Source organism: Daucus carota, chromosome 8 (assembly GCF_001625215.2).
Source record: "Daucus carota subsp. sativus chromosome 8, DH1 v3.0, whole genome shotgun sequence".
NCBI classification, from domain to species: Eukaryota; Viridiplantae; Streptophyta; class Magnoliopsida; order Apiales; family Apiaceae; genus Daucus; species Daucus carota.
Window position 1 is genome coordinate 439686 of NC_030388.2, and position 143428 is coordinate 583113.

Sequence of the window (143428 nt, forward strand, 5' to 3'; positions counted from 1 at the left end):
AGGTTTTCGGATCACCTTCTTCGAGCAAATAGGTCATGAAGTCTGACCCAAAAGATTTCTCCGTTCGTTGTCTTTTGCTCCTCCTCACAACCCCCACATTTTCATCATCACTTTCATCATTCTCATTTTCATCATCTACAGATTCATGAGTTCGTTTAGATGTCGTAGGGTGCTCGTTTCTTGGATTACAAGGAAACGTAGTCTCAAAGAATGAGGCATTTCTTGATTCCATGATCGTATTCTTTTGAATCTCAGGAATCTTAGAATCATACACAAGAAACCGATATGCTGTACTACGCGTAGGATATCCGATGAAGATACAATCCACGGTTTTCGGACCAATCTTCACCTTCTTAGGTGTAGGGATCAGTACCTTAGCAAGGCACCCCCACACTTTCAGGTGTTTGTAGCTCGGTTTCTTTTTCTCCCACATTTCATAAGGACTCACATCCTTATTCTTGCGCATCGTAATATTTAAAATATTATTTGCGCTTAAGATGGCTTCCCCCCACATCGATTGCGGAAGTCCAGAGCTTAGCAACATCGCATTCATCATCTCTTTGAGAGTGCGATTCTTCCTCTCAGCCACTCCATTTGACTGAGGGGAGTATGGTGCAGTGACCTCATGGATTATACCATGTTGTGAACAGAATTCCCCAAACGGTTCAACATATTCACCTCCACGATCGCTACGAATCCTTTTGATTTTCTCAGTTTGTTGTCTCTCGACTTCTTCCTTATAGATTTTAAATTTATCTATAGCTTCATCTTTGCTTTTCAGCAAATATACATAGCAGTATTTTGTACAATCATCTATGAATGTAATAAAATACTTATTTCCTCCTCTTGTTGGAGCGAATTTTAAATCACATATATCGCTATGTATTAGGTCCAGCACCTTGGTGTTTCTTTCCACACGTTTAAAAGATGATCTCGTTAATTTTGCCTCAACACAAGTTTCACACTTATGTTTTGAATCGATAGTTAATTTTGGTATGTATTCTTTTGCACTTAATCTTCGTAAAGTGTCATAATTCACATGTCCTAATCTAGCATGCCATAAATTAGGAGACTCAAGCAAGTAAGCAGAAGAATTCTTCATTTCATTATTTTCCTTAACGGACATTACATTGAGCTTAAACAGCCCATCACTAGCATAGCCCTTGCCTACATACATACCCTTCTTAGACAAAACAACTTTATCTGACTCTATTACAATGCGAAAGCCATGTTTACTCAACAAAGAACCGGACACAAGGTTCTTGCGAATATCAGGCACATAAAGTACATTCTTCAAAGTCAGATTCTTCCCAGAGGTCATCTTCAGAATCACCGTGCCTTCCCCTTCAATGGTAGAAGTCGCAGAGTTTCCCATGTAGAGCTTCTCACCAGCATCAGAAGCTACAAGGCTAGAGAAAGTCACCTTGTCGGAGCAAATATGCCTAGATGCTCCTGTATCAATCCACCATTCTCGCGGATTAGATCCAACCAGGTTCACCTCAAAGACCGTAGCACAGAGGTCTATATCACCTATCTCCTTGGAGATATCATCAACCATGTTTGCTTCTTTCTTCTTGGTCTTCTTAGGCTTCCTACAGTCAGCAGACCTATGACCAACTTTGTCACAGTTGAAGCACTTTCCTTGGAACTTCGAAGGCTTCGAAACTCCTCCTTTGGGTGCCAGTTTAGCCCCTTTCCTGGAACTGGTCTTCTTGGACTTGGAGCTTTGAGCATGCTCCACCATATTTGCCTTTTCACCGGCAATATGCTTCTTTCCAGATCCCCTGTTATTTTCTTCAATGCGAAGTCTAACAATCAGATCCTCCATAGTCATCTCCTTTCGCTTATGCTTAAGGTAGTTCTGGAAATCTTTCCATCCAGGAGGCAGCTTTTCTATTACAGCAGCAACTTGGAAAGATTCTGTGAGACCCATCCGCTCGGCATGCATCTCATGAATAATCAGCTGCAACTCTTGCACCTGACTGTCAACAGTCTTGGAATCCACCATCTTGTAGTCAAGAAAGCGTCCAACAATCCACTTCTTGGCACCGGCATCTTCGGTTTTATACTTACGGTCAAGTGATTCCCATAAGTCCTTAGATGTTATCTTCGAACTGTACACATCATACAGCGGGCCAGTCAAACCATTAAGCACATAGTTCCGACAAATATAGTCGGAGTGCTTCCATGCATCAACGGCAAACACCGCCTGCGTATCGCTCTCAGCAGTGAGCATAGGTGTCTCTTCTCTCAGATAGCGAGACAAATTCAGTGTGGTCAGGTAGAACAACATCTTCTGCTTCCACTGTTTGAAGTTCGTTCCGTTGAACTTTTCTGGCCTTTCAGCGTGAGAAGTAGGCACATGAGGCACAGCTGGCGCAAAGGGCGCAACAGGCGCAACAGGCACAGCAGTCCTATTCGGCTGAGGAACATGTCCTGCCAGACAGTGTGTAAGTGGAACACTGAACTGACCAAAGGTCATCTGTCCCGCAGGACCATAGCCCGGAGGCGTAGTCCCAGAACCGTAGCCCGGAGGCGTAGTCCCAGAACCGTAGCCCGGAGGCGTAGTCCCGAAGCCGAAGCCCGCAGGTGTAGGTCCAGAACCAGAGCCCGCAGGCGTAGGTCCAGAACCAGATGGCACACCCCCATCTGGATTAACCAGTGCGTTGGGGTTAGCCTGCGACTGCTGCGTCTGACCCCCATCTGGATTAACCAGTGCGTTGGGATCAACAGCCGTACCGCTCGTGGGGATAGCATTGTTAACATTCTCCATTATACTGTGAATCAACACGCAAACAAACCAAATCAGATCAACCACAGATGTAAAACAGAATAAAAATACGCTTTAAGATTGTTATACAATCTGTGCAAAAAACCAACAAAACAGTACGTGCGTTTGTGTGTGTGTGACAAAACAGTAGGTGTAAGGAGACAAAACAGAACGAAGGATATATGAACGGAAATTCGAGTCCAGTGCGTAACTGTCTCCTTAAAGCGTATTTCGCCCTCACCGTGTGTGATGAACGATCGCCTCCCAGGATAAAACGGATTGAACGATGCAACAAGCACCTTCGACGAACAAGAACAAGACTGAGAACTATCACCGACGCGGCTAGGGTTTTGGGATGCGAGAGGCTGTGTTTTCGTATATCTAAAACCCTAAGCTATAATGAATATATATAGGCGATGCAAGGCTTGTGCGCTACGCTTCTCAATTAATTAAAACGCGTTTAATTAATTTACGCGGTTATAAATTAAATCCGAAATCAAATCGAATTAATTTCAAACAATTAATCCGAAATCAAATCGGAATTAATTTCTGTCAATTTAATTGAGCCCAAGCCCAGTGGAAAATTAAATTCAGCAAAACTAGTCCGTAATTCTTCGGGCCCAGATTTTGCTGCATTCGTGTCCGCAGGTCGCACACGCGGAAAAGCCCGAGGCTTGCGAAGCCACGAAACTCCCCTCGAAATCCCACAATTTGCACCCCCCCTGCGCGCACGTAGGTGGTGGAGCATAACATACTAACACAAGTTAAACACTACAAGAGTGTTCTACTATATAAACCCATTAAAGGCCCATATTCTTCTCTATGTGGGATACTTGCTCTCTTTTCTAATTTTCCACTACCAAGGAAGCAACTTTGGATCATCACAACTCATCCATTCCTTAGTCGTTTTGAGTGAATAAACATGCATTGAAAAGCTCTCTCGGAGGAGAACATAATCCAAGCATAACCCGCCACGAGCACGTAGCCGGGCCTCACTCAAATTGGTGCTCAAAATGACAAACTTCCAACAGAAATTTCAAATTTTTAATTATGTTATTATATTTTATTTTAATTTATAATAAGGTGGCTAAATGGCACAAAAAGTACTAGTTGTTTTCTTAAAAAATGGCCCCTCAGTCATTTCTATGAAACATAAAAATAATGTTTATCCACCTTTTATAAATTCAAAATTCTGGTCATTAAGATACAAAAACGAATAAAATTCGGACATCCTTCTCAATATTACTCGCAATATAAATAGAATCAATCCTCATTTTCATGAGACTCTAATCAAATTTAATTTTTGTTAATGAGGCTCTATAATACATATGCTCACATAATTAATGATTTATATAACCTTATTACTGGCTTATAATCAAGATTATCTCTGAAAGAATTAGAAATCTGGACGTGAATTTGAAGTCAACCAAACGGGCTCTGGTTGGCTTCATGCACCCAAATTAGATTGAGTTAGACGACCAGGAGAAGAGATGGACTAGCAGATGCAGCAGCCGAAATGAGGCCTACCAATGCCCCTTGGTACATAATACAAACAGAAGTTGATTTATAGGACTGTTGGGTCAAATGAGAATCAGGCCTTTAAGCTGCTTATTGGGCTTCAAACCTAGGCCCATAAGGTCGACCAGATCTGGGGTGCTAATAATAAATATCAAGTTTAAAATAATAAATATCCAGTTGCTAATACTCCTAGAAATTGTGTTACTACTTCGTTAAAGCTCATAACAAAGGAAAAATAATAACTAAAAATCCCTCCTATTGATTTCCCGCGCAGAAGATAATAATTATCGGTAGCTCTTGTTTGGTTGAAGTGATGGTAAAAAAAAATTTAAATACTTATTGCTAATGAGGTAGTCGTCACTCGTAAAAAAGATATATAATAATCAGAGCATATCGAAATTCTTTCTTGGACGTATAAGAGTTGTTGGGTCATAAATGGGTTGCTTCTACTTCTCCTGCCGTTTATGTTGAAAAGTAAGCCTACAACGGGGTCTTCTTCTCGTGTAAGGGTCAGATTTGGCAAATTCACAAATTCTGCTTCACAAGAAAAACAAACTCGACTCAAAATAAGAGAATAGGTGATCAACTTTATTATTTTCAAATTTGTATCATGAAAAAGAGTTATTACCCTCATCAACACATGAGAATGTCTGTTGTTTACGTTTTTATATTGCGAGAATGCAAGTTGACGCAAACATAAGAAGCTAATTTGTGCAAATCTGTTTCCTCGAAATATAATTTATAAGATATTTTAGTGTTCTAATAAATTTGTATTCATTGTCGCCTGGCTAGCCATCGCATGGACTGCCGCCTGTATCATTTTTAGAACACTTGTCTGAGTACCTACCTTATAATTCGGCTTATAAGTGTAAGCAACGTACTTAACATATACGAGTGTACAAATTTTAGCCTGAATTTGATATTGTATCTAGACACTTGACGTCCCTGTCAACAAATCTTTAACCAAAATATACTACGATTCTTTTATGGCCGACTTAATCTTGTACGTACGTATTTAAGTATTCATTATTAAATTAACAATAGTATAATAATGTATAAAAATAAAGGTCAAATAAAAACAAAAACGTGATAAACACCGGTTCAACCATCGTAGCTGATATTTAATAATGCTAAAATTTCATGTATAATTGTATAGAGCTCCAGCTCTTCATATGGCGCAATGAACATTCGAGCATCAGCCCTCCGCCGCATTCAAATTATATTATCCGATCAATCGCAAATATCATGCTATAAGTAGGTTAAACTCAAGGCTCGCCAAGTATTATGCTGCTATAATAATTCATGTATAAAAACATGTAAAAGAACCTTACTTCACGTAGCAAGTAATCCGTCAAAAAAAAAAAAAAAAACGTAGCAAGTAGCCCAGTAGTGGATAAGGCCAATCATGAAGTGCACTCATTGCTCACATTTGGTGTTGTACAAAACACATATAAGAGGAGCACAAATTAGGATCTGATGTGATGCCCTCAGATGTCTGATAAGGTGGGTGTCCGTCTTTTAAATTGACACTCTTTTAGCTACCTTTTACATATATACTTGGAACATACTTATTTAACAAACAAACCATAAACCATTACATATTCATGTATACTACTCTATATCTTAAACTAAATTACAAGGACCCAGCTTAATTCTCATTAACATTTTGATGCTTCAAACGATAAATTTACAAATAATAATCATATATTGGTTTCTTTTTTTTTTTTCTAAAAGCGGAAGGGTCTAATGGCTCTTACCAATTTTTCGAAATTCTAAAGTCTGATGATCAAAATATAAATAAATAGAATAACAGATTCAATCACCAATTTACACGATCATAATTATCCGTTTGATCAAAGATGATTAGACGTGTAAATAGTACTATAAAGTGGAAGTAATTTATGTGGCAGACAATTGAGTGAAAAAAATGATTGAGGCACTGCGAGTTGATAATCGATCAACAAGCGCGAGGTTCCATCATTGTCCTTGACGAATTATATTGGGATTGATGGAATTAAATATGTGGACACCGATCCACGAGTAGTAGTAGAGGTACACCCAGCTGAAAGCGTCACATGCAAATGCGGGACAGCTTCGTACACATGACATGACACATCCACTTGCTTTCTAAACTTTTTGTTGTATTAGCGATGTTTCGCCACCGTCGTCTATTACAATTTACACTTGAGACTCAGTTAAGAGAGTATTTTTCGTCGTACGGCGATGCTGCAAACACTTTTCTAGAACCTTTATTTATTCTGCAAACATTTTTTTTTTCCTTTCTAAGGTTTCGAGGGAAGGATTATCGCTGCATTCGTTTAACTTTACTAAAAAATCTTATATTTTATATATTTTAGTTTGCAACGACAGTTTAATAAAAAGGAAAAAAGTCATATTCCTCCAATACTTTTATAAAAAATTTAATTTCATTTTCGATATTATTCTTCTCTATTTGCATTTAATATAAAAACCTTTTAATGTTTTCTAATGTTAGCTCAGTTTTCTTTGAACTTTTCATGTTATTCGTGATATTCTAAATTTTAGAATATATAAACTTATTCAAGTGGAGTCGAGTTAGACGAGTTCAGCTTGAACTCAAATGAATCTTCAAGTAAACGAGCTCGTATTGGCGAAAAACTTGGTTCAGATTCGTCTAGTTAGTAAACGAATTTTATTTGAGATCAGATATTTTTGGTAAACGAACAGAATTCGCTCAAACGATGCGAGTTCGAGTTTTGTTCATTTACAGCTCAATACCATGCTCAAAATTGAACCGATATATTTTGTTTTAATTTGATGTTAAATTTTAATACTGAAAGTGAGTTTTGGTATAGTTTTAAGTTTTATTTTAAATTTAGCTAATATTTAAATAATCCATACTTTTAAATTATCTTCAATTTTTTTTTTAAAATTTATAAGAAGGCCTTAATAGTATTTTCATCTATATTTTGCTCTATGTATTATTGTATTAATTTAATATCATATATGTTATCTTTGCTATTATAAGCTTTTGTACTGAGAAGGGATTCAAACTTTAGATTAAGCTCATACAATTTGATTATATACTCCTGTATAAACACACACATAACTGTGTATGTTTTGTATAAATATAACATGAGTCGTGTTTACTCGAGTCAGAGATTAAAAATGAGAGCCAAAGAACAAAATAAAATCTTAAAACAATGCAAATAATCATTGGTTGACAGAAAAGTTTAAGGGTCACTATTTCGAGGGTATATATGTTATAGAACCTAGAAATGTTAACAAAGTACTTAGTATCACTTAATTAGAACTCAGAAGAACAAGCTAAAGGATAGTTGGTAGATATATGTAATAAAACGGATACATTGTCACTTGTCACAAACAGACCATGCATATTGCATGGTACGTAGATATATATTACTACTCTTTATATAGAATCTGGACACAGGCAGGAAAGTTCGCATATAAGACAGACGAAGCACTGCCATCTCGGAATCCAAACAGAGAAATCGATGACACCAGCAGACATACAATAGGTGCCAATGTGAAAGAACATTAAAAATGGTGGACTACCAATAATTATATCGTTTATACACAATTTAAAAGTATGTATTATGATTCTATGATAGCCATCCTACGTGACCACAACTCACAGTACTATAATGAATCAAAAATCATCCAAACAACGCAATAGTTGTAGTGACATTTCATCTCATATTATTCAAACGCAATGATGATCCATAATAATTTATTGATTTTTTTTTTTGAGGTGTAAATACATGTATAAAAATATATTTTATAAATTGTCCAGAGTAAACAGTTACTATCTGCTTATTAAGAAAAATCTTCTAGGCCCAAGTATCTAACACCACCAAAACTGATTTTTTGAGAAATAAGACAGAAAAATAGACTCATCAACGCGAGTTGTACGTGTGAGGAAGCAACAGCCATTGAATGTGCATGGCCAGAAAATAAGAAAACGGCAAATATAGATAAACTTGAGCGTGATTGCAACTGCATTGGTGACTGTGATGGCACTGTTCAACAAATTGATTAAATGCGAATATTGAATTATTGATGAAATATTAATAGGATCCTGAATAATATCCTATCGAATAATTGATGAACACCATGCAGCTCATGGCTCATGGTCTCGTTGACTCCAGGCTAATCAACGATGACAAACACGGGAAGAAGCTACAACTACTATGACACACCTAAATTTTCTCCGTGCGTTAAATATTGTAACCGCGGCATTTGAACTAACTAGGTTTGACTGAAAAAAAAAAGAAAAAAAAAGTACTCGTCTTTTTTGATTTTTGACCAATCGAATTGATTATATTTTGATTATAATTTATGTGTATCAAGTAATTAAGAAAAAAAAGAAAAATTACATCATTAGAAAGTATATTTGGTCTATTTTAAAATGCAACTTTCAGATTTTAAATCAAAAATCGGTTAATTTGACTTCTCGAAAAGCAAAATGGACATATAAAAGAGGATGAAGGGAGTAGTAACCAGGTTTGACAATCTCAAATGCATCCACCTAACATCAGGACTAATTAATATAATCGGATTTTACACACGCATCGTTTTGTTGTAACTTTTTGTACCGCATTAAAGAGTTCCGGCCGTGTTCAAAATACGCACAGTAGGACTCGTAATACTTAATTAAGCTAAAGCAAACGTGTTCAAACACTAATCGTATCAATTAAACTACCCCAGATTATTTGTTACACTTTAAAATTGTGAAAGAACTGATCATGACCTGCTTGGGTATTGGAGATTGAACGTGGATGGATCTCAAGTTGGAAGCTATGAAGAGCATTCTAACACTCCTTATATTTTATGGAAAATGATAATTACTTTCAAAAATATTCTCAAATTTTATTTTACAATATTTGATTAATTTCATACACGTTAATAATTATATATAATAATAATATATTAAATTATCTAATTAGAATCTGTTATTTTATTCACCACATTATTAAAAATGCTAGACTCACAAACTGTGATCCGTATAGTTATACTCTGCACATAATAAGGACAAAGAATTCTTCGCCACAGGTAATTTCCTCTCATTGCAATTATTGAAAAGCATATTCTTTCCTATATATTCACACAGTGCTCAATTATACGCACTTACATTTTTATTTTATTTTATTTTAATTCCAGACATTTACATATGCAACATCATTCATTTCGGAGCACAGACAGGTATTGTGCATTATCTGGAATGGAGTGTTGAAACAATATGGACTACAGATTTAGAATAATAATTATTTATTAATCATCCAAATTTAAATTAATGGGTCTCAAATGAATAATATATTAATATTTATTAAGAATAAAACATGGATTAATCTTTCCATCCGTCTATATATAAGCACGGAGTGTTCAGCTAAACTTAAATATATAATTACGGAGTTTATTTTCATAAATGGAAATAAGTAGAAATTGGAACACAGAAATCAGTGTTAATGAAGGGAATTATTGTTTAGCTGATAATGAGTGCATATATGCACTAATACAACTGCAATACGTAAACTGCATCTAAAGAAAGATGGCATGACACTGGAAACCGCTGCTCATATATTTTTTGGAAGATTTGATGATAAGATTGATAACTTATTTCTTCCCTCTTGAAAACACCAATTACCATAAGAGCAGCCACCTATTGTATGCATGTGCATTCTCTCGAAATTTCGTGTGATTTTAACATTCCTGTGTCGTGGTCCTCGTAAGATTTTCATATGCAGTGGCAACTTGCAAGTGCAAGATCGGATTCCATTTTTTACATATGCTACATGATATCTTGTGGCCGACATCATACAGTAAAATGTTCTACATGCTCGTGTAATATGTAGCAGGTCAGGTTGTAATTGACGATTCAGATATTCATCCGGACTAGATTTAATATTTTAATGAATTTTCACATCTCGTCAAAAAGAATAGGAGGATCGAATGTGAGATTGTTTAGCTGACCGTTTTAATATTCGATTTTGCATAAAAGCGATACATTGGCGATCAGGATGATAAATAACAGGTCAGTCCAAAAGATTTCTAATAGCATCTCCGATCATAGAAAATCATTAGTGAGTTGACATGTCAAAAGTAAAAAAATATAATCAACCTCTTCAAAAAATCACACTCAAACCATACTCATCCCTCGTTTATAATTTTAGCCGACCTTTTATGAATAACTATATTTGTCGATACTCAATAAGCGGCAAGAGATCTGTAGGAAGATTATACATCATTTATTATCATGTTGAAGTGATATATTTTATTTTAACAATCTTAAATATTAATAACATGCTATTTTTAAATTATAGTCCACCAATGTAGTCAATGCCATTGAAGGACAATGTTTTACGGATTCAGCAAATTTTACATAATGTTTTACAAGTCCAATTAAACGAACAATTACAGCCAACTCCATTGAAGATGCTCTAACAGGGGCACTTGGATACTGGTCAGCACTACTTCAAAATAAATACCTATATCTTATAAATGAGAAGTTGATTATAAGCGAGAAATAAATTTATATTCTATATTTAGAATTTTTTTGATTGTACAATTTACTGAGGATAAAATTATTGATATAGTATAAATTATCTTTTATAAAATCAAATAAAAAAAGTAAGTTATGATAAAAATCTAGAATTTCAACTTTTCATATTCTAACTTAAAAATATAAAATGATTTATAAATTAGTTATATAAATGTTAGAAATAAGCAGCACGACCAAACGAAAACAAACAAGAAAATAAAATCTAGGGGTCTTCAAATGAGATTTTAATGAATTATTTTTAATTTATGAATTTTAATGCATTTTATGTGATTTTGAATCTATGTGGATTCTTGATAAAATATCAAAGGTATGATATCAGTGGCAGAATCGGAACTAACATTTAGGGGCTCAAATTTGGAAAAAAGTGAGATTGTAAAGGACTGATTGAAATTTGAATGTAGAGAGGGAGAGTCAGAGAGAGCATGTTGCAAGTCTATGTGCAGTGGGCATTGGGAGCCGGCCGCTGGAAGGGAGAACGCAGCTGAGCATGTTGTCGCGGGTTCACGGCTGACTGAATTCATCGCAGTGAGAAGATGAGTTTGGATAGTGTCAAGTGTGTGCATATGACTTACGAGTGTATCTGTTGAATGCATTTCTTAATCAAACTGTCTTTAGACTAAGAGGAGGTCCAAAGTAGAGAGAGAAAAAAAGTAAGTATAAGAATAAGACTCGAAGAGGTTGTCTTAGTGATGATATAAGGCAATCACTACGATATTGTTGGATCAAAATTTTTCATCAAATACCCTAAATTGTGACTTAGGACATGTTATAAGGCATATCTCTTCCTTTTTTTTTTCCTTTTGTTAAATTGCGTAAGTTTTAATTTAATTTTATAATATTCGTTTTTATTTGTAAAATAATTACCTTTTATTTTATTTTCGTTAACTATTATTTTTTATATATATGTTTTAATATATTTTTCTTGCAAAATAAGTCCCTCTCCATTACTTTTATGATTCAACGAGGGCTAACAAAAATTATATTGACATCAATAATTCAAGGGGGTTGAAAAACATATACACTGTTTTTTTCGAGGTTATGGGGGCTGGTTCCACCACTGGTTGATATATATTTTTTAGGATTTAAGCACAATACTTCAAAATCTCATGCGATTAGATTTTAAAAATCTTAAAATATATTAACTAATCCACAAAATTCAATGGTTTATGAAGTCCAAATAAATCCCATCAACATTTGAATACCATCAAATTTTAATTAATTTTAAACATTCACAATTGAATGTCATCGAATTTTTAAGCATGGTTTAAAATTTTGAGTAAATACCACAAGATTTTATAGCATAATTTTTTTGAAACAAAGGTGTTAATCTAATATAAAAAAGTCATACGACATCTACAGCAATGATCGAGTCGAACAAACAATAAACTACAATCGCCTGTTCCCATGAAAAGACAGTTAAATGATATTTTGAAGATAATGTATATATCAATACAAGTACCCGCTTCATCCATTCTCGTTTAATTATTGGTACCCTCTTCATCATATCATATCATGATACATCATATCATATCATGATAGAGATATCGACCAGAACTGCGATCCCATACAAAAAAGACCTCCGCTTGCAATTAAGAAGCGAAAACGAAACTCTCACTAAGGAGAGAAGACAACCTGAAAATACAAGTCGAGATTCGAAGTAAAAGTAAACCGAAAACAAATCAAAATAAAAAGGCTTAGATCTAATATCGAAGCCAAAAGATAATAGATTAACTCTTCAATCCGACAAGCTCCGCTTAAATGGAATAAAAAAGTTAATCCAAAATTCTGATTATATAAACTAAATCTAATCAAAAGGATAGAAATCCTTCCTTAAATAGGAAGATTATTGAAACAAACTAGAAACTTGTTGCTGATTAATTAGAAGATTAATTGGTAGAAATTTGTTGCTGATTATTGTACCTGAATTTCATAATTCATGGGAGCCATTTATGATGGCTTTATTGTGCCTTAATAAAGTAATATTGCGCCATTAATGGTTGAATGTTTAATTGGTGTATACCACATTTATAGTGTTGATAATGGTAATTAGCTAAAATCAGGATACATTTGTTTGCCAAAATTTTGTCTTATATTCAAATAGATATGGTTAGATATATTTTCAGTTTTCAATTATACTTTCATATTAAAATTTTAATATTTTTTGATTTTATCTGTTGAGATTTAAATTCTATTATGTATTATTTTATTAGGTATCTAACCAAAGAGATCTCACTATCTCTTTGGTGTAGATTTTTAAAGACTTATTTTAAATTAGTTTTATTTTACTTTTCTTATTCTTTAATATTTATATTATATTTTAATTATGAGTTTGTTGACTCGTTTTCTCTTTTGCTTTAGATAGTTTTATTTTCTGTATGAACTTATTATTTTCTTTTTTTGTATTGTATTTTTTCAGGGTACGCGAGTGGAAAAATATTGATAGCGGGACTTCCTATGGGTGTTTTATTAAAGAAGACATCTATTTTTAGTCTGTTTTATAATCGATGTAATTTTTGTATGGCACTCTTTTTTTCCCCTTGAGTTTTTTCCCACAGAGTTTTACTCTTGGCCTTTTTTTGTGGGTTTCTCTTCTAACTTGAAAGACTATGTTATCTAACGTCCGGAGTATTTACATACTTTCAGTTAGATGATATACCTTCTTGAACGAAGGAAACTCTGTCCATCCGGATTTGTAACTTTCGACTTGGTTTAATACAACCGTTTTTATGACAAAAAAAAAACTAGAAACAAATAAAAGAGTGTGGGGCTTTCTATCGCTGAAAGCCGATGAAAGCCCCTCAGATAATGGAAACCGCTTATTCAAGCTTAGAGAGACTTCTACGTTTGGCAAGAGAGAGACCTAATTTTATTGGGAAATTTTTTATAGTACAATTTAAAATCAAATTGAATATCTCAAAATTTTTAGATGTTTTTTAAAATCCAAGTTAAATATTCTCGAATTTCATAAAGATAAAAAAAATCTTTTAAATCCCAATTGAATACAAACCCTTGATTCGCACTTCAGGAAGAAAGATAACATCTATTTTATCGTAAATATTAAATTTAAATTTAACATAGGCTTTTTCTCTTTGTTTAAACAGTTTTAGTTATATAATACTTTAAATTGAAAATATGAAATATATAGAAATTATTATAAATGAAAAATATAGAAGTTACGTATGTGTCTCAATTTTAATGAAATTAATCATGACTAAAAGTTTATTCTCGATAGTAATTATATATATTTGTCAAGCTTACAATGCAGTAAATTACGCATCATCTATTATTATATTAAAAAAAAAATCACCTACAACAAATGACCTTTTTTTCAAAACATTAATATTTATAATCATAAGATAATTATAATATATTATACTAAAAATGTAATTCATCCGTCCCAACAGGTTGTTTACGTTCACTATTTGCACGCATTCTAAAATTTTATAAAATATAATTTCATAACATTTTTAATTGTTTTTTTAAATAAAAGTTTGAACGTCAAACTTTTATTAAGATATAAAAATTTTAAAATATTTTATGAAACTACATTTTATAGGGCGTAATTATTCCTCTCTCCGTCCCTTTTTACATGTTCATTTTCAAAATAAATTTTATCCCTATTTATATGTCTATTCACACTTTCAAACAAATTTAATGATAGTTTTTCAAATCTCTCTTCATAATTTTTATTTCCAAATCTTGACTATTTAAAATTTAGTTGAATTCACCTTTTCAAGACATTAATTAAGGGCATTTTATCATTTTCAAGACATTAGTTAGAGATATTCAGCAAAAAAAAAAATACTCATACAATCAATTATTCTTAATTATTCTTTGATACTACATTTTTCCTTTCAAAATGAACATTTAAAAGAGTAGCGATGGAGTATAACCGATCTCATTGAACATTAATATTATAAAAATTCCATAATTATTATTACTACTCTATAATTTCTTTTCCGTATTCTTACTAGAATCCGGTCTAGATACATTTTTTATGAAATAAAGTGAAGATACATTGAATATTAAATAACATATAAAAGTATCTATATGCGAACTTCTACAACAATTATTCAAGATTTCATATTGATTTTGTTAATATATACGTGAGAACAAAATCGAAAAACGAAATTATGATAATCTCTATGATATATAGATTGGCATTTAAGTGACTGAGTTAAAATAAAAGATGTTTTTGATATAACTTAGTATGAAAAATTAAGTTTTAGGACGAAAAGATACCAACTATCAAATTAAACCAACTTTCAGATACATACGATCTTGGTACTAAAATAGTACCATATATTCTTTGATATGAACAATAATCCACCATGTTTGATTTTGAATACCGTATAAATTATAATCGACACCTTTTTATAAAAAAGCAAGTAGGGTCCGCAGTAACATGCGTAAGCATAAGGCAAAGGCCCACAGTTGATAAGGCGACATATACACGATACCCAATCAAACCAATGCGTTGTCTCTTGGAGCTTCCACAACACTGCGGACGCGTGGAATTTCCGTCGTTGTCTTCTCCTTTGTTTTCTTACAACACAGTAATACTTACAATTTTCGTATCTATATATACACCAACCCGTGACGAAGCCCTCTTTTATTAGCACCTTGACTGTACATTCAATTGAAGCCACTCAAATCCCTAATTCTCTCTTTCTTCCTATAATCTCTGTCCTCTCTGTTTCTTCATTTCCAGATAGTTTCTATCTCATCAAATCCTTGATCATTCTCTAATTTCTGTACCGGAACTACATGTCATGTCTGATGTTATAGAAGAAATTCAGTCTCTTGAGGCTGAAGCTCCTGGTCATCTCTTCGGCAAATATGAGCTCGGTAAACTCCTCGGCTGCGGCGCGTTTGCGAAAGTGTATCACGCCAGGAACATACGCACCGGCCACAGCGTGGCGATTAAAGCCGTGAGCAAACAGAAGGTTTTGAAAGGCAATCTCACGGCGCACATTAAGAGAGAGATTTCTATCATGAGCCGCCTGAATCATCCTCATATCGTGCGCCTCCACGAGGTGATGGCGACCAAAACGAAAATCTATTTCGTCCTCGAATTCGCGAAAGGCGGCGAGCTCTTCACCAAGGTTGCGAAAGGGAGGTTCAGCGAGGATCTCAGCCGTCGATACTTCCAGCAATTGATCTCCGCCATCGGTTACTGCCACTCCCGCGGCGTGTTCCACCGCGATTTGAAGCCGGAAAATCTGTTACTCGACGAGAATTGGAACCTTAAAGTCACCGATTTCGGACTCAGCGCCGTGACGGAGCAGATACGACCCGACGGCCTTCTCCACACTCTCTGCGGCACTCCTGCCTACGTGGCTCCCGAGATTCTCGCGAAGAAAGGCTATCAAGGCGATAAAGTCGATATGTGGTCATGCGGCATCGTTTTGTTCGTGTTGAACGCAGGCTATTTGCCTTTCAATGATCCAAATCTAATGGTGATGTATCGAAAGATATATAAAGGCGAGTTCCGGTGCCCTAAATGGACCTCGCCTGATTTAAAACGATTGCTGTGTCGACTTCTCGACACCAATCCCGAGACAAGGATCAGCGTCGACGAGATCGTCAGTGATCCTTGGTTCCGAAAAGGATACAAAGAGATTAAATTTCACGAGGAGCATTTGGAGCTCAAAGATCATCACGGAGATGAAAATTCAGCTGATAAATATCTAAATGCATTTGATATCATATCGTATTCCTCCGGGGCGAATTTATCCGGTATGTTTAAAAAACCGGATAATTCGGTGAAAGGAGAGCGGTTCATATCGGCCGAGGCACCGGAGACGATACTGGCGAAAGTCGAGGAGGTCGGGAAGACGGAGAACGTGGCGGTGGTGAAGAAGCAAGGATGGAGCGTGAAGATGGAGGGGCAAAACGGTAAATTCCAAATGACGGTGAGTGTTCAGCGGTTAACGGAGAAGCTGGTGGTGGTTGAAATAAAGAGGAGTACAGTTGGCGTGGAACAAATGTGGAAGGATAAATTGAGGCCCCAGCTTAATAGTTTGATTTATCAACCGCCTAGTACAAGTTGAGCTTTATTAAGCACTTTAATTCATAATTAGTGCCATCTAAGAAAAGGGGAAAAAAGACAGTGACTTGTGATTATTTTTGGTGACGCCGAAAAAGCGGTGAGTGTGAATTCTAATAATTACCGACAACGGCGACGGCAAAGATTAAGAAGTTACGGCGAGGGGTTGAGAATGATTAAGAAATAAAAAATGGCTAATCTGATTGTAAATTACTACAGCTGCTAATCTGTTACTGATGCATCATATATGTAATGATTATGTATGAGTTGTGTAATTAGTCCGATCGGTGGATGTAAAGTGGTCCACATTAAGTACTTTAAGTGGAGTGTTGAGACGTATAAGCAACCATTTTTGAGATTGGTTGCGGTTGCAGTTGCAGGACAGAAAATGAAACGAAAGGGATGATTAAGTTGCCCCATCAATTATTTGGTTAGTTTAATCATTTTATTACTTGTACGTTTTTTCTTATACTGCGTCTGTGTTCACTGAAAAAAATTAGAGAGTCGTCAGCTTAAAAAGTAAGGAAACATGGACGGTTGCATCTAGATTAGAAATATACGCTGATTACGAACGATACTTAGTTTTAAAATGTTTGCTGGACAAAGAGGTGGTCAGTGGTCGGCAATGCACCAATTTCGAGCATGATCCAGTAATATAAATAATCCTCCCGTCTCAAAATACATGTTTTTGATAAAACCATTTGTCCGAAAATACTTGTTCCCTTCTAAAATTATTGTTTAAATTGAAATTCATTTCCGCCTAATATATATATAAACAACATAACTTAATTTAGTGTATTTATCAAAGATAAACAAAAAAGCTAAATGTTCAACTAACATTTTTTAAGATGCGTGAATTTTTTAAGATGTGTAAAATTGATTTTGATTTACTATGAGATACTGCTACATGCTTCATCTGTAGCTTTCATTTATGTCCCACCTTGAGCAATGAGATCATATTATACACTACTCTGTTTAACATATGATTCTTGTATAATATAGTGCAGAATGAGACATAAAATAATATTGCATTATTTTCCAAAAGTCCCAGCTCACACCAAATAATTTTATTAGCAGAATAGGAGCGAAAGAGATCTTAGTGAAGTTAGGTATTTTCTGTTTTACCAGCATGGGCCTAGGCAGAAAATTAGCATCAAGTCAGGGTCCATGTTTTAAGGAATTCAGGAACATAGAACTTGGGAATGGATTAGTTCAAGTAATGCATTGCTTGTCTTGTCTCAATACTTTTTGGTTACAATTTGTTAACAGAAAAACAAGTCCATAACATATCCAGAACTGCTTTTGTTAATACAAAGTGATTGTTCAAATATTGGCAACCAGGATTTAAACAATAACAATCAATGAGTTACTTGTAAATGAAATTTACAGACAACCATGGATGGCCAGAACTAAACGGGGTAATCCAAGAAAACAATCACTGCCTAATATCAAAGAATAAATCACTGACTAAAAAATCAAGAAATCAATCAAATAGTTAAGCAAGTCTAAAGAATAACAAGTTAATTACTAATTTATCTCAACTGATCTGCACAATGTGACCCTTGAGCTTGAGGATGAGGTTTGTCTCTTCTTGCTTTGCTTTGCCACAAGCTGTGAGATCCGAGGAAATCCAAACTTCTTCCTCTTTGCAGGTAACAACAGCTTGTCATCACTTCTGGTCTTACTCTTGGGAGCAAGGGCGTGCACACTATCACAGCTTGTTTTGCCAAGCATTTGACCCAAGGAAAGCGTTCTTTTCTCTAGACTATGGTCTGCTCGCGTACCATTGTCATAATCTTCAGCCAAAAGCAGTTTCCTGCTCAGGATTTGGCCTATTGATAGCGTGGGTCTTAATATTGGCTTGGAGTCATTATTCATGATATTTGGGCCATTCATGCCAACCGCATGTGAAGCTTTTTGCTGGTGAGAGTTCTTGAATTTGGTTGTAGATTTGTGTACAGACCGTCTTTTTTTACCATGCTTAGATCGCCACTTCCTCAGAGCCTCTTCAACAGCCAACTTCCCTTTATTTGCAGCCTCAACTCGGTTCAGAGCTTCTTCCAGGACGTCTTTGCTGATTTTAACTTCTTTTGTAACTTCCTCCACCCTCTTTAGGATCTCTGTTTGTGATACATTAGCTTCATCGACTATAAGCATGGCATCCATTTCTTTACTCTTGCATAGTTCCTCAGCTCTCAGAGCTCTGGAGGTTAGAAAATAGTACTCGTCCAATGATAAAGTTATTCTTGCAGTATTGTCCTGGCAAACTTTAGAAGGTATTTGATGGTTTGATAGAGCCTTTATTTCAGCAAGAGCAAAAGCTTCAGTAGCCTTAGCAGCTTCCTTCATTGTTTTTGCTGCAATCAACCTGATTTCAGCAGTCTTTATCGCACTGTTAGTCTGTTCAATCTCACATGTTGCTCTTGAAATTTCTGATTTTGCTGCTTCACTAATCTTCTTAAACTGTTCGGTCTCTGAATTCAAGCGGTGGAGCTCCCTTGCAATGTTCATAGTATGATCGGAACTGCCTTTAGCTTTAGCATCTCTGACAAGCTGCAGTTCCTCATTTGTCTGGTTGATCTTTTCGCCAAGAGAGGAAAGATTTGAAGTGCTCAAGGATAACCTTTGACGAGTCTTCTCTAGCAAGTTTCTTTCTTTCTCTATCATCGTGTTATAAGCCTCAACAGTAGCTCGAATATCAGCAAGATCATGTGTTGTCCTGGTTAGGTTTACCTTGGCCTGCTTTAGTTCCACTAAAATAGAATCAGGGGTCGACGACGGACAAGCATCCAATTGCCAAACTGGCTTCTGACAGCTAACTGCAAGGTTTTCTTTGTTATCTAAGTTCACATCATTGTCCTGTAAGTTAGGAAGGAGGGCTGCATTGACTTCAGATGCTTCATTTTGTATCTTCACTTTGAGAGTTTCCACTACCGTCTTAGCGTTTTCCAGGTCTTTCAAGAGATGAAATGTTTCACTTTCTTTTAGAATCAGATCCTTCTCCAGCTGCACAGCCTGTGCCTCCAATTTTGTAATATCCATGGTATCAAGGTCATGCTGTTACATTCAATTAAAACTATTAAAATGGTGAATCCGAAGATAAAATGCACACATTTGAAGAGGTACTATGGTAATGATGCTTTAATTCTTAGCACAAGTAGAAGTATACTAGAGCTCTGGAAATACAAGAATCAACATCTACATAATTAAGTAAATGATACAACTTCATTAACAGAAAGGATTACATATGGCAAATACAAGCACATTCTGATCCACCTTGTAGTAGTAGTTAAACTTTATTCGTATGTCATAAGGCAAAGCACAATGTACATACCGCAAGTAGTAGTTGAACTTTATTCGTATATCATAAGGCAAATCACAATGTACATATAATCCGCAAAGATGCAGAGGAAAATAGAACTAAAGCTCAGCCTTCTAAATAAAGAAGGGTAACAACATAACAGACTAGCACTGTTTCAATCACTAGGAGGAAATGCAGAAACGAAGTTCATTCCTAATAAAAGATCCAGTACAGTAGAACAATGTGAAGATCAAGAACATAAAAATACTAAAATATTGAAATTACGCAATCAATCAGAAACAAATTGCTTGCTTAAATAAGCAATTGCACACTAACTTTCATTACATTTGTTACAAAAAGAAGTAAAATAAAGTAAATCATAACAGCATTGGACTAATAATATGAACTAAAATTTTTGAGAGAGAGGGAGGGGGGGAGAGAGAGAGAGAGAGAGAGAGAACCTCAGAAATTGGAGGAGGCTTCCAGTAGCCAAGTCCACCGAATCGAGTGACAGCTTCCTTAACCGAATCAAACGGAGCTGAAGTATCAATTTCTGCATTTACCATCTTCATCACCACCTTGTTTGAATCATCATTAAATGATGCACTTGTCTTTGCTGTTTCTCCCGGATCATCCAAATGTGGGTCGGGCCCCATCATTTCCATCCGGATCTTAGATTCAGAAATGATACTTTGTGCAGCAGCCATTGTTGTTTGGTTATGAGTTGGAGTAGTTGTTTAGTGAAGTGAAAGTGTGTAAGAGGGAGTAGAAGTTATAAAACAATGAAAAGGTAAAAAACAGAAGAGAATACTAACGTTAACTTAATGGAGTCATCAAGTGTTGAGACAAAAGTAGTAACGGTTGGATTTCCCACAAAACTAGGAAGCTTGGTCAGCTCGCCTTTCCAACGGGCCTTATCATATTTTCCATGCATAAAGTATGCATGGAGCCCAAACTATTTCCCCTTTCACCTTCTGCATCAAAAACTTGTTCCCATCTACTTATACATCTAGTAGCCCAACAGGTTCGTGTCAAGCCTCCCTCCTGAGCAAATAAATTACCTTGCTCCGAACCTGAGCCTAACTCCGAACCTAACATCTTCTCATATATATATAAAAAAGATGTTATTCATGAGGCTTGAACTCGGGACCTCTCCAATACAAATACATCACTCAAACCACTTGAGCTACACAAACAATTAGTTTATTATTCAAAAGCATTAATCACATACTTTAAAACTTTTGTATTTATATTCGTCTCAATATCTTATTTATTTGAGATGAGTTATTATTTCAGTTAAGTCTCATATATTGTTTACATGATAGATTAATATCTATAAATTAATTATTTACATAAATAAATTTAAAATTAAAAATAATATGAATAATCGGGTTCGTGCCATGATTCAGATTTCAAAAAATAGATATAATTCGTATTCGAATTCAAATCTAACTTAATAGTTTAAACGAGCACCGATACAATATTATAGAAATTTTAAGTCATGAATGTGAGAAATAAGCACAAAAACTGAGGTTTAAGCGAGCATCTTTGAAAGGAAAAATTGATGGGCTTTCAACATGGGCTATGTCATATTAATTTCTTTTATTATAAAAGGCAATTTATAAAGAGATTACAATATTTTGGAGAACACGAAATAAGGTGACTGAAAGAATATTCCTATGTAGAATAGTTTTTTATTTTAAACTTATGAATTCAAAATTTGATGTGTAACCAAATCTTTTTTTAAAAAAATTATAGATATAAGGATAGTGACAATACATCAAATTTGGTGTCGGAAAATATATCTAAATGATATAATTTTGATGATATATGTATTTGAAATACTATAACTTGTGATATGAAGGTGAATTTAAGGAAATTTTATATTGTTAATCAAAAGTCAACCACATAATAATAAAACGCGTTTTCATCCAATATATAACATACCAGTTAAATAAAATGATTCAAACTACAGTTAAATTAATCATTTACAAATTAAACTAATAAAATATAATTAATTCTGAACCGGATAATCTGACGCGATACGGTGAAACTAATATCTGATTAAACGGGACTAGAACAAGAATAGTTTTTTCATGATTCAAAATATCGAATATATAACTTGATCTTTAACAATTGAACATGATATGCCACATTGATCACTCCTAATAAATACGAGTATCAAAATATTAAAAATGTGAGTTTGCACAAAGCTAAAAAAGTAACTACATGACTAATTGAACTAAATATTTTATGGTCTTATGAACTTCATGATGCCTAACTCATATCTACTCTTTTTTTTGCTATTTGAAATTCCATAAAATCATTTGTTTGAGATCTGTTTTATAACGATTACATGACAAATCATTAAAAGTCTTAATAGACAAGCTCAAAAAACTAATTATAGAAAATTAAAATTTTATAACGAGATAATGTTATAACATACTGTATCAAAGTAATATTCATCTAATATTTTTAAATTAACAATAAAAATATAATACATTGAAGTACTATATAATTGATATGAAAAATAAAAGGATAAGACACATCAAAGGTGCCAGAATTTTTTGGGGTGCAATTATACGGTTAGTAGTTCAATTGATGCTTTTATAATAAAATAAGGTACGTGTCTTTTTACGTACAACATATGTTTCAATTTTTATTTATACAAAATGTGTGCAACATATGCTAAAAAGAATGTGTTGATGATCTGCTCCATCATGTATCACTTTAACAATTATGCAAACGTACGCTCAAAAAAGAAGAAATAAATGTAGGGCAACGCGGACCACACATCTTCATTTAATCATGATTTAGGATATTGTAATTCATATACCAAAAACAGGTTTTCATCAAAATCATGGTATATTAGTTGAAATAATTTAATAATTTCAACAATAAATTACAGATACTTTTAATGAGGTATAATATATTTAAAATTTAAAATTTCAGTATTAATTTCGAATATAATTTTGAACATAGATAATATGATAATGGTCTCTATATCCTAACGAATTTGAATATAGAAATATCAGTTCAAATGTAGTTTTTGATCTATAATTTTTTTAAAAAATATACTCCCTTCATCCTAATTTAAGTGACCTTATTTGACTTTCACGGAGATTAAGAAAAAAGTAGTAAAAAAGAGTAAATTTAGTTGGAAAGTGGGTAAAGTGGTGGAATATATCAAAATTTAATAATAGATTTGAGATAGTGGTGGTAAGTAGTGAGTGTAATAGTGTTTATTTAATATAAAAGAGTATAAAATAGAGATGTAGTTAGGGCTGTAAAATGATCCGGGTGATCCCGGGTACCCCTCTGCTCAAGTACCGGATCATATTATTTTTAGCTTGTCCAGATTTGGGTCCGGGATCGTTTTATTCGGATATAATCCGATCCCGGGTATTTGAGATTCGGATCTGAACCGGATATGATCCAGTATCGTATTTTCTATTTTTTAACCGGGTAGTTTATGATCCATCGAATATGAGCCGGATATGATCCACTAACACTAAATATCATTATTATTTCAATTGTTCAAATAATTATCATTTAGTCTAAGTAAACATAATATTATAAAGAATAATAATTTTAAATTAAAACTTATAGTTATATGTTGGTATATATCATTTATTAAATATATATGAAGATAATAAGCATGATCACATTAAATAAATCATATTTTATGAAGGTATAAACTTAAATAAGATATTAAAATTCTATAAAATGATGACTATTTACTTGCAAATATGATGGTGTTAAAATATAATATATATATATATATGAGTTTGAATCGAATATGAACCGTGGATCATATTTGGTTATTCGGGTAGGATCATATTATGAAAAATTATATGAGACCGAATCTGAGCGGGTATAGGTGTGCTCGTATCCGGGATCATATATTATACGGGCTTAATTTTTCCGTCAGGTTTGGATCGTTTTCAAAACGGATATGAGACATGTATCATATTTTCGAGCCGGATTTGAGCCGAGACACCGGATAGTCCGTATCAATTTACAGCCCTAGATGTAGTGTGTGTAATAGTGATAAGTAGTGTTTAAAAAGTTCATTATTTTAGAGATGTCTCAAAGAATAAGGGTCATATAAAATGGAATGAAGGGAATAGTACTTATTATTACTATTAATGCTATTAGGTTGCATATATTACATTTTTCATGTTTACATATTTTGTCAAAAAGTAAAACGTAATAGTTACGCTCGAAACAATATGATGACACACGGATATTATTTAAAACATAATACAAACTCAAGGTCCGTACAAGAACAATATAATGATATATGAGTATTATTTAAAATACAGCAAAAACTAGAGCCCCGTGTCTCGCATGGGCTTTTATGCTAGTTTCTTTTTTATCCATAACATAACGGATCATATTCTAAGAAGGCCATAAATAAAATTATTATGTACTACTGTAGTATAATGGCCCATACGTTTTGTCTGAGCGATGGACCTAGTACGCATGCGCCCTAATTATTTTCATTTGTGGCCCGAATCATTTCATCAATTATAACGGGGTAGGTTGAAATACTGAATTTGATTAAATAATATGTTTGGATTTTAGTTTTGTTTGAAAATCAGAATATTCAAATAGCAGTGTGAAGTTGAGAATTTGAAACGACACATCAAATCATGTCATTTGAAAATCAAAATTTGAAATGGAATAAATATTTCGAAACATAATTTAATTTCTTTTCCAAAAACCGCTATGAGTAGAGTAGAATATAACGATCTTACTATAAAAGTCTTTTTTAATCTCTTGAAATCTAGGATGACGAGTCACTTGAAATTGAGTTTGATTGACTCGAGTTTGACTTCTCGTTATCTCCGATATTTTCATAATATATCATAAACATGATGTTAGAAAATGAAAAGTTTTTTTTGCATATTATTAATACACTTTTAATGTAATTTTCGGAAACTTTCATGATTGGATATACTCCCTCTGTTTTGAAATATAAGTCTTTTGACTTTTTTGCACGCATTTTTAAATCCTTTGACCACATGCTAAAATTCATTATTTTCGAAATTTTCTTTTTTGAATAAAAATATATGATTGATATTATTATTCAGAAAAAGAAAATTTACAAAATAATAATTTTAAACATGCAGTCAAAAGACTTAAAAATACGTGCAAAAAAGTCAAACGACCTCTATTTCAAAACAGAGGGAGTAAGACATTTTCTTAGTGTAATCTATAAATAAATGGAGTTGAAAAAACTAGCTTGAATTAGTGGGTCTTGTGATTGCTTGAATTCCACATAGATTTGATGATAGGTGGTGGGTGTCTTTATTCCACATAAATTTGATGATAGATTGATAGGTAGTTGGTGTCTTTATATTACTCCCTATGTTTTGTTTTATCAGTCGTTTAAGGTTTTCCAACACAGATTAAGAAAGTTCATTGTTACATCAAAAATGTATTATTAGCCCTTTCTTTTTCATCTTTGTCCTCATTTAATGTTTATTCTCCTTCTTTCTTCTCTTGACTCATGGTATTCCCTCTGTTTCAAATTAAATGTCCACTTTAAAAAAAACACACAGTTTAAGAAAAGTGGTTGTTCACAAATTGATTCCATTAAATGATCAAAATATGTGGAGTGAGATTGATCTAGGAAATATAAATAAGAGATATGTGGAGTAAAATTGACTTTGGAAATATGATTTTGCATTGAAAGTTGAATTGGACAAGTAATTTGAAACAAAAAATTTTCTTGAAAGTGAACATGTATATTGAAACGGAGGAAGTATTAAATAAGGGTAACAAAAGTCATTAGACAACCCAATTATTTTTGAAATGAGAGAATGACCTATATTTATAAACTAACAATATTTTCTAAAATGACCTATAAAACAAAATAGAGGAAGTACCTCACAAACAACTATAATGCACGACTAATAAGATGTGTGAGGATGCATGGTGTTGGTGTGTGCTCCTTATGGGTGTGCATGATATTATCACGTGCTTCACACACACGCATACACGTGCGCCGCCGTCTCCTCTCGCAATGTCACTTCACGTTATGACAGGATTCGACTCGATTCGGGCAATTGGAGCAAATGTATTGAAATTTTTTGATTCCATACATTTGGAATTTCCTTTTGACTTTGATCTTTTTCTTCTGTCACTATGATTCGGGTGTCCCGTGGACGAGTAATTTTATTATCAAATAGTATTAAATAATTATAAATATTTATTATTTTAATAAAAAAATTTGTATATTATATATACAAAAATAGAGTCTGTTACATAGAATTGTAGCTGATGTACCGGTAAATATATATTTTATATTAAAATAATAGAGTAATTGTTTTTTGATTTGTATATATTTTTGGAGTTACGTGTTTATATATTGAACAAAAACATATGTAATATTATATAAATTTGAATTGATTCTACTAAATTTAAACAGAAAAGGTTTACACGGGTAATACTAAACATCACCAAAGTTTAAGGTAGATTATGTAGATTTATTATATAAGGTACGTTAGGAATACAGCAAATTTGCTTCATTATAATACCAGTGATAAAGTTCAACTGCACAGCTCGAAGCATATGCTTGTAATGATAAAAGTTCATTGTTGAAAGCTTTTCAAGCTTCACTAAGTATACAAGTTAGTTAAGTGTACTATCAAAGTCACTTAAAATCTACATTAGCCCTGACTCTCTGCCTTGGCTGTGCAGGCGCACCTCCCGTACCTCCTCCACCACCATTTCCCTGTGTTTGGCTCATGCCTCCCACTCCTCCTCCGTAGTTCTGGCTCTGCATATTCCCTCCCTGCTTTTTTAAATTTTCATAATTCTATGTTACAAAAACCATATTATTCCTACAATAAGAGCCGAATAGAAAATTATTGTGATAATCTTCCCATTCTTAACACAGCATCGATTGATATTGTGTGTATCAATGTTTGTCAATACTGTAGCCAAGTCTTCCAAACACCTGCAGCAAAGTTTTCGGTTTCCTTCAGATTTTCCATGTCCAATTTATGGGTTATATGAGAACTAGCCAACTATGAGTAAAATTCTGATACTCACTTAAACTAAGATCGAGTTTATAGTTACCGTGTTATGACTTTGAGTGGAGTGGGAATGACAATGATCGTATACGATCGATTGTTAGTCGGATCATGCTTAACAATCCCGGTCGCGCCATTCCTCCAAATAAGATTGTCGAGTTTCAGAAAGCTTTTAGTCTTTTCGACAAGGTGCGATCTTTCCAATACATTATACTTCATGATTATGGTTATGTGATTATTTATGGATTCACAGTATATATTATTATGGTGTGGTTCATAATTTTCATGATTAAGTATAATGGTGTGGTGTGCTTGAATCTATTAGTGTATGTGTTGTTTTGTATCATATTTTGTCATTTCTTGATCTATTTTGCCTGATTCGGAGGAGATTGGGTATTTGTAATCATTTTTATATCATATGATTAGTTACATTTTTGAGTTTTGGATTCGCATTTTCGATTTTTAGTTTTCGCTAGTGTCCATGATGAATGTTTGTGTTTTTCCGGTTCTTGCACGGTGACGGTGGAGGTGGTGTAATGGTGCTTAATTAGCGCGTGTTTTGATATTAGATTATTCTGATTGACTTATTTTGTTGCATGATTTTAGTTTAGATTTGAAAATTTGGAATTTATTTGATTTTAATAGTAGTAAATGTAGGTCTTAATTTTAGTTTTTGTGAATGGCAAGTTGACTATTTTAATTTATTTGGTTTTAAAATTTGAATTTTCTCTTCATACTTTAATTTGAACTTTTATGTAGTAATTAGAAGATTAATTAAAAGATTCAAATTTTGAATCTTATAAATGAATGCATTTAAATATATTTGTACCATTTATGGGTTATTTGAATTTTGAATCTTGTAAATGAATGCATTTAAATATATATACCATTTTGGTGGCCGAGGGTGACGACGGCGACGGTAGTTCCGGGATCAGCATGCGATCCGGTTTCAAAAAGGAAGGCGCTTCATTGTGCCTTAATAAAGGCGTTAATTGTGCCTCTTTATTGAGGGTGTAATTTGTGCTCCATAATTGATGGAGTTAAATGTGCCTTATTTGAGGTGTTAATTGGCCTTAATTGAGGACGTTAATTGTGTCTTAATTAAGGGCGTTAATATTTTATTAATTGTACCTTAATTAAGAGCTTAATTGTCTCAATTATGAGTTATCATAATTGTGGGAATTTTTTGATCATCTCATGCAATATACACGCGATTTTAATATTAATTAATTATTGGATATATTATCTTTTATTTTTATAATATATATAATGTGTTATATATGTCGACTTATATTATTCTTGTTTTCTTTCTTCTATTCTCAGGATTCTTGGAAGAAGACGGGTTTTTCTTTTCGGACATTAAAGTTTTATTGTCTAAATTTCCCCGGTCATCTTGCATGTCCGACGGTTAGATAATAAGCTTTCTTGAATGAAAGAATTATCACGGTGAACTGCTGTTTCATATTGTTGAGATTCATTCTCATTTTCAAAAAAAAAAAAAAAAAAAGTTAGTTAAGTGTACTAATCAGTTTTTGTCATCCTAGAGTAACGATTTAAAAATAGATTATGACATTATATGAAGCGTTCCGAAGATTGAAACACACTGAACAAGACATAGGGGCCGTTTGGGTGAGCTTAAAATAAGTGCTTATTGCTTAAAATAAATAAGTGGAGTAGAAGTTAAAAGTAAAATAAGACTTATAAGTGATTAAAGTGTTTGGGAAATAAGTAGAAGCCCTGAAACAAAAGCTAGCATTCCTAACTTTTTTTAAGTGCTTCTTGACTTCTTACACAAACGGTACGAAATAAGTGCTTCTAACTTATAAGTCAAGAAGCCCGACTTAAAAGGGGGGCCAAACACCCACATAATTTGCTGAATATATAATCAGATCAAAATATTATAGTAATAATCAACATGATAATTAATACTTAAGCACAAAACGTCGCACTCTTATGACATGAAATTTACGGTTAATATTTCAGTTGTAAAATTGTCAGACGAACAGTATTACAATGAATTATATCAACTTGCTAGCTATATAATTTAGGCCTCACATTCTTGTTGGAGAATTAATTATATTCATGCATTTCTTTGGCATACAAAAATATAAAATGAATTAGTTAGAGTCGTTTCTCATGCTTGGCTTTTGCTTTACCTCGATAGTTGACGATCGTAATTAATTAACTCATGCATGCTGTATAATGCAGCTAAGAAATAACTAGAGCATTATATACGTTGATTGCGTACCACAGTACGTAACACTCAAGATTACAATGCTTGGATTGGTATACAGTTGAAGTTCGGCTAAAGGAGTAATAATTAATCTCGCTCACATAATATATACAATTATCCCGGTCTAAATGGAGTATTATTTTTAGTAGAATAATATTTTTTAAATCTCAATATATATTATCACTTTAAACATGGCTAGCAGCATACCAATAATTAGCATATGAGGTGTAAGAATAACAAGATCCTGGTTAAATTTTGTAAGGAATTAATTAAGACGAAGATCTAGAGCCGTTTGACTAAGTTTATGACTTATAATTTAACGTGACTTATCTAATAGGTTAGAAGCGTAAAATGTCTGTTTGGATAATTTTGACTTATTAATGACTTATAAGTTCTTAAAAATATAATAATAAAAATCAAAGTGATTTAACTTATGACTTATGGATAATTTTTATCAATAAAAAGTTTTAAGAAAATTAAGTTACTGAAAAAAAAATACCTCAAACTAACCTCTGCCCTTGAGTCGGTTTCTGGCTTATTTGTGATTTTAAACTGACTTCTCAAACTAACCTCTGCACATAAGTCCTATAAGTCGGTTTCTGGCTTATTTGTGATTTTAAACTGACTTCTTACTTATTACATAAAATAGATACTTTTGATATTAAAATCTAGAATAATTTAAAATCTAGACAAACAGGCTCCTAAAAGGCGTGCTCTCTAGCAAAGCCTAAAAACAAAATACTAATAAGCGAACAGCCTTATAATTTTGAGGGGTCGTTTTCCAGCTAAGGGGAGGAGGATGCAGTACGTGATGCAACACAAGTGCATGAGCGTGCATAGTGGTTGAAATATACGTTAAATATAGAGGATGGGTAGATGGATAAATATCAAAATATAATTATTATTGTGCATGATATTTGTATATTAAATAAGGGTTTGCATAACTACTCAGGGAGGCCAGGACCAGAGTCATTTATTTCGAAATCAACTAGACGAGTGAGTTTCGTTTCGGATCAGCATCACTTGATTTTGGCCCTTGCATAGATATCGATCAGTGCTGCAATTTACCAGAATGGGATTGGTAGCCTATAATAGATGACCAGGACTAGTGTACTTTCCTGGGACAACAAATTAACTTGCATGCGACTCTTGTGACTCTAGTAACTTTCTTTACGTGCCATTTATAATTTGCATTCTCCTTTGCTTAATTGTTTGACAAATGTATGTTTATTGCAATCCCAGTTCTTTGATATTTTATACATGGAGACCTAGATTCCGTGTTTGGAAGAACAAAATAATCTTCTAAATTAAAATGTGAAGATATTTAAAATAGATAAACTTAAATTGAATGAGTAGTACATGTTACTCTGACCTGCAATAGAGACCCTCACATGATTCAATTTTTTTAACAGAAAATAAGAGTACACTATAAGCAGGGGGAAGTGGTCAAGGTCAAATGCAATAGCAAATGAAACTATGAAAGCATGCAGCTAGCATGGCTTGGGGCCATGGTGTACATTAAAATATTATTTCAAATTTGTGGCATCCATAAAGGGTAACACTGTATTTACAGGTGTGTGCTAAAATATCGGGATTTATATACCCTTGCATAGTTGCATGTGTGTGATCAATGCCCCCTCTCTGCACAGTTCATACCATAAATTTTTCGCCAATCGCAACTCGCAAGTGATCGTTTGTCATGAGAATGTATTTTTTTACAAATAAGAACAATATAATTATCGAATAAATATCTAAGCCGTATATAAATAACTTGACCCTTCTGAATGTAATAAATTGAAAAGAAATTGTCAGAATTTTTAATTTTTTTAATTATAAAATTTATGAAAAATAGATATTCAAAAAGTGTTTTTAATTTTTTTTTTCTTTAATCGCAATGTGTATTTAGTTCTACTAATAATACTAATAATATATTATTATTAACAATAATTCATCTAATTAAAATTAATTAGCCACATCGTCTGACAGGAGAAAAAATTTGAAAGTGTTCGTAGCATTAAAAATATTATAATAATCAATTATCAGGCACTGCTGACCCTTATGAGACATGTAATCGCATATATAAATACGTGTGTGTACTGTGTGGAAAGACTAAGCAAGAGGGCAAGCTCACCCCGCACACATTTCATCTTCTCTCATCCCTCCTTCGAATCAAGATGCTGAAATCCAGAAGCAACCCTAATCTCGGGTCCCGACTGAAGGAAGAAGACAAGCTTTTCTCCAGCCTATTCTCGAAAGAATCCTCCGCAGCCAACCCTTCCTTCAGAGTCTACTACGCAGATCACGTCCCAAGCGCTGTCCCCTTCGTCTGGGAAACTCAGCCCGGAACTCCAAAGCACGATTTCTCCTCCAAGAACCACGAAAACAATCCCCCCACTCTCAGACCCCCTCCTTCATTCTACTTCACCCCCACGCGCGATCACAAACCTACTAAAACTCATTCCATGTCAAGATCCACACAGATAATTATCAACAACCTCAAGAATATCGTTCCGCCTTATAAGAAAAATCAGCTCTCATCATCACCGTCCTCGTCATCGTCCTCATCATCCTCGTATTCCTCCGCTTCTGAGAAGGCTCGTGTGATTCACTCGCGAAGGCGGCTTCTGAGCATAGGATCAGCTTTTGATGACCGTGATATATATGAATTTTCCGTGACCAAAAAAAGATCACTGCATAATTCAATGCTGGTGTGCTTCGGGATTCACTTGTGATGATTAAGAAAGTACATAATGCTATCGGTCTGCGTGGATTTGGATTCGGTTAAGGTACTTAAGAGGAAAATTAATTAAGTAGCGTGATGATATTTACCGCTTCCTTCATTCCTTGTCATACTTAAATCTTTTGTTTCGGTTATGTGGGAGATTGATTGTACTAGCTAGAATGGCCGGCCAGTTCATCTAGTGTTGTTGCTTGATTTTACTTAAATTGTTGGTTGTGATAAAATTTTACGAGTCAACTGCGGACAAACTGGCGAGTCAGATCAGTGTAGGCATCCCTCATGTCACTGCATTGATCTGCATCTGTGCTATGTATTCATTTTTATATCATAAGTTCCTGTCTTTTCTACCAAGTTAATATATGATCATTCGAATATATATTTTCTTGAATTGTAATCTCTTCTATATGCATCAAACTTAGATCCTGATTTTAAACTTAAGAGATGAAGCTTTTCTTTTTACTGCAGCCAATAACATGCCTATGAACAATTTATCCAGCAATCCAATCATTTTTTGAGCTTAGTTTGGATCGAACTTCAAACTTATTTCAAATTCTGAATTTGGACAAATGTCTTTTTTTTAATAACCAATAAAAATTTGAATTTGAATTTGAATTGGATTTGATTAATTAATTACAAGTCTGGGCAGAAATAATATCAGATACTGTAAACTAAATTATCGTATACACTAATGACTTTAGAATGGAATACGCTAAATGCGCGGTCATGTATGGTGAAGACGCTAAATGCGCTCTAATAACGTGGCTGACTTGACATTTTTGAATTAAGCATTGATTTACATTCTTCTTGCATATGCATCTGGTAGCTATAAGTGAAGCAGCTGCGAATTTGAACATCTTCTCGTCCAAGCTAAAACTGCAGATCCGCAATTCTGGAAGTTAAAATGTCAGTACTAAACTACTAATCAAAGATGCTGCTGGTAATCATATATTACTGTACATACATTATTATTTATTCATTGACTTTTAACCTGTTATTAAAATCGGTCACAAGGTACATACTAGACGCAGAAATGGCACCAGAAGTAGTTTTTCGCAGATTATATTATACAAAACTTCGAAGAAACTTTCCTTGAAAATTCGATTCATTCATAAACTATACAGGACTGACATCGAATTGAATGCAGTACCCCACGCAGATCTCACATACAAGCATATATTCAGATGTTATGTTTTCTAATAAACAATATCTAGATACTTAAATTATGTGTCGAATTCAAAAAATAGAGTCTGCAAACTAAATTCATAATTATAAGATGAAAAAAATGGAAGGAAAGGGACCTGCAGCTGTTTCTGGTGGAATTCAGTTCCTACACAGCCAACGATTAAATGTAGTATCTGTATATCTTAGCTTGTGTGACTCTATTCAATGCCTCAAAAGCTCGACAAAGGTTGTGTAGTTATATGTTCCTGTCCGAGTATTTAATACACTGGATCTGGAATCTTTCCGGCCTTGAGCTCTTGGAGCTATCTCTTTAAAATTGAACTCAGGGCAAGGGAAGCTTCTGTTTTTGTATTTTTGGGCACTATAATAATTGAACGTGTTCATGATGACTCGGATTGCTCAACAAGAAATAACTTTTGAGGGGTTGATGTTTATTTATTCTGGGCCAGTACATGAGGTGAGGTGAGGATACTATTATATGTTTGCTTATTAATAGTTTGAAACCTCGAATTGATTCGTCCCATCGTCTGGTTGGTGGATACAAAATTATGGGGTTCATTTAAGTGTTGGGAGTTTTGAGTATCCATGCGTTTATGATGAGGTAGATTAAGTATGGTTCTTCCTTAGTCAGGGTTAAGGGTGGTTGGCTAAGGTAGTTTCATAAATGAATGAATGTCTGTGTATTATAATTAACAGGTTATTGATAGAGCTGATCAAGTATCAATTTAAGTTATATATTTCTTATGATACTGTATGCACACAATTCATCTACCATGTAGAGAACCATTCCCTCTAAAACCTTAAGGTGTTAGAGGAGGCCTCTTTATGGATCTTATACCTTATATTTCAACAGTAGCATGTTAGGAAGTTCTCAAAACTAATCCCAGATTAAAATACAGATGATACGAGATAAAGTATGCAGTGAATTAACTGCTGCAGGTTGAAATACATAACAAAACAGAGATGGCTGGGACACTACTCACAGTACATATATAAGGATTCAAAAGCATCCTAACTATTAGTAAGAAACATGAGTTCTATCACTTTCTACATTAAAATGATAAAGATGTCTACACAGTAACACAGATGTCATCATGTTACATTCGACCATGGAGAAATGAGAGTATGAATCTTACATATTGTCCATTCAAAGTATTGGGCTTTGATGGTTCTCAGAGTTGAAGTCCTCCACATCTTTTGGCCCAATTCGACAGTCCAAATGTTTTCAGTTTCCACCTACCTGAAATTCAAACAACGATATTAGTAACTGTTTCCACTTTCAACCCACCTGAAATTCAACAAAGATATGTGTAAGTACAATTTCTCCTCCTCTTCTTTATTTCCTTATAATGAGCACCCATGTCTCATGCACACATGTCTAATTAGACTAAGAGGTCAGTGGCGGAACCAGAGGGGGCTAGGGGATGCTAGAGCCCCCCCTAACCTCGAAAAAATAATGTATATTTTTTTTTCAGCCTCCGCTGAATTAGTTTGATGTCAGTATAATTTGTTTTAGCCCCCGCTGAATTATATATGTCATAGGGAGGGACTTATTGGAAAAAATGGAAAAGAAAAGGCACTTCGTCTAAAGAGAGTCTAATTAACAAATACATTTAAACTGAGAGCAACTCCCACAAACTCCTTAACTTTTCTCTAAAAATAATATAAACAATCAACTCTTAACAATATTCCCTACATGCACTCTCTATCTATATCTTCTAGGAGTTTGCTGGAGTTCATTTCATCTCCATATTCTTCAAATTTAGGCTAAAGAGCCCATATGAAGAATCTTTTGGACATGCTCTCATAAGTCTTATTTCCCAAGAGATGGATAACCGTTTTACAGAAGGAAACATAAAGCTACTACTTTATATTTGCTCTTTGGATCCTAGGAATTAATTTTCTGCCTTGCACAATTTTATCCAAAGGATTTCTCTTTACTAGACCTGAAGTTGTTATCAAATGAGTTAGACAAGTTTATCTATGATGTGAGAGCGGATAAAGATTAATCTGGACTTCAAAGTATATGAAATCTTTCTGTCATGACGGTTAAGACACACTGCTTATCTCTTAGTTTATATTCTGGTTGAATTAGCTCTAGTTTTACCTGTTGTCATTGCTATTGTTGAGATAGTTTTTTCTGCTATAAAAACGATCAAGACTTATTAGCGTGATAGGATGGGAGATGCATGACTGAATGATAGTATGATGATATATATTGAGTAAGCTATTTATGCAAGTATCCCCTAACTTTTAGTCCTGGTTCCGCCACTATAAGAGGTTATTGTATTAGTAAGAGCATCTCCAACAAAAGGTGTCAAGAGAGTTGTCAACGTCTCGTGGCATGACGTGGCAAAAACATCCTTGTTAGCACTTTATCGGAGATGTAGAAATGTCATTGGGGTGCTTAGTGAAGTGTCATGTGGTGCCAACATCATTTTGTGGACCTAATGATGTATAAATATTTTTGTGAATATAAATATATTAGGTGAAATTGACATCTAGGAATGTCAAAAATAGGAGTGTTTTTTAAGAAAGAATACTAAAAGTAATATGTAAAAGAGAAAACATAAAAAAAAAAAAAAAAAGATTGATTATGTTGTAAAGTTGGCATCGGTTGAAGGATGTTAACCCGCAGGATATGGTCTAATAGATAAGCATGTCTTATGCTTAATAATTTATCATGGTCGAGTATGTGCCAGTTTTCCAACCAAAACTCTAAAGTGACATTACTTGACCATGAGGATGTTCGCAACTTGTAATATGCTTTGAAACACACTTAGATTGAAATTGCTCACATCATTCAAGCGTGAGGCATTTGTCATTAGCAGTCATATAATCAGAAATACAAGACTGACAAAATCCACTCAGCGTGCCCTACCATCCCACCAAAAGAAAAAAGCCACTCATCTGCTCTTCACCATAGCCAGGCCAATTCTCACCTGCTCCGTGTGCTCCACCAGTACTTTAACAAAACAGCCAGATACTTGGAACGCTGTGCACTACTTTATAATATCGTGTTTTTGGTTTGAGCCGCTGATAATATTCTCTAAGAAATAACATTTTAGGCGGCAACTGTTACCTTAACATGCTATCAGAGATCAAGTTTGAAACACGAGCTTTCAAGGGAATTGAGCCGTTAACATTTTCAGGTCTGAACCTTCCCGCCCCTGTTCCAATCTCTCATAAGATGTGTTACTAATGAATGACTCAGAAGTATTACATGCATGATATTAAAAATAAATTTTAACTATTAGTACTGTCATCAGTGCAATAGAGGGAACACTACTTTTTCCCCAGAGTGTCAAACAACAAGCCCACTACAGTAACCTTTGTCAAAATAGACCACATTTAAAATTAAAGTTGAAGCACTTTTTCAAGATAGTGGGTTGCCATGATCAATACTGCCTTTTTATTTTCAGTCAATTATAATTTCCCCTGAAAATAATAACATCCAATCTAAATGTGAAATGTGCAGACAGCAAATTCAGCATATACACATGAGATTCTTGTTATACATTTTTCTCATTCACTTGTTCACCTGTGTTTGCTGCAACCCTGATATTCATATCGGATACCAGATAATTCTTTCAGTTCCGGTGACATATATTCGGGGATTCATTGGAAGAGCGTTTCTAATGGAAACCAATCAGTCGGTGCCTAATTTCAGAGTTGCACTCAGTGTTGAGGAAATGAAGGGATCATACTCTTGCTCACTTGATGTTTTCCTAGGAGACATCAAAGTATGGACTTCTGGCTATTTTTCACAGTTCTACACGACGGATAAATGTGTGCTTGAGCTGACTAAAGATGGGGATTTAGAGCTCAAGGGTCCGAAAGAACAAGTTGGATGGCGAAGTGGAACTTCTGGACAAGGTGTGGAGGTAAGTACCTACAAGGGATTATGTTTTATTTTGCTCAACGACGAGACGTTTTTGGTTTTCCAGTAGTTGAACACTGCAGTATTCTGAATAATCTGGTCTTTGTGTTTCTGCAGAGGCTAAATTTGTTAAGAACGGGTAATCTGGTTTTAGTTGATCAACTGAATCTGGTAAAATGGCAGACATTCAACTTTCCGACTAATATAATGCTTTGGGGCCAGAGACTGAATGTTCAAACAAGACTAACTGCCTTTCCTACTAATTCAAGTTCATTCTTTTCTTTCGAAATCAAAAGTGATAAAATTGCATTGTACTTGAACTCAGGCAAGTGGAAATATTCTTACTGGAAAATCAAGCCTGCGAACAACCAGAATTTCTCGTTTGTGGGATTAACTTCAAAGGGATTAGAAATCTTTGGCGATGAGTTTAAGAGAATTGCTCAACTGAAATCAGAAAGAACTGAACCCTTGCGATTTTTGGCACTGGAGAACAGAACAGGAGACATGAGGCTTTATTACTTCTCACCTGAAAAAGGAAAGTTTGAGTCTTCTTTTCAAGCAATTAATAAGAAATGTGATCTTCCCCTGGCTTGTAAACCATCTGGTATATGTACATTTTCTGACGAGTGTTCCTGCATTCGGTTAATCACTAGCGGAGACAACTTTGCTTCTGATTGCAGCACTGGGATATCTAATGGATTTTGTGGCAGAAATGATGTTGAAATGTTTGAGTTACAAGGCGTTAGTAACGTACTCGAGAGCTCGGATGTTACTGTCCATATTAGCGAACAGGTATGTGCAAATCTGTGTATTGATGACTGTGAATGTGAGGCTGCATTGTATGTTATAAACTCGAAAGAATGCCATTTGTATGGAGAAATCAGGGGAGTGAAGCAAACTGAGAAGAGACACGAGACAAAATACATGATCAAGATTTTGAAGAAAAACGGAAAGGGGCATGGAGAAACTTCAGGTTTGAAGAAGTGGGTGTTGATTGTAGTCGGATTTGCTGATGGATTGGTCATATTTGTTGCTTTAGGAGGGCTCATCTACTATGTCATCTGGAAAAGAAGGAATTCGCCGGAAACTGTGAACAATAGTTCATGACAACATTTGCATGCATGTATGTAAAATTGTTACAAGTTTTAATCAGTGTTTCCGTCAGAGTTTTGGTGAGGGTTTTACAGTGCCACCGGATTGATATCTGTTAGCAAGCTGACTTCCGACCATCAGTTACATGTACGGTGGCTCATTTTCTTCTTATAAGTAATTTTTGCCTTATAAGTTGATTCATTGGGTTTGGACATTGCCATTCGCTTAGAAGCAGCAGAGAAACTTTATGCAAGCTGCATTCTAATTTGTAAACCAAAAGAACTCTACCATTGTCCATATTTTATGCAGCTCGTTACTTTGCTTCAAAGTTTTGTAGATTTTCTTCGATTTTGTATTTTTTTTTCTTACTGAAATCCATAACTGCAAGGCAATCCTTTTACGTTTTGATTTGCATTTTTCATCACGGAAATCTGAATGGTCTTAGAACTATTTCAAGTATTGCAAAATGATTTATATCTAAGTCGATTTCCTGGTGTATATTTGAAGGCAAAAAAAATTCTACCTAGATGTTGCTGATAAGCATTGCCATGGGGCTAAAGAGTAAGATATGAGTAGTTAACCTGGAAAATTATTGCCATGGGGCTAAAGAGTGCATGCGTGTGCTAAGTAATGTGCACATTAAGCTGTTGGGTTTTAGCATGGCTGCCTGGGGAAGAAGTACTGAGAATCTTTGCAGATTTGCAGGGAAAAAAAAAAACAAAGCCGAGAATCTTTATATGTAGTAGTACTCGACTTAAACTACAGTTATCTACGAATGCAAGCACACATTTATTCCATATTAACTTACGACAAACAACATTCGGCATATTACAGTACCTTCATAGTTTCAACTCCTTAACATACACATTATGAAGTTCTTAAGAAACCAGAGTAAAGGAAACTTTTTGTCAAACAAGCAACGAAAACAGTAAGGATAGACGCACTAGTATATGAATAGGCAAACATACTATGTGAGTAAGCAGCCTTGATTTAGTCTTCATCTTTGCGATCTTCATTGATTTCTTCAAGAATCACGACGAGGGCAACGATGAAGGCATAATCAACATTTGGGTACACAGTCACTGCAAATTTGTCCTTTCCAAGCACAACGCTACTAACACTATGCTTCCTGTGCATCTGCTCAAAATTTAACAAATGCCAATTCAATAGACTAGTAAATCAGGATAAACCAGCATAATTGACAAGTAATGATACACATTTCTTCCCTTTTACCAATATCAATCAAAAAAAATTTAACCAGGTTATGAGCTAGCCAACAAGTGCTTTGTAAATCTATCAGCATATGTCTTACATAATTGAAGTAATGATCGATTATTGAGAAATGCTGTCAATGAAACGAGAATACCTGGGCTATGACAGTTGAAGTATTTCCAGCATAAATGGAACATGATCTCTCCAACCAGCTGCCTTTGACTTTGAAGTCACAGTTGCTTTCAGAAGTATTAGATGCCAAGAAAACATCCAATTCAGTTTTGAATTGGAGGAGAGACGACTTCTTCACAGTGAAGAGTAAATCTTTGGACTCTTTGCTATCCCCTCTATAAACTTCCCATCTCCTATGTAGACTTATTATCTGAAGGGAGGAAACTCGTATCAACAAGTAAAACATGCATCTTTTCTTTCATTACACTGAAGAGTAACATAAAGTCACTAACTTAGAAATAAACAAAGAAATGAGCCGCTAAATCATGGTGAAAAACCAAGCAAAGAGCTAAAAAAATATAAATCCACACAACCATATATGTAGCATATGAATTTACCATCCCCGGTTATCTCAGTTATCTCGTCCTTACCAGCGTTCTCGATCAAACCAATTCCCCCATTTCATAATTCATTCATTCCACCCCCACAAAGATTGACCCAGAAAGTAAAACACTAACAGGCAAATGAATTTGGGGTACCGAATCCAGTTGTCATGACTCCGTTATACTGGAAACTATCACAATGACGGAATGACCCTAATGTTTCATACTATCAGGCTTGCCATAAAACTAGCAGTTTAAGGTAGGGCTGTGCATTCGGTAAAAACCGAACCGAACCGAACCGAATTTCGGTTAACCGAAACCGAAATAATGTAAAAACTGCTGCCGAAAACCGAACCGAAATATGTTCGGTTTTGGAACCGAACCGAAGTTTAAATTTCGGTTAATACCGAAAACCGAAAATTAAAACCGAAATTTTCAGTGACTACTGTGCTACTTGGAGATGCAGTGCATATGCTACTGTGCAATACTGCAATGGCCACCGGCCAGTGTGCTCAAAGATCAAAGCAGAGATTCTATGCTCAAAGATTAAGAATATATTAATCAAACCCAGCTACTACAAATCTACAATGTCTCTACACTCTACAAAACTGAGAACACACACTCACAGGGATTTAAACCCACCTTGCTTTACTGTGATTAAAGGAGCTCCGAGCGTCGTTGTTACTTGTTAGGTATTAGGGTCTGCTGTGATTTCAAACTCCCAATTAGATCGTCTTGTACTGCGGCTGTGCTGGGCCTGGCTGCTGGGTATGTTTTGTTTTAGGTAAATTAAGAATAGAATGAATATATCAAGTATTAGTAACATATATTTCGGATTTTATATTCGGTTTTTCGGTTAACCGCGGTTAAAAACCGAATTACCGAAAAACCGAATTTCAGAAAATCTACTACCGAAAACCGAACCGAATTATGAAATTTGGTTAACCGAACCGAAATTATTTCGGTTATTCGGTTCGGTTTTCGGTTAACCGAACCGTTTGCACACCCCTAGTTTAAGGTACCCCAAATAAATTCCCCAAATGTTTATCAAATAACGTGACATCACAATTAACACATGACAAATTTTAAATTGGGGGCGCACACATGCACGCGGGCTCTCATATTATTATTAAGAAAGTTATCATCTACTCCCTCTGTCCCAGTCAATTGTATACGTTTCTTTTTCACTGCTCGACACGCTTTTTAAGGCGCTTATAAAACATAGTTCTACAACTTATTTTTAAGATTTTCTTTTTTTGTATAAAAGTATAAATGTTATACTTTTATACAGAAAAAGAAAATCTTAAAAATAATTTATAGAACTATATTATATTGAAGCATTAAAGTCCGTGCCGCGCCCCCGTCCCCCAATGTATACTATTGATTGGGACGGAGGGAGTATGTATTAACAACTCAGCATTTGGGAAAAATTCTGGGAAAAAAATATGGGTTATCCGGCATTTGTCGCTTACAGTACATAGTTACAAAGAAAATAGAATTTCCTGTTATAAATAATAAAATAATTAAAAGAAGACAAAAAGGATATGAATACAATAGTTTAAAATTTCCATAGCGACCTCTGCTATCTCTTATAAAACCTTGAATTCAAAAGAAATAGGCCCTGTTTTATAAAGCTACTACTAAGTATAAACACAGAATTCATAAGATTAATTGATTAAATCGGCTAATTAATATCTCACACCGACACTGTTTAGGTTACCTTCTGCTGGAGAGAAACGATGGGATTACCGGCAGCATCGAGCAAGATACGGCGATCACGAAGGCTCAAGAATTTACCCTTCACTTTAAACATGATGTTTCCATTTGCATCGGTTACCCCAAAGTTACCTTCTGAAATGCTCATCATCTTCCGCACAATGGTTAGATCAACCGGGTATGGTGCCATGAACTGTTGCCCCACCACCGCCACCGCCGGATTCCCTCCCGCCGGCGCCATGTAGCTCCCCTGTCCCATCATCATCTTCTTTCTTCCTTCAGATATTTTATACAGCTTCGCTTTAATATATAGGACTAATTTTTATGTTGTAAAGTTGGTCAGCTACGTTCCAATATACTGTATGGGAGAACTGTTTGATTGTAAATAAAACGGAAAAAGAAGTCACGCTCTTGTCAACTTTTCTGCATTTTGGATTGTCAGTCGGTGGGAATATATATTATATTATTTTTTTTATCTGACTCGTGACCTCAATTTTGTGTATATCCAATTATCCCATTTTTATTCTACCAGATATAATAGAGATTTGGACAGATTCTATCCGATTATCTTTGTCTGATATATTCTGTTTCAAGGCTACGAAAAGTTTACAGTACTTTGATCAAATGGAATAAATTCACATTTTACGAGCCAGATTGCTGGACAATAATCCTTCATCTCAGAATAAATGAACTCGTTAATTTTAAACACATAATTTAAGATTTATTAACCGCATAGCTGCATTATTTATTTTTAAAATTTTACTTTTACAAATAAAAGTTAAAATATGAAATTTCATTTACAAAAAATCTAAAGAAATAATTTCAGAACAAGACGGTCAATGCACTTTAAGTTAGGTGTCCAAAATCAACTACCTCATCTAATTTGGAATGGAAGGAGTATTACGAGATTAACATGTTTCGGAAAAAGAGTTTAAATTTGTTTTATTAATATAAATTTTAGAAAATATGATTATAAATTTGAAAATACAAAACTAATTTTTAAAAATTTATTGATTTCACCGAAAATTATAATCAGTTACAAGATAAATTAATTCGTCCATGAACATCATAAATTATTAGCATAGTGATCCAGAGCAAGATTCCGCAAACAAAATTGAAAAGAAAATTCTCTAGGCGACTAGGCAGACAGAGGGCGATAATACGGAATAATGGTGTGACATAATGTGACAGATCACTGATTTTTCACCGTTTGTCTGTCAATTATTATTGTTAGGCATTATTCTCCACTACTTTTATTTCATTTTACATGTTACAATCATGGGCGTATATACTTTTATAAAATCACATTAATTTTGAAAAATTATAATATAAAAAAAATCACTAATATATTTGTTATCATCATTTTATATAATTTAATATTTATTGTCAATTTTCAAATATCTGTGAATTTTAACTAATTTACTTGAATAGATACAAGTGTCTATGCTCCAGAATCAAGAGGATACCGATGATTTATATCATTAATTAAAACTTCATTTCATCAAATTATGGGGGAACGTTTGCTGTTCTTCACGGGCCTGGCTGCCTGAGCAGAGTACCACAACCTTATCAAGCCTCTGTAATTGATACTTAATTGCAAAACAAAACCATTCAGACATTTATTCCATATTAACTTCTTAAGCAACAAAATTTTGACAGACAAGCTGCAAACAACAGGGAAGGATAGCCACACTAGTGTATGAATACTTAAACATACTAACTTAGTTGCCAGCCCTGATCTAGTCTTCGTCTTTGCGATCTTCATTAATTTCTTCCAAAATCACTATGAGGGTAACGATGAAGGCATAATCAACATGTGGGTACACTGTCACGAGAAATTTGTCCTTTCCAAACACGACGTTGGTAATACTATGCACCTTGCGCATCTGCCCAAATGTCATAATTTCTGACTCAATATTTACACTACTAAAACAATAATGACTAATATGGATTAGTAGAATCAAATACTGAGAGACGCTGTGATTGATTTGAGAATACCTGGGCTATGACATTTGAATGATTCCCGGCATAAATGGTACATGCTTTCTCAAACCAGCTGCCTTTGAGCTTGAAATCATAGTGGCGTTCAGAGGTGTTAGATGGCAAGAAGACTTCCAATTCAGTTTTAAGTTGAAGGATGTGTGACTTCTTTACAGTGAAGAGTATGTCTTTCGAGTCTGTGCTATCCCCTCTATAAACTTCCCATCTCCGGTGCAGACTTAAAACCTGAAGGGGGGCGAATTTGTGTCAACAAGAAGAGCATGCATCCGATGGACAGACCAACACAAACTCAACAAAAATAGTAAAAACCAGGCAAAGAAGTCAATTGGAATCCACAATGCGCCCCGTATTCAACCTGAATTGTCCTAACTTGTTGTTGACTAAACCAATCACCCCAGTTCACAATTTTTTTGCTAGAGTCCACAAAAGTTTAGCAAGATAGCAAAAAACCAACAGGCAACATGAATTCACTTGTCATACAATCAACCTCACTAATCCATCAATTCGTCGTGCTTATATAACCCATTTAGTTCCATTTTCAAAAGCAATCATTCATTAATTATATCGGCAACTATAATATTTGATATTCCAATAGTTGTGTTTTATTATAGTAATTAGGCTTATATGCCTTGCAACTTGGTATCCGTTCTAATAAATCTCGGGATGAAAATCAAACCCAGGACATGGGACGATGTTAACAGATAATCCCCATAACTCCCAAATGCAAACAATGGACAATGACAAAATCGCAATAAAATGTTTGTGACCTCATGCATGATTTAAAATTAAGACAAAAACAGTGGATATAGAACATATATACCTTTTGCTGGAGAGAAACAACGGGATTACCATAGACATCAAGCAAGACACGACGATCACGAAGGCTCAATAATCTACCCTTGATGCTGAACATGAGGGTACCATTAGAATCAGTTACATTAAAATTGCCTTCTGACAATGTCAGCATCTTACGTTGGATTGTTAGATCAATCGGGTATGGTACCATAAATTGTGGTCCCACTACAGCCACCCCCGGATTTCCTCCGGCCGGTGGCATGTAGTTCCCATGTCCCTTCATCATCGCCAATGTAATTGTTATGTTGTAATATAATTGTTGCTGGTTTTGTAATATATAAATTGGAATTTTTAGTATTTAATTATTATTTGAGTTATGTGTTGAGGAAAAAATATTTTAAATATCATATTATAAAATCTAATTATAACGAGAATGACAAGTTTGTTATATGAACAGATACAATCTATTAAAATCTAGACTATTTAAAATTCCGAGTTGCGAACCCGCGCCGAATACATAGTATCACCTCTCAAGGTAAACATGCATACAAAATTATTCAGTGGCCTTGATTTAATCTTCACTACTGCGGTCTTCATTAATTTCCTCAAGAATCACGACGAGAGCAACGATGAAGGCATAATCAACATGAGGGTACACAGTCACTGCAAATTTGTCCTTTCCGAGCACAATGCTACTAACGCTATGCTTCCTGTGCATCTGCTCAATTGCCAATTCATTACAAGTGTTGTAGATTAATTGACAACAAGGGCCTCATGAACTGAGCACATTAATTAATAATGGAAAGATGTTGTCATGATCAAAGGTACCTGGGCTATGACAGTTGAATTTCCGGCATAAATGGTGCATGATCTCTCGAACCAGCTGCCTTTGATTTTGAAGTCACAGTGATGTTCAGAAGTGTTAGATGCCAAGAAGACATCCAGCTGAGTCTTAAATTGGAGGAGAGATGACTTCTTTACACTGAAAAGTAAATCTTTCAAGTCTTTGCTATCTCCTCTGTAAACTTCCCACCTTCTATGCACACCCATTAACTGAAAAATCCACAAAATTTGTTAGCAAAACCAGTAAAATTTAAGAATATGAATTGGATTAAGAAAGAATTTACCTTTTGCTGCAGAGATAGGATAGGATTACCAGCAGCATCAAGCAAAATACGACGATCACGAAGACTGATGAGTAATTTGCCCTTAACTTTAAACATGATGTTACCATTAGCATCCGTTACCCCAAAGTTACCTTCTGATATTGTCAACATCTTGCGTACAATGTTTAAATCAACGGGGTATGGTGCCATAAAATGTTGCCCCACCACCGCCACTGCTGGATTACCTCCAGCAGGCGCCATGTAGCTCCCTTGACCCGTCATCATCTTCGTCTTCTTCTTGATTATATATCAAATTTTTAGCTTTGGTTTATCTTTATTTTTGCAGAAAAGATTTTGTTCGATTAGGCAAGTCATTCAAAGGTAGGCCTAAATATATAGACTATGGCTATGCAGACTTATATTCTAACTGTGAATAAGGAAAATACAAAGAAGCGATGCATGCTGCTGTTACGTATCAAGAAGGGCGTGCCTGGTTAGACTTCGATTCCCATCTCTTGTGTAGAGTTTTCTTGTTCAAGCTACGCAGACACGTATACTAACTGAGAATAAGACTTTGCTTCAAAATAGAATATATTTTAGAAGGTTCTCATAAGCAGAGACTATTTCAATTGATAATGTGAACGACTGAGCATCTGCGAATTGGTATTGATAATACTATCAGATCATTAGTACATATACATTATCATTATGTGGTTCTGAGGATTTCTTCAACCTATTCCATACACTGGCTTCTATATAATGCTAACGTTGTAGTCATGGCGGAATAAGGGGGACCAACAGATGGGGAAGCTCAGGCCGAGTGAGAAAAATCAATGAATTCTTATATTATATTAGTCATGTTATGTTTGTATAAATTAACACATATTTTCATAAAAAGCTGGATTAATCTCGAATGATTGGTAAAAGTGCTTCTACTTCTTTACACAAACGGGTCAAGAAAAGCAGAAATCAGAAGCAGCTTCTGCTTCTTCTTCCCAAACAGGCCCGTAGTAAATTGCAATCTTGAGGGTTTATTTTGCTACACTTTCAGAGCTACACGGAGACTGTTTCCAGAACATCTTTAAATTTTTATTTGAATGATTTGTAGCTAATTTGGCATCGAGCTTTTGAGATATGAGATCTATCATAAGAGTTTTGGTCATTTAGTTGCTAATGAGTATTAAGAAACAACAAATTGGCCAGATAGACTATCCATGTTGATTACAGTTACCTAATAGCTGCAGGGTGCCCTGCAATCTGAGTGCTAACTATACAAAGTCCATTATGTAACTGTTTCTATTGGTTAAACATTCAAAACATGGCAACTATGTTAAAATATAGTCTCCGGCCAGATGGATTCTCAAGCATACTTTCTTAATTTAATGTTGAATCTAAATTGCTTGCAAGCACTATGACTTACATTGTGAAGTACTTCTAGAAGGATTCAGCTGCAAGTCGAATGGATGGTGAAGATTTACCTAAGAAAAATTCAGGACAGAATCTTCGTAGAGTTCATTTAACATCTTCATCCTCCCAACTCAGTAGGTACTTGTTTCAATTGTAGCACTATTAAATACCGGGTTAAATGGCGTTTTGGTCACTCAACTGATCGAAAACTTGCAATTGGGTCATCCAACTCAAAAAGCTGTCAGTCACATCATTATACTCTTAAAAATTTTCATTCAGGTCACTGGCGGTTACACTCCGTTAAAAATTTGACGGAAAGCTGACTAAGCGTCGTGACTTGGCTTAAATAAATCCATTGTGGCATGTACAGTCAGCTGAAGTGACATTTTGGTCACTCAACTGACTACAAACTTGCAATCGGGTCATCAAACTCAAAAAACTTTCATTTAGGTCACTTATCATAATATTCGTTAATGATTGAAATATAATTTGGAGGTACTTGATTGATATTTATTGTGACGTTAATGATTGAAATGAGACCCTGTTAAGATTAGTGAGCAAAGTGATATATGACTTCCATGTCAGTGACCACTTTGATATTTAACCCCCTTAAAATATATAAAACGATAACAGATAAACAAATATTAAGTTTTTGTGGGTCAAACTATTGATTTTATGTGTGTGTATCTGTTTCATTTGTTAATAAGTTTCGAAATTTTTAAGAGAGAAAAAAAGGTGCTGCATGATAACTTTTAATTCTTTCTTTTTTTCAATTTTTAACGGATATTATGATAGTGACCTAAATGAAAGTTTTTTGAGTTTGATGACCCGATTGCAAGTTTGTAGTCAGTTGAGTGACCAAAATGCCACTTCAGCTGACTGTACATACCACCGTGGATTTATTTAAGCCAAGTCACGACGCTTAGTCAGCTTTCCGTCAAATTTTTAACGGAGTGTAACGGCCAGTGACATGAATGAAAATTTTTAAGAGTTTAATGATGTGACTGACAGCCTTTTGAGTTGGATGACCCAATTGCAAGTTTCCGGTCAGTTCAGTGACCAAAACGCCATTTAACCCATTAAATACTAGGATTTTTAACCCGCTACGCATGGTAGAAAGATGAATTTTTACGCAAAAATAAATGTGGCCAAATTCTTGAGAAAAAAAAACCCCGACAAAAAAAAATCTTGAAAAAAACAGTTAAAGAAAATAATGTTTTGGTCATAGTTTTTTCACATTTTCAGAAGAAAATGGGTTTTTTTTGAACGTGTACTCTTAATTTCAGCTAAGAGTCAACGCCTTGGGCAGTTAAAAAAAGTGAACTTAATTCTCTTATTTTCTCTAATTAATGTTGTTGCAGTAAAGTGTTGTTTACCCCCTCTCTAAATTGAAAAACTGAAACGAAGAGCTCAGTTCATACTCCCTCCGTCCCATTGAATGGTATATAGTTTCCTTTTTGAAACGTACTATCAATTGTATACATACCAAAAATAGTAAACTTTTATGATATAAAAACTTAACTACACCCACCATCTTCTTCCACTACACCCACTTTATACATTAAAATATTATTAGATCCCATCATTTTACTCACACTACACTCATTTTACATATTAAAAATTAATGGGTCCCATTTAGTTTGGATGGTAAAATTGACTATATTAAATGTCAACAGTTGACAAATTGATATGTCCCAATTTTTGTTCCAAAAGTACCAACATAAACTAATAAGTCACTGTGGTGCTAGGCCTGGAGTAATACCAAAATAAACTGCAGTTTTTAAAAAACTAATAAGTCAGTGTGGTGCATCATCAGTGCTCTGTGAAAGGACTGCTACATTTTCTACCTCTCCATGATCCATTAAATTCTCTCCTCTGAAAGCCTCCTCAGATTTCTGAGTAGATAAATGAAGGCAATCAACATCCATATGACAAGAAAATATAGAGCACTGGCATGAAATTAGAAAAATGTAATTTACCTTTTTTGAGCAAGTTCTTTTTGAGTGTCCAGCAATCTTACAATAAGAGCACTGCCTTTCTTTGACACCTTCCTTCTTGTTAGGCAATGTCGTACTCTCCCCTTCTTTGACACCTTCCTCCACTGCCTTTCTTGCTTCATCAATTTTCTGCAAACAACACATCACATATTACAGAGCATGCATCAGGAAGAACACATAAACAACATGAAGAAGAAAATAAAGAAACTAATATCTTCACCTTGCTCTTACAGCTCCTACTGTTGTGGCCAGATTCTTTGCAGTATTTGCAAGCCAATGTTGTCCCCACTCTTTTCAGCACTGTTGGATTATCTGTTCTACTTTCGACCACATCATTCTTTTTGTCCCTCTTGATTTTAGGTCTTCCAGGTGCAATCCTAACTGGAGGTGGTAATATTGGTTGCTGGTTTGTAGCTTCCCAAAATTCCTCACCATTAATAGGTTCTAGTAAGTTGCTGTATAAGTCTATGAACCTCTGCCTTTCATAGTAGTGATGCAAGTAATCTTGTGGCTGTTGCTTCTGGAAAAAGATGCAAGCACATGCATGGTGGCAAGGAATGCCAGTGAGCTGCCATTTTTTGCAAGCACATGTCCTAGCTTTAAGGTTGACCACAATTTCATGCCCCCCCTCAGTCATGGTGACATGATACTTGTCACCCCCATTCCAAATGGGTCTTGCAGATGATGCATATTTTATTGAGTTACAAACATATGCAATTAATTGAAATTACAAGAAATTCAGCTAGAAAATATAATTGAAATGCAAGTAATGGTGAGAATATTTGTACCTATTCAATGATTTAAGGGGATTTGGACAGAACTTTTCAGTCTTTTTTTCCATCTTAGTTTTTCTTTTCTGTATTCTTGCCATGCAACTTAAATGGAGACCCTTAAACATGCTAATTATCCCCATTTCCCTATAGCTGGAGATTGCCCTATTAAAGACCTCACATATGTTGTTGACAAACATGTCAGACTTACATATGTCCCTAAAACCTGATCTGCTCCACTGACTCCTAGGTTTAGCATTCAACCACTCAAAAGCCCTAGGAGATATCTAGTAGATGAAATATTGTACTAGTTAGGAGTCATAAATAAGCAGTTAAAATGGGTATTTTAGTAGTTAGCAGTCATAAATAAGGAGTGTACCTTCTTTAATGCTTCCATGTTCTTACTGAAATTGTACTCACTGGTGGATCTTGCAGCATACCACAGGTATTTTCTAACTGCAGCTCCTCTATATTCCTTCTTCATATTTGCATATAAATGCAGAACACAAAATCTTATTTCTGCATTAGGAAGTTGAGTCTCTAGAGCATTCACCAGGCCCTGCAAATCAGTTGATGAAGACACAAAATTAGTACAAAATCAGTTGATAAAAGACACAAAATTGCACAAAATCAGTTGATATATTACCTTTTGCCTATCAGATATAAAGGTGTATCCACCAGAATTTTGAATCCTCAAATCATTCTTCAATAATGATATAAACCAGTCCCATGAATTATTATTCTCAGCCTCAACCCATGCCTAAGCAAGAGGGTATATTCCTTCATCTGGATCAGTGGCCACTGCAGTTAGAAGTATACCCCCAAAAGGTCCCTTTAAATGAGTGTCATCTAACCCTATCAGTGGTCTACAATAATGTATAAAACCTTCTTTCAGTGGGCCTAAACAGACATAAAACCTTTTAAATGTCACAGCATCTGTACCAGGCATTGCAGTTTCAGTCATGACTTTGACGGTGGAGGTTGGCATTGCTTTCAGGAGTTCATTGCCATAAGCATATAATTTCTTGAACTCATCCTCATGTTTACCTTGTATCACCATTTTTGCCTTCCTTAGAGCCCTGTAAATCATAGAGTCATTTATGTTGCACTTTAAATCATTGATAACTCTAGCCCTAAAGGCAGCTGCTGGCCACGTAGGGTTGAGTCTGATATCATCCTCATAGTGGTTTGCAATCCAAGTAGAAGTCAATTGTTTCTGATCCCAAGTAGGGGAACAAGTGTGCAGGTCCTCTAAAGTTTTTATTTGAAAGGATGTGGACCTTTTCTGCTTTGTTGCATAAACCTTCCATTCACACCCTGCACAACGGATCCATCTAATTCTGTCTATCTGATTCTTCTTCAGCCTCACAGCTCTCTGATGCACGATAGCATGCTTTCGTACAGCATCCCTAAATGCTTGCCCACTTAAAAAAACCATTCCTAGTCTGAACTTGGGATCCTCCATATCTGCATTTTCATTGAACTGTGGATAACTTGTATCAGCTTCATCACAGGAGCTCAGTGCCATTCTTTCCTCACTACTCCTCAGCACACCTTCACTATCACTCTCCACTTTAAATTGTTCCTCCTCAGGAACAACACAATCAGCATCAGCACCAAACTCAACATCACCAACAAAATCATGCTCCTTTTCGATACCTTCATCAATATTATCACCTTCCTCAGCTTTTTCATCAATACCATCCTCCACATTTCCACTTTCCATATTTTCCTGCACTGCATCTTCCACCTTTTTCTGCACTGCATTTTCCTCCCTTTTTTGCACTGCCATTCCTCCATCAATGTCCTCATCTTCTATAATAACTGGTGTTTCCTCGGTATTTTTGAATAAACACTGCAATTTAGTGAAAGAATACAAGAATTTAGTGTATCTTAACAGGTGTATAAGAGACGAGAATTAAATCATGCTTAAATACACTCACCCTAAGCATCGAATATCTGCCCTTTTTCCTTAATCTGAATGGAGGGTTGGGGGGGGGAATCCTTCTCTTTTTTTTCACTGGTTTCTTCACTTCATCAGCACTAGGAACCACCTCTTCTCTGATCATCTCTATCCTTTCCACCCTTTTGATCCTCAGATAATTGGGAGAATTCAAAATCATTTATTTTAGCAGAAAGAAAAACTTTCTTTTTTTTGGTATAGAGGACATGATGGTGACTGTATACTACCAAATTCAGCAAATCATCAACATCATTCTGGGATTCAAGTAGTAGTAAACCATGTGGCAGCCCAGTTCCGAGAATGAGATTGAACACCTCTGTTTCTTCAAGTTTTACACCAACCTCTCCCAACATTGCACCTAGTTCAATCATCGTCATGTCGACTACACTACACATATCAAAGTAGGAGATTTTTCCACCAACATATTCCTCACTAGTCTCGTTCAAATCTCCTCCATGATATAATTTTATCGAAAAGTAAATAGAATCCTCTACATTTAATACTCCCTCCGTCCCTATTTATCTGTCCACTTTTAACATTTTAAAATTTTGAGTTTGATAAGAAACTTCCATCAATACCCTTATTTAATGCTTTAATTGTAGGAAAATACTAGTGGGATTACTCCATTATCCAATACAAATTTGATGAATCAGTGAATAATAGTCATGATATTTATAGCTAGAAGAACAAAGTCAAAGACTTTTCAGGTTATTAAATGAAAAATTTTGCTTTGGTTATATAAATGGACAGATAAATAGGGACAAGTTTTTACTTCCAAAGTGGACAGATAAATAGAGACGGAGGGAGTAATAAATAAAAGTTAATCAATTACATATCACACACACACACACACATATATATATATAATACTTAATATATTGTTCTCTAAGTCAAATTTATTATATCTGAATATATTTTATTGAATTTATTGGGTTGTTCAAATAAAATTAGGTAGACTTCAAATGATATACTACAAGCGCAAAAAACTGCAGTACCTAGGATATTAATTAGCATTTTTAATATATTTTAATATTTATAATTGATATCATAGAATAAAAATACACATACTAGATGTAATAATAATCAGAAGGTGGTGACATCGGTCTAATCTTTAACTTTACTAGTATTCCATACGCTTCTATAAGTAGGCTAAAATCAAATTGAGTTTTCATAATTTTTTACAAATTTATAATATTTTAGACGATATGTTTTTATATTTAAATTTTTTACATAAGTGAAGTTTTTTTTTCTTCAAATATAAACGGATTAAAGCTCCGGTCAGAAAATCTATGATCTGACGGATCCGGATATGAATCGAGTAATAAAAAATCCGATTAAAATTCAGTCCGAATATGATAAAATTAAATGAATTAAAATTTGAATTAAGATCGATCCCCTCAACATCCGATCATTGACAGCCCAAATTCGATGCAAAATATCGGAGGATAGATTTTAGTAATTTTTAAATCAAACATAAGTTGTTTACGGATTATAGATTATATGCGGGATTGGAAATGACCAAATCAGCTATATGTCGGTTTGGAAATGACCAAATTATAAGGCCAGTCCAGGCCCAGTTCGTGGTAGGGTTTACTGGTAGGGTTTTGAAAAAGAAAGGAGGAGAGAGAAAGAGAAAGAAGAGAAGGAAAAGAGGCGGAAGAGAGAGAAAGAAGAGGAGGAAAAGAAGCGAGAGAGAGGAGAGAGAATGGACGCTCTGCGATTGCGATTGACCTCGTCCTCGGGGATTGTGCACCGTCAACTGCATTTCAACCCACTTAAAGGTTCAATCCACTGTTCACTATTATAAATTATGGGTTTGTCTAACCTGTGCCCTCAGGGCACAGGTTTAGGACATTTATTGTATCTTGTTTTCATGCACAGTGCACTAGTACCATTGTTTTTTTTTTGTTAATGTATTAATTACTGATGCACTAATACCATTGTTAATGTATTATTTACTGATTAGAAATTCAAATGTTCACATCTATCAAGAAAACTTGATATTTCATTTACTTTTGCATTGTATTATATTTTTATTATTTATATTATTTAATAATATTAAAATAATAAAAAAACCATACATTTGTTATTAAATATAAAATTGGCTGATTTAGTTAGGAAGCTGATTTTAATTAGAAAATTAATGTATATGCAGGGGGGGCTTGTTATTATTTGTGGGTTGAGATCAATTAAAATTTGTTTTATACTCGATTAAAATTTAATTAAAAAAATTATCTTATGATCCCCACATTTTTTGAAATAAAATAATATTTTGTCATAAGTATAAAATTTGAAAGATAAGTTATAAATAAATATATAATTAGTATATATACACACACTGATACTTATGCAAGTCAAAAGAATATTTAATGATGATAATTATGACTTATCCTGTGCCCTCAGGGCACAGGTTAGACTCGTGCTCCTTACTTTAATATAAAATGCCCCTTGTTTGTTTGTGTGTAATTGTCTTGTTTGTTTGTGCAATTGTTTAATAAGTATGTGTAATCACTGTATACATCTAATCAATCACTCTGTTGATATTCTGAATAGATACACTGCTAAGAAAACGAACAATGCTAGTTTTGCTCAGAGAGCTGTAGGGTTACAAAAGTAACAATATATTGTACATGTTCATAAATTAAATAAAAACTAGCATAAAAGCCCGTGCGAGGCACGGGGCTCTGGTTTTTGCTGTATTTTAAATAATATTCATATGTCATTATATTGTTCTTGTACGGACCTTGAGTTTGTATTATGTTTTAAATAGTATCCGTGTGTCATCATATTGTTTCGAGCGTAACTATTACGTTTTACTTTTTGACAAAATATGTAAACATGAAAAATGTAATATATGCAAGCTAATAGCATTAATAGTAATAATAAGTACTATTCCCTCCATTCCATTTTATATGACCCTTATTCCTTTTTGAGACATCTCTAACTAAAATAATGAACTTACTATACTTACTATTTTTAAACACTACTTATCACTATTACACACACTACTTTTCTATTTTATACTCTTTTATATTAAATAAACACTATTACACTCACTACTTACCATCACTATCTCAAATCTATTATTAAATTTTGATATATTCCACCATTTTACCCACTTTCCAACTAAATTTCCTCTTTTTTACTACTTTTTTCTTAATCTCCGTGAAAGTCAAATAAGGTCACTTAAAATAGGACGAAGGGAGTATATTTTTAAAAAAAATTATAGATCAAAAACTACATTTGAACTGATATTTCTATATTCAAATTCGTTAGGATATAGAGACCATTATCATATTATCAATGTTCAAAATTATATTCGAAATTAATACTGAAATTTTAAATATATTATACCTCATTAAAAGTATCTGTAATTTATTGTTGAAATTATTAAATTATTTCAACTAATATACCATGATTTTGATGAAAACCTGTTTTTGATATGTGAATTACGATATCCAAAATCATGATTAAATGAAGATGTGTGGTCCGCGTTGCCCTACATTTATTTCTTTTTTTTGAGCGTACGTTTGCATAATTGTTAAAGTGATACATGATGGAGCAGATCATCAACACATTCTTTTTAGCATATGTTGCACACATTTTGTATAAATAAAAATTGAAACATATGTTGTACGTAAAAAGACATGTACCTTATTTTATTATAAAAGTATCAATTGAACTACTAACCATATAATTGCACCCCAAAAATTTCTGACACCTTTGATGTGTCTTATCCTTTTATTTTTCATATCAATTATATAGTACTTCAATGTATTATATTTTTATTGTTAATTTAAAAATATTAGATGAATATTACTTTGATACAGTATGTTATAACATTATCTCGTTATAAAATTTTAATTTTCTATAATTAGTTTTTTGAGCTTGTCTATTAAGACTTTTAATGATTTTTCATGTAATCGTTATAAAACAGATCTCAAACAAATGATTTTATGGAATTTCAAATAGCAAAAAGAGAGTAGATATGAGTTAGGCATCATGAAGTTCATAAAATATTTAGTTCAATTAGTCGTGTAGTTACTTTTTTAGCTTTGTGCAAACTCACATTTTTAATATTTTGATACTCGTATTTATTAGGAGTGATCAATGTGGCATATCATGTTCAATTGTTAAAGATCAAGCTATATATTCGATATTTTGAATCATGAAAAAACTATTCTTGTTCTAGTCCCGTTTAATCAGATATTAGTTTCACCGTATCGCGTCAGATTATCCGGTTCAGAATTAATTATATTTTATTAGTTTAATTTGTAAATGATTAATTTAACTGTAGTTTGAATCATTTTATTTAACTGGTATGTTATATATTGGATGATGGCATATTAAAAATTATAGTTTTAAGACTTTAATATATATAACTTATTTCTCTGTGTTATTTTATTCAACAAAGTAAAATTTATAACTCAAATCTTTTTAGTAGTTCTCGTAAACGCGTTTTATTATTATGTGTTTGACTTTTGATTAACAATATAAAATTTCCTTAAATTCACCTTCATATCACAAGTTATAGTATTTCAAATACATATATCATCAAAATTATATCATTTAGATATATTTTCTGACACCAAATTTGATGTATTGTTACTATCCTTATATCTATAATTTTTTTAAAAAAAGATTTAGTTACACATCAAATTCGGAATTCATAAGTTTAAAATAAAAAAATATTCTACATAGGAATATTCTTTCAGTCACCTTATTTCGTGTTCTCCAAAATATTGTAATCTCTTTATAAATTGCCTTTTATAATAAAAAAAATTAATATGACATAGCCCATGTTGAAAGCCCATCAATTTTTCCTTTCGTTTCAATTTCTATTTATACAAAATGTGTGCAACATATGCTAAAAGGAATGTGTTGATGATCTGCTCGATCATGTATCATTTTAACAATTATGCAAAGGTACGCCTAAAAAAGAAGAAATAAATGTAAGGCAACGCGGACCACACATCTTCATTTAATCATGATTTAGGATATTGTAATTCACATATCAAGAACAAGTTTTCATCAAAATCATGGCATATTAGTTGAAATAATTTAATAATTTCAATATTACATATACTTTTAATGAGGTATAATATATTTAAAATCTAAAATTTCAGTATTAATTTCGAATATATTTTTGAACATAGATAATATGATAATGGTCTCCATATCTTAACGAATTTGAATATAGAAATATCAGTTCGAATGTAGTTTTTGATCCATAATTTTTTTTTAAATATACTCCATTCGTCCCATTTTAAGTGATCTTATTTGACTTTCACGGAGATTAGTCAGTTTTTGTGCTTATTTCTCACATTCATGACTTAAAATTTCTATAATATTGTATTGGTGCTCGTTTAAACTATTAAGTTAGATTTGAATTCGAATACGAATTATATCTATTTTTTGAAATCCGAATCATGGCACCAACCCGATTATTCATATTTTTTTTAATTTTAAATTTATTTATGTAAATAATTAATTTATAGATATTAATCTATCATGTAAACAATATATGAGACTTAACTGAAATAATAACTCATCTCAAATAAATAAGATATTGAGACGAATATAAATACAAAAGTTTTAAAGTATGTGATTAATGCTTTTGAGTAATAAACTAATTGTTTGTGTAGCTCAAGTGGTTTGAGTGATGTATTTGTATTGGAGAGGTCCCGATTTCGAGTCTCATGAATAACATCTTTTTTTATATATATGAGAAGATGTTAGGTTCGGAGTTAGGCTCAGGTTCGGAGCTAGGTAATTTATTTGCTCAGGAGGGAGGCTTGACACGAACCTGTTGGGCTACTATATATATAAGTAGATGTGAGTAGGGAATATGATTTTCAGCAGTAGTAAGAAAGTTAGTTCCGAACAGGAGCAAGATTCATAGAGGGGTAACAGAGGAAATAGCCAAGAACAGCAATCACCTTATTCCTCTTCTCCGAGCACATGTTGGATCATCCAACAATGGCGATGTAGTATAAAATACATCGTCACAAAGTCATTAATGGTTTCAAATAAACTATTGCAATCAAGCCATTCCTTTCCTCTTATTAATACTTCAGCCGTTGTTCAAGGTTCCATGTAGAAACACGATTAAAACTGAGATTTTTCGAATTTATGAGTTTGAGAAAGTGAAGGCAATGAGTTTGATGGAGAGCAATAAAAGTAGAATTGCTAGCACAACGGACTTGTGGACTGCGAGCAATCAAAAAAAAGGATACATGGCAGTCACGGCACATTTTATTGATGATTCTTGGACTTTGCAGAGTGTTATCATGAGGTATGCACATTTTAATCTTGTCAAATACTGAGTTTTTAGTACATGACTAGTTAGACTATTTAGTAATTATTGTATTTGTCTATTATGTTAATTCTTTAGGTTTATATATGTGCCTTGTCCACACACTAAAGATGCCCTATGTGAGAATTTGGTTGATTGTTTGGTGGATTGGAACTTGGACAAAAAAAATTCATGTGTTACCGTTGATAATTGTAGCACCAATGATGCCATGATTGAATCTGTATTAGAAAGGTTAGATACTTCATCACTTTTGGCAGGGGGTAGTTTGTTTCACATGCGTTGTTCAGCACATATTTTGAACTTGATTGTAAAAGATGGATTAGATGAAATAAAGGCAGGAGTTGGAAAAGTTAGGGATTCAGTTGCTTATTGGACAGCAACACCTAAAAGGGAAGAGAGATTTGAGGAAACAGCCCGACAATTGCGTAATCCAAATACCAAAAAGTTAGGACTTGATTGTGTAACTAGGTGGAACTCGACCTACTTGATGCTTGAAACTGCATTGTTGTACAAAGATGTGTTCACTAGATTAAGTCATAAGGAGCCTCAATATAAAACTCTCCCTTCTCCTGAAGAATGGGAATTTGCTAAAGAAGTGTGTGGAAAATTGAAACCTTTTTACAAGGCAACTGAAATATTTTCTGGAACAAAATACCCCACTGCCAACACTTGTTTCATTAATATTTGTGAGATTCGACTAGCTATGACGGAGCGAAAGTCCAAATTTCATTATACAAAAAATGGCAGAGAAAATGTTAGTGAAATTTGAGAAATATTGGGATGTGATTCATGGTATTGTTGGAGTTTCAACAGTTTTGGATCCTAGATACAAGTTGGAGGTGTTAGAATTTTATTTTGATAAACTTTTTGGGTCACGTGCTCTAGTAGAAGTTGATATCACCAATTTTCAATTAATTCTAAAATCAATAGCTTAGAGCAACTCCAATAACTTCCTTATATCATGTCCTAAGTTCAATTATAAGGAATGTGATATAAAATAGTGCTCCAACAGTGTCCTACTACTGCTTTAAATCACTAGGATCATCCTCTCATACCTTAGAGCAAGTCCGACAGACTAGTTATACGAGTTCCTAACTTGAATTATAAGGATCTTCATCAAACACAGTTAGTGGCTCCTTAAAAAGTTAAGGACACCATTTACCTTCTTATTTCTAAGTAGCATCCACATCTTTTTAAGGATCCTCAAATCATTATTTTATGATATATTATGGGACCACTATCTCTCTCTCTTTTATATTATGCTTTAATGGATGCAATATAGTTTTAATAGTAAAATATTAAATAAGGAACAAGTATAAGTAGCATTGTTGGAGACAAATATATCTATTCATGTCTTAAGTTACTAGGAGTTAATTTTTTATATTATATTCAAGGATTGAGTTAAGAGACTGTTGGACTTGCTTCCAATAGACTAGCTATTACATGTCCTAAGTAAGATTATAAGGATTTGGAACAAAAAATGTGCTCCAACAGTCTCCCAGTGCCTCCTTAAAAAGTTAAGAGCCCCATTTCCATTCTTATTTTTAAGTAACAAGTTAATCTTTTTAAGAATCCACAAACTATTATTTTATAATATATTATGGGGACCACTATCTTTTTCTCTCTATTGTATAATATTAATTTAATTGATGCATATATTTTTAATAATAAAATATTGAATAAGGAGCAAGTATAAGTAGCATTATTGGAGACAAACATATTATTCATATCTTAAATTACTAATAGCTATTTTTCTATGTTATATTTAAGGATTGAATTAGGAGACTGTTGGACTTGCTCTTAGCCGGTTACTTGTTTTCAAACTCTAAGGCTCTGTTCACCTCACTTGAATGGAATGGTTTTGGGTTGAATGGAATGATCATTCCGGACTGAATGAAAAATTGTGTTGTTTGGTTGGGCAAGTTGAATGAAATGAGCTATCCTAAGTCCATTCCATTTGGGCCAAATAATAATCTCATTCCTTTTAAAACACTCGGTATAGATTTACGGGGGTGTATTCGATTGAGATTTTAATGGATTGTTTTTAGTCTATGGATTTTAATGGATTGTATGTGATTTTGAATTTGTGCGGATTTTTGATAAAATGTCGCAGAGTTTATGGGATTTAAGCACAATGTTTCAAAATCCCACTGATTTTGGTGGGATTTCAAAAAATTTAAAATACGCTGAAGAATGCCACAAAATCCATCATTTTATGAAATGAAAAAAAATCCACCAGCATTTGAATACCATCAGATTTTAATTGATTTTAAAGAATCCCAATTGAATACCATCAGATTTTAAAGTATAATTTAAAATCCCAATTGAATACCACCGGATTTTGTAGCATAATTTAAAATCCCAATTGAGTACCTCAAGATTTTAATGGATTTTAAACAATCCTAATCGAATACCCTCGGATTTCATGAATGCAAAAAATGCTTTAAAATCTCAATCCAATACACCCCTCTTATTAATTATTCCATCTGTCAAATTAAAACGCCGGGCTATTGACCTAGCGATTTTTCTCCGGAAGCTCTCTCCACGAACAGTGCTCTCTCTCCAGCACACACTCTCTCTCCCAATTAGCGCTCAAGCACACACTCTCTCTCAATCAGCTCTCTCGGTTTCGGTTAGTTCTCTCTCTCGCTCTCTCTCTCTCTCTCTCTCTCCCCCCCCTCTTTCCCTCCTTATTGTAGAGTTTTTAATTATTTTTTTCTACCAGCTATGCAAGTTGATTCTCTGACATGGGTTTAGATTAGTTTCTATTGATTCTGTACTAATTTGTTGATTGAAATTTCTATTGTTGGATTTTTATGTCAATTTATTTTTCATCAGGCGGAATGCTTATTTGTTGTTGTTTTTGCATACATCGAGTCAGATTAGGCTTGTGTGATATGCTTGAGATATATTAGAGAAAAACAGTGAACGCCATGGTAATTAGGCTACTGTCATACAAAGTTGTGATAAGTAATCTATAATTCACTTAAATGGAAAACAAGTGATGGAAAATGAGAATCAATCACCGGATCGGAATTGGAAGAAGATTAGTTGATAAGCTAGCACATCCTGCTGAATTTGACTTTTTCTGTCTAGTGCATCTTGTTAAACCATTCTTTCATTTTTGAATAACTAACATTTAGGACAATATTATGTCTTGATAAGCAAGTTGATTGTAGCTTAAGCCGAGGTGTGTCAAATATGGCATGTCCAAAAACGCGGACCAGTTAGGATCAACAAAGTTGTTTGATCCGAAGTCTAAATATTGTAACTTCTGAAGACGACTAATTTGGTAAGGAATAGTCCCACTAAAATAGTTGTCAAAAAAGTTCAAGTGCTGAAGTTGTTCTAGACTTCCAATCTCTACCGGGACACTCTCTGAAAATAAGTTGCTGCTCAAGTCAGGGAAACTGAGATTTAAAAATGAAGAGAAATCAAAATGAGCAAGTGTTCCATTGAGTCCTCGACCCGAAAGATTGAGCACTGATATTGTTCCTGCAGTATTGCAGGCAATGCCAGTCCAGTCACAAAGGCTTTCAATGTTGTTTATTGACCACGACTCATGTGAGGAAGATGGTACTAAACTGTTCTTCCATTTCAGAAGAGCTTCAGCTTCAGTTGTTGGCGATGATGTTATATTTAGCGGAAGCATAGAGATGAAAAGAACACAAAATAGTTGAAGAACAAAAGAGTACTTATGAAACATTCTCATTTGTCTTGATGTTTGGCTTGTTACTTTTGTTCTGTTTCTTGTAAACATATTATGTGATTTAGCAGAGTTGATGAGTTGATCTTAAAGACAGACTCGGACACTCTATGACACTGAGGCAAAGACAAAAATAACAACTACACACAATAAGTCTACTTAAAGAAACGATATTAATCTGAGGTTCCTTTCACCTTTGGACTCTAACAACTAAGTGAGACTTGCATTTAGAATTTAGAATTTAGAATGTGATTGAGCAAATGTTTGAATTGCAAATCCTACATATTGAAAGTGTCATTGGGAGCACATGTGAAGGGGGTGGTAAAACCAACCTGAGCTCTCCTGATGAATCTCACAAATAGTCACTACACAGCCACGTACTTGCAACAACTTCTCTTCTTCTATATATATAGTCTAGTCAGCATTCTAGATTTCTAGTAATTCAGTTATCAATTATATAACCATTAGTTATAGCAGAAAAGGTGTGTATAATTAAAATTTTTAATAAAGAATCTGTTACTGCAACAGATTCTTATGTGACTTTTTAAGTTTCTTATGTGACTTTTTAAGTTATGTGACTTTTTAAGTTTCTGTTTTACTCTTAATAAACTACCGATATTAGTACTCCATATCAGAAGGCTTTGGTAGTTGCTACTTGCTATACACTGCTTAATTTAAGACTAACGAACCAGCCTTAATAAGGAGGGATTCAGTGCAGGTATGTAAATCAACATATTTGATGAAATCTTTCAGCCGTCTATTCGGTGAGCTGTCTGGAGCGGGTGTGGTCGAATTCCATGACCTTATCTGAGCTCCAGGCTAGCTGTAGATACATGCAGCAGCATATAAAACATGTTCTGTGAGTGCTTTGCAGTTTTAGACCTGGTTTGCCTGGATTATATATCTGAGTTTTAAATTATTTCGATTTTGAACTTATCTGAGTTTTAAATTATATAGCCTTTAACCCGTGCGAAGCACGGGCGGGTATATACTTCGTAATTTATTATTTATAATTTAAACTTTAACATCATTTAATTAATATTTTAGTATTAATGGATTGAATTTTAATTAAATTATATTACTCAACTGACTATATTTTCTCCCGATTACTTGATAATGTACAAACCCTAATATATGTGTGTGTGTGTCAGGATTTTAGTACATTTAATCCGAATTTAGTACACGTAAATTTAAAAATAAAAAAAAATCAGAAAATTCAAATCTTTTCCAAACATAGTTGATCGTAATACCTTTGAAAAAATTCAGTAATCTAATCAATCGAATTTCAACATAATTTTGTAATCTTTGTATTTTTGACAACAATAACTTTTAAGATTAGAGTTAGAAAGGGTTATGTAATGGTTCGTGTTTATATTGAAATTAACACGCTAAAATTAAAAATAGTTATACGAAGGTTCTTGTTAAAAGAAAGATATTCAAAATTGTATATTTATAATTTTATTTATAACATCATTATAATTTTTTTAATAAAATATTATATGATAATGGATTGTTATAAGTGTTTTTATTTGAAACTGTTTGACAATATAATAATAATAGACTCCACATTTGTAGACTTGTAGTACCAAAAGGAGAGTACCACCAAAAAATAATAGACTCCACATTTGTAGACTTGTACTACCAAAGAGTACCAAACCAAAAAATATAACTAAAACTTTGGACTACAAATTATACCCATGTTGGCTTATTATAGTATAGTATAGATGGAGTCTATACTCTATATTAAGCTATTATCTTAATTTTACCGCATATATACCTGCACTATTAGCATTTGACAGAACTCCATAGGCTTCTGAAGTTTATGTTAAGATTTATTAAGATGGAAATTGTATAGGGCTTGGAGTTAGAAGTAGGTAAGCTCCGGCTGTTCTTCTCCCTCTATTATTAAGAAGTTGCTCTGACCCCTTTTGGCGTACACTTTCAGTATCAAAAGATGACTTCTTGAACTTAAATTGACTTTAATTTTGCATGTACATTTTCCATCGCATATCTTCCAAACTTGTATTTCATGATTTTTTATAACGATTGTTAATATTATCTATATGCTAAGCTGTAATATTCTAAACTAGATATTTGCTTCTGATGGAACAAGGAACTGTCACCAAATATGTTTTCAAATTAAACAGAGATAGTGAAGCAAAATTTTTGCTGAAAAACATCCTTTGTTCCGGTATGTTTTGTAGTTATAATGATATGTTCTTTGTTCTGGCAATGCAGGGGGTTGCGCGGAATGCATTGCTTAAGTTAATTCATGAAAATTCCTCTTCCATGCGCAACAATCTGTATGGCAGGAAGATAATTGCATGTCTGGAGAAGACAAAGAATAACGTGATGTGGTCATTGAACTGTTGAAAGAGTCTCCAGATTAGTTGTGCTGTTGAAAAATCTGAAAATAACTTTGATGTTCAGTTGTTTTACATGGTCAAGTAGCGAAACTTTGGTGTGTAGTTGAAATAGGTGCCTTGTATTAGTATCGTAAACTTTGATGGATGCTTGTATGAGACTTGTCGATTTTTATTTTATACTTATTTTGATGAAGTTCATTTATAAAATTTGTATTATGTTACCTCTAGTTAATTGTATTTATTTTGTCGATCGAAATATTTTTTTTTTCAAATTAAATCTAACAATCGGGTTTTACAATGATTAAATTAAATATGACTTCCATTACAATTAAATTAAAATTTTTGGCTAATTTCATTCCATTCTATCCTACATAATTGGACAAGTGAACAAGGGAATGGAATGACCATTCCTTTCCTATTCCATTCCCATTCCATTCCATTCCTTCTTCCATTCCGGCACCATTCCATTCATGTAAAGTGAACACAACCTAAGGGTGCGTTCACTTGGCAGGAATGGAATGGATTTTCGCAGGAATGGAATGGGCATTCTGCCAAGAATGAAAAATGAGGTTGTTCACTTGGTACAAATGAATGGAATGAGTCCATTCCATTCCATCAAAACTGTTGAATTTCATTGCATCCAAAACATGTGGGATAAACACATTCCTTCAAAACAAAATATTTTCCGAAAAAGTTTTTTTGGGAAGATTTTCCCCCGAAAATACCGAGAAAATTTTCCCGAAAATGTTTTTCAACAAAATATTTTCCAAATTTTTTTTTTCAAGATTTTTTTCCCCGAAAATTCCGAGAAAATTTTCTCGATAACTTTTTTCGAGAAATTTTTCCCTGAAAATTTCGAGAAAATTTTCCCGAAAACTTTTTTCCGAGAAAATATTTTCCGAAAAAGTTTTTTCAAATATTTTCTTAGTTAAACTTTTAATAAATCCAAATATTTTTCAAAGTTCGCAGGTGTTCGTTTTGTCCAAATCGGAGAAACAGTTGAATCGCTATTGAATTATTACAGATAAATTAATTAATAATTTAATTAATTGATTTCTCGATTAATAATTAATAAACAATTACTAAAAGATTTTTCAGAATTTTAGAAATTAATTAAAATATTTGGTTTCAAATTAAAATAATTGAATTATAATTAATTACATTCTAATTAATAATTGACTAATTGTAAAGTATAATGTAACGTAAATGTAATTACGATAACTCAACACAACAAAAGATAGGAAACAATACGTAAGTATAATACAGGAATCTACAGGCTGGAGATTCGATACGAACAGACAAAGACAATCAAGATATCTGAGACGAACATCCGTCCACTGGAAGAAATTCATTAATATGTTCAAGTCTCAGTGAATGATAAAGCACAATCAGTTTCTGCTATCAAGATTGCCTGAAGATCAAGTATCAAAGACCAGAAGATTCTAGTATATTTATTTTGATTATTCATAATCAAATTTATCGAAGCAACATCTAACCCGGAATGACTGATCAAGTATATTATCAAGCAAAGGATTCAAGGAATTATTTTAGTTCGAGTCGTTCGTGAACCAGACCAGTGCACAGGACGTCAGGACGTACGAAATTATTCAGTGGATTCTATCAAAGAACAATTGATCAAGTCAATTGAGCTGTTCCAGAATATTGCCAAAGAATTTAATTAATATATATGTATATAGAGGAAAGTTCTATGGAGACCATTTTTATTGGAGACCGTGGAGACCACTTATGTTCTGCAAGTGAAATATTGCATAAAAAGTTTTATCACATGATATATACTACTATTTTTAGATGATTTAAGATATTCACCAATTTCTATGTATCCATGCTGTTGGATTTTGAATAATATATCAAAAATGTAAATTTAATGAAATAATAATATAGTAAATTTAATGTATATTTATATTATAAATATAAATTTATAAATTTATATTATATATTATATAAATTTAATGAAATAATAATTGTAAATATTTCACTTTCCTCTATATATATATATATATATATATATATATATCATCTTATTGAATATCTTTTATCATAAATCTTAAAATTTATATATAATATAAATTTATATTTACAATTATTTAAATGCATTTTTAACACGTACTCCCTCCGTCCCCCTGAGTAGTATACATTGGGGGACGGGGACGCGGCACGGACTTTAACGCTCCTGCAAAGTGTAGTTGTGCAATCTATTTTTAAAATTTTTCTTTTCTGAATTAAAATTTGGATGTTATACTTTTATACAGAAAAAGAAAATTTCAAAAATAAGTTATGGAACTATATTTTATAAGAGCATTAAAATGCGTGTCGAGCAGTTAAAAAGATATGTATAGAATTAAATGGGACAGAGGGAGTAACAAATATATGAAAAATATCATGGTCCTTACGGGACCGCTAGAATAAAATCTAACACATATTATTTTTGAATTAAACACATAATATTATTTCGTATGTAATTAAATTATCACAGATAATACATATTTTAAATAGAATATTTTTATACTTTCGACAAATTAAATTTTGAACCCGGTTAAAATACTGGATAAATTTTTTGATGAAAATAAAATATTCACTCCATTCTTAAAATTTGAAAACGAACTCATTCTACCTATATTGATGAAACAATCAGCTTTTAATAAAATTTTAAAATAATAAAAATAATTTAATTTTTTTAGGGAATCGATAGGAAACAATATAAGACTAATAACATGTTAAGGATAAAAAAGATCATAATATAAATAAAATATCCATAATTTTATTTCTCCCATGTTGAAAAATCACATAAAGATATTCGTATAATAATAAAAATAATTTTTGAAAATACGGAATATTACATATGCGTAGTAGTTGGTGAAGAACATCCGAGAAATAATAGGAAAACGTTACTTTTGGTAGGATGATTTTCAATTTAAAAAAAAAACATAAATTTTCATGCCAGACAAAATATCCTGGAATCGTTTGTGGAGAAAGAAAAAGAAAAAGTGTAAATATATGATTCGATGTAGGACTGTCAATGGAAGATACCCGATTCGATCCGATTTGAAAGTTAATGAAACGGATATGAATCACTTAAAATAAAATTTGATCCGAGAAAAAATTCGATTCGAAAAAAATCCTATCCAATAAAATAGATTATCGATTCGATATGATCTGAGCTGTTAACAATTCGATTCAATATGATCTGATCCGTTAATAATTCGATTCAATTATATATATATATATATATATATATATATATATATATATACACATACATATACATAATACTTAATATATTGTTCTCTCAGTCAAATTTATTATATCTAGATATATTTTATTGAATTTATTGGGTTGTTCAAATAAAATTAGGTAGACTTCAAATGATATACTACAAGCGAAAAACTGCAGTACCTAGGATATTAATTAGCATTTTTAATATATTTTAATATTTATAATTGATATCATAGAATAAAAATACACATACTAGATGTAATAATAATCAGAATGTGGTTACATCGGTCTAATCTTTAACTTTACTAGTATTCCATACGCTTCTATAAGTAGGCTAAAATCAAATTGAGTTTCCATAATTTTTTGCAAATTTATAATATTTTAGATGATATGTTTTTATATTTAAATTTTTTACATAAATGAAGTTTTTTTTTCTTCAAATATAAACGGATTAAAGCTCCGGTCAGAAAATCTATGATCTGACGGATCCGGATATGAATCGAGTAATAAAAAATCCGATTAAAATTCAATCTGAATATGATAAAATTAAATGAATTAGAATTTGAATCAAGACCGATCCGCTCAACATCCGATCATTGACGGCCCAAATTCGATGCAAAATATCGGAGGATAGATTTTAGTAATTTTTAAATCAAACATAAGTTGTTTACAGATTATAGATTATAGAGCTTATTGCACTTTGTAACCCTACACTTTAGGCAATTAGCAAATCAGACCCCACATTTTGAAACGTCCCGCATTGTAACCTTACTCTTCAGCTTTTTTTCAGTTTGTAACCCCCCCCCCCCCCAACCCCACTATTCCGTTAAAAAATCACGTTACCGTTAAGTGATTAAGGGGTTAATAGCTGCAATTTCAATTTATAACCCCCTGTTAACCCCTGTACTTGATGCAGTTCAAAACCATACAGAAAGCCATATAAAAAGCACAAAAACAACTGAAACCTGTAACAAAATAAGCCACAAAAACACTTTGCAGCCAACCTCATTGAATCCATAAATCTGGAGCCAAACTCATTCAAACAATTTGCAGCCATTACAACCAATTTGCAGCCATTACAACAATAGACATCCAAGAGTATCATACTTCACCCACTTTTCTTATTTTTCTTCACTAAATTACACTTTTTTTAATCTCTGTGCCACTCCCCATATGTATATTAATCAATGGGACGGAGGAAGTATAACTTACATTATTCCGTACTTGAAAACATCAAAACCATTTATTTATTTATAACCAAAATAGTCATACATAATAAAATATGTATTATTATTCTTTTGAAAATAGCAAAAATTATTCGAAATTATTTTTTTTTTTGTTATCTTAAAGTTGTATGTCCTTCTATTTCTTTATAAATGAGTTGGGCATCAAAATTAAGACACGGTATAAAATAAAGTAAAAAAAAAAGGTGGATAAAATTTGAGATCGGTTAATATTTAATATACAAAGTAAGTAACATATGTAGATGTAGTTAATTTTTTATAATAAAATTTTATAATGTCCGATAAATTTTCAAATATAAGAAATTAACAAAAAAGCGTTAAAAAAATAAGATTTTTTCTGTAAATTTACTCAATAAACCCTTTTTGTAAAATATAATTTGATAATTTAAATATTTAACCATAATTTAAAATTTTTCACTTTCTCCAACTAACTCATTCTCATTCGATTATTTTACATAAGTTTGATTTATATTGTTTTTCATTTAGGGATCGTTTGGTTCAGCCTTTTCAGGTATCAAGTATGGGTTTGGTTCATTTCAAACCCATACCTGATGTTTGATTGGAAAATTTATTCGTTCAAACCCATACCTCAAACCCCCAAGGTATGGGTTTTTATACCTTAGGGGGGAGGTGGGTATGGAACATGGGTATGAGGAATCAAAAATATTTTTATTTTATATACAATTACATCAAATGCTTGACACAAAATTAAATCAACAACTCAAAATTGGATAAAATAAAATTAAAAAAATTACTTTTCATCAATAAAAAATAATAATTGAAAAATATTTAAATCAATATACTTATATAAAGGAGAAGCATGAGGCGTTTAGGTGGCGCCACTTAGAGAGCTCAGTTCTATTTTTCTAATTTTTTGAAATTTTCGGATGAAAAAATATCAAAAATAAGAACTGTCATTTTTAGTATCGGATATATTGAAAGAAAATTTCAGACCTACCTTTTTCAAAATATTAAAATCAAATCAGAATCTGAAACGGTCATCATATTTTTGGAAAAGATGTACATCAAAAACAGAAAATATTTTTGATAAGTCGGTCTTTTCTCAAATCAACCTCTATAAATTCAGGTCAGACTTCATAAAATTTAACACACAATTTTTCTTGAGCTTATTTCTCTTCTCCATCTAATACAATAATGAGTTACACTATGCTAGATGCTTTGAATGACGATAGAGATGATTGGCTGAGAGTAATATTTTGTCGGATGTGGTAGTCTACAAATCCAAACACGGGAGAACAATATAATCTTGACATGAAATTGGTGGATGAAAAAGTTAATAGATTAACTGTGAGGGATATATGTTTGTTCTTTATTGTTTTATAATATTTGTTTTGTTCATCGGATATGTTTGTTATTGTTAATTTTTATATTGTTTACTTTGTACACATGAAAAGATTATTTATGCAACACTTTCACAATATCTGTTTGTTCGGTTCAAGCACCTTTTAAGTGAAACTGTTTATACAGTATAAATAAAGGCTGAAGCAAGGGTAGTTACATACCGAGATCTCATGGATTTAAATTGATGTTTTTGTAGACAATCAATCCAAAAAAGGAAGGAATCACTAATAAACCCGTGCATGGATTGGAGTTCATACGTCCCGAAATGATTAATGTTCATACAACTAGAACATAATGTTTATCTCTATTAAAATTAAGGATTTCGGAGTTTTATCCCAATATCTTTTAGACTTTTACGCACCTATGTTAAACACAATCAAAATTAAGATTTGTCGTGTTTTGAATCGTTAATTACATGCAGATTTTTATTTTCATTTTTTCACTCATGAATTATAATCCGATTTTGCAATTTTATATATAAATATTGGTATTGCATCAAGATGTTTAAAATATAAAATTATTTTATTCTATTAATATTAATTTTGAATCATTAATATAATTTTTATAAGCTGCCGCATATTTATTTTATTTTATAAACATTAATATTAAATCATTAATATAATTTTTATAGCCCGCCGCAACGCGCGGATTCTCAACTAGTTCAATATATTATTCATTCCATCACCCAACCAAACACATGATATCAAGAATGATACCTTATCCCCATACCACTTTAACCCGATTCCTCATTCCAACCCCATACCACTCCGTGAACCAAACGACCCCTTAAAGGATTTCATGATGGTTGGACTTGAAAGTTGGAAATAATTAAAATTTATTAAAATTTATTAAAAATATAATATAATATTTTGTATTTACAAAAATTAAAGTTATATTAAAAATCATAAAATCTTAATGTGAAATATTAAAGACAGGGTGGGCAGTAAAAGCAGTTTCCCAGTCCCAGTACCACTTTGCTTCTTGAATTTGAAATGACTTAGTATTGCACCAGTTAGATTAATAGCTTTGCGACCATTGTTCTTCACTTTAACTGTTGTTGCCATTCCCAAAGGATAGAGGGACACAACATATGTTATACTAAGAGTTCCATGGTACACCAGCTTAAATCTACCTGCACTATGGATAATTTCAAAGGAAAATTAAGTTTTGATCTTATTACTGGGACTCTATTAGCAAAATAACTAAGCATTCCCCAGTTTCATAATGCAGATTGAAAAATTAAAAACATAGTTGCCATATATAGCACATTTTCATCTTATGATTACGGGAATGGCTTCCACCACATATATAGAAACATCATCCACTTCACAGATATTACAGTATAACATAGTTCTATGGAACATCAATTAAAATCTCAGAGAAGTCTTCGAAACAGGAGGGTAAGCCAAGGAAAAAAAGCATAGAGACGATGCAATCTAAATATCTAATTCTTTTAAAAATGATTGTGTTCTTTGCACAGGCTTTATGCATTTTGAAAGCTTCTGTGAATTTTACATCAGCTTTAACAGATTTCTTGATCAAAAAGTGTGTAAGAAGGAATCAATAAGAGGCCTAATATGTATGAAGTCTACATTTGTCTGGATAGGATGTTTCATTCCTTTGGCAGGAAATTTGCTCCCAAAAAAAGAATTTCACTTTGTAAAGGATTGATTTTTCTCTATAAATAGAAGCGCATATAAGACGGAACTTGATTATAATGCAACCTTTCCTGTTACAGGAATTAACAGAGGTACACAATGAATATGAAATCTGGAAAGCCTAGAAAACAGAAACATAAGCGACACCCTGCAAAACAATTGAACAAAAATTAAACAATTGTTCCTGAATAATGATTAGAAGACTCCAAATTGAGTAGCAAGAAAAATCAGATTATTCTTCGTGTTTCTCTTCACCGTCAGCCAGCAGAGGATCAGCCACATCATCTTCCTTATTTGCATCTGCATCAACATCCTCCTCTACTCCTTCCTACATATTAATCACTCATAATTTTGTTGGGTTTCGGGGCAACAAACACAGCGGATAATCGACGTAAAATCAAAATTTTCCGAAACCCTAACCCGAGGATCCATCTATAAAGTACGGCTGATCATGAAGATACAAAATAATACCTTGTTGAAGCTTTACGTTAGCGAAAGATGGAGGTCCGGAACGAGCAATCACCACGCAGCCCTCGGTCTAAGGATCGCGTCTCTAAGCAGTCCACACGAACGTTTGATCGCCAAAGATCACTGGAGCCGGTACTAGCCGAATGCAGCCTCTCTCTCTCTCTCTCTAGCCTCTCCTGATATGGAGCTGCTAGGGTTTTTAATAAAACGATTTTATGAAACTCTTAACCCTAAAACAATACATCATTATGTATTTATAGGGAAGAGAGATAGATGGGCCTAACCCTAATCGGATTTGGGCTTCTCCAAACCTAATCCGATTTTGGTTTTAATATTAAATTCGAAATTCTAATGACTTAATTAAGACCAGCTCAATCAAATAATTTATTTCGAATTAATTAATCATTTAATTTAAATTCAGAATTTAAATTAAAACTCCTTTAAACGTTCAAAGTGTGTGACCCTTTAGGTTATTATTAATTTTAATATCCAATAATAAAATTATAAACAATGAGCGGCATCTAGTAATACATCATTGCTACCCAAGTAATAATAATAATTGGTGATTCAATTAAACCTTTTGTGAATAATGTACAATGTAATATAATCCCTTTAACCTTATATTATAGATCAGACTCAAGGCATGTATTGTGTCATCCTCTTCATCGTCTAATCCGAATTTCCTTGATCAATGAGTAGACTATTAAACAAATCAATATTTGAGCACGGCCATGCATTTTATAGTCTCACTCAATCAAGAGGCCAATAATATCACTCCTAAAATAGGAGGGTTAAATCCTTTCTAGATCATTCATATTTCTCATACGATTCATTATATACCCAATGTACATTTCATCATCACCCGGTCAAAGGTAACTTTTAGTGCAACCAAAGTATATTAATTCTCATATAGAAATATAATGATATCAAGTCAAAGGATCATTACATCATTATCACAGTGAGAATTTCCAATGACACTTATTAACATGTAAAATCTCACGGTGGGTCATTCCAGTGCCATGTGTCGATACATGCACTTATGTTCTTGACTTTAGCATCACTATACCTATGATCAATGAGATGTGATCATCAGTCAACAAACATACTAGTCTTAATGCATCATTATTGTCCCTTAACAATAATACTCGACTAGGGACATTTAGGAATATGATATTATTCTCATAATCTCATTTCTAAGTCACGTACTTAGAGATATAGAATTACATATAATATTCCAAGGACATTTATTATGCTTTCAATTTATTACGCAGTAAATAAAGACACAATAAATATTTATTCAATAATCAATATAACATAATCCATAAATGTCTACGATAGAACACAATAGTATTGTCTCTAGGACACCAATACTAACAAATTTCAATACACGCACAATTATCATAAAAAGCATCAACAAATTCAGACAATTGAAAAGAAATTTCTCACATCAAGCTCCAGCTCCATTGGCTCATTCTCATGTCTACACAAAATACAATTACATTAGCATCAGTCCAGATAATACAAATGCTCTACTTGATTTAAAATATATGTAAATTTCATCTCATCTCTATTCAGTGGAGGAATTAACTTTTGAAGTAAATTTCCAACAAATTGACCCCAACATCCAACCTGAGATCTTATACCATGTTCATTTATCAAAAAAAATCAATGCTCCTACTTTTATTGGAGCTTTTACTCTTAATTTCAAGTAAATTCCTCCACTGTCATAATCTGTATATAGAGTAAAATCTCTGTAAATTAATATCTAAGATTAGTCATCTTTTTATTTGAAATTAATTTACACGTAATATATAAGACGTAATTCATTATTATATTTTGTATTTGCTGGATTTTTCTGGAGAGTTTCTGCTCTATAATAGAATGATATTATCAACTTTTCAACTATAAATTAAATTGACATGTATTTATCTTTGATCACATCCTAAAAGACCTTACTAACAAAATTATACTCCCACACCCCTGAGACATCTACTAATAGTATTAATCCACATTCGGACAGTCTCTCCCTCCAACTTGATGAAAGAACAACAAATTTCTGATTGTCTTATTCTCAACTATCACAACACTTACACATCATGGCAGTATCACAATGTCACTATAACCTGATGATTAGAATTCTTCCAAATAATTGAGACTTTTGCAACTACTTAGCCTCCTATAATCCTCTTAGAAAAAAGCATAAAAGCAAAAAACTATGACGTAGATCAATTTTTTATTTGCAAAATAGTATATGGACAGCCACATATGTTTTATATATGTAGTATAAAAGTACAACGATACCTTTTCTTGATTGAGGCATACTTCTCATTCTCACATACAGAATTGTAAACATTTCCAAGAAGAACACTTTTTGCATCCTTAAGCACCTGAAGTAGAATATAGTCTTCAAAATTGATCTAACAAAAAGACACCTGGAAGTTAGTATATATAACAAAACCTTTTCAACATAAAAAGTATACACTGAGATATAGATATATCATATATGTACACATGAAGGTTTACTATGTTACATTCTAGATCTTGGTTCACATTTTCAGCAGAATTTAAGATAGCAGCCGACACATTAGTACTTGAGCTTGTCGACACATCAGTATTTGAGCTTGCAGAAAAATAGTATAAATCATTGTACACAGAAACATGTACAAACTGGTCTATAAAATGTAAAAAGTGGTAAAGATATGCAATAAGGCCCCAAGGGTAATAAAATTTTCTCTTTCTTTCTTTCATGGTTCAAAAATATTATATAATAAAAACAGGATGACTTGTGACATAATAAAGTTGGCATTACCTAGCTGCAGCCAAAAAACCAAGAGATATCATCATTTCCCAGCCATTGATATTAGGGATGCCAAAACAAAGAAAGATAAATTTGAATGCTTAGAAACTATAGGATCATACCAAATAATTGAAGCATGTTGACTAACATAGAATCCACATGACTTCTCTTCATCCTTTCAAGAACCCTTTCAAAAGCAGGCTCCCAGTGGTCTCCCCTAAAGCAGCTATCAGATCTGCTCTTCGTGGGTCTAAAAATGCTCCAACTGCCGAGCCAAGTGGAACAACAGCCTGCTGCAACGCATTTAGGCGGATATGAGGCTGGTTTATCATACGCGTGTTTCCTGATCAACGCCAATATATAACCAACAAAAACATGCTCAAACTTTTAGCACCAGCAACATCATAAAATGAATAGCATGACACAGTATATTAACAGTACTATAGCCACTAAAAATTTACAACCTAAAAAATACACAGAAACATAGGAACATATTGATGAAAAATTAAATCTTTATGTAACTACTGATATGATCTAACGTTTTCCTCACTTGTGTGCAAAGACACTTTTACAAAACCTAAAGCTTTCATTAAAATTTTTAAGATTGCAACCAAGTTGATTCACATTACGCCAACATGAAGCCAGAGACATAATCTCCACTCACGTAATGCAAGTTGGGATATAAATTCATCTCGTACCCACACCACACTTCACTGTAAAGAATCCACATTTTGTTTATAATCCAAGCACCACACTTCACTGTAAAGAATCCACATTTTGCTAGAGCATGCTACATTTGAATACTGAGATTGGATTTTTTACCTGTAAAGTTATGTCTTGTACACTTCAGCAAAGTCAACTCCATTTGTTGCTTCAAGCAATTCTGAAGTTATATCCAACATCCAAGTTGCTGGATTCTGACCATCTTTTATTCAAACAAATTGGTAAGTCCAAAAACTGATACTTCTGGGTTTCACTTACGATCCAGAAGTATGTTGCTGGATCTAACATCACTTTGGGTTCTAGCCCTACATCATTTTGCTTAGTAATATGATCCTCCTGCATTGAATTGCACCCAAAAACATTATATCCATCCAAAATCGAAAATACACATTTCTGACGTCAAATACACACACATACATTATATCCATCCAAAATCGAATATAATTTTGCCTATATTCATATGCAAATGTACAGACATTGCACCCTGGCACTGAGAACTGATATAATCGATTAAGACATTTGGAAATATATATGCAACACTTGCAAGAAGATAAATCAATATATGCATACACACTCAAATAAACAAAATTAAAAATACCAAATTCATTGAAGCATTATATCAAACAGTTGGTGGTATAAAGAAACAAAAGCAAGAAAGAAAAAGATAATGAAATCAAGAACTACACAAAAAAAACGAAAAAATAGAAGAGATGGTGGCGGTTACATATCAATGTCCGAAGATCTTCAAATAGTTAACCACTATACCTGAGACAAATTAAACAACCAAAATTAGTAGGGTGGTTGAATACCCAACTTCAGTTTTCTCTCCATCTGGGTGCGAGTAATGAGAGAAGCGGCAATTTGATTTTGAAAACTACATTGAATTCAAATTTGAAAACAGATTAGGTCGGGTACTGTAATCGCAAGAATGTCTTAATCAGGCGACACGTCCGTGAATTGAATGGTGGATTAGCTGTGTAGTTGGTAAAGTAGATGGAGGCAGATAATTTTATTTTGTAAGCGTGTAGTTGAGCACGTGTGTAAGGAGCATACAGCTTAAACCGTATGCAGGCAATGGCATTCTCTGTAAATACAGGGTTTTGTGGAAGGGCTTTTAGTAATAACACACTATAACAGCCTTCAGGCTTTATAATATAAATAGAAGTATGTTGCTGGATCTAACGTCACTTTGGGTTCTAGCCCTACATCATTTTGCTTAGTAATATGATCCTCCTGCATTGAATTGCACCCAAAAACATTATATCCATCCAAAATCGAAAATACACATTTCTGACGTCAAATACACACACATACATTATATCCATCCAAAATTGAATATAATTTTGCCTATATTCATATGCAAATGTACACACATTGCACCATGGCAAAACTGAGAACTGATATAATCGATTAAGACATTTGGAAATATATATGCAACACTTGCAAGAAGATAAATCAATATATGCATACACACTCAAATAAACAAAATTAAAAATACCAAATTCATTGAAGCATTATATCAAACAGTTGGTGGTATAAAGAAACAAAAGCAAGAAAGAAAAAGATAATGAAATCAAGAACTAACCAAAAAAACGAAAAAATCGAAGAGATGGTGGCGGTTACATATCAATGTCCGAAGATCTTCAAATAGTTAACCACTATACCCGAGACAAATTAAACAACCAAAATTAGTAGGGTGGCTGAATACCCAACTTCAGTTTTCTCTCCATCTGGGTGCGAGTAATGAGAGAAGCGGCAATTTGATTTTGAAAACTACATTGAATTCAAATTTGAAAACAGATTAGGTCGGGTATTGTAATCGCAAGAATGTCTCAATCAGGCGACACGTCCGTGAATTGAATGGTGGATTAGCTGTGTAGTTGGTAAAGTAGATGGAGGCAGATGATTTTATTTTGTAAGCGTGTAGTTGAGCACGTGTGTAAGGAGCATACAGCTTAAACCGTATGCAGGCAGTGGCATTCTCTCTAAATACGGGGTTTTGTGGAAGGGCTTTTAGTAATAACACACTATAACAGCCTTCAGCCTTCAGGCTTTATAATATAAATAGATAAATAGATATATGTCATGTGTGACCACTAATCATGGATGTTTCATTATTTTCTTAAAAAGAAATTTAAATGTAAGATATGTTACACCAGTGTACTCTGAACGAGTTTACATAGTGTTAATAAGGGGAGAGGAATTTGGTTTGTTGAATGAATACAGAGCCTGAATAGAACGTGTAAAATTTGGATCCGAGTGGACCGTGGTTATGAAACAAGACGGAAAATGTGAAGTAAACTGGAAAGGATTACTTTGTTTGCTGATTTTTTCTAGAAATATAAAGCTCCATTCCTGTCAGGACTTGCCTACTTGGGCACTTGGGGCCTAGAGTATTGACAATGGAAAACTTATAAAATTTGCATCTTAACTTTTTAAAGAACGAGAAAGACCAAGAACAAAGTACATTTTAAATAAAGAACTAATTTAACTAGAAACTGCAGTTATCTGCAAATGTAAACAATAATCCCATACAAACTTTTCTCGCCCTGCTCTCAACATTCAGCAGATCACATGGCCTGCAGAGTTCATCTTCATCAACCGGCACATTTTTGTTCTGAACTGACAGATATACTACTACTGATACACTCTTTGAAGTGAAAGGGAATATCATCTAATAGGCCCAAAAAGGGAAGTACAAGTACAGGATCTATGTGTAGGAAAACATATTATATAAAGTAATTATCCAGCAGCGCGGCCATTATTTTGGCCTTCTTCACTGATTTCTTCCAGAATCACAATGAGGGTGATGATGAAAGCATAATCAACATGCGGGAACACAGTCACTACAAATTGGTCATTTCCAAGTGCAGTTCTACCAAGTCTATGCCTCCGATGCATCTGCTCAAAGTTTATAATTACAAATTCAAGAGACAGGTATTATATTGAAGATAATTTACAAAATTTGACAAGTAGTAAGATAAGCTGATGTGCTTTCCTTTACCATTCTCAGGCTCCCTTTGATTTGACAATAAAAATAAGATTTTTATAAAATATTATCTTAAATTCTTTGTTATCTTAAATTAACAAAGTCCTAAATTAAGGACTTCCTCCGGCCGGTGGCATGTAGCTCCCATGTCCCTTCATCATCGCCAATGTAATTGTTATGTTGTAATATAATTGTTGCTGGTTTTGTAATATATAAATTGGAATTTTTAGTATTTAATCATTATTTGAGTTATGTGTTGAGGAAAAAATATTTTAAATATTATATTACAAAATCTAATTACAACGAGAATGACAAGTTTGTTATATGAACGATCAGATACAATCTATTAAAATCTAGACTATTTAAAATTCCAAGTTATGAACTGGCGCCGAATACATAGTATCACCTCTCAAGGTAAACATGCATACAAAATTATTCGGTGGCCTTGATTTAATCTTCACCACTGCGGTCTTCATTGATTTCCTCAAGAATCACAACGAGAGCAACGATGAAGGCATAATCAACATGCGGGTACACAGTCACTGCAAATTTGTCCTTTCCGAGCACAATGCTACTAACGCTATGCTTCCTGTGCATCTGTTCAATTGCCAATTCATTACAAATGTTGTAGATTAAATGCATGACAACAAGGGCCTCATGAACTGACAGATTAATTAATAATGGGAATATGTTGTAATGATCAAAGGTACCTGGGCTATGACAGTTGAATTTGCGGCATAAATGGTGCATGATCTCTCGAACCAGCTACCTTTGATTTTGAAGTCACAGTGATGTTCAGAAGTGTTGGATGCCAAGAAGACATCCAACTGAGTCTTGAATTGGAGAAGAGATGACTTCTTTACACTGAAAAGTAAATCTTTCGAGTCTTTGCTATCTCCTCTGTAAACCTCCCACCTTCTATGTACACTCATTATCTGAAAAATGCGCAAAATTTATTGTTTATAAGATTCTCCGAATACCAAAACCAGTACTCCGTCCCTCTGGATTCTATACGTTCACTATTTGGCACGTAGTTTAATGCCTCCATAAAACATGGTTCCATAACCTATTTTTAAGATTTTCTTTTTTTAATAATAATTAAATTTTTTATTCAGAAAACAATATTCAAAGAAAAAGTTATGGAACTATACTTTAGAGAAGCATTAAAGTGTGTGTCACTCCCCCTGCGTATACAACTCAGGTACGGAGGGAGTAAAATTTAAGAATATGAATTGGATTACGAAAGAATTTACCTTTTGCTGGAGAGACAGGATAGGATTACCAGCAGCATCAAGCAAAATACGACGATCTCGAAGACTGAGTAATTTGCCCTTAACTTTAAACATGATGTTACCATTAGCATCCGTGACCCCAAAGTTACCTTCTGATATTGTCAACATCTTGCGCACAATGGTTAAATCAACGGGGTATGGTGCCATAAAATGTTGCCCCACCACCACCACTGCTGGATTACCTCCAGCAGGCGCCATGTAGCTCCCTTGACCCGTCATCATCTTCGTCTTCTTCTTGATTATATATCAAATTTTTAGCTTTGGTTTATCTTGTATTTTTGCAGAAAAGATTTTGTTCGATTGTGCAAGTCGTTCAAAGGTAGGCCTAAATATATAGACCATGCAGACTTATATTTTAACTGTGAATAAGGAAAATACAAGGAAGCGATGGCTGCGGCTGTTTTACGTTTCAAAAAGCGTGTGCCTGGTTAGACTTCATTCCCATCTACTAATTGAGAATAAGACTTTGCTTCAAAATAGATTATATTTTAGAAGGTTCTCATAAGCAGAGAATGTTTCAATTAACGACTGAGCTTCTACGAATTGACACATGTTTTGTTCCTATAAATTAACAGATGTTTTCATAAAAACAAGACTAGTCTCGAATGATCAGTAAAAAATTATCATTTTAGATTTAAGCCCCAAATTATATTGATTTTTGGCTCCGCCACCGCTTGTAATGTATTATACAGATAAATATCGACTGACATGCAGTAAATTGCAATGTTGTGGGTTTATTTTGCAGACATTCACAGCTACATGGAGACTGCTTCCAGAACATCTTTAAATTTTTATTTAAATGATCGGTGGCTAATTTGGCATCTAACTTTTAAGATAATGAGTATTAAGAAACAACAAATTGGTCAAATAGACTATCCATGTTAATTACCTAATAGTTGCAGGGTACCCTGCAATCTGAGTGCTAACTATACAGGGTCCATGTATGCAATTGTTATTTAGTTCAACATTCATACACATTTTATATTCAGGATTTCAGTAGCTATGGCAACTTTTTAAAAATAGTCTCCAGCATTGTTTATAGAACACATGGATTCTCAAGCATACTTTCCTAATTTAATGCTAAAAGGATTCAGGTGCAAATGGAATAGATGGTGAAGTTTTACCTAAAAAAAGAAATTAAAATGTAAGATGTGTAACAGCAGTTACTACTACTGAGTACTGGATATATGCTTTCAAGTGAAAGGGAATACTATCATCTAATAAGCCCAGAAAGGGAAGTACAAGTACAGCATATATGTGTTGGAAACATATCATAAAGTAATTAGCCAGCAGCGCGGCCAATCATTTGGCCTTGTTCACTGATTTCTTCCAGAATCACAATGAGGGTGATGATGAAAGCATAATCAACATGCGGGAACACAGTCACTACAAATTGGTCATTTCCAAGCGCAGTTCTACCAAGTCTATGCCTCCGATGCATCTGCTCAAATTTTATGATTACAAATTCATGAGACAGGTATTATATTGAAGATAATTTACAAAATTTGACAAGTAGTATGATAAGCTGATGTGCTTTCCTTTACCATTCTCAGGCTCCCTTTGATTTGACAATAAAAATAAGATTTTTATAAAATATTATCTTAAATTCTTTGTTATCTTAAATTAACAAAGTCCTAAATTAAGGAAGCATTAATTTTCAAGGCATATATGTTGTAGTTTAATAGAGGGTACCTGGGCTATGACGTTAGAAGATGTTCCGGAATAAATGGTACATGATTTCTCAGACCAGTTGCCTCTGATTTTGAAGTCACAGTGCTCTTTCTTAGTATTAGATGCCAAGAAGACATTCAGGGTAGTGTTGAATAATGACTTCTTTACGGTGAAAAGTAAATCTCTCGAGTCCTTGCTATCTCCTCTGTATACTTTCCTTGTACTATGCAGACTCATGGACTGAAACCAAATATCGTCTCAATTAACAAGAAAAACTTTTGCCAAGAAAAGAAAATATATACTCCCTCTCTCCGAACAAGTTCTTTACGAGACTTATAAAAGCCTCAAGATACGTGTAAACAGTGAACGTAAACAACCTGGTAGGACGGAAGGAGTACTACCCTACCTTTTTGTGGAATGATACAATGGGAGTAGCAGCAGCATCAAGCAAAATACGGGGAGCAAGAGGGCTCATGAATTTGCCGACTTTGAAGACGATGTTATCATTAGCATCCATGACAACAAAGGTACATGCTGAAATAGTCATCATCTTGGGCACAATTGTTAGATCAACTGAGCATGGAGCCATGAACTGGTTCCCCACCACAGGCGCTTCTGGCGCCATGTAGCTCCCCTCAGGGGCGGACCCAGGATTCTAAACCTACCGGGGCTGGAGCAAAAAAAAATTTTTCGCACGTTTAATGAAAAGACAAATGAGCAAACTAGCATATACCTATAAAAGCAAAAATCTGATAGTTCAACTATTAACTTGCAGCCTAACATATTCAAAAGGAGTCGGAGTCGGAGCCGGTGTAGCACTAGAAGTGGGAAAATAGGAGAATAATGTCTTTCTTTTTCGATCTTGACTCCTACAATTGTAAAAAATATATCAAACAAATGAGTTAATATAAAAGGAAAAACAAAATCACATTATAAGAAAACAATTTGTAGGCAGAGTTGGAAGTCAATAACAAGCAGAATAACAGCCTATATAACAAACAGAACATATCCTACGCAGAAAAAAAAAGCGGAAAAAATTAAAAAATCCTTGCCACTTGCCAGCATTAAGAGCATTTTAATCAATTCTTGCCTATCAAGACCATTACTATTATTATTTTTTAATAATTATCATTATTTTTCAACCTTAACAGTGAGCACTTTCTAAACTAAAACAACAACTCCTGTACAATCAGTGCTTGCCTAAGAGTTAAAAGTACCAAAAACACTTGAAGAAACATACACATACAAATTCTCAGATCAAAATTGAAAATCGCTAACAAATCACAAACTTCAACTTCATATTAAAATTAGCAGTAGCAGCACATCCAAAAACGAAATAAATAATAGAAAGCGCAACTAAAGTGAAGGAAACATACATAATTGATGAAGAGACGGAGAGCCGAGACTGGAAAGCGAGTGAGCTGAGCGAGTGACCTAATTTCAGTGAGGTGAAGACGTGAAGTACAGTTGCAGGGGGTTTAGTTTTAAAATTTTTAAGTTGCAGGGGGTTTAGTTTTAAAATTTTTAATTCAATCGTAAGCCTTGAATTTGTTTAAAGGGATGGGCTGTGTTTTAGTTTGATTAAGTTTGTTCATATGGGCTGGATATATCATATATGGGCTGGGTTATAAGTATAACAGGGCTACATTTTATTTCCACCTGGGCTGGGCTATTTAACACATATATATACTCAATGGACTACAAAATTTTGACCCGGGCTGGAGCCAACCCCGGCCCAGCCCACGGTCCGCCCCTGGCTCCCCTCACCCATCATCTTCTCCGGTCTTCTTTTTTATACGAATTGGTTCCACGTCTTCATTCTCAAGCTAGGCCGAAATATATAGGCCATGCATATTCATGTTCTAACAGTCAACGAGGAATCTACATGGAAGCGTTGTCTGTCGCCGTCTTCCACAAGTGCTTCCCTTATTAGACTTCATATCAACCACATAAATGTTTATCATGTTCATACTTTTCCAAAACCTATTTATTATATCTAACTGTATTTTTTTATTATATTTATACCTTCTAAACATACTTATTATTAGTTTACATATTTAATTATTAACATCAAATTCATTAGAATATCAATAATTTTTCGTGGCATAATATTTTAATAGAATTATTTTACAAGAATAAAAATGGAACATAATTTTGAAGAAAATAATTTAGTCAACCATGTCACGACAATCATAAATTATTGAAACTTAATAAATTATTAAAGTTATAATATATTTATAACTTCTCAGAAAGTATTGCTTATAAGTAATGTAGGTTGGATTCGATTGTAATATTTTTTAGATTTAAGATTTTAAATATTTTATATGTTAAGCGAATGCGGCCATATGTTTCGCTCATTATTGTTTCATAAGCAGATGCAGATTGTAATTGACAGTTCGAGGGTTTGTCTCGGCTAGGTTTTTGTAATTTATTAAATTTTTCGCTTTTCGTCAAAAAAAGAATTCCAGTAATCTTAATATAGCAACATTGTTAATAGAGTCTCCAGCATTTTTTATAAAGCACATGGATTCTTAAATATACTTAAATAATTTAAATCTGTATTGTCGCGAGCATTATGATTTCCATTCTCAGAATACTTCAAAAAGGATTCATGTCAAACTCCAAATCCAATGGAAGGTGTGTATTTACCTGAAAAATATGACAAAATCTGCATAAAGCTCATTTAAAATCTTCATCCTCGGAACTCCAATGTAGGATGTTAGAGTTTACTCATAATGAGCTTACAGAGCCTGAATGGAACCAATACAGAGCAGAATACAAAGAGAGAAATTATGGAACAAGACGGAAATTGTGCATTTCAAGTAAACAGCAAAGGTTGTTTTCCTGTTTTTCCTAGAACTATTAAGCTCCATTTATGTTGGGACTTGGGAACCTACATAATTGACATTTGAGCTTTAAGAACCTTTACAAACTGTATCTCAACTTTGGGAGAAGAATAACATAAAACAAGAAGAAAATACATTTTTGAATAAAGAACTGATCAACTTAAACTGCAGTTATCTATAAATGCTCATACACAATTATCTACTATCTAGTACTGCACTCAACATTTTTCACATCATATTGCCTGCAGAGCTCATCTTCCTCAAGTGGCACATTAATATTCTGAGCTGACAGATATACTACTACTGATACATTCTTTGAGGTGAAAGGGTATATCAAACAACTTGAAAAACATACTTATAAAGTAATTAGCTAGCACTGCCAGCACCGCCGCCATTATTTTTGCCTTCTTCATTGATTTCTTCCAGAATTACAATGAGGGAAACGATGAAGGCATAATCCACATGCGGGTACACAGTCACTGCAAATTTGTCCTTTCCAAGCACAACGCTGCTAAAACTATGCTTCCGATGCATCTGCTCAAATTTGATAATTATCAATTCATGAGAGAAGTTTTAAATTAGAGATAAACTATGATTTCTGACTAGTAGTAAGATCCATAGTATTTCAAAAATTAATTGGCAATAAAAATACGGTTTTTATAGAATATTATCTCAACTTTTTAAGAAGTGAATTCATAAATAGATAGCAACAAGGGCATGGAATTCACAAAATTCAATATGAAAGAAGCATTTGCAAAGCATGCTGTGGTAGTAGAAGGGTACCTGGGCTATGACATTAGAAGATTTCCCAGCATAAATAGTACATGATTTCTCAAACCAGCTGCCTTTGATTTTGAAGTCTCGATTATCTTTTGAAGTGTTGGATGCCAAGAAGACATCCAGTTGAGTCTTGAATTGGAACAGAGATGACTTCCTTACAGTAAAAAGTAAATCTCTGGAGTCCTTGCTATCTCCTCTGTAAACTTTCCAAGTACTATGCATACTCATTATCTGAAAGGAAATACCGTCTCAATTAACAAAGAAAAACATCCATCTAATTATGATTATCATTTGATATATATTAAAATGAGAAAGAAAGAAAATACCTTCCTCTGGAAAGAGACTATGGGATTCCCGGCAGCATCAAGCAAGACACGACGAGCACGAAAGCTGAAGAATTTACCCTTAACCTTAAACAAGATGTTACCATTTGCATCCGTGACTCCAAAGTTGCCTTCTGAAATGGTCATCATTTTGCGCACAATTGTTAGATCAATCGGGTATGGTGCCGTGAACTGTTTCCCCACCACCACCACCTCAGGCGCCATGTAGCTCCCTTGACCCGTCATCTTCTTCTTCTTCTTCTTCTACTTAAGATATGCAGATCAGTAGAGGTACACACAATTTTCAACAATAGAAATCAAGAACTGTTGAACTCTGGATTTTTCCTTGGGGTATCGCTGAAAAAAAGCAATTCTGACTTTGGATCTCGTTGGTCTAAGCGAGATATATAGGGCGTGCAAAGTCAGATTAATTGTGAATTAAGGAAAAGACAAGGAAACATACTACTTAGCTGTTGCGTATGTTTCCGTGATTAGATTAGATGATGTACGACTTGGCTTAGTTTTTAAAGTTTTCTTTATAAACACGCAGGGCAGGATTTTGCATTGTCAAACGTTGTTCACGACATCATGACTATCAAACAGGAGGCTATGAGTGTACATTTGTGATCGCTCAATTTTAATACTAGAATGTACTTATCGAAAATAAGACTTTCGACGAGTAAAAATGTTGAGAACCAGTACATTATATCACAAGCGTCCAAATCTGAGCTCTGACATCATTTTGAGAATCAATCTATCGTTTCAAGATGTCAGAGAAATGCTCCAAATGAATCTTATATTTTGACAAAAAAGAATTACGGCAACTCTGGTAAAAATTAAATCCTGTATCAGCAGCTACCTGGTGTTGTGCAGCTGATATCTTCAGTTCTTTGATGTTTAGTGAGTGTTCTCGAACTTTTTCTCAAGAAGTCAGAATTGCCATATGCCTGTTATATGTAATTTTCTTCCGAAAATAAATTATTTAGTTTTTATAAATATGAAATGTTAAATTTGAAATTTTAATCTCTATTAAATATATAATATTAAATATGTTATAACAATATGATATTTTTTTATGAAATAAGTCTTTATTTTTACTAAAAAATGGCTGTACAAACCTCCCAGAGTTCCGGTAATCTTGTCATCCTGCCCAATGAATTTTTCTAGTAACAGATAAAAGTGATGAGTTCTTTTCTGAAGATATATTTAGAATCGCAATTAAAATTTGTTCTTTTTATTCATAAGAACAATATAAAATCTGTGATTTAAAATTTAGAAATCTAATACTCTTTTTTTTTTGATAAAAAGAAATCTAATACTAAGTACTACTTTAAAATGCCGTGCTTCAAAGAATAAATAAAGTGCTATAGAAACAAGTGTACTTATTCTAACATTCAACAACGTTGTTTCAGTTCATGTTCATTCCAAGGTTCCTTGCTGATGAATTGCTCTAAACTCAAAAGCTTCAATTCCATTACTCATGCAAATCACTCTAGAATCTTCGTCAGATTCAAATCTTCCTCTCCAAAATCTAAAAGAAAGAACAACCCCCTTAATCTCTATCTCAGAAAAAACAGAAAATGGCCACTCTCATCTCACAATGCCAAGTACCAAGAAAAATTCAACCAGCAAGAAGCCTTAAGAGCTCTAAAACAATCAGTTTCATCACTCTCACCAACCCATCTTCTCTCCTCTCTTATCAACTCTTTCACCATGTACAATTGTAATCCAACTCCCCTTGCTTATCATTTTGTCATCAAAACCCTAGTAAAATCTTCACAGTGGCAAGAACTCAGTTTGGTTCTTGACCATCTTGAAAAAGTTGAAATCTTTGAGACCCCAGAAGTTATTTTCATTGATTTGATTGAGGCTTATGGAAATTTTAATAAAATTCAAGAAGCTGTTGATATTTTTTTCAAGATTCCTAATTTTAGGTGTAACCCTTCTGTGGAATCTTTGAATTGTTTACTTTTGGTTTTGTGTGACAAGGGGTGGCTTGAAATGGTGCCTGAGATTGTATTGAAGAGTCATACGATGAGTATTAGGATCGAAGAGTCGAGTTATTGTATACTGATTAAAGCTCTTTGTAGGATTAATAAGGTTAATCATGCTTTTGGGCTGTTAATTTACATGATAGATGATGGTTTTGAGCTTGATGAGAGAATGTGTTCCTTGATTCTGTCTACATTGTGTAGGCAGGGTGATTTAAGTGTTGATGCTTTTACGGGTTATTTGGAAGAAATGAAGGCTTATGGTTTTTGCCCGGGGAGGTTGGATTTGTGCAATGTGATTAGGTTTTTGTTAAAGAATGGGAAGGGTATGGATGCTTTGAATGTTTTGGATCAAATGAAAGTTGATGGTATTAAGCCTGATGTGTTTTGTTACACCATGGTATTAGATGGAGTTATCTCGGAAGGTGAGTATGCTAAAGCAGATGAGCTATTTGATGAAATGCTTGTACTAGGCGTGGTGCCTGATTTGTGTACATACAATGTGTATATAGGTGGTTTGTTTAAGCAGAGAAATATAGATGCAGGACTGGATATGCTTGCTTGCATAGAGGATGTGGGGTGTAAACCTGATGTGGTTACGTATAATGGAATCTTGAGAGCATTGTGTGAGAGTGGAGAATTAAAGGCACTGAAGGAGGTTGTGAATTTGATGAGATCAAAGGGGGTTCAGCATGATTTAAAAACTTATGAGATTATGATTGCTGGTATGATTCGTCAGGGTGAAATTCGTGAAGCTTGTAATTTGCTGCAGGAAATGATGGAAAAGGGCCTTGAGCCACAATCTTCAACCTTTTTCAGGCTACTGCCTACTTTCGATCTGACAGGACCAGGCAGCAAGGAGCTGGAAGTTTTCAGGGAAATTACTGTTGGCAGCGTTGCTCTGGGGTCCTCAGGTTAGAGCACCTCAAAAATGAATCCTGCTCAATATCTTCAAATGTAATTTCAACTCTAAATAGAAAAGACTTAGCATTGGTTTTTGGTGCACACTTTTGTTGTTTCATACAAGAAAAACCGCCTGTAGTGGCACTATGGGACAAGCATATCTGGCAAGTTTTTCTGAAGAGCTGAAACTCAGTAGGGTTTTTTTCTGTCCGACGAGTTGCCATTGGAAGTGGGCGTACTGAAGAGACATTTTGCAAGGTTTTAATGAATATACGTTGTTACATGAAGAGACAATTTTGTTTGTCTCCTGTACATTTGTGTTATTTATATTTCCTTCATCAAGTATATATGTCCTGATATGGGAACTCTACGTGCTTTCTCTCTCAGTATTATTTTTAGTTCTAGCATTACTCTATCTATTTCTAGTTGTGCAGTTGAGTTCAAAAAAATTTGTTACCAGCTTCTTGTAACCCAGGTCATCCCTTCTATACAACATAATATTGTACAATTTAAGCTAAATTTTTCTAATATACGAATCGGTACTAATTTTACAATAATATAGCCTATAGATCACATTGGTTATAATCTTGCTATTTTGTTACCTTAAAAAAATATAAACTCATAATTCCTTTATTTACTGCAACGTGGTTCACAATTTAAAACAAATAAGAAATGTCATTGCAATCCTGCAATTTGTCTCGCATAAGAAATGTCAATACAATCCTGCAGTTTGTCTCGCATTCTTACTGACACACACCCTTACTGCTGACTCTTATTATAGATGTTCAAACTTTTTTATTTCTGTCCAAATTTAGAAATTGAGGCCTTTTTATATTTCTTACGCTTAAAAATTAGAAAGCTTTTCACCGTACTGTTAATTTATTTCTGGATGACTCTTCATATGATGAACAAATAAATCTCAACCAACCTTAAGTGCCGGGGTGATGTCTTAAAAAATTTGAGTGTGTCTGTACTTTATGGATATGACTTGGCAGAGAATTTCTCAGTAACTGTCTATGGTGAGATAAAATTTGCAGCATGTTCTTGTGAAGTCACATATAGATAGTGATCTAAACTTAAAAGGCTTTCTGGGCTGTGATGTCTTTATGCTCTGAAAGTTAAAAAAGTTTTCGTAGTACTGTAATATATCTCATAACTGTTTTCTCAGCAGGAATCTTTATGCTCTTTTCTTGAGGTACAATTATTGTGTAGAAAAGGACAACTGTCACATGCTTCCTTTGTAATGGTTCATAGTGGAATATGTATGAACTGTCTCTATGCTTCTGTTGCCCTTTATATGATGGAAGGCTAAACTAAAAGAATGGTTTCAATTACTGAAAAGAAAGGGAATGAAACTGGCAGCAGGATCTCATTGCACCCTTTCCTCTACTGCAGGTCAATACAAAGTTTATGTTAATGTATGAGATCTCAGTTGCATGTTTAGTGCTGGATGAGTTTTAGAAAGTTTAATCATTCCTTTAAAATCATCTACATGATTTTAGATGTATTTGCCAAACCTTAAAATAACCGATAATTGAACATACAAGCTAACATAGTATCAATAATCCTACAACCAGTTCTTGATGAAAAATATTAATAGAGTTATTCCCTAGTCAAATTAATAGTTTAGTAATGTGTTCATAAGAGTTACTTGCTGCCAGATTTAAACCATCACTGCTTCATTTGAACTCAAAAGAATGTTACTGTCGGCTCTGTACTGCAAGACTTGGGGATCACTTCTGCGGTAACGCGTATATGTTGCTACAAAGATTAAAGTACCTTTTAGCACCAGGTTCATCTTGTAATTCCAACTTTGCGTTATTTTTATTTACTTTGTTGTAGTTATTTATTATACTAAACACCTTAAGCATTTGATATCTCCAGGAACCAAACAGTGAGGATGTCTTCCCAGCAGCTGGTGCCAGGTAATATTTAACACTATTCATGAATATTCTGTTTTGGCAAATAATCTAAACAATCAAGACAAGGGCCATTTTATGTTGTGGAAAATATGTTACACTAATTTAGAAAATAGCAACCAATAGCAGCTTTGTAATAATATCAGTATGAATACAAAATGTCCATATCTGGACATAGGTCTTTGTAATAGACTGAAATATGTTTCCTATCCACGTAACTCCTAAAAGTGTCAATCTTGTACAATTTCAGCACAAGTCAACTTTCATATCATGTCCTCCGTTTCTTCTTTCTTTCGCACAATAATATTCCTGCATAGCAAGGCGGCTCCCAAGGACAACAAACAGTGAACTCTATACCATGCTTCATGTACAAACTGTTGGACATGATGTTAAAAATTGGATCTAGTAAAGTTTTGAGTTTATCTTCTAGACTGGCTACTCTATGAATTAAAGTTATTCCAAACTATCTACTTTACGTCCTTTTAAGTAAACGCTAGTGCTTATTGTTTGAGTTAGCTTCCCAATCCGAACACACTGTACCAGCATCTACTATAGTAATTACTTAAGATCCAGGTAATTGTATTTACAAAGAAATAACACAAGAGAAGCTCTTCTGTTGGGTGTGTTAAGTCAGCATACAATGTGTAATACAGATCCAAACATGATAGCCAGATAGCCGGTACCGATATGTCGACAATGGTACCCTTTCTTGTTTTTTACAGCTTCAGAACCCTTGAGAAAACAGTATATCTTTTTGTTGACATTGTCTATGCACTGTAAAAGCAATGATATAGCAAGATAAAATATTTCTCTTTCTTAATTGTGAAAATTATAATAAAGAATACAGTCTTACACATAAAATTCAGTGCAGATATTGATCCCAGAGATCATCATATTACAAGATTGGAAGAATTCTATGTCTTCATCAGTCCCTTTAACAAAAATTCATGCCTGGAATTGCGAAAACGCTGTTTCTTTTCTCCCCCAAATAAAATTAGACCAGTTTAGCTTAGAGGTCATTAGGGTTCTTTTCAGTTCACCACTAAGAAGTTCAATATTTTTGCCACTTAAGGTACTGGATGAGTATGGTATAGTGGTAAGAAAACATTTTAGGAACGACCATCCCAGCAGCACTCTAATTCTCGCTCCATTATGTATAATATATGTTTGTTGATGACTTTACTTATTATAGAATCTGTTAATAATCCCTATTGACTTGGTTAAGGAGGCAGTTTCGACACTTTAATCTTCTTTCTGGTTTTATGTGACAGAGTTGTCTTCACATTTACAATATTTTTCCTATAGCCATAATTTTAAGTTCTAACTATACATATTTCGACAGAAAAAAGTCACTAACTTTTCTAAATGCAGGCAATGACACTCACCAGAGAATGATGGATTGTACTCAATTTAACAGCGAGGACCACCAGAGCTGGACTTCTTTCACAGCAATTTAATTGTGAATATAAGGTTGAGTGGTCATGATGGGGAAGAGGGGCACATGAAGAACTAACTCATTGTGCAAACACAGGCCTTTAAGGCGAGAGGTGCAATTACTGAAGGAGATCAGCTCCTCGTTTCTGTGTGCATGAAGTAGTAATGCACGTGCCCTGCTTCTCCATCTTGCTCATCTCCCACCTTCTCATACCATAACTAGCTCCAGCTGCTTTCTCGAAGCACGTATTCTTTCAATATTGAAATTGCTTTGTGTGTGTGTGAGTGAGTGAGAGAGAGAGGGGGGGGGGGGGGGATTATATTAGAAACCTGAGACACAATTTGCACTTCAGCTATTCTTTCTTCTTCTTTTATAACAAAACAAGTAATAGGAAGCCTTGTCCAATAGTGTGGGTGGGAATTAGAAGCTAGAAAGCTTTGTTTGGTGTGGGACAGCTTGAATTTGCAGCCCAAACAGCTTGTCACAACACATAACTACCATAGGACCACTTCTAGTCACTATATTATTTTTGTACAATATTAACCCCCTAAGCTTTTCGTATTTTGTTTTTTGTTGTGCAATCGTGACTACAAGCGTATCCCGGTTTAGTTTAGGGAACTGAACATACATCTGATAGATTCGAGTATCTTATATAAAAAAGAGTTTTAGTCTCGATAACCATGCTAGTAATTACTGTAGTCAAGGCAATATAAACACAAGCTTGTTTTTGTTTCAATTTCCCGATATTTCTGCGCTTAAGATCTCTGTTAACTCTTGTCTTTTATATTGTGCAGTTCCATGTATGAAATTGAATTTGGTAATTTATGTCTTGTCTAAAAGTTTAATTTAATGCAAACCGATTGCAATGCTGGTAGTAATTTATACCTTCTCATGTTTCCTGTGTAGACATCATTTAAGTATGTGGGATTTTCCTGTCAAAATTTGCTTTATACCACCTACAAAAACTATATACTAATTTCTGAAAGGTCTAAATTGTTTCACAACAATGTAGAATGCAGATATTAATGTCATAATCATGTATTTGGGTCATTAAAGTAGGTGTGGCCTAAAATTTTTGGCACATTAAATATTTTATATCTACCTTATTTATTAATTTAGCTTACAATAGCTATATGCTGTATATCTACCCACACGAAGGTTCTTTGTTACAAACAAAGTTGTATTACTAACTTGTATTAGTGTTAAGTCATTTTCTAAACCATCTACTGATACATGCAAATTAATATCGCTGTTTTACAGTTACTGAAAATGATTAGAAACAAGACAGCGCCCATTAAGGTTAGGTGTATCTGCTGGGAAGCACATTCTCCAACAACTTCTACTTTCCTTACTTTCAGAGGGGTTTTACAGGTAAGCACTCGGTCCCTTTTTGAATCAAAGTTTGCTTTCTCTAAGCAGTTGTCAATGGTTTGAAGGAGCTGCAGTTAATGACCTGTACATTAATGAATTTATTGTATCAAAAGCGAAAGAAGATATAACCTTCGGGGTATCATTTGCAGAATAACAAACTAGACTACAGTTCGCTGCTCTTGTTTTCCATTACACAAGAAACATTTGAGTACGAGCAAACAAAGATCAGTGTGGTACTACTGGGTTTTCTTTTGGTAGGGGCATGAGATGACAATCCATATGGGAGGAAGGAAAAGGATGATTATTCTATAGGATACAGAACATATATACCACATATATTAATGAGGTCTATCATTTGCTTAAGATTGAAGTTTTTTTTCTGGTGTCCGGTTCAGTTGCTAGCCACAGAACATGAAATAATTTGTCACAATTAGGAATGTCGCTTGCTACATCAATGTCAGAAAAAGTTTGCTTACAGGAAGGAGACGATACTGAACTATAAAAATTGCGAAGTGTAACCCTGAATCATCTAAAAAGATGTTGGAAATCTGTTGGTAACTCAAAATAGTTTCCAAAAGATATATATAATTCATTATTAGCTTGAAATTTGTTCAAGAATTTTCAGTTCTGCACAAAACAGTGCTATTTGCTTTGTCGAGACATGACTTCCTACATAGCATCTCTAGCCAGCTGGTGACACTAAATTTAACAAGACTCGAGTGATCCAAATTAACTTTGAACGTCCTGCATGCTGAAAATAACTTAGCCTCTACTCTTACATTGACAGATACAAATTGCCACGTTTGATACTTCAGCTTTGTATCCTGTAGGTGATAGTGATCTAGCTTTGGATTCACACTTTAGTTTTGATGTTTTCTTCAGATGAATCCAATGTAAAAAGCCGTAAAATGTGAGATGAATTTACAGCACTACTTACTTAAGAGAATTACAGAGTCCTTTTATGGTTCATGCATGCCCTTTCACATTTATTACTTGACTCTGCTGTAAAGTTAATGAGCCAACTATAGTATAACAGGTAAATTATTTCCACTAGTACTCAACTTAGTGGAACAAATTAACTATTGTTTCCTTGTTTTATCTGGTTTTGCTTGGCAGCTTGGTCCCTTTGTGGGATAGAGAGAAAGAAAGAGATAAAAGAGATGGGCATTATTTATAAAATTTGTGGAGTAGACATCCATGTTCTCTTCAAAAGGATTGCGAAAATCTAGAAGAGCCTATAAGAAACAATGACAAGTATTTTCTACTCTACAACAATGTATGGTCCAGGTAGGAGAAAAGGTAATGGGTTTTAAATAATTGTATTTGCACTTTTTAGTGTTGTACTATATCAAGATCTTCATCACAAATTTCCCTAATCTAGTTAGGTGAACCCATTTAATCAAGAAATATATATGCATAATGTTAAACATATTGTCATTAGTAGAATCATTCATCTCATTCAGATCATTACGCGCTCACTAATTTTCATCGTATCTTAATGAAAGATATGGCATTGAGTAGTTTTAAATTCATTTTTGAAGGTTGAAGCACTGGACTTGCCATAAAATGCCGACACCTAATATTGTGTCAGTAAGAATCAAATTATACGTAGTAAGTGCCATTCGGAAGTAGGATCAGAGAACCCTGTTGGAAAGTCTGGTTGTTGAAGTGGCCAGATGTACAAGATCTACTCACTTCAGAACTAAAGATGCCGATGCCAGAGAGTTGAGGTTTGTGTTTTTCGTAAATTTACAGACTGATCGGACTAAAATAACCATGTCATAAATTCTATGCACCAAAAGTAGGAAAATGGATCCTCGTGTGCCACATAACTACTACCTAAACGAGTCATTTAAAAATTTAAAGTGGACTCTCTTTCACTTGTTGCACAGAGTCACAGACACATGTATAAACACTCGTAATGCTTGACAAGTTTTTAGCACCATTTGCAATAGTTTATAAACATTGTTCTTGCTCACCTTTGATGCTTACATATATTTCATTGACCTGGTTTTCCACTGATAGAGATGTAAGTCGGATTCTAAAGCAAATCAGTGATCACATCTGATAATAATAATCACCACATTTTCAGATTTTATATTATATGATATTATTATCATCTTTACAGGTAAGAGATGTCAATTCCTTAACTATGCTTGACATCATAAAATCCATAAACAATAAAATCCATAAAAATTGTTTATATTCTTATATATAACTCATAGCCCATACAACTATATTACATTGATGGGAACCAGGATTTCGAGAAAGTCGGAGCTATTTGCCAACTTTTGAGAGTGAGCCGGGACTTGCAAGTATATTTTCTATTGTAATTTAATATTGTAAATCAGTGCAGAATTCCAAGGGTTTTTGCCCTCATTATCCCTATATTCATCATCAATGCCCTCAATATCACGATTCAAAAAAGTGGCTCCGAATACTATTTATTAACGTTATCGTGTAAAGTTCGGGATATTCATCAAAAATGCTACATCGTCTAGCGTTTATGGTTAAGGTTTAGGGTTAAAAGAACAGAGCGTTTATGGTAAAGGTTTAGGGTTAAAAGAACAGAACGCTACATAAGGAACACTGGGGTGAAAACAACAAAACACTATACGATCTAGCATTTTCATCTCAAATTGAAAACGCTAGATTATCCAGAGTTAATAACTGGTATTTGAGACCATTTTTCCCAACCCTGTTATTCTGGGCATTATTCTCACATTTTGTGAGATATGGGGACATTTTTCGAATTCCAATACTACTTAAGTATGATCGACTTAATTAGATCACACCTCTTAGACGAGAATAATTAAAGGAGATTAGTGTAAAACGAGATTAGTGGTTAATGAGGTGGTGGCCGTAGACTAAGGAAAAAGGGGCAAGACACGACACAGAAGTAGGTAAATTGGGCATTAGAGACAAATTAGTATAATGGACAAATCACTTAAAGAGCACACTAGTGGTGTTGTGTTACTGATGTGATGTAAGTAGAAGAAGAATGGAAATTGGTGGGACGTTCACTCATTTCAATTCATACATTGCCCCGCTCCATGGTGCGGACTAATTTCTTTAATTTATGTTTAGTTTAACTAATCGCGGCCTTATTGGACTTGATTTGTCTTCCATTGCTAAAAGTTGATTTAGATGGAACTCTTTCCTGTTGGAGGATTTTTCTTCAGTGCCACTATACGTAGTAATCTCAGGTTTTCATCCCTTACTTATAATCAATACAGTAATTTTTGGATCACGGACAATGTTATATCATTAATTAGGGCACTACAAAATTCGTCGTCTCTCGATAATATACCACCAGTGATGTGATATTTTAGACGGGACTTCAATAAGCGGAACGAGTGAGATACCATCTGATAAGACTGGTGATTTTGAAACCTTTCACATTTCCGTCAGAATATTCTGGTTATATCAAAAAATAATCATGCCGAACGGAGTAAGCCTGTCTAAAATTGCAGTATACCAAGTTTATTGCTATAAAATATGCACGCATTCGTCGTAATGGCGTTACCCTGAGGTCATTAAAACTCATACTAATATTCTCGTGTATGGGAGAATAAAATTTGACTTGGTAGAATAATGTGATTAAGCTAACGAGCGTTTAAAGATGCGACAAGTTGCCTAAGTGATATATTATCTCAGAGGTGACTTTTATTTTGTCTAATCAGCCAAAAGGCAGAATTGATTCGCATAATCTCTTTTGAATTCCTTCTCTCTCTCTCTCTCACTTTACAATATTGCATGACCTACATTCATATTCATATTCATATTCATATTGCATTGCATGCATCTCCACTTATGATTCAATTTAATCTCAGCAGAGTTCATTTGTTTAAGAGAAATGAACTACTACTACTACTTTATAAACTTAACGACAAATGCTAAGCGTTTGCAAGCTAGCTAGCTGGTACACATGCATATTTCATTCTTAGAATTTGGTCTAGGGCCTCCAGGCATGCACACACTTAACTGTGAGTTAAAACACTTAAAAAGAGATGTAATTCTGGTTGGTATGTGCATTAGTGTTACACGTTGCTGCTTACACATGATCACTCATCATTGGTCTCTCATTTTTCAATTATATCTATCGAAAACTCACTCATCCCTTGACACTTCACAGTTCACACATGATGTTACAATACAAGTACGTACGTTAATACACAGACGACCGGCCTTGACTTGTACACTACCCGTGAGCTTAGTCCCATGAATCCACCATTTCTTAATAGTAATCAGTGTTCCAAAAAAATTGTGAATCGGACTTAATCGATGACAACATGAAACTAGTGTTAGTATCGAAAAAAAGCTCAAATGTTACGGAACATATAAATAATGCATTAAATAACAAATTTGAGAAAAATGGCCTCACATAACATTTAATGCCAGATAGTCTCGTAGTGTTTCTCATTTTAGAAAAAAACGCTAGATTGTATAATATTTTGTTCTTTTAATCCCAGCAAAACGTTACATGAATTAGTGTTCTATTTTTTAATCTATTTTTTAATCTCACCAAAACGTTTTGTTACTTTAATCCCAATTAACAAAAACTACATGAAGTAGCGTTTTCGATTGATAGCCGTCTCTCTCACTTTCCATTGCATGACCTATTTTTTCATATTCATATTGCATTGCATGCATATCCACTTTCCCATAGTTTCAGCAGAGCTCATTTGTTTAAGAGAAATGCAACGACTACTTTATAAGCTTAAAATACAACTGCTAAGCGTTTGCAAGCTAGCTGTTAACATGTCTAAGAAGGGGTTGGCTGAATTTAAAATTATAATTTTTGACTTAACATGGTTTAATGCCATAGGATGAGAACTTAAAACATATTTTTTTGATAATTTTGATTTATTAATGATTTATGAATTATTGAAAATATAATAATTAAAATAAAAACGATTTTTGAATAACTTATGAATTATAAGAGAAAAATATCAAATAACTGCCTGATTTTATCGGGAACACTTTTTCTATCAATATTTTTACTAACAGTACCCTTAATACAGAAATATACAATACAAGTACGTTCCTACGGAGTACGGACAGAAATAACTGCCTTGACTTGTTCACTACTCGAGTACTCGTAATCTTAGTCCCATGCATCTACCATTTTTTAGGCGCAATTAGTCCGTGGTTTAGCCGATTAATTCTTGATTAGTCTCATATAATGTGTACTATCAATGTATACGACCGATTTGATTTTTGAAATCTGACTAATTTTTACAAAATTTTCTTAATAAAAAATTATATAATAATTATTAAAATTAAAAATTATATTGCTTTAAATATGAACAATTGTAAAATTTATGATATAGTCAATATATATTTGTTAATAAATAACTAATATAATAATAACTAAATATTAAGTATAATTTTAATATTAAAATACATTCGATTTTCTTCCAATTAATCCCGATTATCTTAAATCAGTAACTCAACCGATTAGGTTAATTCCATTTCTGTAACACTCGTGGCAAATCGTAACAAGACTAAACAATATTTAAATTTTATTTTCTGAATAAAAATATATATCAAAATTTTAATTAACAAAAAAATCAATCAAAAATAATATTTTTAACTATCCGGTCAAAACACTTAAAAATATGTGTCAAAAGTTAAAATGTCAAATAATAAAAAACGGAGGCAGTATAAATGAGAGCAGACTGGAATGATATTTCTTAAGAGAATACCAAGCAAACTTTTAAAATATACTATTTTAATATTTTTATAAAATTTTAATAGTTGAGAATCCCAAGTCCGTGTCATAACGTGAGTATTATTTGAAAATAAAATTTCATTAGACGTCTTTTGTTTTGCTTGCTTAATATGGAGGAAGTTAACGAACAAAACCCGCATTTCAAGGACCGATGAGGAGGTAGCCACAAAGGGAAATAAGCCAACCCCTACGAACATCACAGTGGGTGTTTGGATAAGGTTAAAATAAGTGTTTTTTGCTTAAAGTAAAGAAGTGGAGAAGAAGTTAGAAGTAAATTAAGATTTATAAGTGGTTAAAGTGTTTGGCAAATAAGCAGAAGTCTTGGAACAAAAGCTAGCATTCCTAACTTTTTATAAGTGCTTCTTGACATCTTACACAAACGGTACGAATAAGTGTTTCTAAATTATAATCCAGAAGCCGGACTTTTAAGCCCTCCCCAAACACCCCCATAATGCTCGGGTCGCCCCCACCCAGTAGTAGTGCAGTCCATCTGTAATGAATCTAGGCTAGTCCATCAAACGTTTGATGAAAGATCTGGTTCATTTCTTCATAAGGAGTGAAGAGGAACCCCAGTAAACGTCTTTCATTTCTCAAAAGGTCAAGCTTGATTGAACGGGTGAGCAATGAATATGGCAACTGGCATTGTCAGTTTGTCACACACTTGGACCATACTATCAAATCGGATTTCTTATCAGTCTCTTTCGCGATCATTTTTCTAAAAATTCATGATTTATTGACAAAAATTCGATTAATTTTAGATTAATCTTTTAAAAAAATATTCCAACTTACATTCGATTTAAATAAAAGTTTTTGATTTATCAAAAAAAATTCTAATAAATTATAAATCAACATGTCACCCGGTTAGTTTAGATTTCCGATTTCAGTGCCTCTACTTTCATCTTATAATTCAAACCCTTATCCTCTCACAGTTGGCATTTCACTACCTTTATTCTTTTTAAAATTTTAAATACACGGATTAATTGAATTTGGACTAAAAGGTATTGTTTTTTGAAGATAAATTTTGGACTAAAAGTTACTCCCTCCGTCCCCCTGAATTGTATACATTGGGGGATGGGGACGCGGTACGGACTTTAATGCTCCGGTAAAGTGTAGTTGTGTAATTTATTTTTAAAATTTTCTTTTTCTTAATTAAAATTTGGATGTTATATTTTTATTCAGAAAAAGAAAATCTCAAAAATACGTTACGGAACTATATTTTATAAGAGCATTGAAATGCGTGTCGAGCAGTTGAAAAGAAACGTATACAATTAAATGGGACAGAGGGAGTAAAACAATTTTTAAAACTCTAAAAAATTAGAAAATTATATTTTAAAATAGATTATATAATAGATTATATAGACTTCTTAATAATATAATTTTTTAAATCTAATTATAGGTATATAATATATATAAGTTCCGATCGAGCAGATATCTAAATTTCTTGATCTAGTTAAATCGTAACAAATAAAAATTTAATATGATTTATAAAATTTAAATTCAATATTCTGAAATCCATCCCTAAATTCAGAAAATGTAAACTGCAATCATTTGGGCCGTTTATATAAGCCGCAGTTAATGGACTGGATTTGTTCTCTTGGGCATTTGGGCTCGTACAGATTGTACATGATAAAAACATTAAACATCCTATAGATCTATCAACTATTAGTGAACTCATTTTGAAATCCAAATGATTTATTACTACAACTCTTTGAACAGCACTGCTCATACACACAACTACAACTGAAGAAACATTCCAGAAAATGGATGTACCTATCCAGAGTGTACATTGGATCTTTGATTTTGTGCATTTGATCTTAATAAAACGATCAAACGTAAATATGTGATTATTTCTTCCCGGATTCTTTTTTTATTTCACATTCTCTTGCCATTTAAATTTTCTCCGCAACTCCAGAAATATTTCGTCCTAGATGAGTACCTGCTTGTAGACTATATGTTTAGCTTGTCTGAATGCCAATACATGAACCATATTGATTTGATCATCTGCAGACGCTATTACATGTTTATATTAGGAGGTAAATTTGTTGCAAGCAGGGACGGATCTAGAAATTGGTGATTCACATAATACAGTGTAAACAAAATGATAAGTATTTTGGCAAAAAGTTTGAATTGTCACCAGGGGACAACAGTAAAATTGTTGAAATTGATTGAAGCAGCATAGTATATATATAGAAATTAGTGAGGGCAAGTACCCCATTGCCCCCACTCCGTCGTCCCTGGCTGCAAGAGAGATGCCAAGATAGAGTCTTCACCTGTCTTCGCGAGGTCTATTGTTATTTTCTTGCATTTTTTTTATTTCCTTTTTCTTTCATGGTGAAGAATAAAAAATTTCATTTTCATTTTATTTTGGATCCCTTTACTTTGGACCCTATGAGCAGCATTTGATTAAACATTTTCTCCGGGATACTGAGTTATACAAGCAGGGGGGAAAAAACTTTAAGAAGGCTATATATATTTGTTTGCAGTCTGCTCAGCTTTTCCAGCGCAAAGAAGCCACAGGCATCACCAAGCAGTTAAAACAGAAAGTTGCATAGTTTTCTGCCCAGCTAGGAGAATAAGTGTCCATAATCAGGTTTAACGTTTATCTAAATATGGTCTATATCTTAATCTATAATTGGCAAACTTCCTTTTTAGTTTTTGAACCAGTGAATGTGTTTAAGGTGTCATCAATACTTTAAACACCTAACTTTGCAAAATTTTCAATCAACCCTGTGAGATTTCACTGTCACTTGCTTACTAGCGATATAAAAGAAACATATGATTAACTCAGCCAAGTTTCATTATGGACTTGCTTAAATACCAAAAAAATAATTAAGAGTAGGTAGCTGAATCTCAGGTCTTGGGTGTTTATTTTAAAAATGAGGCGGCTATTAAAGATGATTGTGTAAGCTAGATTTTAAAGGGGAATTGACCCTATTCAATGAAGTTGTGGCTTGCTGAATTATTATTAGTTTCATCCTTATGAAAATTGGAACTATGAACACATTATTTAGAATAGGGCAGCTCGTCTGACCCTGATACGACAGGAACTCAATACACTAATCCAGTGTTCGGCAAACTATGTCTTATTTTGTATGAAATCCATCTGGTTTTTGGTCCTGTTTTGCAGGACATTCTCAAGATTGCCTTCTCTTCAAAGTGAAGGAGATTTCGAATGCCAAGGACTCGGAGGAGCAGGATCTGATCTGATGACACTTATCAGATATATTGATTCTGTGTAGCAGAAGAACCAAAAATTGGTTTCTACTTTTTATTACAAGCTGCACAGTGATTAGCAACAAAGCTCATCTACTTACTTTACTTCCAGTTTGTATTCTGAAGCTTATAACACCATCTGTACCCGGGCTACAAATTTAAATTTCATTAAGCTAATTACATATTATGTGGTTGTTTAAGTGTTTTCTTTGGTCATCTTTAGAAAAGAATAGTTGGTGAGTTGTTAGCTTTGGAAAACTGTAATCAGTTCATAAACACGAATAGAGTTGAAGCATAAAACAAGATCTGCATCAGACAATGCCAAAACACACTAATAAGAAAAAAATGAAACAGGACAATACAAGTGCTAACAGAGCCTAGTGTACACTAACTATTCATTCATCATTAAAACCAATAAACAAATCAATTTGTTGTTTCCTCTGGACCTTTCTTTTATAATGAGCATTATCCAGAGTTTTGTCATGTCTTGAATAGATCAGCTTTTCCTAAAAATGATAAACTTTTGTTAAATCTCTTTGCTTTGACCAAAACACAATGCTTGGCGCTTTTTTTTCCTTTAACAATCCAGTGTCCGGCCAGCTTGCGCGTACTTCAACTAATCCGAAAGACATACTACCACACTCATACTCTGACCATAGTAGCCCACTTACTTCCGGGATGATCTTGATATAGCAAGTCTTAAGCGTCATTATCGAGCCATATGGATACCGCGTGGAGTAACTTTGGTTGGCTTATCAGAGCATAAGAATTTATCTTCTGTTATTTTGGTTACCGAATTCGTCTTTAACTATATCTATACTGAATTCAATTTTCGATTTTGACTCGTTTCGAGAATAATCAGCTGAGGGTATGCTATATGTGGGGCCTGATGAACGGAGTTAGGAAAAGAGACAAAACTGATGAGTTGCGCAGGTACATAATCGCAATACTATAAACTGCCGTCCCGACACCAACCTCCACTTAAAAAATCTACTCACCATGTCTATATCACCATCATCACTCTCACTTACTACACTCCCCAATTCTCCCCTCTCCACAACTTCCAATGGCTTCTTCTCTCCACCTCCATCACCACCTCTCCTCCGCCGCCCTCCGCCGCCGTCTCTCCCCGGAGACTTCCCTCTCCTCTCGCCACTCCCTGTCGCCCCTCCAATTCACCATCCCCTCTGCTCGCACAGCTCTCACACGACGTCATCGACTCACTCGAGCGAGCATCCACGTCGTCGATGATCGAATTGTCGAGAAAGAAGATCAACATGCTATAAATGGAAAGAGAGTCCTCAGAGTAGGTGTTATTTGTGGAGGTCCTTCTGCTGAGCGTGGGATTTCTCTCAATTCTGCTCGTTCTGTTATCGATCACATTCAGGTCCAATCGCAATTTTAATGATGTTTATTCTTATACTAGGATTCACTTTTTATGTAAAAGGTCCTATTGACTTGTTCTACGAGAGCTGGTGACTTAACATGGTATCAGAATTCGGTATTTTTTAGCTCAAGATTGTTGAATGTGGATGGTTTTGTGTTGCTAATTAACTGATTTGAGTTTATTTCTTTCTCTTCACTATGATAGGGGGATGATTTGCATGTAAGCTGCTATTACATTGATTCCAATCTCAACTCATTCGCCATATCAACTGCACAGGTTTGTACATTATGATTGTTTGATATTTGGTTATGTTCAAATGGCTAAGAAAACTGAAATAGCATGCACAATTCCGATTATATCGTGTTATTTGGTTATGTTTGAATTGCTAGGTTTTTGTATTGAGTTGAAGTTTGCATTGTGCTGTTTCTGAATGCCTTTTATCTATGGCTACAGATGTGGTTTTCCTGTAAAATTCTTTTGGATTAAAAAAAACTTCTTTTGCTCTTCTGCGGTAATACTTGAGGCAAGAATTGAAGAACTTCTTTTGTAACCATCATTTTTTTTGTTAGCCACCCACGTTATTTATTATCGCATCTAGGACCGCTTACATAGCTTAGGAGCTTACTTTGTCGGTCATATATTAACTATTATGGTAGATTTATTACCATTCTCGATATTAATCCCTGTGAATTGAGTAAGGTTCATATTCATGGCTTGAACTGTTGACACTGGACCTTATATGAAGTTGGTTTTCCCATTAAATAACTTGTCTCTGAAATGTAAACTCTGTCCAATTGCTAATCAATATGCCTTATTGGCTTGTCACATTAAGTACAAAATTTATTGAACTCGTACTAATATCTTTACAGTATGTTAAAAGTATGCTAACCCTGATTTACTTACAGGTGTACTCAAACACTCCTACCGATTTTGACTTTAAACTAGAAAGGTCAGTTAGCGAAGTTCATATTTGACTCTGTTATTTGTACATGATAAGTTACTGTAAATAATTCAATGTCCACAGTCTTGCCCAAGCTTTTCAGTCTCTGACCGACTTTGCGGAGCACCTGGCTGCATCTGTAGACATAGTTTTCCCTGTCATACATGGCCGTTTTGGTGAAGATGGTGGAATTCAGGTTGACATTCCTAAAAAATAAACTATAATTCAATTGTAAGGAATGATAGTCAATTTTCCTGATCCATCGGCAATTATATGGAATTTTCAGGAGATTCTTGAAAAATCAAATGTTCCGTTTGTAGGCACACAATCAAATGATTGTCGTAAAGCATTTGACAAGGTAACTGTACTCCTAGTGTTCTTCCTAATTTTAAATTAATGGTTGTAGACTATTTGAAAGTTATGATAAGCATAATAGTTTTTTTAAGGTTTTCTGTTATTAAAATTGAACAATTTTTGCAATAAATTTGAAGCTATATGTAGTAGAGAAAGGATTCACCTCTTAGATTTTACATACCATATAACTTTTTCAATTGTTTGCATAATCTGCATAAGCTTTTAGTGATTAATTATAGTGTTGTTATTGTTGTTCCAAGTAATAATTTATATTGTTGGCAGTATGATGCCTCCTTGGAGCTCAACAGGGAAGGATTCATTACAGTACCCAATTTTGTACTTCAGGTTTGATCCTAGATCAGTGTATCGTACTTTACCTACTTTTGTTATGCTACTTTCTTGCCTTCTCTTTGTGAGTAGTTATAATTTATCTTTACTCAGGTGTACATAAATTTAGATATTCACAGCGCATAGTTTATACAGCAGCAGGTTATGCTTTTGTTATATAATATGAGAAAAGTTGCAGGTTTATCTTTAGGAAGTATATGATATGCTATGAAGAGTTTTAGTTTCTGTGCAGTTCTTCATCCTGTTTTCGGCCTTCTCATTTAATTATTGGCTCTTCGTAATCATTCTAAAAAGAATCTCATACCTGTTGAGTTTTAACTGAACATCTTAAGCAACAATGATTTCTCATACCTGGTTTTTTTCTAGCAAAAATATCTACTGCTGGCTTGGAATACATTACTAATACACACGTATATCTTGCATAAATGTAGAGGCACCAATGTACATGGCATCCATTCTAATAATATACTTATCTTTAGTTGACGTCACAAGGATTGGGAGAAAAAGAATCATCCTGATATTCACGTTATTAATAGAGGCGCCCCCACACACACACACACACCACACTCTTTTGGTTAATACCATGTGTTGTTTTGGTTTGATCTGGGTATACACTTTCTGGAAATTAAGTCCTATTGTGTCTCTTTCTTTATATACTGTTCTGATAATTGTTATACATCGGGTTTATATACACTAGTATTCTGCTCTGAAATTCAGTGCCTACAAGCTATGTTACCCGGACTCTCCATTTTTGTGCCTATACCCGTGTCCACCGGACATGACATGGGTGTGGGTATGGGATCTGAGTCGGATCCTTCTAATTACAACCGGACACTTCACCTTGTAACATACCAGGTCAAAATGAAAACTTAGGGCTTGTTTCAACTTGTTTATAGAGATCAAGATCCATGAATGACTTGTTTCTATGTTGTTCTATTGATTTTATGCTTCAATTTTCAGTTTATGTGATTTATGTGCAATAGACACTATTTTTATGAATGTATAATAAATCAGTCTATATAAAGTTTTACTTGCGTGGAACTTAAGTGCCAAGTCCCCGTACCCGAGTCTAATTCCGGATCCATGTCCACGAATCCTAATTATCCTAAAACTACGAATCTGACTCTTGGATCTGTACCCGTGTCCGATACTCATACCCGTGTCCGGGTAACTTAGCCTACAAGTAATTGCTTATGCTTATACCTTTTATATTTATTTTTAGGGAAGTGATTTTGATGCATCTGGGTTATCAAAATGGTTCTCAAGAAATGAACTGGACATTGATACAGGGAAAGTTGTGGTAAGGCTTAGTTAGGTATTCTTATTAAACAATAAGAATTAGATCAAGTGTTTAACACTCCAAGCTTCTGATATATGGTTGCAGGTGAAACCAACTAGAGCGGGTTCAAGCATCGGAGTTACAGTTGCATATGGTGTAAGTGATTCTTTGAAGAAAGCCAGGGAGATTGTTTCAGAGGTACTTCAGGATTAATTTTTCTCAATCTTATTTCTGGTTGTCCTATGATGTTTTACTATTGTAGCTTATTAATGAACTGCGTTTGAGTTGCCATGTATGTTCCATTAAAGAGAATTGACGAAAAAACCTACAGTCTATGCTAACATTTATAAAATAAATTATAAGAAGAAAACTTGTCCACAGCAACAAATTTCTATGGACCAAATCAGAATAAACTGGATCCTAGCAGTTTATTGCTCCAATCTGTGCTCCTAATTAAATCATTTGCAGCTATTATATAATTAAAAAAATATCACCTACAACTTTTTTATGAAGTAGAGCTATAAACAATTTAGCTATAGTTTCTATTACCAACTTCCATAATATCGAAAATGTGGATTTTCTTTTCGATGATACTGTAAACCATTATAACTTATAAGATTATATATATGATCGAATATAGATTTCTGCCAACTGGAGGCTTTTATTTAAATAAATTTGTTTCACGAATTACTTATATGCAGGGTATTGATGATAAAGTTATCGTTGAAATATTTCTTGAGGGTGGGAGTGAGTTTACAGCCATAGTCCTTGATGTGGGTTCTGGTTCTGATTGCGAACCGATTGTTCTACTGCCAACAGAGGTACATGCCTTTTGGTTTTTTAAGTAAATTAATTTTCTTCAATATTTTATCTGTCATTTAGCAAGTTAATTTAGTAAGTATATTTACAACTCTACAACCTGATGGAATATTTTATTGTTTGGATCTAAAAAACCTAGGTCGAACTTCAAACCCATGGTGATGTTGATAAAAGTGAGAAGGATGCAATATTTAACTACAGGAGAAAATATCTTCCCACACAACAGGTAACAGTGAAGTGTTATGAATTATATCATAGCAACATGCATGGTCCCTACATTCATACTGTTATATTGGCTTGTCACTACTGTCACTAGGTCCACAAAGTTCTCAAGTTGCTTTGCTAAATTCAGCTTGGGTTCCCAAAGAATCAGTTCTTTCATGTTCATCATGTCGAGTTCAGAGCTCAAGTATTTGTGTGGCTGGTTTTTACACAATCTACGCATGAGCTAAGTTTAGGTTTATCTGGCACGGTCTAATTAATGATAAGATTCCATCTGTTTTAACCTAAGAAGCATGGAGTTTGGTGTCAGAAATATCGGATACTCCGTGTGGAGATTCGACAGTTTATATATCACAATTGAAAATTAAACTGTTCACTACGTATGTAGAATTATGTGCATAAATGTATTTAAGTTTTCTGCACTGTAACTTGTTAAACATGTATACCCAGAATATTTGCCATATCAATCATTCTCAAATTTATTTGTGGTTTTTTTTTTCTCTTTCTGGAAGTTTTACTGACGTGACGTTCCAATGTTTATAGAATGACCAGCTTTAGTTTTTTTATAGCGAGTATTTTTATTAATAGTCTGTGCTAGAAGTCACTATTTTAGGACTGGATTAATCCACGGAAGTTTGTTGTAGCTTGTTCCAAAACATGGTAATGTACCAAATAGTCATAGTGTCATACCAGTTCGGTTTTTCTTACATCTGTGGTTTCCACTGGTGCACGTTTTTGCAGGTTGCTTATCATACTCCACCCCGTTTTCCTATAGATGTAATTCATCATATACGTGAAGGAGCATCAATTTTATTCAAACGCCTTGGCTTACGTGATTTTGCTAGGATTGATGGGTGGTTTTTGCCATCGTCCACTCTTGGATCGTCAATATTGGATGATAAGTTTGGGAAAAGTAAATTTGGGACGATAATATTTACTGACATTAACTTGGTTAGACATCTTTCTAATTTTACCGAAGTTTTAAGTTGCAATGCTTTTGTTTTCATCATGTTAGTGATTTTCATGTGTTATTATCACAGATTAGTGGGATGGAGCAAACCAGTTTTCTCTTTCAGCAAGCCTCCAAGGTAAACATCATTGCTACTCATTTTTATTATAAATCCACTAGGCCAAACAATGTCTTCAATAATTCTGCATTGACCTCACATGTGTATCTCTTTAGACTTAATTTGAGCGGTGGGTACATGATGTAGCATGTATTAAGTACTACCTGATGTTTTTTAGAAGTTTTTCAAACTTTTTTGAGCATTATTATGTTCTGCATCCTGGTCCAGTTTGCACAATTGCCAATGTAAACTGTTGCTGCAAATGTAACTATGATTGTACTTAGTAAAATCAATTTCTTCTTGAATGCACATAAGGCAATAATGCTATGTTTCACAGATAGTATCATCGAAGGTTATTCGTCAAAGGTATTTATCAAAAGTTCAGTGGAGACCATATTTAAGTTGGAGACCCAGAGACTCATTTTACACCATTGGATTAAATCTAATCTATATGTTCAGATTACAAATTATCTTCTTCTGCAGTTTTTTATACACACCGCAAGTTGAACATTGTTTTCAGTAATGTAATCAACAAGCAGCACGACTGTTTGTAGATCACAGAACATTTATGCAACATACAATCAGAACGATGATCTTTGATGGTAGGAGTTGAAGGATAGTACTGATTAAGTGATAATATTGTTCAAAATTGCTTTAAAATTGTAAATAATAAATGAGTTTAATTAATCTCAGCCATTATTTGTAATTAAATCTAGGATTCTGATTTGATCTCTGAGTCCCAACTTGGTGATGATCTTTATTGAACCCAGCACGTTGATTTTATATCAATACTAAATACTAATTCCTCAATTTAAAACAGATATTTGTATGAGTTTCAGTAAAAGTGTGAAAAGTCCAAAAGACATTGTAGTAAAGAAAAGTCGGTAGAAGTGGGATGTTATGATTATCATAATACATTATTGACGCTTTTGTTCTGGCCACTCTTATATAAGGGTGGAGGTGGGATTATTTACATGTGGGAGTACTATTTTTCGGTGCAAATAAATAAAACCTTATATTTTATAGACCATAAATATTATAATAGTGCATCATAACCAATCCAACCTCCTGCACTATCTTCGAAACAAACATAGCCTAAGTATGATAAAGACACATGCCAATTGTTCATTGAACAGTAAATGGCATCAAGTACAGAATCTATCTAGCTTAGAAGTGTAAGAGTTGCTTGCTTGTTTACAATTAGTAACATCAGATGATTAATTTTCATGATTTATTATAATTTCACAATACTTTAAGACTGTACTGTGTCAAATCGCTAGTTTTTTACCCAGTGGAACTGGTAATGTCAACATTTCACAAGACCTTTTTCAATTCAAATGCCAATGTCGTAGCTTAAATTTTGTTTAGTCTTGTGTAAATGGCAATTGTTTCTTATAGTACATTTTGACATCTCTTATAACGTCCATTTTGCACCTTAAGTATATCCACTTTTGTGCTAGGTTGGATTTTCTCATTCAAATATTCTTCGAACCATCATTCAACGTGCCTGCTTGCGGTATCCCCATCTTGCTCGATTTAGTAGTGGATTAATTCCCTCTGGTAAATCAAGACTAATGTCTTCACAACAAACTGAAAAATCCCCACCACATGAACCTCTCCAGAAAGCTTTCGTCATCTTTGGTGGAAGCACTTCTGAACGTCAAGTATCTCTTATGAGTGGTACTAACGTTTGGCTCAATTTGCGAGCGTCTGCTGATGTAAGTTTTAAACATTACAATTCACTAATTGCAATGGAAGTGCTTTTGTATATATGGTTGTAATTTTTTATCATCAATACTTAAGCTTGTCTAGCGCTAGGCTGAGATGTGTGTATAAAGAGATGTATTGTGAAGTATCAGTGCCCTTTCATACCAGTTTTGCGTGGCCCCCTCTTTTTTGAATGTGTGCATCCACCATATATAATATATATTATGTATATATTTATTGATATATTTTGGCGGTGAGGGCTGTGTTACAATTTCTTTAATGAATAAGATTATAAGTGTGCAAATAGAGGGAGGGTGGATCAGACATATGACAATTGTTGAGTTTGGTTGATGAGGGAGAGGGAAGGACACTTGCTACAAAGCTATAAATGCATTAAACAGACATTTGTAATTTTTAACTGTGAGCCTCTTAGTGAGTGAGACATGATGACCTTACTCCCTCCGTCCTTAATTAGTTGTCATGTTTGACTTTTTAGTGGTCAAATTGACCAACTTTTGACCAAAGATTAAGATATGTTCTTTTATTATCTTAAAAAACTGAAAATGATATAAGTTCTCTAATTTTTCCCGATTATATAATATATATAATTTAGTTGACCACCCAGAATTCAAACTGGACAACTAATTAGGGACAGAGGGAGTATTTATTATATTAAAGGCATACTTTTGAACCTAATAGCAATATTTTTGAAAGGTTTAGTTTTTCAAACAAAACGAGTTTATATTAGGAAAACTGCAAAAAAACTCTGGTAGAGGGAGAATATTCAACGACTTCATAAATAGTTTTAGCAGTGCATTCAATTAAGCCATCATTAATATTAACATTTTGCATGCTAGTTTGAATTTAGTGTTTGAGTTTTTTGGGTCTGCGTTCTCCATAATAGTTCAGGATGCAAGTTGATTATTTTATACTGAACCTGGTTTTCTACAGCTGGAAGTAACTCCATGTATGCTGGCCCCTGCATACAATGCAAACTTAGATAGCCCGAATATTGATCTGAGCTCGATGACAGTTTGGTCTCTACCGTAAGTACGGCTGTGAAATTTTTATACTAGTATAGGTACATGTATCAGACTTTTATCTGCCAAATCGACATATTATTCCCTGTTGCTCATCGTATCTTTCACTGTTTATATAAAGATGTTCTTAAAGAGTTTCTACTAGATTTTTCAGTTATGCAATTCATCCAAGGCCATTTTGGTTTGGCTGTCACACTTTATGTGGTGTTATGGGTGGACTGTATTGGGGGGGGGGGGGGGGGGGGGGGGGGGTGGTAATTCAAACCGTAAAAATATTACATGTCACCTACCTGGCTAGGTGAACATTACAAGCTCCTTTTATTTCAGGACACAAGTTTTCTTTAATTTATATGAATCAAACGTCTTATGATTTGCTAACACTGTAACTCTAAAATAAATGTGATATGCAAATTGTAAGTTCACTTTTTTTTATTGGAAAGAACAACCATTCGCTAGGTTCCATTGTTGGGTGTCTTTGTGTAGCCCATCTTGCTATTTCCCTTCTTTGTTTAACCCATGCAGATCGAGTTAAAGAATTCCTTAATGTCCTAGTATATTACAATATGCGCAATCGGCCTTGATCTAAGTAAAATGCATTTACTTATTTCTAAATATTACATATTGGTTTTAGTGCTTCCTGTGTGGCTGCTCTCTTATTTACACTGGTGCTATTCTACCATGGGATGACCTTTGTATTAATACAGATACTCTCTTGTGCTGAGGCATACTACGGAAGAAGTTCTAGATGCATGCATAGAGGCAATTGAACCTGACAGGGCTGCAGTAACATCTCTTCTGCGTAAACAAGTTACAGATGATCTCATGGAAGGTCTACAGAAACACAGTTGGTTCTCAGGGTTTGACTTGTCTGATGAGATACCTAGGAATTACTCGCTTGAAGAGTGGATAAGGCTAGCCAAGGAAGTTGGGGCAACAGTTTTTATTGCAGGTTGATGTCTATCATCTTGCATATGCATATGCATATATTCAATATTTTTATCAAAATGTGTAGGTTTATTAAGGTTTGTCTATATAATCTTAATATATTATTTTTCATAATAACATGAATTAACTGGTTAGTATGGTGAATTTTAATATAGTAACAAATATATGCGAGACATTTCTTTGGTAAGTGCTAATAGTTATACAACTTTATTGGTAGTGCATGGAGGCATCGGTGAAGATGGGACACTTCAATCTTTGTTGGAAGCTCAAGGAGTTCCATATACAGGTAAGTAATACTAATAATCTCGTAAAGAAACTGCAATATCTCAAATTTCCACAATTTCTTATTTCTTAGACCTTATCAATTGAAGGTCCGGGAGTGAAGGCTTCCAAGACGTGTATGGACAAAGTGGCGACTTCTCTTTCACTTGAGAATGTATGGCATTGTAACTTGAAGGAGATGAGAATCTGCTAAATAATCTTTTTTTTTTTTTGCAACCAAATCATTTTTACAATAACAACAACAACAACAACAACAACAACAACAACAACAACAACAATAATAGTAATAATATCATCATCATCATCATCATCATCATCATCATCATCATCATCATCATCATCATCATCATCATATTATTATTATTATAAAATGTGTTTGTGGGAGTTCAAATCAAATTGTCTTACTGCTTTTGACATCAATATAATTTTAAATTGCATGTATAAGAAGATATACAAACACTAAGTGCTTGACTTTCACTTAATCTGATTTGGCTTTTAAGAGCAAGTCCAGTGGTTGTGCTAAAATAGATGGAGCTATTGCTATAATTTAACACCAAAAGGTGATTTTTGGTGCTAAAATAACATCTCCTATAATTGGTCCTATATCTTATTCCATATTTAACTTATTCTCCAAGTTCACCACTTTTTTAAGAACAAATTTAATTTTTCAACCTAACCACTAAGGTTCCACTATTTTCACTTTCTGGTGAGGTGGCAATCATAGCTCCCTCTATCTTCTGTTCTATATTTAGAGCATTGTTCTATTTTAGCACAAGATATTTCTAGTTTTTGTTCTATAATATAGATATAGAACAAGATATAGCACACCATTGGACTTGCTCTAAGGGGTACATTTCAAAAGTGATGCAACACATAAAACTGTCTGGAACCATCTATTACAAAGCAGACCCTTCATACACATGTGTATATATCTTATAGGATCGCAGGGGGATATCACGAAACTGAGCATTCTATATGTCATTTTGGAAAAATGATCTTTAAGCTTAAATCGTTTACATAATGATTGTAGATATCTATTGTTTCAGCTTTCAGATTCTGGAGTTCTTACGATTAACAAGGATGTGCGGAGAAAAGATGATCTTATTAGTATGCCCGTCTTTTCCATTTGGAATGAACTAACCTCAAAGCTCCAATGTAAAACGTTATGTGTTAAACCAGCTAGAGATGGATGTTCAACTGGAGTTGCACGATTGTGGTAAGAAAAGCTGATGTTTGAAGTTAAATTTTTTTGGATCTTTGGCAATCAAGCGTATGCTTGTCTTTTGATGCAGTTCTTCTGATGACCTTGCTGTGTATGTAAAAGCTTTAGAAGATTGCCTTCTCCGAATTCCTCCAAATAGTTTCTCAAAGGTATAGTGAATATTTTAGTCTATTTGTTAATATAGTGTGGTTTATGATCTTTCAAACTGGTTGGTTTTGTCAGCAAAGGGCCTTAGGTAGTCGTCTGATAATAACAGTTTATTGTAAGTGCATTTTGGCACTTATTATATTCAAAAAGGGAATTTAGAGCTTAGTTATCTGATAATGTCACTTTCACGTCTTTCTCTTGTTAATTTAGGCACATGGAATGATTGAGATGCCAAACCCTCCACCTGATCTGTTAATATTTGAACCATTTATTGAGACTGATGAGATAATTATCTCATCTCGATCGACAAATGTCTCAAAGCATGGTCTTTTGTGGGAAGGACATAGTAGATGGATAGAAGTAACTGTGGGTGTCATAGGGAGTCGTGGATCAATGCGCTCACTAACTCCTAGTATAACTGTGAAAGAATCTGGAGATATACTCTCTCTCGAAGAGAAATTTCAGGGTATGCCTCTGTTCACTTAATTTTGAATGTAGCATTGAACCATTGAATTCGTAGTGGGTTTATATCAATTTGTGTTGTCATGTTTCTGGAAACTGATATTGAGAACCTGTGAAGATAAGAATTAATTCATTACTACTGGGACAGTATGGCATTGTGTAATTCAAGCTAATACATAGACTTGATGCCTGACTTAGTTCATCAGTTCACAGGTGGTACTGGCATTAATCTGACTCCACCACCATTGTCGATTATGAGGTAACTATTTTGTATCTACTATGGTGACTAGAAAGCTACAATAAAATAATATCTGCAGTTTATTTTACTGAAAATATTTCGTTTAAGATGATGCTTGAAGAAAAATATATCGTTTAAGCAAAAGAAGTATTTCATTTTAATAATTTATAGCAAAACCTAACCTAGCTCTTAAATTTGATATTTTCTAATTTGTTTTTATTTTGCCCACTGTAACTCCTGTAGTTGTGTCAGTCTTGCGTTAAGAAATGGAAGTTTTTGGTCCAACACCCTTCGGCATTATTCTCGGAAGGGTGGAACACACCCCCTATTTAAGTTTCTTGCATTCTTTTTGCAGCTTGTGAAATTTCACTTTTAACTGAATGTTATTTGTAAAAATATCGCTCCTTGGCTTACATATTCAATTGGCTGTGAAGCACCTGGTGTGACTTCATGTTGAGCAGTCACAACAGTATCTCTTTGACAAAACATTTGTTTGCTCCATTTTTACATTTTGCTGTGCATTTTCAACATTCGGTTGCTCTTCTTAATATACATCATTTGTTTAAAACGAAAACAACTAAGACTTTGCATGATCACAGCAATCACAGTAACGAAGGAAGATGAAAAACCCTAGGAAAAAGGGGATTTTGTGGGGGGGGGGGGGGGGGGGGGGGGGGGCTTAAGAGGAATATATGATGCATGGCCACTGATTTGCAAGAACTAAAGTATAGCCACCAATTTGAAATTTGGTGACAACTTTGACCAGCAAAATGCATACTCTTTCATTTTTCCAATTTTATGTTTTGCACAAGCACAAATTGGATGTCTTATGTTTTATCCTATTTGATAAGATGTATCCTGCTTGTAGATGCTTCTTCGCCCTTTTCATTGTTCCTAATGTTAACTTTTCATTTTGATCAGCAACGAGGCTTTGCTGAAATGCAAAGAACGTATTGAACTAATAGCAAACACACTAGAACTTGAAGGTTTTTCACGTATAGACGCATTTGTCAATGCTGACAGTGGTGAGGTATGTTCAGTTCTAGATGTTCGTTGATTTTGAATTCAGTATCATGATTATGTTGATATGCTTATACTCTTTATAATCAAACCAAACATACCTGGTACATCCCACTCAGAAGTGGGATCTGGGGTGTGTGAGATGTACGCTGAGCTTACGTGGGAGTAGAGAAATCATTTCTGTTAAGACCCCGGGCTTTTAGAAATATATATTAAGGCTCTTTTATAAAAGCTAAATCTGTCCTTTGCCTTAACCTTTCTTCCGTCGTGCGAGTTAACGTATCAGACAGTCAGACTGATATTTCAGGCTCACCATGATTTACATCTATTTTAGGCGTCTCAGGGCAGCATGAATTACTCTCTAGGGTTTCTAATCTCTTATTAACCATACTTCCCATGTGAGGACCTCACATTAGAGGTCAAAGTAGTGATGATCTAGAGTGACTCCTTAAACAGAGGAATATATGTTGTCAGAGGTCATTTAAGTTTTGGTGATTGTAATCGCCTAATAGGTAATTATTTACAGGTACTGATTATAGAAGTTAACACTGTTCCTGGAATGACACCATCTACTGTTTTGATTCACCAGGTAATCACTACAATCTTTTGATGTGGTGTATTACATTTATCAACAAGAAGTTAAACATGAATACAATTCATTATAGTACACAGTTTGTTAGTAACTTATGCAGGTAAATTACCTTAAGGTACTGATTTCCATCTTCCATTTTCTTATCTAAATGTCGCAGGCTCTAGCAGAAGAACCTCCCATGTATCCACATAGTTTTTTCCGAAGTCTGTTTGATTTGGCATCTGAGAGGATTATGTAATAAATCTTGTTGTGGTGAAGCAATATCAGCATTTTGTACCAATTGGACTTGTTTGAAAGTGGCTATGGACTTCTGTTTAAGTAGGTAGAATATAGCCGTTTTTACATGTGTAATCAAGACTTCCTGGTTGCTGGAAAGCAGCTGGGAAATGGAATGAAAAATGTTTGTTAATAGGAGATTTCTAAGCATTTAGTCAAAAAATTGATATATACAGAATTCTTCCAAACTTAAAAAAATTCAGTTATTTATGTTTAACACTAATCTATTTCATTTAGGAAAAAAAAATATTTTCAAAATTTATTAGATTGATATATACAGTGATTTGTGTGATGTACATTTGTGCGCATGAACGGCAGATGGTTAGATTAGATATTTTGACGAGAACAATAAAAGTTTTGTACAAAATATATTATATATTATGCTCGCATCATTTCGAGATATCTAATAAAATAATGAACTATATATAACATTTCCTTGTTTAAAATTTTCCTCTTTGAGGATTATATAATAAAATTAAATATGTTATGGTTGAGAAATATATATTAGCATTATATTTATCAATTGGACTTGTGTGAGAGTGGCCATGGACTTGTGTGTAACTAGGCAGCAAACAATAATATAATCATTCCTACATTTGCAATCGAGACTTCCTGCTTGTTGGAAAGTAACTGGAGAAATGTAAAATGTTTGTTTGTTCTTCAACCTTACGTCTCCAAAGTGAAAAGAGTCATCTTCATGCATTCTCTTGTTTGACTTATTTATTTGATACAATATAAATAAAAACATTTGGAATCATCTATGCGAGACGGGGTTTTCTTTACATTTCTTATGCGAGACAGTTCAACAAATCATGTACTAATACAATTTGCCAATTGTCCAAAAAAAAAACCTGGCTTGTATTAAATATCATATCAGTTAAAAATAAAAATTCTATACAAGGACAAAAGCAAAAACAAGAGTCAGCTATCCACGTGTCAATCCATTTACAAAGTCCCAGCTGCATCACCATGTAATGAAAGCTGCACCTTTTTTATTTTCCAGAAAGTTTTCCAAAATCAGTTTACAAATTATATGGCATAATAATCCCTTATAATTATGAAATATTAGTGGGCGATCAAACAATAATACAGGGATCCGGTTTTATGGATATCCATAATCCAACACAAAAAAGGAAAGTGAGAAAAATGAGAAAAAGGTGGCAAAGTGAACAAGTGATTATGACATTAGCATTGCTGTTACAACTCATTTTTCTGGACTAGCAACATTTTCAACATACAACACTTTGAATTCGTTGTTTCTTTCTTCTTCTTCTTCTTCTTCTTCTTCTTCTTCTTCTTCTTCTTCTCAGCATTCAGTTTTGAAATAATGGAAAACTTGCAGCCCTTTTTTATATAGCCAAACACTGCTTATTTCTGGTCTCTCTCTCTGCTAGCTAAAGGTTGGTTTTTTCTCTTGAGATGCTCTTCTTTCTTGTTTATTTACAATCTTTTTTAGTAATCATGGCTTAGTGTATTTGTTGTACATATCTGCTTGCAAGCCACACTAAACTCAAAGTTCCATCAATTATACTCTCTCTATATATGTTCATGTTTAGATACACAGATTTTCATTGAATTCTCCTCCTGTTTTTCCTGTTCCTTGCTTTTTCTAGAACTTTTGTATATTGAATGTAGCTAAAATAAATTTAGGTTCTCGATGCTTTTCGGAACTCTAGAAATACTTCTGTTTCTCGTTAAGCAACCAACTCTCTGTTAAGTAACCAATTCTCCCGGAATCTTGACTCGAGCTTAAGACAAAGGGGCTAATAGATCTTATCTTATATCTTAAATTAAAATCTTTGTCTATATCCTCAGGTATATTCTAGAACTACCCTTGTGTTTTTTTAACTGAGAAGTTACATGAACTGATTTTTGTTTGCTGACAATTTTATGACACTCTAGCACAAAACTTGGATTTTACTATTGGTTTTCCGGTTTAAAAATATGGAATGCAGCACGAAGGATCTTTTTTTAACTGATTTTCAATGATCCTTTTTGCATTTTAATTCTCTGAATTGGATTCCTGTCCACCATTTTGTTTATTAATCGAACTGATCTGACACTTTCATGTTCTCTCGAATGTGCAATTTTCTTTCAGTATCAGCTAGGTCCATCTAGATCGAACATAGTTCGTTCTAATAGGTATCATTCTGTTTCTGATCATATCTAAACTTTTCTACAGGTGCCTGGCACAGAATTGGTTAGGCGTTTTTGCTGCTATATCAATTAAATCATAATAACAATTGCAGAGGTCCATTGAGGAATTGTAATTTATCCTAGCATTACAGTAATGCCAAGTTGTAAAGAGACAGGATCAGTGGATGTTCATGGGGACACTTCTTCCTGTTCATCTCTAAATGGTTATGAGTCGGGGAATCAAATTCACCTCAACATTTCAACATCTAGAAAGGATTTACTAAGCAAAAAGGATGTTGACAGCAGATATCTTAGTATTATAAGTAGTCTTCCGAGTAGGTTGAGATTCCTTAAATTTGCTTCTGGTAGTGGTGGTTTGGTTTCACCAACAGCTAGATTTCGCCAGTTTGCAGAGAAAAGAGATGAAATATCACGGTCTGTCCTTTCTTCTTCAAATGTGCAAGGTCCTCGCAAACGTTCAAAAGGAAATTTTATTCGGGAATTTGATTGGGCCCTCTCATATAAAGCCAGCAAAAAATGGATAAGAAACCCGATGAATATGGCACTTTTACTATGGATGATATGTGTAGCAACCTCTGGGGCAATTCTGTTTTTTGTGATGACGGGAATGTTAAATGGCGTTCTACCAGAGAAATCTCAAAGAAATCAATGGTTTGAGGTTAACAATCAAATCATTAATGCTCTGTTTACTCTCATGTGTTTGTTTCAGCATCCGAAGCGCTTCCACCACCTTGCACTTCTTTTCAGATGGAAGCAGGATGACATCTCTCGTCTCCGAAAGATCTATTGCAAGGATGGAACTTACAAGCCTCATGAGTGGTTCCACATGATGGTAGTCATTATTTTACTCCATGTCAACTGTTTTGCACAGTACTCATTGTGTGCTCTGAATTTGGTATATAAAAGGGCTGAGCGACCGGCTATAGGCGTTGCTATATGCCTTGTTATTGCAGCTGCAGCTCCAGCAATTGCTGGGCTTTACTGTATTCTAAGTCCACTTGGAAGAGAGTATGAATTGGAAGTAGACGTGGAAGAACCGGACCGAATTCTCACAGTCAGCACTAACCAGACTAGCTATTTGCGAGCCAAGGTTACTGAGAAGACATTGGCATTTGAATCAAAAACTGATGAGATGTTTCTTCAGGCAGGGCCCAAGTGGAGAGGCGGGCTTTTAGATATATGGGAAGATATTACTGTAGCCTATCTTTCGTTGTTCTGTACTTTCTGCGTTTTCGGGTGGAATATGCAAAGACTAGGCTTTGGAAACATGTACGTTCACATCGCAACATTTCTGCTTTTCTGCATGGCACCATTCTGGATATTTAACTTGGCAGCTGTGAATGTTGATAACGACAGTGCAAGGGCGGCACTGGGAATGACTGGTGTCATACTAAGTTTGCTTGGTTTACTTTATGGTGGCTTTTGGAGGATCCAAATGAGAAAGAGATTTAATTTGCCGCCTAATAACTCATGTTGTGGAATACCAGAATATACAGATTGTGTTCAGTGGCTCTGTTGCTGTTGGTGCTCTCTTGCGCAGGAAGTCCGGACAGCAGATTATTATGATATCGTGGAAGATAGATTATGCAGAAAATCAATGAACAGCGCTGTTGCAAGCCCTCTTTCACCTTTGACGCGTGAACAAGGATTTAAAGAATATAGATCCGAGTCAAGTTCTCCATCAAGAAACAAACCTAAAGTGTCCATGCTCCAACCAGAGGATAACTTGCCAGGTCCTAGTAGAAAATGTACAGATCATTCAGGAGAACACTCCATATTGCAAGGAGAAATTATCAGAGAGGAGATCATGAAACCACCTGTTCCCGCATTGATAAAGAGAGAAGATGACTTGAATCAACAAAGCTAAGTTCAAATATGTTTACTTAAATATTTTCGTTCATCAGTGTGTTCTATTATTTTCTGTTTAATGTATCTTTTTGTTTTAGCTGTGTTTATCAATGAGCTTGCTGAGCTTCCATTAACAGCTCATCACCTTGTCAAAGTAGACTTTTGAATCAGCCATTGTCACACAACTCATGTTAACTAGGCTCCTGCATTTTAAGTTAGTTTAGATCGAAGCTCAGGAGTCGTGACAGATGATTGAATATTTCAAACTGTTCTTGCAATGTTTCTCGAGGAAAAGAACATTCATAAGATTGTATATGCAAAATTTTCTGCGAAATCAATACTTGTACCCAAATCATTTGGAATAACATGTCTTAGTGATAATTATTAGTAATTTTCTGTGAAATCAATACTTGTATTCATTTTCTGCGAAATCAATACTTGTATCCAAATCATTTGGAATAACATGTCCTATAAATTATTCTCTGCGATTACATGGAAAATGTAATGCATCTAAATTTAAAAGCCAACGAAATCTTTGGAGGAGGTGATTCCCCCATCTAGAACCAGGTTATGGCCACTCACATACTTGGATTCATCACTAGCCAGATACAGAGCTGCCTCTGCAACATCTGCAGCCCTCAGCGTTGGCCCCTTCAAGTTTGCTATCTTTTTCATACAAGCTTCCATTTTCGCAACTTCCTCTGTACTGGACCCTGTCTCGGAACTCATGGCTCCGATTCCCACCTCATCGCCTCTCCCACCCTTCCATGCATTCACAAGCATCGACGTTGCGATTCCAGACGGGGAGATACAGTTCACCTTAATCCCATACCTCCCAAGTTCACAAGACACGTTCTTTGTTAACCCGACGACAGCATGATTTGTCGCGGTATAAGCATTTGGACCCAGCCCTCCCATGATCCCAGCCACACTAGCTGTGGAGATTATGCACCCATAGCCCTGAGGAATCATGACACGCGCCGCGTGCTTCATTCCAAGAGCCATGCCTCGCACATTCACACTCACGAGGCGATCAAATTCATCGACGTCAAAGTTGAGAATGCTTTTGTGCTGTGTCTGGCTTCCGAGCAGTCCAGCATTGTTGAAGAAAACATCGAGACGGCCATGGCTTGAAACGGTGGAGTCGATGAGGTTTTTGATGTCTTGTTCGGAGGTAACATCACAGTGCATGAAAGTGACAGAAGGAGCCAATGCTGTGGCTAAGGCTTGTCCAGCTGCATCGTCAACATCTGCAATGACTACTTTAGCACCGTGCTGAACAAATAGTCTTACTGTTGCCTCTCCGATACCCTTGGCTCCCCCTGTCACAATTGCAATCTTCCCCTCCATCCTGAAACATATAATTCACTTAGTACAGTTATCAGATAGACATTGAAATATACATGCACAACGTTGTATCATCAGCTTCGGTCCTGAAAAACGATCGTTACAAAATATCATATACGAGAGACATATATTTTCACTATAAACAAATGCATCCGTTTATTTAATAAACGCAACAATTATTAATTATAATATAATTTGGTGTAACCATCATCTTTCAAGGACGAGAGTTCCCTGAGTACCTTTTGTGGGAGCTAGGAGGAGCAAGGCTAGTTTCTAATTCCAAGGTTTGAGTTCCTTGACCAATGTTGTCAGGCATGGACGGGGAAGGCATATTGATCGGACGGTTAGAAAAATAGTAAAGAAGGAGATCGAGTTGGGAGGAATAGAAGGGGTTAGCGAATTATGTATGGAGATTAGGAGGGGTTGGTACGAGATTTAGGTGGAGGTTGAAGCAGATTTTAAGACAGTAGCAACTCGTGTCCAATATTTAATGCATGTTGACTCTTAACGACTACATTAATGATTAAACACAGGTTTATTACTGATAACGCCAATCTCCGATCCCGGTTCTTCCTCCGCCGTGACTGGTGGTTCCGTGGTGTAGCTGCTGGATGGGAGCCTACAAAACAACGCCGGCGGGGGGTTTTGCCCCAAAGCGCCTCCGGCGTGAGAGTAAGCGTGGGCTTCGGAAGGATAAAGATTAGAGAAAGTGCTATCTATGTGTGGTGGGTGAAGGTGTTTGGTTGGTGGTTGCTGGTGGCTGAGAGTGTTTGAGTATATGCTGAGTGTAAGTGTGTGTATGAATGAGTGTAAAGAGAGAGTGAAGTTACCCTTGATCTCTTGATCCTTGGTCTATTTATAGGCCAAGGATTAGGGTTCAAGGGTGCGTACCTGGATCCTGGTCCTACACGTGTAGGGGTTTGATCCCCTACACGTGTCCAGGTGTCAGCGTGGGAGTAGTATTTTGGAATGTTCCCTGACTTGTATCTATCGCCAGTAGTTGACCGTTATGCTTGTCTTTATCGTGTCAGTCTGTGCCTTGTGCAGCAAGTGTCGGCTGGTACATGTATGGATCCCGGTCGAGGAGTATGATCAGGGAGTACCCGGGTCTAGTGTCCCACCCGGGTGGTGTATCCTGGTAGGGTTGGTAGATTGCATGCTGTGCCTGGCGGCTCTCCGGGGGCCAGGGTCCTTGAGTGTGCCCGGGCTTGTCTACCCGGGTTACACCATATCATTTGCCCCCCACTCCCTTACATAGATCCTCTATGTGAGGGAGTAGATTGGAGTTTTTGCACTCGAGTTTGCTGCCGTACTCCGATGTGTCCGGGAAGGAGGAGGTGGTTTTTGCTTTAACCCCCACTTGGGAGGATCCGGGTAGGAGACAATTTTTTGCTTTCCCAATCGGGTGTATCCGGACAGGGGATTTCGATCTTTTGCTTCGTTGGTGTACAGTCGGTCCGGGTCGTTGACCTATGCCCGGGTTGTGTGGGGTTGACGAAACGTCCGCTGGGCGCTTGGAGTTCAAGGGGTGTCTCGGGAACGGTTTTGTTTTTCGAAATTCGAAAAGGTCGCGTCTTTTTAGATATGTAATTATAACCGCTGTTAGAACTTCCCTTCCTAGCCAATCAGTGGTTGCCACGTGGATGGTGATGTTACTGCCTATAAGTAGGGAGTCATTACCCCTATTTCACTTTTTACTTCCATTTTTCTTTACTTCTGCTCTCCTTCTTTCTAAAGCTCGCAGTTCGCCTTTGGTGTTTGGAGTTTTCGCCGGAGTTTTGTCAGTGTCGTTCCGCCGGAGGTCTCTGTGGTTCACGGTTCATCGTTTTCGGCTTTTATTCAAGTAGGTTTTCGTGTCCTCTCCTTTTCTTTCTCGTCTCGTCGCTTCCATGAACCCATGTATGCATGAACTTGTTTTGATTATCGTCATTTGTGGATTTTGGTTCTTGGTATTGTGTTTGTATTTGTTTATGGAAAGGTTTGTTTGTATAAGGATGCTCGCGTTTATGTGTGTTTTTGGTGGTTTTTGGGTTATCGATCTGTGTTTGGAGTGGGATTCTTGGGTTTTTTGCGGGGTATGTGTGTATATATATGTGTATGTATAGGTGGGTTTTGATTTTTGATCTTTGTTTTTGATTTGAAATAATGAAGGAACTGTTTGTGGTTTTTGGGTTTTTCGGGGGTTTGAACTGAACCCGGGTAGGACAGGTATGCCCGGGTTGGGTAGTTTTAGGAGATGGTTGTTTTAGATGTTTGAGGATTGTGTATATGGTTGTTAAGGGTAGGCTTTCTGGCCCGGGTATAGTTTTTCTGACCCGGGTACATATATTAGGTCCGGGTAGGGTTTTTGGGTGCTTTGTTTTGTACTTGGAAAAAAAATTTTTGTGCTGTAATATGTATATAGGACCCGGGTATCTTTTTAGTATGTGGTACTCTTCTCCCCACGTAAATTTGAAGAAAGAGAGGGCCCGGCTTGGTTTGTAGGATGTGTACGTTACTGTGTATAGTAGATGGTGTCGACCCGGGTATAGTAGATGGTTCTTGAAAAAAAATTTTTTATGAGGTGGTTATGGGTTCTGGACCCGGGTAGCATTACTGTGTTTGATTGCTTCTTTCCAACTTGGTATTCTTCACATAGATATAGGATGGGATCCGGACCTAAATAAAATTTGTCACAATGTGTGAATTCTAAAAATTGACCCGGATTGCTTCTTTATTTAGGTCTATGGTCCGGATCCCTAGGCGGCCAGGAAGAGAAATTGTTGCCTATTCCGCTGTGCCCGGGGAGTTTTCCAGTGACACGGAGTGTGACGAAGTTCATTCGCTTGCTAAACGAGCCCGGGTTAAGATGGCGGAGAGAGAGGTTTCGTCTTCTGGGGTGGTGTCTGTTCGGCAAGATGTCAAAGCCACGGTCGGGAGGCAGGTGATCATGTCTCCGGAGGGGGTTTGGTGTGATTCTAAATCTTATTTTATCACCAAGGCTCCTCTGGTTGAAGAGAAGGGCTTTTATGCTAATATGGCCGGGTTCTACAGACGTAAGCATCCGGGTGGGCCTTTAGGGCCTTATGACGAGGCCGAGTTCGATGAGAGGTTTCGTAAGCTTCCTGGGATCCGGGCTCCTTATCCAGTTAGGAGCCATATTAAGGAGTTGGCCCCGGACGTCGCGGACCGGATGATCCGGGCTGCTTTTCAATTGCCTCCTGAGGTAGAGTGGCGGTGGCCTGAACCCGGGGAGAAAATCTACCACCGTCCGGCTGATGGTTTCATCCCTGTGTGGATGGAGCATCTTCGATCCGGGTGGAATCCAAGGTGGCACATTTTTTTCAAGCACTTGTGCAAATATGAGTTCAAGATCTCTCCTATGCAGCTTACCCCGAATGCAATTAAATGGATGACCTGGTTCTTATGGTCATGTAATAAGATGAATTATTACCCGACCTTGAAGCTGTTCCACATGTTGTTTCAGTTCAAGAAGTCCGGGGTGAAGCCTTTGTACGAGTTGCGCTTCCGCTCGAGGGAGTGTGGTTTAGGGTCCGGGTTCATCAGCCCGGTTAGTCATCTGAGTTCGCTAAAACACTGGAATGGTGAAGTTCTTATGCTCAAAGGTCTGGATCTGGCATTTATGCCATATATAGTTACGGACGATAAACAGGTTAGAACGGATTTCGGTGCTCCGGGTGCGGAGGGGGAGTTCCGGGATCAGCTGGCCGAGTTTTGTACTTGCATCGGGTTCCAATTGACCCGGGACACATTTATGCAGCATGATAAGCTGCACGAGGGTGGCTGTGAGTTGCATTTTTTTTGTTGATCCTTGGTTTTGCTTTCGTAGTGTCTTGTCCGGGTCTTCCTGTTCATAGTTTGCATATTCCCTTAGATTTTATATCTCTATTATTTGCTTTTGACCCGGGTTTTCTTCCTTTTTGACAGGTCTCCCTTATTTTAATCCGGATCTCTGGAGTATCATGTCTGCTAAAGACTCTTTTGCTGCTGCACTTAGGAACTTGGGAGGTGTCCATGTGCCCCCAAAGCCCCAGCCGAAAAAGAAATCGGGGAAGAAGCCGGGGAAGAAAGGGGAGTCCGGGTCCTCTCGCCAGGGGACGGAAGGGACCGGGCAGTCCAGTGCTACCCCGGATGCTACTCCGGATCCTAAACTGCGGGTGGAGGATCCGGAGTTGGTTGCAGATGCTGAGGAGGTGGAGAGCCCGGTCCACGAGCCAAAGAAGAAGCGGAAAAAGACTGATTCTTCTCAGAAGCAAGTGATTGACATGACGGTGGAGGACCCGGGTAGGTCGGCTATGGAGGTGGTGGATCTTGGAGTCGAGGTTGGGGGCGGTTCCCGGCCGGCTCCTAAGTTTGGCAAGTACCCGGTTAAGAAAGTGCTCGGGTTGATGTCCGAACTTCCCTCTGACCAAGACTGGGAGATGATGGAGGATGAGGGTCTCGCCACGAATTTCAAAGAAATCGGGAACTTGTGGGGTCAGGTATCTTACAATCCGACTCCTCTCTCTTTTTTCTTGTACTTTGCTTTCCTTCTTCATTTTCGTAATTTCCGATTTTATTGACCCCGGTGTCCTGCTTCTTTTTCAGCTTGGTGGTCGTCTGGCCGGGTTCAATACTCATGCATTGAACAGCTTGAAGCAGGAGAGGGATCTTTCCGTGAAGAGCCTCGCTCGGGTCACGAAGCTGGAGAAGGATCTGGATGTGGAGAAGTCAGCCCGGGAGGCTTTGGAGTCCGGGGTGGCTTCTAAGATTAAAGAGGCTGAGATCCGGAAAGAGGCTGAGCTGAATCAGAAGATTAAGGATGCTGGGACCCGGGCTGACAGCGCTGAGAAGAAAGTCACCGGGCTGGAGAAGGAGGTGGCTGATCTGAAGAAGCTCTTGGAAGGGAGAGAGGAACCGGAGAAGGTTATTGCGGAGTTCAAGGAGTCCACCGCTTATGCGGATGCCTTGGCCGCTGCCGGAGCTCTTGAAGTTGTCCGGTGTTGGCATGTTGCCGAGCGGCACATCAAGACTGACCCGGAGGCTTCCTTGCAGAGCTTTATAGAGCTCTATCTGGCTGCTAAGGACAAAATTAAGGCTGGGAAGGGAGAGCCGGATCCTTACGAAGGCCCTTCTCCTAGCTTTCTTCCTCCTGCCAACCCGGGTGTCGATGGCGATCTAGATTCTTCTTCTGCTGATTCTGAGCCGGCTGATGAGACTCCGGTTGAGAAGACTCCGGCTGATGAAACTCCTGCTGATGAGACTCTTGCTGACTGATCCTCTTCTCGTTCCAGTTTGTTTATATTTGACTTAAGAACAATGTTTTTGTAAGACTAAGAATGTTTGCCCGGGGTCTATTTAGACCCGGGTTCGTTGATGTTTGGTTGCTGATTTGATCGAATATTTTCTTGTCGTATTTGTTTGTGAATGCTTTCTTTTTGCTTCGTCTATTTCTTATCCAGATTGATTGCTTTAGAATAATTATGCACTTAGAAAATTTTTCTAAGTAGAGATGATACAGGTGTTGCCGGGTGGAGTATGCCCGGATTGATTGCTCATAATGATTGCTTAAGTATGTTTGACTTAGAAATTTTTCCAAGCAAATAAGATTTCCCAAGTAAATGAAATGGATGGACCCGGGCAGAGCTTACCCGGGTTGATTGCTTTATACATTTTTGCACTTAGAAAATTTTCCTAAGTAAATAAAATAGATGATCCGGGTAGATCTTACCCGGATTGATTGCTCATAATGATTGCTTAAGTATGTTTTACTTAGAAATTTTTCCAAGCAAATAAGATAGGTGGACCCGGGTAGAGCTTACCCGGGTTGGTTGCTTTGTATGTGTTTGCACTTAGAAAATTTCCCAAGTAAATGAAATGGACGGACCCGGGCAGAGCTTACCCGGGTTGATTGCTTTATACATTTTTGCACTTAGAAAATTTTCCTAAGTAAATAAAATAGATGATCCGGGTAGATCTTACCCGGATTGATTGCTCATAATGATTGCTTAAGTATGTTTTACTTAGAAATTTTTCCAAGCAAATAAGATAGGTGGACCCGGGTAGAGCTTACCCGGGTTGGTTGCTTTGTATGTGTTTGCACTTAGAAAATTTCCCAAGTAAATGAAATGGACGGACCCGGGCAGAGCTTACCCGGGTTGATTGCTTTATACATTTTTGCACTTAGAAAATTTTCCTAAGTAAATAAAATAGATGATCCGGGTAGATCTTACCTGGGTTGATTGCTTTATATATGTTTGCACTTAGAAATTTTTCCAAGCAAATAAGATAGGTGGACCCGGGCAGAGCTTACCCGGGTTGATTGCTTTGTATGTGTTTGCGCTTAGAAAATTTTTCCTAAGTAAATAAAATAAATGGACCCGGGTAGATCCTTCCCGGGGTGATTGCTTTAATATGTTTTTGATTGCCTTAGAAATTTTCTAAGTAAATAACAATATATATTCATTAGTAGCAAAAGACTTCATTGATATTCAGAAGATTACACAGCTTTGATAATGATCAAAAGTACATGATTGCTTTTTAGGGATATATGGCTGTCTTCTAGGATCCTTCCTTCTCGTTGATTTTACTGATAGAACTTCCTCAACCTAAGACCATGCCAGGTGTTGGATACTTCTGACCCGTCCATATGCTCCAATTTGTAGGTGCCCGGTCTTAGGATTTCTTTGACTTTGTAAGGGCCTTCCCACTTAGGCATCAGCTTGCCAGTGTTGGTTGGATCAGAGGCTTCGGTGTCTCGTAGGACTAGGTCTCCCGCTTGAAAGTTTCTAACCCGGGACTTTTTGCTGAAATGATCCCGGGTCTTCTCTTTGTACTTTTCCATTCTTGCGATTGCCTGATCTCGGACCTCATCTACCAAGTCCAGATTGACCCGGAGTCCTTCTTCATTCGCAATTTCATCAAAGTTGATCGCTCTGTGGGAAGGTGACCCGACTTCGATTGGGAGCATTGCCTCCGTTCCATAGGCCAATTTGAAGGGAGTTTCTCCGGTGCTTGTCCGAGGACTAGTTCGGTATGACCAGAGGACATGAGGTAGTTCTTCTGGCCACTTGCTCTTGCTTTCTTCTAGCCTTTTTTCAATTCCTCTCAGGAGGATCCGGTTGGTGACCTCTACCTGGCCATTTCCTTGAGGATAGGCGACTGAAGACTTCTTGTGTTTGATGCCTCTTTCAGCCAGGTAGCTTTCAAAGTCTGACCCTATGAACTGGGGTCCATTATCTGAGACCAGGACTCTTGGTAGCCCGAATCTCATCAGGATGTTGTCCATGAACCGGATGACATCTTGCTGGTTGATCGTCCGCATTGCCTTGGCTTCAACCCACTTAGTCATATAATCAATGGAGACGAGCAAGTATCTGAGGTCTCCTTTAGCCCGGGGAAAGGGTCCCATGATGTCTATCCCCCATACAGCAAAGGGGATCGGGGATAAGACCGAAGAGGGTAGGACAGGGCTTACCCGGGGCACGTTGCTGAATAGTTGGCAATTTTTGCACTTCTTAACAAACTCGACGGAGTCCTGATGAATTGTTGGCCAGTAGTAGCCTTGCCGGATGATTTTGTATGCCAGGCCTTTTGCTGACATGTGATCTCCACAGATTCCTTCGTGAACTTCTCTCAGACAATATTCGGCCTCCTCCGGACCTATGCATTTCAGGATTGGGGATGAGTAGGTCCGGCGAAAGAGTGTTCCTTCTTCGACAAAAAATTTGGCCGCCTTAGCTTTCAGCCGTTGTGCTTTTCCCTTGTCTTCAGGTAACTCTCCCCTCTCTATGTAGTTGATCAGGGGAGTCATCCAGGTAGGGTTACTGTTGATTTCGAAAATTTCTTCATGATCTATTGTTGGCTTGTGCAATTCCTCGAAATAGACTGAGCTATCCAGGTCTGCTGAATTTTGGACCAACCTGGAGAGGTTGTCTGCTTCAGCATTTTCTTCCCTGTTGACTTGCAAGATCTTGCACCCGGGGATCAGAGTGAGGTAGCTTTTCACCAAGGCCTGATATCTGGTCAAAATTGGGTCTTTGGCGAGGTATTCCCCGTTTGTCTGCCTGACCACAATTTGCGAGTCGCTGTAGATGGTAAGGTTCCGGATTGACAGGGTCCGGACCAATTTTAATCCCGCCAACAGGGCTTCGTACTCCGCTTGGTTGTTGGTTGCTGCGAAGCTGAAGGAGATTGCTGTTTTGATTACAAACCCATCCGGGCTTTTCAGAATTATCCCGGCTCCTGACCTTTCGGTTGTTGAGGAGCCGTCGACGTGAAGTATCCAAGACTCCGGGTTGGGTTCTCCCGGGGCTTCCAGGTCAGTTTCCATGGGGGTTGTCTGGTTCTTTGGAAAGTTGCATTCTACTACGAAATCGGCTAGGACCTGGGCTTTGACTGCTGTTCGGGGTAGGAATGTTAGGCTGAACTGGCTAAGTTCGATTGCCCAATTCACTAGTCTCCCGGAGATGTCAGGCTTGTGAATGATTTTCCTTAGAGGTTGGTCTGTGACAATCCTGATCTCTCTTCCCTGAAAGTAGTGTCTGAGTTTCCTGGAGGCGGTGATCAGCGCGAAAGCAAATTTCTCTAAGTTGGGGTATCTGGTCTTTGCATCTTTGAGGACCTGGCTGACATAGTAGACAGGCTTCTGCTGCCCGTCTTCTTCCCTGATCAGGGCTGCCCCAACGGCCAAAGGCCCTGCTGACAGGTATAGGTAGAGAGGTTCTCCGGGTAAGGCTTTTGTCAGGATCGGGGGTTTGGACAGGTATGTTTTTATTTCGTCAAGAGCTCTCTGGCAATCCGGGCTCCATTCTACCAACTTCTGATTTTTTGCCCCTTTTAACAACTCAAAGAACGGTAGACATCTTTCGGCGAGTTTGGAGACAAACCTTCGAAGTGCTGCTAAGGACCCTGCTAGCTTTTGGACTTCTCTCTGAGTCCGAGGTGGTTGCATCTCTTGTACAGCTTTGATCTTCTCCGGGTTAGCCTCGATACCCCGGTTGCTTACCATGAAACCTAAAAACTTTCCAGCCTCTACCCCGAAGGTGCACTTGTCTGGATTGAGCTTTAGCTTAGTTCTTCTCATGTTCTCAAAACATTCTCTGAGATCTGAAATGTGACCCGGGACTGATGTAGATTTGGAGATGATGTCGTCGACGTAGCATTCCAAATTTCTTCCAAGTTGGTCTTTGAAAATTTCATTCATTGCCTTCTGGTATGTAGACCCGGCGTTCCTTAACCCGAAAGGCATCAGTTTGTAGGCATATACTGCTCTGTGGGTTATGAAAGCTGTTTTGGCTATGTCTGCTGGGTTCATCTTAACCTGGTTGTACCCGGAGAACGCATCCATAAAGCTTAACATCAGGTGTCCTGATGTGGCATCAATAAGCTGGTCTATGCTTGGTAGAGGATAAGGGTCCTTGGGGCATGCCGCATTCAAATCCGTGTAGTCAACACACATCCTCCACTTTCCGTTTGCTTTCTTTACCATGACTACATTAGCTAGCCACTCCGGGTATTTGATCTCACATATGATATCGGCCTTCATTAATTTGCCAACTTCCTCATCTATTGCCCTCTGCCTCTCTGGGGCGAAATTTCTTCGTTTTTGTTTAACAGGCCTCTTCTTGGGATCGACGTCAAGGCTGTGCATTGCTAGTGACTCATCCAACCCGGGCATGTCGTCCGGGCTCCAGGCAAAAACATCTGCATAGCTCCGGAGTAGTTGGATGAGTTCCTCCTTAAAAACGGTATCCAGGCCTTTTCCAATTTTGACTTTCCTTGTCGGGTTGTCTTTTTCGATCAGGACCGACTCGGTCTCGACCGCAGCTTCGACCTTGGTTAGTTCTTGTGCCGAGATCATTTGCTGGATCCGGGCGTCAGTGTTCTTTTCCACAAAATCTTGAGCTGAGCTCATGGTTGCTTTCTGGTTGCTTTGTCCAGGACCAGGATTGGCTGCTCCCAGGTTATGACTGCCCGGGTCTAGGTCGATGACCTGGACTTCACCTTTGGGGTTTGCTTTCTGGTAAGGCCGATGCTTCTTGTTGCTTTTCTGCTTTTGGAAGACGGTTGCCTTCCTTTTGTTGTCCAGGTGTGTTTCCGCCATGACTAAGGCTTGGCTGTAACACACCCCGGCTGTTGCCGAATCTCCTCTGACTTCCCCTACCCCGAACGGGGTTGGGAACTTGAACTTTAGGTGCGGGATGGACGTAATAGCTTCGATCTTGTTCAGACCTGGGCGGCCGATGATCACGTTGTAAGGGGAGGGTGTATCCGTCACATAGAATTTGATGGTATGGGTGACTTGGTTCGGGAGAGTTCCGAATCGGACCGGGAGATAAAGTGTGCCCAGGACCGGGACAATGCTGTTCCCGAATCCATATAAAGGATCCTCCCTGTAGTCGTTCATCCGGATGCTTCCTAGTTCCATTCGATCCATGGTGTGTTTGAACAGAATGTTGGCTGAAGAGCCGTTGTCTACCAGGATCCTCCTCACTTCATTTTCGGCCATGTCAAGGGTTACCACTAAGGCTTGATTGTGACCCCGGGTAACACCCTCGAAATCCTTGTTGCTGAAGGAAATGACTTGTTCAGGGAAGGCTTGGATGGACATGACTTCTTGACAGGAGTCCGGGCTGGGAGGAGGGGAACAGGATCCGCCCAGTACCACGTTGACAATGTTCTTTTGTTTCCCGGATCCCCCTGTTTTGTCGGCGGTATTCCGGGCTATATATTGCCCCATGTTTCCTTTGCTGATCTGTTCTTCAATGAAGTACTTGAGGGATATGCAATTTTCAGTTTTATGGCCATGGGTACTATGGTAATCACAGTGCCTGTTGGTAGGTCTGCTTTCAGGAGGAGTTTGCATGGGTTTTGGTGGGTAGTAGAAGGGTTTGTCCCGGACCTCTTTGAGTATGTCCTCGCGGGATCTGTTTAGAGGAGTCCACTCGGGCTCTGGTTTTGGTTCCCTGGTTGCTTTGTTTGGACCGGGGTCACTTCTGGACCCGGATCCCTGTTGGCTGGTCCTCTTGGAACCTGATTGCTGGATGAAGTTTGTTTGTCTGTCCGGTTTGAATTTCTTATCCTGGTGATATTCTTTCCTGGGTCTATCTTCGACTTGTTTTCCTTTTGAACTGCCCTGTCGGGTCATCCTCATTGCTTGGAGCACATCGGTCTCTTTTATGAATTTTGCGGCCATGGCATAGGCAGCTGCCAGGCTCTGGGGTTCTTTGTTGATCAATTCGACCACATATCTCTCATTTTGTTCTGGGTCCAGGTTCCTTCGGAATATGCTCAGAGCCTCACGCTCATCCAGGTTGGAAATTTTGTTGATTGCTTCCTGGAAACGTTTCATGTAGTCTGAGAGTGCCTCATTGTCATATTGGCGAACCGTTTCCAGGTGACACATATGGAGTTCATGTGTCTTGTTTGCTCGAAACCTTCTGAGAAAGGCTTCCCTGAAATCTTTCCAGGACCCGATGCTCCGGGAGGGGATCCGGCTGAACCATCTCTGGGCCCCCCCTTTGAATGTGGATGCGAAGAAGCGACATTTGGTTAGATCATTGTACCAGTAAATTTGGGCTATCTGCTCAAAGTAGTGCAGGTGTTCCTCCGGGTCTCCCAGTCCATTGAAAGATTCAAAGTTGTAGTGTTTCATACCCTTTTGTCGGGGTATGGATTCCAAGGAGTGGCTGAAGGGAGTCAGGGTTCCCCCAATTTCAAACCCGGCGTCGTTTCCGATTTTCCGGTTGAGTTCATTGATCATGTCTCTGAGGTTGGTTTGCCCCGGTCTCTCATCCTCGTCATCAGAGATGAGTTCGGGTGTTGTTTCCTTCCGGTAGCGCTTGGACCGGGATCCTTTTGTCAACTTTTCCTCTTCGAGTTGAATCCGGAGGGCGATTTTTTGCTCAAGTTTTTCTTCTTCCTCTTTCCGGATTTGTTCTTTCCTTTCAGCCAAGATCTTCAGCCGGGTTTCCTCACTTTCCTTTTGTTTCTTTTTCTTTGCTTTGTCTCCGATCCGGTCAAAGACGGAACCCCGGGATTGACGGCTGTTCCCGGAGTCCTCAGACTCACCGATGTCCTCAAGTCTGCGGTTGCTTTCCCGGCGATCATGGTACTGCCGGATGGCCTCGGCCAACTCTACATTGGTGAGCTGGGACAGGTGGAGGGTGGTGATCGGGACGTCGGTGTACTTGTACTGGTTCGCTTCGATCGTGACCCGGGCGTCATTGGGGTTGATGGTTTGGTTTTCCTCCGGGTTTACATGGGTGAAGAGAGGTCCCGAGGCATGATCCTGGTTCGGGTTATCCTGATCTGTCTGAGGGTTATCCGGGTTCTGGGGAAGACCCAGGTGGGAGCGTGTCCTTTTTGTCATGGTCTCAAGAACTTACACAGGGAGTATGGTTGCTGTTTTGGTGGTAGTGCCCACAAGTAGTACAGATAATGACAGGATGACAAAAATAGTGTGCACAAGTAGTCAACTTACTATTTTCAGAGATACCACAAATAGTTAAGTGACAAAATGTGTGCAGGTGTGAGACAAAAAGATTTTATGTGCTACAGACAAGATTAGGGTTTTGCTCAGACAGGGTTTGCTAACATGCTCTACTACAGACAAATTTAGGGTTTTGTTCAGGTGAGGTTTTCTATCATGCACATATCAAGAAAAGCCATGGCTGAGGGTTCTGAGAAGCTGGGTGTTTGGCGAGAGCTTACTGGTGTTATTTGGACCCCCGTTTCGGGGGTTTGTTGTAGGAGATGAGTCCAGTGGCACCGTGACCACAGGACAGAGGACACCTTCCCCTCCTTCTAGCGCCAAATGATAACGCCAATCTCCGATCCCGGTTCTTCCTCCGCCGTGACTGGTGGTTCCGTGGTGTAGCTGCTGGATGGGAGCCTACAAAACAACGCCGGCGGGGGGGTTTTGCCCCAAAGCGCCTCCGGCGTGAGAGTAAGCGTGGGCTTCGGAAGGATAAAGATTAGAGAAAGTGCTATCTATGTGTGGTGGGTGAAGGTGTTTGGTTGGTGGTTGCTGGTGGCTGAGAGTGTTTGAGTATATGCTGAGTGTAAGTGTGTGTATGAATGAGTGTAAAGAGAGAGTGAAGTTACCCTTGATCTCTTGATCCTTGGTCTATTTATAGGCCAAGGATTAGGGTTCAAGGGTGCGTACCTGGATCCTGGTCCTACACGTGTAGGGGTTTGATCCCCTACACGTGTCCAGGTGTCAGCGTGGGAGTAGTATTTTGGAATGTTCCCTGGCTTGTATCTATCGCCAGTAGTTGACCGTTATGCTTGTCTTTATCGTGTCAGTCTGTGCCTTGTGCAGCAAGTGTCGGCTGGTACATGTATGGATCCCGGTCGAGGAGTATGATCAGGGAGTACCCGGGTCTAGTGTCCCACCCGGGTGGTGTATCCTGGTAGGGTTGGTAGATTGCATGCTGTGCCTGGCGGCTCTCCGGGGGCCAGGGTCCTTGAGTGTGCCCGGGCTTGTCTACCCGGGTTACACCATATCAATTACTACTGCTAATCACCATTTTAGCTCCACATGCATGATTAATTACTTTCTTGCCTTCACATTTCTGTTTACTGAAGTTGATATCTTAATTAGCAAAAAACGGGTATTTCCGACCAAAATTTCCGATCGACCAAAGTGGTCGGAAAAAAAGCGGGCATTTCCGACCGACTTACCGACCAAACGCGATCGGTCGTAAAAAATGGCGTCATTTATAACCGCTATTACCGACCGCACCAAATCGGTCGGTTATAATGGGCGTGGGTCCCGCTCACCAACGTTCTTCAGCTGACATGGACGACACGTCGGTAAAACCGACCGACACATTTCCGACCGCCAGAATCGGTCGGTTTTATAACTCATTTTGGACCGATACGTCATTTCCGACTCGGTTTAAAAGGACCGACGTGGTCGGTTGGTCGGTGGTCGGAAATGACCTCAAAACTGACCGATTTTGCTTATTTCCGACCGATTTTGGCGGTCGGAATTGCCCGCTTTTCTTGTAATGGAAGTAATTGTTACCGATGTAGATGGGGAGTAATTGGTTGAAGTATTAGTGCAAGAGAACCCTTCCATTAAAACCTTAAGATGTTAGAGTAAGCCCTTTATGAATGTTATACTTATATTTAACACTCTCCTCACTCGAAATCCCATTATTTAAATTGAAGAGTGGATCACACCCCTTTATAGATGTTATACTTATATTTAACCATTAGTACCAGTGTTTATTTGATCAAATAAGTGCTTTTCATATTCGCAACTACTACACTGTAAAACCGAGTAATATTTAATTTGGCCGTTATTGTGTAACAACGATTGAAATTATTATTTGGTTATGGAGATTTTTTAATACAGAGGTTGGAGAATAAACGAGAATCGTGCATATCTTACTTAGCAATATTATATTAAAAAATACTCTTTGACTATCAGATTCGGATTTATATTTGCCAACTGCTATTATTTTAATAAATGACTAGTTGTAATAATCAGGTATAATATTAATTTCAGGATCCTGAATATTTTGTAAGGATGGGCTTGTAAGGGGGACAGTGGTCTAATTTGATCTCTATCGTAGCCGAAATGATTAAAGCCCATTCCAACTTTTAATTAGCCCAACAAACAAGACTCTCAAAAGAAAGTAAAATTTGAATCATACTAATTGACTGGCTTATAGCCGTGTCATGCACGGATTATAAGGGTTATTTATAATTTTATTATTTACATTTTAAATTTAATAAAAATACAAATTGATCATACTAACTGAGTATTTAAATATTTTGATTTAATTGCTAATAAAAAAAAAATTATTAAACAAGTAACTTTTATTTGAACTTCATTATTTCAAGTGTGTTATTAAAATATTAATATTATTAGATAGTTTTATTATCAATTGGTACATAACTATATATGAGAGAAAAAATTAATTTAAAAAATACCCGATTAGTTATCCAATACTCATTCCGAATACTCATTTTTCCGGTACCAAACCGAGTTGAACCGAGTTATGATTTTTACAACCTTGCCAAAAATAATATCTTTTAACCGATAAAAGCATGAAACTTTTAACAATCACAATTCACAACCCACAAGTCGATCAGTAGCAGCTACCAGCTAGTATAACTTAAGAAGAAAACTGTTGGTACGTAGAGATTATAGGTCCATCATCATCCACAAAAAGTAAAGTAAAAGAGGAAAGATGGCTTGTTGTTTTAATGGAAACGGTTGTGATGGACGGCAAGCTCATCACTAACACTAGTAGAAAAACAACAAAATATTGAGAGTTGAGCACTCCACCAATACTTAAAACCAAATCACTGCAATTTCAAGACTTCTAAGCCAAGTATCAATCATTAATCCTATGCCTATGCGATACTTATATCAGATATATCAAGTATTTTTATGTGAACAGGTATAACAACAATTAAATACATGCAATTGAGCAATTGACCCCAGAATCTGAAATTGCATAACAATAAAAATCAAAAAAATACACAAAATAGATATAAATATATAAATTTATGTGCGCGAGAGTGACAGATGCGCAGGACATGAGGTGTACTGATGAGGCCAGTTCATTTATGGCAGTGAGCAACTTCACCGCTTGTTTTTCGATTTTGATAAAACATATATATATATAGCTCTGTTCTAAAAGTCGCTGATTAATCACTGATTAATCACTGATTAATCCCTGTTCCGTAACTCGCCGAATTGTTTAAATCTCCGATTAATCACCGAACAATCCGATTAATCTCCGATCAATTCAATTAATCTCTGATTAATCCTTGTTCCGTGACTTCACCGATTAAGTCCGATTCCCGCTTTTTACAAAACTGATATATAGATGATATTACTACTAAAGTAAAATGTATTATGCGGCGCTATAGTTTAACAAGAAGATAGCTTCCGGCAAAAAAAGAAAAAGAAGATTGAAAGCTCAGTTACTATGCATAATTTGTCCGTCAACCAAGCTGTTTTTATTTTCTATTACAAGTCGTGACATGTCTCCGAATTATTCTTTTGTTCTTGTATTATTAACATGTGATACATATATACTTTCAAAAAAAAAAAAAAAAAACATGTGATACATATATACTAACATTCTGCATTACGCTAGTAAAGAAAAGACCATCCACACTATCAAAGCGATAAGCGCATAACCCGCTAGCGAAATATCAACCAGCCCCAACAAAGCTACAAATTCATGGGGACAACAACATGCAACTTGTAAAATGTCGCTGTGTTTTCTATTAGGACTGAGTATTATTTTGGATACTTGCCCACATATTCTCCATTTTCCTATTTCTGCATATTATAAATATCAATCCAAAAGATGCAAAACAGCAAACTCTTCGCTTGCGATGACACTGACTCTTTCATGCAAGGTTCTTTTCAAAACTACCTTTTTCTCGTTTACATTTTTTCCTAAAAGTATCTATGTTACAATGTTTTTAAAAATATGTTGTAATCTAAAAATTAAGCGGTTGCAACTCTACCTATAAGTTATAACATCATATTTTTGAAAAAATTTTAAAGCATGAATTCTTTTTTGGAAATTTTCCTATTATAGATGTGTAGTGAATATTAGGATAAGAGCTAAGGATTACAATTTCGACTGGTATCTTTTATGATTTTAACTAAAATAGTAACATGGCATAACATACTGATTATTTAAAATTTGGTTATGTGTTTTGATGAAACAAATTATAACTGTTGGTAATATTTAAAATATATTATTATTATTAATTTAAATTGCTATAACTATGATTTTATTATTAAAATATAATATAATAATAGATGATATAAAAGTTCTTATAAAAATTTTATAAATACAATGAATATTACAGGACTATCACGAAAAGCAGAAATGCGTTTTAAGTTTAATCGAAGTTGATAAAGAGGCTGTTTGAGTGGAGTTAATATAAGTAATTATTATTTAAAATAAAAAAGTGAAGTAAAAGTTAGAAACAAATTAAAATTTATAAATGATTAAAATGTTTGATAAAATAAATAGAGGCCGTGAAACAAAAATTAACATTCTCAATTTTTTTAAGTACTTCCAAAATCTACTGCTACTTCATTGAAGGGTTTTTCATTGTTCACTGTTGACGAAAACAACAATTAAAAACCTGGAAAAAAAAACAACAATTAAAAAAAACCAGAAAGGATGAGAATGTTATAGTAGTAGGCTAGTAGATAGTATAGGAGTAATCCTGATCTGCGCCGCTCAAATTCTTACATTATATATATCCCCAATTTTAACAAATTATTCAATTTGTTATTACAAACACAAATATATTAAAGTAGTGTCCGTCTCGTCGTCGTCGCAGGCTGTCTTCTTCTCTTTGAGTAATTTTTAACTAACTTTACCCCAAATCTTCTCTTTTCAACTCTTCTCTTCAAACCCGTACTAGATTACATTACTATACGTGTAGAATTTTGTGTGTATATTATATATAGTTCTGCTACTTAATGTAGCAGAGAATTGAGTGGCTACTGGTATTATAGCCTGTTAGGGTTTTGTAGAAAATGCCGATGAGTAGATATGAGATAAGAAACGAGTACAGCCTGGCTGATCCCGAGCTTTTCGGAGCTGCTGATAAAGATGACCCTGAAGCTTTACTTGAAGCTGTCTCTATGGCTGGTCTCGTTGGTCTTCTCCGTCAATTGGGCGACCTTGCTGAGTTAGTATCCTCTCTCTCTCTCTCTCTCTCTCTCTCTCTCTCTCTCTCTCTCTCTCTCTCCCTCTCCCTCCCTCTCTCCCTCTCCCCCCCTGTGCCCCTCTCCCGCTTACTCTCTCTCTCCCTCCCCCCTTTATATATGCTTGAATACTGGAATTGTCATTGTTTTACCATTTTTGTAAGAGCTTTGGATTGGGAAGATTGATTGATTGATAACGAGTCTCGGATTCTTGATATCAGGGATCAGGCATGATATATGTAATTTAGGGTGCTTGTGTTTCGTATATCTCAAGATTGTGAAATTTTTGCTGATAATTTCCAATTATTTTCTGGTTTTTTTATTACTTTTAACTAAATAAATGTTTAACCAAGATTGTAACTACTTAAAGGTAAAGTTGATCCTTGATAGTGTTTAGGTTTTGGAACAGTCTGTGAAAATATAGTCCCTAGTTGACTTGACTTGGTCGATAAAGTTTGTTTGTTTTGTTTTTGCTTTATTGGAGGTAGTTGGGTAGTTGCATATAGATGATTTTAAGATGAAAGACTTGATTGATTTTCTTCTCTTTTACTGTAGTGGTGATTTGATGATCAGTGAGTGCAGTGCATTCAATTCTTAGTGGACCTAAATATGTGAATTTATCGGGAGGGAACTTTATTTAGATATGGATTGAGTGGGTGGTTCTGATGTAATTGTCAGGTAATACTGGCCTGGGTGAAGGTGTAATATATGTACACAATGATATTGTTTCTATTGGTAATTTATTTCTATACCCTGTGTTACAATAGTCTTGACAAGCAATAAGTTGTGATGGATCATTAATGCTTGAGCATTTTGATGGATAATCTTTCTTTGCCCTTTTATTATATTGAAATGTATTACTAGTTACATTTGACATTTGGTCAAGTAAGCAAGAATAGTCACAGTGGTAAGGATAGTTCTCTTGTTTTTGCTGTTATCACTTAAAAAGGGTATTTGCATATTGATTTGTCTTCTGAAAGCAATATGAATCTTTGTGTGTTATTGGTTGTACATTTCATGAAGAGAAGAACATGTAATAGACAAGACAGCCTGAGATACACCATTGGAAGTTTTTGTTGTGTTATGTTTCGCACTACACAGGACTATGTATTACGAGGACTGTATTCATCAAAAATTGATAGAGAACTTACAAAATATTTATTCTTTTCTGACCTGTTACTGCAGTAGTTTGACTTTTTTCTGCCGTAAGACTTACTAAAAAAGGATATGATGAAACAGCTCTTTTCTTTGTTAAGGAACAACCTGAAATCAGTTGAATTTTACATAATACATGTACGCACTATAATGAAACAATTGTATAATTTTTCCTTGCACGCTACAGGTTCGCTGCTGAGATATTTCACGATTTGCATGAAGAAGTGATGGCAACAGCTACAAGAGGCCATGGTCTCATAGTCCGTGTAGAACAGCTTGAGGCGGAGGTCCCTCTAATTGAGAAGGCATTTCTGTCACAGACAAGTCCATCAGTTTTCTTCTCAAATGCAGGTTCTAATCTCATCATCACCTTATTAAAAAAAATTCTCATTATTATCAGCTTGCTGAGAGCTCTACCTTAAAATTTGACTATCTATGAGGTCAATTACTTTAATTAGTCTGATATTAATATAGTATAACAGGAAATGCATCATAGTTTGCAGGGTTTATATCAAAGTGACCACTCATTACACTCAAATGTCTCTTACCTTTCAAAATGGAAGCTCATTTAAACCACTTAAATTGCTATATATATTTCCTTATAATATTTCTCGAAATTAATAACAGAAAATATGATAGAATGGAGGTCATCTGCCACGATGGCACTTGTAGGATAACTTTTTGATAGACAGAACCTATAAATAACGATTGATTTAAAGCACCAAGTATCAATTTAGTCATTCTTTCCGTTAATTTTGAGAAATTTAAAATATATATATATATATATATATATATATATATATATATATAAGTGGTCTAAAGGAGAGCTCCTGTTGATAACGGTGAGTTGAGTGAGATATTTGAGTGCAATGTGTGACTAATTTGATATGAAACCCCATAGTTTGCCTTGCCCAACAACTATAAATTTATGTTTATGTAGTATGTACTTAATAGCTTAATGCTAAGGTTTGGCTGTTGATACCTACATTGTCAATGACCATGTCTGAGAAAATATCCTGTAGTTTGGAGATGGTATTATTGCCTATTTGGACTACACATTATATAGCGATTGAATATGGATGATGAATTCAGGTACTGATTGGCATCCTAGTTTGCACACAAACCAAAATCTGATTACCGGGGGAGACTTGCCAAGGTTTATCATGGATTCTTGTGAAGAATGCCGCGGTCCTCCTCGATTGTTTCTTCTTGACAAGTATGACCAGTCCCTTTTCTTTTTTATGTGATATATTACTTATTTGATGGGACTCTTATAATAATAATAATTCTGTTATAAATAGATTTGATGTTGCTGGTGCTGGGGCATGTTTAAAGAGGTACACAGACCCATCATTCTTTAAATTGGAAGCATCATCCTATGGACTGTCAGGTGCAGAAGTCCAGAAGGAAAAAAGATCTCGTAAATCCAAGGTATACTATATAAACAACAATCATGATGGTTTTGTTTCCACTAATATTGGTCACTGATGGAAACAAAGGTCGCACACATATCAATGTTGATGTTTAAGTTTTTGGGATCCATCGAATCTTGTTACATATATTATATTTCCAAACGTTATATCTGCATTCAAGCCTAGGCAATTCTATTTATTTTTACTTTTCTGTCTAATATTAGAGTTGGTTCATCCTGATAGTATTTACATTGGTGGTCAATTTACTATTTTACTTTAGATAGGTCCAAAGTCCAAACCATAGACAATTGTATGATTTCTTTGCTTCATGAACCATATAAATATGTTCTTACATCTTATGTTTTGTTGTTGCAACCGTGAATTGTTACTTTGTGATAGCAGAAGAAATCTTCACGGTGGAGGAATGCTGGAACCCCAGAGGTCTTACCAGCATCTCATTCCAAGTAGGACTTTTTCTCCCAAATTTATTGTGATATCCGCTTTTCGACAGGCTTCCTGATTGAACTGTTTGCAATATAATACTGCAGACTCCAGCAGTTGCTTTTGGAGGATCGTGTTGAGAATGGTATCACTGACCCTGCACGTCTTGTGAAATTGAAGCGGGGATTGAACAGATACCCGTTTGACTCAGAAACCGGGAGAAGCTTTATGGAAAAGTTTATAAACACCTCTTCACCTGAGGACAAAGTTGTTCATGAAATTGCCTATGGTTCGTCACCCCTGGATCTGCCATCGAAAAGTACTAGTGAAGTGACTTCTCTTAAAGAATCAATGAGTGAAGGAAAGACTCTAGTAAAACCATTTGTGGATGAGGTAGGCGAGGGTCTCAGTGGCAGGGAATTTTCCTTGGGTACCAGACAATATCCTCTTCAGTTGGCTGATGAAAAAGAGATAGCAATTGATGCCAAAAGCAGAGATGGCAATGAAGATGGTTACCAGTCGGACAGTGTTGTAAGTGAGGTCGACAAATACATGGATGCCGTTGCTACTATGGAGACAGAAATAGAAACAGACACTGAATACAGAAGCAAATATGATAGTTTTGTGGATATGGAAAAACACGGGACAGATTATGATGCAAATGATGAACTGCTTCAAGGTCAATTTTCAGATTCTCAGTCAGCAAGGAACTCAAACGCGTCAGATGATAGGAACAATTCAATCAAAAAGGGATCATCTAGTTTTTCGTATTCTGATACTGGAAGCATGGGATCTAAGAATACGCC

General features: G+C 35.3%; 14 protein-coding genes and 3 long non-coding RNA genes across 19 annotated transcripts in view; 8 read left to right on the forward strand and 9 right to left on the reverse strand.

The window, feature by feature from the left end:
- Positions 1-15467: 15467 nt before the first annotated feature.
- Positions 15468-17353, forward strand: LOC108199447 (CBL-interacting serine/threonine-protein kinase 14). Its single transcript, XM_017367257.2, has one exon. It carries the CDS (start codon positions 15620-15622, stop codon positions 16898-16900), a length of 1281 nt encoding a protein of 426 aa, XP_017222746.1. The 5' UTR covers positions 15468-15619; the 3' UTR covers positions 16901-17353.
- A 962-nt stretch (positions 17354-18315) lies between these two features.
- On the reverse strand, positions 18316-20995 carry LOC108199446 (WEB family protein At2g38370). Its single transcript, XM_017367256.2, has 2 exons — positions 20659-20995; positions 18316-19953 (listed from the first exon to the last, which is right to left on the reverse strand). Exons 1-2 carry the CDS (start codon positions 20902-20904, stop codon positions 18424-18426), a joined length of 1776 nt encoding a protein of 591 aa, XP_017222745.1. The 5' UTR covers positions 20905-20995; the 3' UTR covers positions 18316-18423.
- A 15774-nt stretch (positions 20996-36769) lies between these two features.
- Positions 36770-38775, forward strand: LOC108198728 (G-type lectin S-receptor-like serine/threonine-protein kinase SD2-5). The gene is made up of 2 exons (XM_017366504.2): positions 36770-37279; positions 37393-38775. The coding sequence occupies exons 1-2, from the start codon at positions 36866-36868 to the stop codon at positions 38380-38382; spliced, it is 1404 nt and encodes a 467-aa protein (XP_017221993.2). The 5' UTR covers positions 36770-36865; the 3' UTR covers positions 38383-38775.
- A 357-nt stretch (positions 38776-39132) lies between these two features.
- On the reverse strand, positions 39133-42227 carry LOC108197192 (protein LURP-one-related 15). Its single transcript, XM_017364736.2, has 3 exons — positions 41854-42227; positions 39734-39961; positions 39133-39504 (listed from the first exon to the last, which is right to left on the reverse strand). Exons 1-3 carry the CDS (start codon positions 42112-42114, stop codon positions 39358-39360), a joined length of 636 nt encoding a protein of 211 aa, XP_017220225.1. The 5' UTR covers positions 42115-42227; the 3' UTR covers positions 39133-39357.
- Positions 42228-43443: 1216 nt separating this feature from the next.
- LOC108199082 (protein LURP-one-related 10) lies at positions 43444-44931 on the reverse strand. Its single transcript, XM_017366836.2, has 3 exons — positions 44671-44931; positions 43848-44075; positions 43444-43735 (listed from the first exon to the last, which is right to left on the reverse strand). Exons 1-3 carry the CDS (start codon positions 44929-44931, stop codon positions 43589-43591), a joined length of 636 nt encoding a protein of 211 aa, XP_017222325.2. The 3' UTR covers positions 43444-43588.
- On the reverse strand, positions 44675-46205 carry LOC108199050 (protein LURP-one-related 15). Of its 2 annotated transcripts, XR_010286238.1 has the most exons (4): positions 45773-46205; positions 45474-45698; positions 45150-45363; positions 44675-44755 (listed from the first exon to the last, which is right to left on the reverse strand). XR_010286238.1 is itself a non-coding variant. In XM_017366807.2 (3 exons), exons 1-3 carry the CDS (start codon positions 46034-46036, stop codon positions 45217-45219), a joined length of 636 nt encoding a protein of 211 aa, XP_017222296.1. In that variant the 5' UTR covers positions 46037-46203; the 3' UTR covers positions 44762-45216. The 2 variants fall into 2 exon arrangements, 1 of the variants encoding a protein (XP_017222296.1); XM_017366807.2 differs by lacking the exon at positions 44675-44755 and having other exon boundaries at positions 44762-45363; positions 45773-46203.
- A 14454-nt stretch (positions 46206-60659) lies between these two features.
- LOC108197681 (uncharacterized) lies at positions 60660-64483 on the forward strand. Its single transcript, XR_010286077.1, has 2 exons — positions 60660-60836; positions 64149-64483. It is a non-coding gene; the product is annotated as an uncharacterized LOC108197681 (long non-coding RNA).
- A 14524-nt stretch (positions 64484-79007) lies between these two features.
- LOC108197725 (protein LURP-one-related 15-like) lies at positions 79008-80339 on the reverse strand. Its single transcript, XM_017365414.2, has 3 exons — positions 80005-80339; positions 79462-79686; positions 79008-79348 (listed from the first exon to the last, which is right to left on the reverse strand). Exons 1-3 carry the CDS (start codon positions 80263-80265, stop codon positions 79202-79204), a joined length of 633 nt encoding a protein of 210 aa, XP_017220903.1. The 5' UTR covers positions 80266-80339; the 3' UTR covers positions 79008-79201.
- An 844-nt stretch (positions 80340-81183) lies between these two features.
- LOC108197726 (protein LURP-one-related 15-like) lies at positions 81184-83646 on the reverse strand. The gene is made up of 5 exons (XM_017365416.2): positions 83091-83646; positions 82496-82583; positions 82121-82384; positions 81736-81954; positions 81184-81484 (listed from the first exon to the last, which is right to left on the reverse strand). Exons 3-5 carry the CDS (start codon positions 82337-82339, stop codon positions 81326-81328), a joined length of 597 nt encoding a protein of 198 aa, XP_017220905.1. The 5' UTR covers positions 82340-82384; positions 82496-82583; positions 83091-83646; the 3' UTR covers positions 81184-81325.
- Positions 83647-84676: 1030 nt separating this feature from the next.
- Positions 84677-86172, reverse strand: LOC108197625 (protein LURP-one-related 15). Its single transcript, XM_017365291.2, has 3 exons — positions 85667-86172; positions 85344-85571; positions 84677-85094 (listed from the first exon to the last, which is right to left on the reverse strand). The coding sequence occupies exons 1-3, from the start codon at positions 85907-85909 to the stop codon at positions 84927-84929; spliced, it is 639 nt and encodes a 212-aa protein (XP_017220780.1). The 5' UTR covers positions 85910-86172; the 3' UTR covers positions 84677-84926.
- Positions 86173-87376: 1204 nt separating this feature from the next.
- On the forward strand, positions 87377-88573 carry LOC108197328 (pentatricopeptide repeat-containing protein At2g38420, mitochondrial). Its single transcript, XM_017364910.2, has one exon. It carries the CDS (start codon positions 87377-87379, stop codon positions 88571-88573), a length of 1197 nt encoding a protein of 398 aa, XP_017220399.2.
- Positions 88574-90580: 2007 nt separating this feature from the next.
- LOC135148191 (uncharacterized) lies at positions 90581-92240 on the reverse strand. Its single transcript, XR_010286089.1, has 2 exons — positions 91862-92240; positions 90581-91250 (listed from the first exon to the last, which is right to left on the reverse strand). It is a non-coding gene; the product is annotated as an uncharacterized LOC135148191 (long non-coding RNA).
- A 911-nt stretch (positions 92241-93151) lies between these two features.
- On the forward strand, positions 93152-95305 carry LOC135148192 (uncharacterized). Its single transcript, XR_010286090.1, has 3 exons — positions 93152-93282; positions 93432-94581; positions 94824-95305. It is a non-coding gene; the product is annotated as an uncharacterized LOC135148192 (long non-coding RNA).
- A 7815-nt stretch (positions 95306-103120) lies between these two features.
- LOC108199956 (uncharacterized) lies at positions 103121-116793 on the forward strand. The gene is made up of 24 exons (XM_017367987.2): positions 103121-103616; positions 103821-103892; positions 104522-104565; positions 104641-104752; positions 104843-104914; positions 105193-105255; positions 106481-106558; positions 106643-106735; positions 107239-107358; positions 107496-107582; positions 108320-108529; positions 108619-108666; positions 110106-110363; positions 111304-111398; positions 112097-112341; positions 112555-112623; positions 112709-112773; positions 113666-113835; positions 113912-113990; positions 114199-114454; positions 114664-114709; positions 115610-115718; positions 116235-116297; positions 116458-116793. The coding sequence occupies exons 1-24, from the start codon at positions 103296-103298 to the stop codon at positions 116536-116538; spliced, it is 2856 nt and encodes a 951-aa protein (XP_017223476.1). The 5' UTR covers positions 103121-103295; the 3' UTR covers positions 116539-116793.
- A 910-nt stretch (positions 116794-117703) lies between these two features.
- LOC108197273 (uncharacterized) lies at positions 117704-120770 on the forward strand. The gene is made up of 2 exons (XM_017364849.2): positions 117704-117976; positions 118759-120770. Exon 2 carries the CDS (start codon positions 118867-118869, stop codon positions 120598-120600), a length of 1734 nt encoding a protein of 577 aa, XP_017220338.1. The 5' UTR covers positions 117704-117976; positions 118759-118866; the 3' UTR covers positions 120601-120770.
- A 202-nt stretch (positions 120771-120972) lies between these two features.
- On the reverse strand, positions 120973-122353 carry LOC108197274 (short-chain dehydrogenase reductase 2a). The gene is made up of 2 exons (XM_017364850.2): positions 122168-122353; positions 120973-121932 (listed from the first exon to the last, which is right to left on the reverse strand). Exons 1-2 carry the CDS (start codon positions 122257-122259, stop codon positions 121098-121100), a joined length of 927 nt encoding a protein of 308 aa, XP_017220339.1. The 5' UTR covers positions 122260-122353; the 3' UTR covers positions 120973-121097.
- A 16739-nt stretch (positions 122354-139092) lies between these two features.
- Positions 139093-143428, forward strand: part of LOC108199409 (protein SCAR2) — an 8229-nt gene continuing 3893 nt past the window's right edge. Inside the window, exons 1-6 of one of the 2 annotated variants that reach the window (XM_017367209.2) lie at positions 139093-139598; positions 140957-141120; positions 141862-141985; positions 142071-142200; positions 142584-142645; positions 142730-143428. The exon at positions 142730-143428 is cut by the window's right edge and continues 2956 nt beyond it. In XM_017367209.2, coding sequence (XP_017222698.1) covers positions 139444-139598; positions 140957-141120; positions 141862-141985; positions 142071-142200; positions 142584-142645; positions 142730-143428 — 1334 coding nt within the window. In that variant the 5' untranslated portion in view covers positions 139093-139443. Of the gene's footprint in view, positions 139599-140956; positions 141121-141861; positions 141986-142070; positions 142201-142580; positions 142646-142729 lie in introns of both variants that reach the window. The other variant, XM_017367208.2, reaches the window with a different exon arrangement.

Excerpts from the sequence above, each read along its gene's own strand:
- LOC108199447 (XM_017367257.2), top strand. The coding sequence starts at position 15,620 with ATGTCTGATGTTATAGAAGAAATTCAGTCTCTTGAGGCTGAAGCTCCT.
- LOC108199446 (XM_017367256.2), bottom strand. The coding sequence starts at position 20,904 with ATGGCTGCTGCACAAAGTATCATTTCTGAATCTAAGATCCGGATGGAA. Across the intron at positions 19,954-20,658 it reads AGCCTCCTCCAATTTCTGAG|CATGACCTTGATACCATGGA; the intron begins GTTCTCTCTCTC and ends TGAATGTAACAG.
- LOC108198728 (XM_017366504.2), top strand. The coding sequence starts at position 36,866 with ATGTGCAGACAGCAAATTCAGCATATACACATGAGATTCTTGTTATAC. Across the intron at positions 37,280-37,392 it reads CTTCTGGACAAGGTGTGGAG|AGGCTAAATTTGTTAAGAAC; the intron begins GTAAGTACCTAC and ends GTGTTTCTGCAG.
- LOC108197192 (XM_017364736.2), bottom strand. The coding sequence starts at position 42,114 with ATGATGATGGGACAGGGGAGCTACATGGCGCCGGCGGGAGGGAATCCG. Across the intron at positions 39,962-41,853 it reads TCGTTTCTCTCCAGCAGAAG|ATAATAAGTCTACATAGGAG; the intron begins GTAACCTAAACA and ends TCCTCCCTTCAG. Across the intron at positions 39,505-39,733 it reads CTTCAACTGTCATAGCCCAG|ATGCACAGGAAGCATAGTGT; the intron begins GTATTCTCGTTT and ends AATTTTGAGCAG.
- LOC108199082 (XM_017366836.2), bottom strand. The coding sequence starts at position 44,931 with ATGATGAAGGGACATGGGAACTACATGCCACCGGCCGGAGGAAATCCG. Across the intron at positions 44,076-44,670 it reads TTGTTTCTCTCCAGCAAAAG|GTTTTAAGTCTGCACCGGAG; the intron begins GTATATATGTTC and ends GCCCCCCTTCAG. Across the intron at positions 43,736-43,847 it reads ATTCAAATGTCATAGCCCAG|ATGCGCAAGGTGCATAGTAT; the intron begins GTATTCTCAAAT and ends ACATTTGGGCAG.
- LOC108199050 (XM_017366807.2), bottom strand. The coding sequence starts at position 46,036 with ATGATGACGGGTCAAGGGAGCTACATGGCGCCTGCTGGAGGTAATCCA. Across the intron at positions 45,699-45,772 it reads TCCTATCTCTGCAGCAAAAG|TTAATGGGTGTGCATAGAAG; the intron begins GTAAATTCTTTC and ends TGGATTTTTCAG. Across the intron at positions 45,364-45,473 it reads ATTCAACTGTCATAGCCCAG|ATGCACAGGAAGCATAGCGT; the intron begins GTACCTTTGATC and ends GCAATTGAGCAG.
- LOC108197725 (XM_017365414.2), bottom strand. The coding sequence starts at position 80,265 with ATGATGACGGGTCAAGGGAGCTACATGGCGCCTGCTGGAGGTAATCCA. Across the intron at positions 79,687-80,004 it reads TCCTGTCTCTCCAGCAAAAG|ATAATGAGTGTACATAGAAG; the intron begins GTAAATTCTTTC and ends CGCATTTTTCAG. Across the intron at positions 79,349-79,461 it reads ATTCAACTGTCATAGCCCAG|ATGCACAGGAAGCATAGCGT; the intron begins GTACCTTTGATC and ends GCAATTGAACAG.
- LOC108197726 (XM_017365416.2), bottom strand. The coding sequence starts at position 82,339 with ATGGCGCCAGAAGCGCCTGTGGTGGGGAACCAGTTCATGGCTCCATGC. Across the intron at positions 81,955-82,120 it reads TTGTATCATTCCACAAAAAG|TCCATGAGTCTGCATAGTAC; the intron begins GTAGGGTAGTAC and ends ATTTGGTTTCAG. Across the intron at positions 81,485-81,735 it reads CTTCTAACGTCATAGCCCAG|ATGCATCGGAGGCATAGACT; the intron begins GTACCCTCTATT and ends AAATTTGAGCAG.
- LOC108197625 (XM_017365291.2), bottom strand. The coding sequence starts at position 85,909 with ATGACGGGTCAAGGGAGCTACATGGCGCCTGAGGTGGTGGTGGTGGGG. Across the intron at positions 85,572-85,666 it reads TAGTCTCTTTCCAGAGGAAG|ATAATGAGTATGCATAGTAC; the intron begins GTATTTTCTTTC and ends ATTTCCTTTCAG. Across the intron at positions 85,095-85,343 it reads CTTCTAATGTCATAGCCCAG|ATGCATCGGAAGCATAGTTT; the intron begins GTACCCTTCTAC and ends AAATTTGAGCAG.
- LOC108197328 (XM_017364910.2), top strand. The coding sequence starts at position 87,377 with ATGTACAATTGTAATCCAACTCCCCTTGCTTATCATTTTGTCATCAAA.
- LOC108199956 (XM_017367987.2), top strand. The coding sequence starts at position 103,296 with ATGGCTTCTTCTCTCCACCTCCATCACCACCTCTCCTCCGCCGCCCTC. Across the intron at positions 113,836-113,911 it reads ACTGGAGTTGCACGATTGTG|TTCTTCTGATGACCTTGCTG; the intron begins GTAAGAAAAGCT and ends CTTTTGATGCAG. Across the intron at positions 113,991-114,198 it reads CTCCAAATAGTTTCTCAAAG|GCACATGGAATGATTGAGAT; the intron begins GTATAGTGAATA and ends TTGTTAATTTAG.
- LOC108197273 (XM_017364849.2), top strand. The coding sequence starts at position 118,867 with ATGCCAAGTTGTAAAGAGACAGGATCAGTGGATGTTCATGGGGACACT.
- LOC108197274 (XM_017364850.2), bottom strand. The coding sequence starts at position 122,259 with ATGCCTTCCCCGTCCATGCCTGACAACATTGGTCAAGGAACTCAAACC. Across the intron at positions 121,933-122,167 it reads CCTCCTAGCTCCCACAAAAG|GATGGAGGGGAAGATTGCAA; the intron begins GTACTCAGGGAA and ends TATATGTTTCAG.